Source organism: Folsomia candida, unplaced genomic scaffold (assembly GCF_002217175.1).
Source record: "Folsomia candida strain VU population unplaced genomic scaffold, ASM221717v1 Fcan01_Sc001, whole genome shotgun sequence".
Taxonomy (NCBI): Eukaryota; Metazoa; Arthropoda; class Collembola; order Entomobryomorpha; family Isotomidae; genus Folsomia; species Folsomia candida.
In genome coordinates, this window is record NW_019091193.1 from 378,115 (window position 1) to 519,461 (window position 141,347).

Below are 141,347 nucleotides of genomic sequence, written 5' to 3' on the forward strand. Positions count from 1 at the left end.
CAGGCACGATCAGTTTTCCATAGTACTTCATCCCTATCCCGTGCAATATTTCGAAGCTTCTGTACTCAAAGGTTAGATTATGTGAAGAGGTGATCTTTGCCAAATCCTTATTGAAAAACTGGTTCTTTAGATCTGCAACTCTCACTATCTCCTTTTCGTAGTTGTGTTAGTGATCAATGATCACTATGTCAAAAAGGCAACCGGTTAGACCTATAACCGGTTAGACATATAAGTAGACTAAATAGGTATACGTATGGTATATAAGTAAGAACAAGAGTGACCATCGACAGCGAGTCGACTGCCTGTATCTTGATACGTGCAATAAAACCTGTCCTGACTTTGTCTCACCAAATCTCACCTTGCCTCCAAGACGCAATTTATTTCCATGTACAACAACGACGACGATCGTCTCATCTGCCTCACCACCACCATCAATGCAGTGAACCCCCCCCCCCACATAAACGGAACTTCACAATTATCAAGTGTCAAAAGGTCCGCCCGTGTCCGGCAATTTCTTCCCCCAACGCGCAGGTCTTGCGACATTATCGGCATCCCAAAAAAGGAAATGGTCAATTGGGCTTGATTATGGAAACTGAATAAAACCCAGGATTGCGTAAACACGGTCCAAATGAAGAGGCCAGAACCGGCGATGAGGACACTGTGCTGTCTCCAGCTAGCAGGAAAACTAGATGAAATATGTATTGGTGAGTCCGGAGAGTTGACAGAGTGGATGACCAGTGTCAACGGGGCGATTATCCCGAAAACTTGAAAGCCCACAAGGATTACGTCAAGCAGAAAGGACATACTGTTTGCCTGTGTACCGGGCAAGATCCATTTTCCTGTGAGTCGTTCGTAAAATAATGCTTGTATATAATTTAGTGACTTAATATTGATACATACAGGGTGGTTTAAATGTCAGGTTACAATTGAAAATTTTTCAATGGAAAAAATTCGTAAATTTCCATTAGTTACGGATTTGGGATTGAGATTTTTATTAATTTTTATCAAAACTTATGGAACACTGACGACAAAATTCTTCAAAGTATTGAATTTTAGAGGCAAAGTTTCGGTAAAATGGAAATTTGCGAATTTTTCCCATTGAAAAATTTTCCATTGTAACCTGACATTTAAACCACCCTGTACATGTTTTTGCGGAATAATACGATATTGAAATACCAAGACAGAAATATGTAATCTACACTCTAAGAAAGTTTACGACCGGATTATGACCGAACGGCAATATGTGACTCTATAGGATCGTCATTGCACCACCGCTCAGTCACCGCAAGGAAATAATTCACCCCTAGCTAACAATGCGATAGTGTGAAGTGTAACCCTCCGATTTGGCTGAAATTTTGAAATTACGTGGTCCATGACAATACAACCAACGTTTCTTGAGGCAATTTGTGCGATGGTCAGAATTTGCCAAAGTATTTGAGTTTAAAGTTGAAAAGCAGGCGATTTTTACCAGGCGAAGGAAGCAAACTTAACTTCAATTCTCTTCCCTTGCTAAAAATCGCATATTTTTCAACTTTACCATCAAAAATTTTGGCAAATTCTGACCATCGCATAAACTGGCTGAAGAAACGTTGGTTGCATTGACATGGACCACTTAATTTCGAAATTTCATCCAAATCGGAGGGTTACACTTCACACCATCGCATTGTAAGTGCTTGTCAATTATGTCCACTGCAATAGAACACCGCCACCAACACGGCAAAAACCACGATCACCCGAGCCGGTAAAGTCACAATTATCATCGGCATTCTTAGAGTGTAGCCTTCAGATCATGTGATACGTACCGTAATATTTTCTTAAATAGTGAAGCATCATGTTGAGAAACGATGATGTTTCGTGAGGTTGAAAGATAAATAAGCTTAGTACCAGAGAGACGTATATCTTGTAAGTTATAAGAAAGATGAAACCACTGAGGTGTTCCATAGAACAGACAGTAGTTTGACATTGGGTGACCTGCCATATCAAGAAAATTGGGTGCAGAGTATAGACGGAAAATGTACAGATGCATTTGCATAAAAGCCACTTTGAACGACAAACTTTACTTGTCAGATGAACACCATCCCATATGATTGAAGTCACACCAAATAAATTCCCAAGATGGAAAACATACCGATAAATTAGAAAATATATGTTTGAAAACGGCTCTATTCTGGTGTACCGAAAAGAGTTCATGTATAAAAAGATTTTAGCGAGCTTGCACATTTTGGGAAAAATTACGAAAATTCTTAGTTTAATCCACAGAGTTGGGACAGCTTTCATTTTCCAAATGTTAACAGGTTCGTAATAATATCGTAAAACCATGAATATGTTATTTGGATGTCTGAAATTTATTTATAGGTCAGCGATGGCGGACACAATTTTTACTTTAATTAACGTCAACTTTTCTCGTTGAACGACTATTTATTAATTTTTGTCTGTCATGTGTTCATGGAAAGCTGCTGCTTTGTAGGTCTTAAGGATCGGTCAAATTAAAGTTTCTAATTCCAACGTCGAATTTATGCTGCTATTTGCTACACATAAATTAATTAGGGCAGCATTGTAAAACGTTTATTATTTAAAGACCAATGTTCACTACAGCACCTTCTCGCCAATAAATAATACAAATTGTCTATTAATGTTAAGTAAGTATGTACGGAATTGTCCAATTGTCGGCATTTTGTCTGACTGATTTGGGATGCAATATTAATTGCGACCGAAACCTTGGGGAAGTAATGCGGCAAGTAGTCAATTCCTGGTAGACAATAATTGGATGCGACCATATTCACAATTTCAAAATTTTTCAAAATTTTGACTTACACGTCAAAAATGTATAAATAATTAGGGGGAATACAGGCCAATGCGTTTTGCCACATAAAATTATTGTTTTACCCAAAAAACGCATATATTTTGACATTTTTTAAGTTTAGCGGCGAAAAAGTTGATTTTTAAAACTTTTTTTCCAATTGGCAGTTGTTTCTCTCCCTTTGGATTTTGTAAAATACTTTCAATTTTTGATCAAGATTTCATGCATGACCCCCAAAAAATAGCAATTGCTGTTTCGGTGTCGGTTCTGGGAAAAACAAAACTCGCACAACTCCCCTTGAAATTCCCCTAATAAAAAATAAGATCGATACCTTATTGACTTTAAACCTAGTCTGGTCCCCAGCTTGTAAAGGTTTACAGGATTTCACAAACCTTTTCATATACGCTTTGTCGCCACCCTTACAATCAAGCTGTCTCCAAGACCTCAACGTTTTCAAACTTTGGGCATAATAGTGTCCCCCAAAGTGTAGAATAGATCCCCAAAATAGACCGAAACCAACCACGCAATAGAAAACATCATGTTTTTATCCATTGTTACCCAATTCTCAATTAGTACAGCGGCTGGAAATATTATTATTATGTACACCGACATATGTACCGGCACGGTCAGTTTTCCATAAAATTTCATCCATATCGCGTGGAATATTTCGAAGCTTCTGTACTCAATGGTTAGATTACTCAGTGACAAAAGGTCCGACCGTGCCCGGCGATTTATTCCGGGGCGCAGATCTCTCGACATTATGGGCATCGCAAAGACGAAAACGGTCAACATTGCTTGATTATGGAAACTGAATATAACCCAGGATTGCATGAACACGATCCAAGTGAACAGACCGGAACCGATGAGGACTACGTTGTGCCGTTTCCAAATAGTAGGAAAGTAAGATGAAATATGTATTGGTGAATCTGGAAAGGTGACAGAATGGATGACAAGTGTCAATGGGACGATTATCCCCAAAAATTGAAAGTATATAGTACAAGGATTATGTCAACCAGCAATGACATGTTCTTCGTCCTTGTATCCGGATAAATCCATTTTCCTGTTATTCGTACGCAAAATAATAAATCAGGTTTACTGGTTCAATATATATGCATATTTTAACGCAAGAATTTTACGTTGAAGTGACAGAAAGAAAAAATAATCTACACTCTTAGAAACGTTATCACCGGATTGTCACTGTCCGGTAACTATGTATAAATATCGTCGCCGTAGATCCATAAGATACCAGGACGAAAACCAGTTAGGACCATAAAATACCAGGACGAAAACTAGTTGGGACCATAAAATACCAGGTTAAAAACCAGTTGGGACCATAACGTACCAAGTTTGTTTCTTTGATTTTTCAGGACAGCGTGAAAACTCGAGCCACATGATTGCTGGTCGAAGGAATATCTGTATATCCACGTATTCAAGTGTCGTTGCTTTTTCCACTGTTTAATGTTCCGTGTAAATTTAAATTGCATCCAAAAAATTAGAAATTTGGCATGAACATGTATGAATATATTGTTAATCATAATATGACATCAATTCCCATTCCGATCGCTATGAATTTTTCAGGAAAAATCAAAAACCACATTTTTTAAAGTCTTTGATTTTTCCTGAAAAATTCATAGTGATCGGAACGGGAATTGATGTCATATTATGATTAACAATATATTCATACATGTTCATGCCAAATTTCAAATTTTTTGGATGCAATTTAAATTTAAATTAAAATTAAATAATGCCCAGATCGCATAGATTGGCAATCTTGCCACGATTTTTCCCGAGTGAGAGAAAGCAAAATCCTCCACATTTGACCAGTTTTTGAATTTTAATACCTCCAAAAATACTTGGTCAATTAAAATTTTGTAAAAGCTACTGTGTGCGCAATTAACAAACCAATTTTTAGCAATTAAAATCTCAGTACGCCCCAAAACAGTCTTGGTATGTTATGGTTCCAACTGGTTTTCATACTGGTACTTTATGGTCCCAACTGGTTTTCGTCCTGGTACTTTATGGATCTACGGCGACGATATGTGACTTTACCGGACAAGCTACCGCACCATGAATATGTAGTAACACGGTTAACTAGGTATACTACTTAGGTGGGTAGACAGTTCAGTTATCCCTTTGTAGTGTGCGTGTGCACATACCAAATATGTATATCGGTTTACAAAAATATATAAAAAATAGTCATGTTAAATCACTTAATAAAGTGATTAGAAACATAGCGAAACAATGTCTCCACCAGAGGTGTAGGGAAGAATGGAACCTGTTCAGGTCAAACGCATAAATTTATCGCCAAATGTTAAAGCATTGAGAAATCTCCTAGACATGCGTCACTAAAATCGTCACAACTATTTAAAAGGTGATTTTAACACGGAAATTTTTGTATATTGTTTCAAACCGGTATAATGTGCATTGCATGCATATAGTAGTAAGATAGCTGAACTCTCCACCCACAAATAGTATACCTTGTAAGACCTGAGTCGCGCAAGTCACGTCTATAACCGGTATTCAAAGAATGTATCCATCAGATTTGGCGATACTTACGATAGTATTTTCTCAAATAGTTGAGCAGCGCAGTCAGAAAAAATGAGGTTTCGTGAGCTTGAATGATCAATAAACTCATTTCCAGAGAAACGTATATCTTGAAAGTTATAAGGAAGATGAAACCACCGAGATCTGCCATAGAAGAGGCGGCACTTTGACATTGGGCGACCTGCCAAGTTAGGAAAATTAGGTGCAGAATATACAGTCAATGGAACAAGTATAGGCACCACCCACGCAAGCTAAATAAAAATGGTTATAACTTTGGATTGCATCATCAAATTAGCATGAAACTTTGTACACATTTAGCAAATCTAATGTAGTGTTCGATTATAATCATGTTCCCGACTGAAATTAAATAACCGTAACGTTATTCTGATTTTGACACAAACGCGTCAGGTTACAACCTGCAAAAAGTATTGGCAACCTATGGGTTAATTGCTTGTGCGAAATTTTTATGACGATAAACCTCTACCTATTGTCACGGTAAGTTAATCAAATCACAAAATATAACTTTATCTGCTTCGTAAGTCCAGATTGGTATTGTCTAGAGCCAAAATTGCGACACCAAACGAGCAATTTTTGGCGGAGCGAGAAATAATCTTGCCTCCTTCTCAAACAAGCTTGGATATCAAAAACTCAGACATAAAACATGCCCAGCAATATTTACTATTCGAAACTTAGCCAAAAAACATGAAGCGATATTTTAAATTGCTGGTTTCCCATGATCCGGCTCAAAAAAGTCACCTTAGCCCAAAATCGACAGATTAATCAAGCAAGAAGTCACTCGAGATCGGAAGATTTCGGCTCCCAAAACAATGTTGAATTTGAGAACCAAGTGTGGGGCTAATATATCATTCAATTTGGTGATCAATCAAAAATCATGCAATGGGGTTTCAGGGTCCAGAAGCCCGACTGACGCGGGGGTCCCCAAAACCAACTAACTCAATAAATTGTAATGGGCTAAACACCACCCTAAACAGACTTCCAATGAATGAAAAAGGGTCTGCTGGTCCGACATAAGCAAATTCTACTTATTCGGGGCCAATTGAATGGTTAAAGTCTGGCGGGTGCCATTAAAGGCTCACAAAGAGGAATATGTTCATATGGCAGTTAAACATAAAGGAGGATCGATTATGGTTTGGGCTTAAATGACCAGTTCGCGGCGTAGCTACGTGGTCATTATCGATGAAATCATGATTAATCACGTCTAATTAATCATTCGAAACGATAATTTGAAAACACTTCACAAAAACACGACCTAGGAAGTAATTTCATATTCCAAAAATGCAGTGGCCCCAAAACATGCATCCACATTAACGATGCAGATTTTTGGAGACCGAAAAGGTTAAGCTTCCTTTGTTGGCTGCACAGTCTCCCGATGTGAATCTGATTGTCCGGGTTGAGAAAAGAGCGACTGGTGGAAAACCACCCGTCGAAAAACGAGCTTGGCAAAATTTCGAACGAAGAGTGGGCAGTCATATCAAAAAGCGTCAGAAAGAAACTTCTGGAGTCAATTCGATGGCGTGTTTCTGCTCCTATTGTATCGAGAGGAGTTGCTATGTAATACCAGAAGCGATTTGTCGTATTAAAATTGGCGTTTCTTTGCCTTATGATTTTTAAGTTCAAGGGTGCCAATACTTTTTGTGGGTAAATTTTGCAAATTTCTCAAGAAATTATTCAAAAACTGTGTTTATCTAATTTTAATCAGTAAAAAATTACTATAATCGGATACTACATTAGATTTTTCAAATGCGTACAAAGTTTCATGCTAATTTGATAATGCATTCCAAAGTTATAGCCAGATATACTTGGCTTGTGTGGGGGTTGCCTATACTTGTTACATTGACTGTACCCTGCGAATGTACAGTTAGATTTCCATTAAAGCCATTTTGAACGATTGACTTTGGTCGTTAGATGTGTTCCATCCCATGTAAATGGCGTCACGCCGAAGAAATTCCCAAGATATAAAACATACCGATAAACTAGGAAATATATATTTGAAAAGGGCTCAATTGTAGTGTACCGAAATGATTTCATGTATGAAATAATTTTAGCAAGCTTGCCCATTTCAGAGTATTCTACGAAATTTTTACTGTAATCTGCGGAGTTTGAACAACTCTCATTCTCCGACTGGTAACAGGTTTGTAATAATATCCCAAAACTATAAATATTCATAAGGGCGATGAAATTTATTTAGGTTAGCGATGGCGTACACAGTTACTACCTTAATTCAGGTCATGTTTAATTTGAGGAATATTTATTAATTTTTATTCGTTATGTCTGCAAACATGCATTCATATTATGAAAAACCTAAAATATGTACATATTTTTTAATTTGAGTTATCTTCCAAATTCAACTTTGAACTCTTTCCTTCTTATTCCTTCTTTTTGCAAAGCACAAATTAATTAGGGTTTACAGCAGTTTCTCACTAATAAATAATATAAATTGTCTAATGTTTAATAAGTATGGAATTGAGGCATTTTGTCGGATGGATATATTAATTATGACCGAAGCTTTGGGAAGAAGTGGATATGTAAATTACGCAGTTCCAGGTAATACCTAGTAGAATGGTAGTATGCTAACCTAAGCAAATATCTAGTTAATTACTTTTACACAATTTTAAATAAGTTATTATGTAGTTCTAATACCAAAATTCTAAAACTATAAAAGCTTGTAATAATACTTGTAATAATAGGCCACAGGTCTTGAAAGTGACCAGGGCATTGGAAAAAGTTTTTCTGATAAATGTTGTGTCCGGTCAATTTGGTCTTAGAAAATTTTGTGTGGGGTCAATTTGGTCATAAACATAGCCAGTTTGGTCTCGTTAGACTGATTTTATTCATACATATACCTGTTTTACAAATGTACATATGTATGCATACTTAACATGTCTCGGACAAATTATTTAGTTACAATGGAGGTCTCTCTACGTATGCTCACAGATTTGGACCAAACTAACGTCAATCGATCACAAATATAATTAGTATAAAATTTGCAAATGGAACTATCTGCCAATGCGCAGGTTTGGCGGAGATATTTGCATAAAAAGAGGAGAAAACGCATCCCCAACGCTGCCAAATTTTACATTTTCCAAATTTGCTGCGCAATTTTCCCGCTTTGAAAGCAAATATCTCCGCTAAACCTGCGCATTGGCAGATAGTTCCATTTTCAAAGTTCATACTAATTATATTTGTGATCGATTGACGCTAGTTTGGTCCAAATCTGTGAGCATACGTTGGGAGACCTCCATTGTTAGTTACTATATAATTTATTTGTATATATAAATTTATTACAATTGACGATTAACAAAAAATAACCAATATTAAATTTACAGTGGACATTGTTTTCCCGATACTTAAGATAAGGATAAATATGTATTTACAGAAATTTCAAAATTTGTGTGAAGTTTATATTGTAAGGTACACTCTGGAAATATATATGTACCAACCCTGAGTAGATTATTAGTCTAGTGTTAAAATTAGGTCATTTTACTAATTTTAACACTAGACTAATAATCTACTCAGGGTCGGTACATATATATTTCCAGAGTGTACCTTACAATATAAACTTCACACAAATTTTGAAATTTAGTAATGCATGTGTATGCCTTATCTCATTATAACAATGGTACCATGTACTGGTGTTTGGTATTTGTTATGGATCCGGGGGATATTTTTAGTATGTAATATGCAATAAGATATTCATTATGCAAATGCACCATTTGTATACATATATCGGATTTAGAATTCAGATAAGAGCAGGAAGCTCTGCAATTACATTACCAACGAATTAATCTGTTTACATATATATAGAGCCTTAAGGTCAAACATTTGACCTCTTTAACATTTAAATAATATAAACGGCATCCAACCGCCATATTTCTGGGATTCATCTATGCAGAAATTTAGACCTACATAAGATCTGAAGCACTTTGAGTTGCGCACAATACTAGAAGACTTTAAAATTTTACTGGGAGACTTTATATAGCTACATAAATCTTATTATTTCTATTTAATAGATGCTCCCAGGTAATAATAAAGTGGGATTACATTTCCTTTTGAAATACGTATACTTACCCAGCCGGCACAATCCCGCTATATCGCCGCGATATCGACTACGGATTTCGCTCAGCGAATCCAGGCAAATCGCTGCGTATTAGTCGCGAAATTGGCGCTAGTTGGCCGGCGATTTATTGCTACATCGCAGCGATTCAGCAACGAAATTTTCTCCGATTTCGTAGGGATTTCGCTCATTGTAGCTTACTTTATTTAATGATACGTCGCCTTGAAAATCAATAAAAACTCAAATGATTCAAATTCAAAGTGAACAATTTATTTCAAATTGACACATACGGTGAAAATATAACAACAAATATCAAGCAATAGAATTATAACATGCTGCCTGTTCACCATCCACTGGGTTTTTTGTAGTAATAATAGGTCCATTGGCTGCTCTCCTGTTAATTTTATAATCCCATTAACCAAAACAAATATTTCATTGTTGTTTTACTTTCGAGTTCTTAGTCTGTCGGCAGCTTTCTTAAGAGTTTTGGGAATCGCCAAATCTAGAGCCTCCAATGTTGCGTTTGCCTTTATCTTAGTGTTGCGTTGAAGACCAACTGAACAAAATAAAATAATACGGAGTAAAAGTAATACCTGACCTATTTTTAAGAATAATATTGACTTTTCTTACGTAATAAAGAATCATTCAAATTCAAGCAAGGGTGGCTTTTTAATACCAGACGAAGCCGCGACAAAGCTTCGCTTGTAATGTTATATTTTAAACTCCAATTTTTAATTCGATTTATAATGTTCACATTGGTAGCACTTTCTATATCACCATAACTTTCTGAAATTTCACAAATCACTGTCGCTGGTAGTGTCGTTATATTTGGTGTATCCAATGAAACTTGCCCGGCCTGACACGTCCTTTCTAGGCGATGGACAACTTCATTCTCGCAAAAATTTGTTTCTTGATTTTGGAAATCACGAAGCTCTTCCGTTTCCAAAGAATTTGATAGGGGAGCACTACTTTTTCTCGTTTCGTATTGTAGTTTACGAGGCTTTTTCAAAAATGTTTGAACTGTCTTACACAAATGTCTACGCCTTGACCTTTAACTTAAAACATAATAAGGGCAAGAAGGCATGTCACCGCCCGTCAGCGGGCTAGTACTCACGGAGCATGCTTCTCTCTAACTGCAGTCAGACCATTATACAATAAATCTCTACGAACTCGCTGTTAATGGGCTTAGAAAATCGCTACGAAATCGCTGTCAATGAACCTAAAAATTTGTAGAGTATAAAGCGATTTTAAGCGATTTTAAACGTAGCGATTTCTCCGCTATTTCGCAGCTACTCGCGCACTGAAAATGTTATCCAGCTATATCTTTACGATTTCGCAGTTACTACTGCAGCGATTATTGAGCGATTTGGGCGCTAGAAAATGTAGCTCAATAATCGCTCTCATCGCAGAGATATCGATCAGCGATGTGCCGGTTGGGTATTTATTTGCTTTACTCAATTCAAAGTACTATGCGTTGTAAGTTAGATGAGAACTTTTAGTTCTTAATTTTTAAGCTTGCCCGGCAATAGTTCGAATGATCTGATTACTGAAATATTCTCAACATGAGATCATAATAAGTCACTAAAATCTCTAACTATCCTATACGGGGAATTTTAGTAACTTTCATATCACTTGATAACATATTTTCATGATTTGAGAATTTCTGCCGACTTCCGCTTTAAACGAGGCAGTGTTATGTGAGCAGGAATACCTGCTAATTACGCCCTCAAAGGTTCAGATAGTTCGTACGCAGGGATATTTTGAAAACTAACAATAAATTTGTCCTTCTCAGATGATTCATTAATAAAATTAGAAAATTATTTCCAGACACTTTTTAGTCAATTTAGACTTTTAATAGCAAACAAACAGCAACACAAAGACATGTGTCTACAGATATGTATTTGTGTTGTTGCCGTAATTATCGGATGTACTAACACATAACTCAGATTTTGCTTATTTTATATACACACATACACATCAAAGTTAAGGGGACAAACTTGTTCGGTTGTTCACGATCACATATATGTACAAATAGATATCAGGTAAGAAGAATTGGATAAGCATTATTGCTCGTTCCCTCCGTGCGAACATTTTGTGACCACTCTGATAACTGATCTGAGAAAAATATTGTTGTTAAGGTTTAGAAAAATGAGGGGCTTACTCCTTCCCTTGCACGATCACTACATATTTATACGGGTCAAGTGCTATCCAGTAATAAATCCCTTTCCAGCTGCAAGGATAAAATAATCCAGATACGGAAGGGCATGAAGAACTAAGTAAAAGGATCGAGGTCGGGACAACCCTCCCGTAGTGTGCCAGCGGTGCCGCATCGCAGTAAAATCTCGGGAAACTAAAAATTAAAGTAAGTTGTGCAGGAGACAATCATAAGGTTCATTCCGCAAAAAAATTGTATTTTAACTTCTCTAGTACCTAGTGTCTTCTGCAGTATCCAATATGCAATCCGTACCCTTCTTAGAAAAAATACTTCAAAATTGATTGGGAGTTTGATGACATGGAATCCATGCAACAATTTTAAACTGATTGCGTCATCCTTAGTCTAATGATAGTCAAAGCCTGGCAGTACTGGAAGATTATGATTAAAGAAATAATGAAAATGACTGACATTAGAAGTAGGTATTTCACAAAATGTGGAACTATAAATGTGGCGCTAGGACAAATAGAGACGCGAAAGTCGAAAGGAATAAAATTTTTGAATTGATGAAGAAAAGAAATAGGATTTACAACCTTAAGGACAAGACGGAAATTACACCAAGGGAACTGTACGATGACACCTCTAATCCATAGCTTTTGAGAATTGAAGATCGAAGTTTTAAGTCGTTCCATCGATCCACATCTACATAATTCTTCGTGCTCAAGTTTTCCAGGAGTATTTAGTTTTTTCCAGCTTTGTTAAAGATTTACTTAATGTAATTATCAAATGTTCTAAACATATTTTAAAACGGTTTTCATTCTGTTGTTTTGAAAAGAAGATGAGGAGGATTTCATACAAGTAAATCATCACCACGGATTAATCTAACTTAGACTCACAGACTCACTATGTAAGTATATAAACGACATGGAAGCGAATGTCATGTTTAATGCTACTAGCAATGCACTCAGATTAACCAATTATCATATGGTTAATCAGAAACTATAAAACAGGAACCCCCCCAGTACCCTCCTCACCAAAGACCTTTATGGTTACAACAGGATTAGATAGAATGGTGTACTATCGAGCAGACTACGAAACCCTAATCTAACTAATTTCCACGGATGTATGTGGGACATGATCATAGTGCGCCATAAATAATATTAAAACTTTAAAATTAGTTGTCATTAGACCTTAGTAGCTATTAACATAATGAATTATGAATATTGTTATGGGATAAGTTATCTTCTTGTAGTACCATTTTTCCTCATAGTTGAATTAAATGTTTCAAGAATTAAATATAATTTATGGGCCAAAGGCCCCTAAATTAAAAAATTTCGAATTATGGAATTCATTAAAGGCGTGGGTGGCGATTCAGTGAAAAGTTCAAATTACGACGTTTTAGTGTCAGCCAAAGATACGAATATTCTTATGCGAAAATATTCCTTTGCGAGGCGTTAATAACCAGAGTTATTCAATTTATATTACAAGTCTCGTTATGATACAGCTAATCCAACTTGTTTCTGGGATGGAACCCACTGCGGCGTACATATGTACATTTTGTCAAGTCACAAAAATTGTGTACATAATTAATGCAAACGCCTAATTTATGCATCAACTGAATCTCATTGCCAATCAGATTCCACAGGACGGTTTTGATCAATGTAGGTCAATTTCTTGACCCTTTTCCTACATTACCCATTATTTAATCTAAGAATTCTGGTATTGTTCTAAATTGTAACGGGTCAAGATGTATTTTACATTTTTATTTATCTAACACTTGGGGTGTGGAATTATTGATAGCCGGGATAGCACAATAAATTGTCTGCAAAATGAAGGGCCGAATTGATCGTTTTTTCTACCATCTGGGGAAAAAGTACTGGATAAAGTCATTGATTATATAGATATTTTCCTCGTGAATACTAATTCCTGGAACTATCTGACATTTGTAATGCTGATTGTATTCTGATTTTTTATATTTATAATGTCTAGATAAATATAACCTGGCTTTTAGATCAGAAGATATTTAACCAAGATCAGACCAATCGAGAGGGGATATAGAAATGACCGGAATTCAATTGAACCAACCTTGAATGGGATGCAATGCAGCACAATGAAACGCAAATTTATACTATTGGTAGGTGTATAACTAAACATACGTTACACACCGCATGGTTGAATAAATTAATGTAATTTTAAATAAATTCTCATATATTAAATAAAACAAGATGTTGCCATATTGTGAATATTGACGCCATATTTTCCTAAATTCAATGCACGAGTTAATCATACGTTAGAGGTGTTAAATAAATGAATTTAGAATTTGTATGTAGCTACGCCCACAATTTGGCATGTTGAAGCACCGCACCCATGATCTAATTAGTTAGCGAACTATGTAATTAATAAAGCATAAGCAGAAGTGTACAATAAAGCACCCTAGAAATAGATTCGTTGCCTTATGGAAATGTTCATTATTTAACGCCATTTGCATCAACAGCAATTCACTCATCAAAGTTATTCAAGTAATAAATACATACCCTAATCCTAAGGAGGACAACCCTTCACCGACAGAATCACAGATCTCGATGCCCTTTGGATATGTTGTAGTCCTAGGTGAGTCTAGCAAAAGTGAAGAAGGATTTCATTCCATGGCCCCATTTGCGCCCGCCACACCCACTCAAAGGTGCAAAAATATCAACAAATCTTTTGCAGCACTGGAGTCACTTCTTCATCCCAGTGTCGACAAACTAGCCGAGCGTTCTTCAAGCTTCGCACGGAGAGATGGGACAGAACTTTGGAGAAAATCTGGAAATTAAGGGGAAAATTAGTTTTGCCGATGAGTTGGCTTTACTTAAATGCACCAAATATAACTAGTCAGAAACTTGAAAAATTCACTCCTAGATAATTTTGAATGCGATGGTATAATAAATAGCAACGAAATCAAAAAATAAAAGTTGAAATTTCTTATGTCAGCTTGTCTACAGTTAATTTCTGGTTCATCAACAGTCTGGTTTCCATAAAATGTGTGTACTTTGTTTAAACTTAAACCATTGCATCCCCAAATTTATCCGCGAGTCCAAAATTGTTCAAAAGTTCAATTTTTCAAAGGTTGGTGATTGCATAAGACACCATTTTTTAATAAAATTAGAGGTGTAATGTATTAAACAATTTCACATTTTGCTTACCAGTTGATTTCGATCCAACATGAAATTTAATTCTTTCGCATTGTCCGAGGCACAAGTTTTCCTACAGTATTCTAAAAGGTTACGGTACTCGCGTTTCTAAAATTACCACAAAATTAAAAATTATTCAAATTAGTTGATATGGTGTAATTTTGAAATTTATTTTTACCTCAAACGAAAAGATGGCAAGTCCACCAGAAATATCGTTGCGGCGCTTGATCATGGTGAATGTGTCGCCAAAATTTAGCGGCTTTTTTACTTCGTCATCCAGCTTTACGCCGTTTTTAAAAATTTCGTCTCCCTAAATTATTTTATTATTAGCAAAATATTTAATTATGAAGTAAGTTTAATACCTCCAACCTTTAACGCTTTGACCCAATACTCATGATCCTCGCATAAGATTTCCAGGCCAAAATTCCAGTTCCACGTGCCCAACTGGGTGCACGTGGTCCTGAAAAAGATGAAATCCCCCTGCGTCTCCCACGACGTGTACGTATGGCCAATGGTGTACTGTAATTAAATATTGAAATTTGCATTTAATTAATGACACCTGTATGAAATTACAGTTAATTAATTCGTATCTAATAATGTAACCTTTTTATGGTCAACGTAGGGCAAGACAACCGACCAATAATAAGCTTCCGTGTTAAATTTAGCTTTAAAAACACCATCCGGGGTTCGGATGAACCTGGCTGCCATTATTTCGATGACTCTGCAAGCGGAAATTATTAAATATGAATTATTATTATTATTAGTCGTTAATTTTAAAACAAGATTGATAAAATATTCAATTTTGTAAACCAAAACGTAAAAAGCAAGATTTTTTAAATAATAGAAAAATAGATAATTTAAATACTAGTAATACATAATGTATTACCTGTATTTAAATTATGCCGTGATAGTCAATTAAAATATTAATTATTTTTAACAAGTGTGAAAAGTGAGTATCATTTTGTACAAAACTATAAAAACTAACCCAATTAAAGTTTACCAGAATGGCCGATCTTGATGCACTTTGGATATGTTGTAGTCCTAGGTGAGTCTAGCAAAAGTGAAGAAGGATTTCATTCCATGGCCCCATTTGCGCCCGCCACACCCACTCAAAGGTGCAAAAATACCCTGTTTTGGTTCATTAAAAAAATCACCAAAAATCCAATTTTGGTCGGATTTTCACAATTTAAGCATTTTTGTGACCTTAGATAGTTGCTTTATCATATCCAATAGCAAACTCAACTTTTTTGAAATTTTGATTTTTTCGAAATCCACGAAATTTTCGAAAATATTCAAAAAATTCAAAAAATTGAAATTCATGTCGGATACGATAAAACAACTATCTGGGATCAAAAAGGTGCAAAAATTATCAAATTATCATTAAAAATGGATTTTTGGTGAATTTTTTAATGCGACCAGTTTGGCATAGGATTCCTCTTTGAGGGGTGGGTGTGGCGGGCGCAAATGGGGCCATTGAATGAAATCCTTTTTCACTTTTGCTCAACTCACCTAGTGCAACAACATATCCAAAGGGCATCGAAATCGGTGATTCTGTCGGTGAAGGGTTGTCGTCCTAAGTACCAAAGTACTTAGGGTATGGGTATGGGTACTTGGCACAAGACCGCAAGTACAAGATTGGAATGTAATACTAATCTTACATTAAATACACACATACATTAAATACATTAAATCATAAATACATTAAATACATACTATGTATTTAATGTATGTATTTAAGTTCATATGTGGAGCGTGTTGTGCGTGAAAATGCTTCTTTCTGTGTACAAATCTTTTAATACCCTCGTCCATATCATACCCTAATTATCTGTATTTGTTATGCAAACTTTGGGCATATTACATGTATATATTGTAATAAATATACCTAAGCTAATTTATGCTGAATATGTAAATGAAATTAGTCTTTAAAATTAAATCGTAGTCGGCCGTAACTAGAAACCTGGTCCACTTCGGAGAACTGCGACATGCATCGGATTGCATCACGTTGACGATATCCAGAGGATTTTTCCTGCATGATGTCACCAATGCTACCTTCTTCTGTTCGTGGTATATTGTCGGGGATCTGGAAAACGAGATAGGATAATTAGAGCTTTTAAGTAATATATTAGCTGTTATTCTGTTTAAATAAACATTCTAAAGAGGTTATCTACTAGATTTCAAAGCATTAAGGGACCGGTTAATAATTATGCATGTAACCAACTTGAATTTCAGGGAGAATTGTAATATCAAATTATTACCAAAGCATGAAAAAGAATTGTTATTACCTTACCACTAATGAATGTATTGCAAAGGAAGAGTTGTATATAATCGGATGAATGTGTTAAAATATGTAAGTATGTATTCCGTACAGAGAGATCCAAACGGGAGATATCATTGCTATAAATTAAAATAAGTAATTAATAACAATACAGTTCTCACACACCCAACCTACAACAACAACAACAACCTAAATTGGTACATACATATCATACTTAATATGCCGTAGCCGCGGAAGCTGGGGGGACCTCTGGGAAAATTACCATTGTAAGATAGGGAAGGGAGGGGTTAATACAACATGGGCAGGTGATGGGGACATCAAATAACAGTGGGGCAATGTCCCCAGTCCCCGCGCTTCCGCGGCCACTAATAATATACCCGTTACACATATGTAACTTACCCGATTCCACTGCAGCGGGCGGCTCCGTTAATGTGACCTATCAACGTAACAAATTACACACAATTACGTAACGATGATGCCCCCCTGTATTTGGAAATTAATAGAAATTCTAAATTCTGCATTCTGCATGTTAAAAATCTTGTATTTCTTTTTTCATTCGAAATGCATCAAGTGTGTGCATTACAAATACATATGTGTATAAATAATTTATAAATTTTACTTACGTTAAAAAGTTTGGAAAACAAAATTTGACTGCACTATTGGATAACACTTTTACCGGCGCATTTCCCTTTTATAATTCAACAAACCAATGCACTCAGGACGAAGAAATAGTACAATTGGCGACAGGATAATTTCTCACAGATGACTAGATTTGAGCTTTTTAGGTATTTTTTATTTGATGTACTTATCTTTAGATAATGTATTTTTGGTTTGAAAAGTTTGTAAGGTGTTTTTTAACGGAAGGCTCAAAAAGTAATGAAGAGATTGATCACTGTAAATGCGTCCTCTCTCCACGGTGCCACTCCCAAATATGTACAAAACTCCCTCAATCTTGATTTATGTAGATGGATTTAAGCGTGGGAATGAAATTTGCTGACAAGGAATATTCGTACATACATCCTGTCATGTCGAGTACAATTAAGAATTACTCTGTAAGTAGAAAATCAGGCTTGTGCAGTTCCAATCTGTATGCGCCCTTTATCCTAAAATTGCATTATTTTTCATGGAAGCTACGAATCTCAACTTTTCCAAAAGATGTATGGAAATTGTGCGTATGTATAGGTAATTATAGTCATCAAAGGATTTTGTGTGGCCCATTTGGTTGAGAAATGAAAGCTAGACAATTTTACATAGTTCGGGTGACATTAGATCATTCTGCTTACTCGGACATTCATCCACCACAACTTGGACATTGATCAGATTGCTGAGAGTGAAGATGACAAGGAAACCTTAATTGTTTAAAGAAATTAAGTCATTAAATATTTTTTATTATAGAGTAATGATTATAAAACTCTGCTGATGACTGGACACTAACTTGTAATTGCAGTAGTGAACAGCCATAATGGCTGTTCACTACTGCAATTACCTAAATGGCTGAGCCATTTAGGTGTAGTTTTGCATATCATTTACTTTATGTAAAGAAGAGTATTCAGCAAATATTAAATAAGGGAGCGTGCATAAGAAGTATGTACATATGTAAATATGTATAATTTACACATTGATATAAGGGGTGTTAGGGGTCCTTATCTAAAATTGAGGATAGACGCTCTTTAATGATTTAAGTATTCGACATTCGCAGATAAACATACGTAAAAATTTCAAATGATCTAATTAATATGCATATTTACATGGAAATTCTAGTCGATTTTGGCATTTTTGAGTCTTTTTGTCTTTGTTTCTCATGCATTTGAGACTGGCACGGAATTTGATTCAATCATCTGCTCAGTTTTGTCAACATTTATTTTTTAGAACCCATCCACCATCGTAAAATAATAACAATTAACATTTTGTATTTTAAAAATCTACAGGGTATCGCGTGCAATTTAATTTACGGCTAAATACAAGTTCGTTCAGGTAAGGAAAGATAATTAGCATAAGTATTACTCTACTTCCGTTAAGGTGTAAGGTAGCTGTAAAGTAAAATCGGTGATGTTTGTATGCAGAAATTTGTCTGATTATTTGTGATTCAAATTTGGAGTTAAAATGTTTCTATATTTAAAATAATTGTTTTATTTCAGATTCGCCATGTCCGACCAGCTCTGTTTGCTCTGCTTACGATCCTTTCACCTAGGAGAGGGAACCAACTCGGCGAAATTTTCCACCACAAACATCCGGGTGGCGACGTTGTGCCAATTGTTACGACCGAGTTATAATGATAAGGCAGGTTATCTTCAATTTGAGAAGGACGAGACATGTCAATTTTGTTCGACTTGCTATCCCCATGTCAGCCAAGTGGAAGAAAACCGGAAGCAAATTGTCCTCCTGGAGGAACAAATTGGGCGAAATGTTGATCATATTCGAACCACAATTTTAAATTCATCGTCTTCATCTCAGGAAGACAACACAATTATTGACATTCGAAATATTCTACTTCGTCTGACCGGTTGGTTTTGCTTTACGATTTTATTCTAGTTTTATAATATTTTTGTTTGACACAAATCTGAAATCTCGGAGTCCTTATGACCTTTGTAAACTTTATTCTGTAAACGTACAAACGTTTACAAACTATTTCCAAGGAAAATTAGCTTATAAATTGTTGTCAGTTTGCTCAGATTAAGGTCGTCTTTTTATTTTATGTATGTATACTAGTTTTCAAAATTACGTTACAAAATTTACGGATTTTACAAATTTGCCAAAGACTGCGTTAATCGTCTCTTTATTTTATGATTAATTAATATCTTATAATTAGCGGAGGAGGAGGAAGAAGACGACAATTATGCACTGGACGAATTTCAAGTCAAACTAGAGCCGGAAATTGACCATAGTAATGACGTCGATCCATTGGAGGATGGGGATTTTCATTTCGATTACTCGTCAAATAATCACCTGGATCTCAAAGAAGAAGACGATGAAGATGACGATTCTTCTTTTTGTATAACTCCTTGCTCACTAAATGAGTCAAACGTCGTCGTCAAATCAAGGCGCCGAAAGGGCACAAAGCGCAAGACACCAACTACACTAAAAAGGTAGCAATTGGTATTCAATTAGAAATTATTTTGCCAATATACCTAAAAAAATTGGTCTATCCCTAGAAAAAATGACACGAAAAAACGAAAACGGGAACAAAATATAGAAACAACGACTCCAAAACGAATCAAGCAAGAATTTCCTCCCACCCTGGAAGCGACACGATCCTCTTCACGTATCAAAAACTCCACCCATCCTCTAAAAGACGTTAAAGAAATATTTCCAAAGAAAAAAACTCTTCAAAAATCTGCCCCCGATTTCCAATTATTAAATGATATAAAGTCTGACGACCCAGATTGGGCTGAAAACAATTCCTCCACCCCCAAGAATGAATCTCAGCCTAAAAAGTTCATTCCTCGCTCCGTACCGAACGCCCATTTCTACCCGTGTCCCGTCCCCGGGTGCTCGTCTTACTCCACCTCCAGCCTGAGAAGGGAGACCCACCTGAAGCGGATTCATGGAGGCGGAGCTCACTTCCCGTGTCCCATCTGCCCCAAAAAGTTCCAACGCCATTACTCCGTCGCCATGCATTTGGCGAAAAGTCACGAAAAAGGGGAAAAAACCTTGGCCTGCGTCAAATGTGGGAAGAAATTCTGTCTCATTCAGAATTTGGAGAGACATTTAAACTTTCACGAAATCGAGGAAGCCAAACCCCTTGTTTGCCACGTGTGCGATTTACGATTTGAAAACGACACGAAGCTTGGCCTACATTTGGTCCAACACAGTTCGAAACGCTACACATGCAGCCACTGTGGGAAGGGATTCGGCAATAAGCCTCCTTTGGATAAGTACGAAGCTATTTTTGGTTAAATAAATAATTTGTGTGTATCAATAGCAACTAATATTTTTTGTCTTTAGACACATTCGCCTTGAGCATACGGGAGAACGACCGGAAAAATGTGACCAGTGCGAGGAGTCCTTCGTTGACAAGGTGGCCCTCACTCGTCACGTGGCCTACGTCCACACTGAGACCAAAGAACACGTCTGTCATATTTGTGGAAAAGACTTTCACCTCTTAAATGTCTTGAAGTGGCATCTCAAACGACATGACGAAAAGAAAAGGCATGCCTGCGAAACGTGTGGTGAAACGTTTTTAGACCCGTGTACCTTGCAATCACATCGAGTCAGGATGCACAACGAGGCGCCTGTGATTTGTGACGAGTGGTAATTTTTTACTTGAATATTTTTTACGGCTTAATTCAATCTGAATAAAACCTTTGTAAATATCTATGAATCTAGTGGGAAAGCCTGTAGCTCGGATAACACGTTACGAAAACATAAGTTGACCCATTTGGAAGTGAAGCCACACCAATGCAGTGTAAGATTTACTTTGGGCGTACTCTCGAAATTTTGCACATTATAATTTGCGAAATGTGCAATATTTTTGTTAAGCAGTTCAGTGGGGGGAATTTTTTCTCCAAACATTTTTAGAAAATGTAATTTTTGTAAATTTCACTAGTTCGCAGGATGACATACTTACCCAATTTTTGAAAAACAATTTGCGAACTAAATACTAGCCTTGGAGGCGTGCAAGTTCGCAAATGAATTTTCAAGCTAAAACTTTTTGCGAGCTTGCTAACGTTTTTTTTGTTAACGATACTAATGATGCGAACTCTTACGCAATAATAACACGTTGTCGTGAGCACCCCCATTACATATATTTTTGCCTCTAAAAAATATAATTTTGCAAAAACTGATCCAACTGATTTTTTTAAATTTAGGTTTGCCAGGCTCGTTTCGTTCGGAAGTCAGAACTCGACAGTCACATGAGGGCTCACACGGGGGAACGGCCTTATCCCTGCCCCCACTGCGAGATAGCGTTCAAGACGAGGAAGCATTTGGCCGTGCACGTACAACGGTTCCACACACCTGGCTACGTCGTCCGGATCCGGCACCCGTGCCCCCACTGCGACAAGGGCTACCCTTCCAACTGCTTCCTCCAGGCGCACATCCGTCAAGTCCACACGGGCGAGCGGCCCTTCGTCTGCGACCAGGCCGGGTGTGGAAAAGGGTTCGCGAAAAAGACGTCGCTCTACCTGCACTTGAAGGGTCATCATGGTCTCGTAATAGAGAAAAAGCGTAAACACGTGCTGCCGAAAGGAAAGAGGAACGTGATTCCTTCCGTGGAGGAAAACGTGTGCAATTAAACTTAAATTTAATTTTTACTATGTAATAATATTGTAAAATTGAACTGATTTTATTACACGTAATACATTTTTCTACCAAGATTATATATTTTATAATGATCCCCTCATTTATAAGATTACGTCAAATGATTCCGTTAATTACGATTTTTTCGTATGTAAATCATACTATGTATTATTAATATTAAGTGCATACAAGAAACTCCATGTCACCACTTTTACATTTAAACTCACTCCCGCCAAAACCATAATACCCGCCCCCGCTTACATGGTACGAGCCAGGCATCCAGTTTCTATTATTGTTTAGACAACTGACCACATAGAGCGTTTCCCTTGAAGCCGTTCTTCCTCCACGGATCGCCCCCGCGGGAAGAGTGTCAGATCTCACCCACCTCAGCGCATTGGAGTGAGGATTGGTCAAAACTTCGATTTGGTCAGATCCTCCCTTCGCATACTCTCTCCCGCCCCAGACGATGTCGCAGTTTTTAGACGCAGTATGATACTTTCCAGGAATAATGTCCCCTTGATGGTAGACACGACAGTTGTATAAAGGCGTGCCATCCGCCTCCCAACCAATTAGCACCATATTGGACGAACTGGTCAAGGAGTTTCTGTTCACGAAACGGTAACCGAGGCAATCTGAGAAAGTATTTACATACGGTGGAATTATTTATGCGTGTCACTTCATTGGCATAAATCTCACTATGCCCATTTCCATGTTGAATTTACTGTCTCTCGCCAATGCGTCAAAATTCTTATGCAAATGAGGTGACACGCACGAATAAATTCACTGTACGTTCATGTTAATGCAAATCCTGGCCAAATTTTTGGTCGCAATTTTTGGTCCAAATTTGCAAATTGAGTAAATATCAATTGACTCACCAGAATTACAGCCATACATTTCATTTAACAGTTCGATATCCAGGACGGAAAGCGAACCCCCACTCCCACACTTGGTAACGCCTGGTTGCTTCGGTAAATAGCAGCCGTTGTAACATTCCCCTTGAAATTAAGAATTATCGTAATTTAATATTAATTCTAAAATTGTAATACTAAATCAATAAAATGTTCACCTTCGTAATGTTCAATACTGACGTAATCGTAGAGCTTGTGCAGACCAAATGGTAAATCGTCCTTTCCTGGCGGGCTGCATTTCGAAGTGTCGAATCCAATCCAATTATCTCGATCTTGCCGTGTCTGCTCGTGTCCGAGACAGAGGGTGTGACCTAATCATAAAAGGACAACGTATAGACTAAAATTATCCGTGTTTAATTAATCACTCTAAATAAATTAAGCAAAATTAGCTCAAGTTTGAATGAAATTCATGCAACACTCTTCGAAATACTTAATGTTACCCTTTCGAAAAGCAAATCCACTCTGAATTTAGTATTAAGTGAATATAAATCCAGAGTAACGTTAACTTGATTAAGCGTAAAGTTTAGTCTGTATTTAGTAAATACAGTTTACTTATCAAATTCAGGGTGCACTAACTTTTCCAAAAGGATAACAGTATTTTTAAGAGTGAAACTTGAATAAAAATCTAGATGACATAATTAGGCATGCCTAATTGCATACATATATCATCTAGATTTTTAACTGCAGTTACCTAATTCGTGCGTCATAACGCCACTCGTGACACAGCCTCCCCCAAACTTAGCAAATTGGGCGCCATTATTCATACACATGTGCGCCAAGCCGCAGACATTGTCGTCATACAAGATTTTAACCCAAGACGTGTGACGATTCTGCTTCGGAACAAAGCGGATGCAGGTGTTCTTGTGAAAGTTGTTTATCGCTTCGGCAACCCGGACGCGCATGTCTGCTGTAAACTTGGCGTCTAGCATATAAGGGACCTGAGCGTTGGTCCATATTCTCATCCCAACAGCCCTAGTTTGAAATCTCGCGGTGTCCTGCGGTGGCAGTATTAAGGGTGGTGTGTCATTCGTAAAGGGTTTGCTGCTACTAAGGAGCTCGGCTTGTTTGAATTCTTCATCGGTGATAAAGTTGGGGGACGAAATTCCTAGAAAGGCATGAAATACATACGTTGTTAGAAATCTGGTAAAGTCAGGCAGGTATTGATTTCTTAGTATTAAGGTTGCTACCGCTTGGTATTAAAATTATACCGCGGCCCAAAAAAATTTGCTAGTGATATGGTAAAATTTTAATAAGGAGCTGTTACTATAAGGTATTAATTATCAATACAACTTTGGTATATAGAGTCATACGTAAACACCGCTTCATATTACTTTAAAACTGTATTTCTAAGAGTGGGGTATTTTTAATCCAAGGAAAATTAAGGCTATATTAGAATTTTGTTAATAATTTTTTAGCGTTTCTTACATACCGTTTGTAATGCAACTCATCCCGAGAAGTAGAAATGCCCCAGTTAAAAGTGTTTTGATTTCCATTTTTTTTAACTCGGCAGGTTTATTGACGGAGAATGGAAGATAATAAAAGTAGTACATTTTGGCGTCCCATTTATATTGGTGCAAACGGACATATTTATTTGTTATATGGAATCATTGTGTATTCATAAAATGATAAATTGCATCAATGACCATCTGGCAATCGTACATAGTTGTACTTTGAAGAAATCGTTTTATTATTGTAAATACATTTTGATCTATGCATGTAAATATTTTTATGTACCGAATAGTATTCCAATTTTGAAAAATACTTAGACAGAAATATGTAAATCAGCATATGGACTATATTTACTTAACAACAAAGTAATTGCATTTTCCTGGTAGACGAATAATGGACCGAATATCATTTTGATTTATAACCTTTCATTTTATTCGTTTATGGACTCATTTAGTTAAATACTTTGTTATTTGCAGATACCAAATACTGTCACCACGAAAATAGTTAAGCATTTGAAACCACACGTTTGCAAGGTAGAAAAACCTGTTGGGATAAAAGAGCACGTGTTTTGTTTTCTATAATTTATTGATAAATAAAATTTTCCATGATACAGTGATGTTTAAACTTATTTATGAAACACGTCAATGTCGCGTACATTTAACTAACAACGTTTTGGGATGGCTTATAAATTAATACATAATTGATATAATTTTCATACTTTATTCTACATACTCGGACCAGGTATTCCCGTACAAGCATTTCTGGTGATAAATCCCAAAGTATTAGAGCTGGTCGAAATTTTTATGGATGAACAAGGTATTAATATTGTTTAGAAATCATAACTTCTTTTCCAAGATTTCGTCCACCGACTTGTATGCAAGACATAAGTCGTTGTAGAGATCGGTCGATCGTGGCACGCGGCCATATTCTTGGAAAAAGTAGTTCAGACTTTCCACCGTTGGAGAAAAATTTAATAGAAAAAGGGACAGATATTTGCTCTACGGAAGTCGGACATCCCCTTAAGTATGCGGAAGTCAATTAGAAGTCACCAACATGGTTAGAATGGAGCGAGTTGGCTGGAAAAAGCAAATCTCTGTTTTTTCCGCAAAGAGTAACAGTTCGAGCCAAGAAATATTTTTGGAGTGTCCTGGAGCCAATCATTAAACCCCTGAACACTGACACCTCGGGAAATAAACATTCGACCATCCAACAAGATCTTGCTCCTGCTCACGGTGCAAAAATTGTCCAAAAATCGTTTTGGACGAATTTTCATGACTTTATTTCATCGCAAGAACGGTCCTCAGCACCTGCGGACCTGAATTCCCAAAATTATGACTGGTGGTCAAAATAATAGATGTAAGTATGTTCTAAATCTCAGGAAAGCGTGGAAGGCCTGAGGTCGTACTTACTGAAGATCTGGTCGCTTTTCCCATGAAAACCGCGCGTGCCGCGAGCGATCAGTCTCCACCACGACTTATGTCTTGCGTACAAGTCGGTGGACGAAATCTTGGAAAAGAAGTTATGATTTGTAAACAATATTAATACCTTGTTCATCCATAAAAATTTCGACCAGATAGCTCTAATACTTTGGGATTTATCACCAGAAATGCTTGTACGGGAATACCTGGTCCGAGTATGTAGAAGAGATTGCATTCAGAGTTGGGTTTTGAGTCAGAAGAGGTGTGCATGACGTCATTAGGGTAAGTGTACGTATGAAATTAAAATGGTTGTATGTTAAGATGCATGTTCAAAATTATTAAATATTTAGCAAAAAGCGTATTATGTATGAGTTAATTGCACATTTTACTTAATGTTCCAAAAAAAAGAACATTTGAACAATACAATTTTCATTAAACATGCTCATAAAACGTTCCATGTAAATATTTACTGATTATTTGCCCAAGTTATAGGACTGGTACATACATACATAACAACTTTATTGAAGAATAAATTCTGTAATTAACTAATAATTATTAGTTAATTATTAGTTAAGATTTTACATACCTACATTATTTAAATAATGTAGGTATGTAAAATCTTGAAACATTTGACTTTAACTGACACATTGGATGACCAGACCATCAATCTTATTAAATGTAAATCATACATACATACGCAAGATTTGATTGTATCGAAACGCAGTATGTAAATACATATTTACAATTTTTCTTTTAACTCATCATTGCACATTTTCATATTTAAATATTCAACAAAATAATTACCTATTAAACATTTTTCTTATCGTGTTCATCAAATCGTTGGATGTCACCATTCTCTACATTTCCATCCTTATTCAACATGTCAAATTCTTCCCTTACGTAGTCTGCAACTTTCACTAAATCCTCCCGTTTATGAAACACGACCCTACTTCCGGTCAGTTGGACGGTAAGTTTCCCATTATAACTTGTCGTCGTAACGACGAAGTGATGTCCCCCAGGTTGCAAACCTGGGTAAAGTATCCCCGTTTCTGCCACGTGACCCAGTAACTTCATCGGCTCCCCGACAAATACCACGTTTGAATGGATGCAACTCGCAACATGTGGCATGCGCGTGCTGGACGTTCCGAAAGTCCCGTACATCAAGCCCACCAGGCTGGTCGCGGCCATCATTCCGAGTGAAAGGGGGGAAAAGAGGATGCGGTCAAATTGGTCAGAAATCCTGGCAAGACGGGCAGCCTGAGATGGTTCCGGGGTCATGGGGGCAATAAGGGGCATGGCAAAACTGTTGGGCAGACACACAATTGCATTATGTAATTTACATATCATAAGTTCATATTAAGTGGTGTACACGAATCCGAGTCAGATTCGGCTATAGTCGAATCCCAAATTGCTGGATTTCGACTCGAATTTGAGATAAGCGAATCCTCACGAACAGGAATTCGGATTCGAGTGCATTTACCAGCCTACTCCTGTTTTTTGGCTATAAAGTCTCGCGGTAAAAAGGTTTCCACCTGGCCCAAACAGTTCGCACCCACTTCCATTCAAAACCCTATGTCTAAAGTTTTAAGTTGCCATAAGCTTTGAATGGAATTGGGTGCGAACTGTATGGGCCAGGTGGAAACCTTTTTACCGCGAGATTTTACAGCAAATAAAATAAGAGTATGTATGGCCTCCTTAATTAGAACCGTACATATGCACGAATCAGAGTCCGATTCGAATTCGAGTTTCAACTCCCGAGTGTGATTCGAAATACAAATCTTTGTTTTCGAGGATTAACTAATTTCGAACTCGAATGTGAATCCTTCATTTTGGGGCTCGACTCAGACCGAATCTGGATTCATGCGGACCACTAATTGTCACGTGTAATAAAATTGTACAAAATGTGGCGCATGAAGATATGTGCTTACCTGTTGTTCGTCATTGTTCCTGGATGGTTCATTTTTGGCAGGACGTACATCGTTGATAAGTCCCCGTCCGAATTACTCCCCTTTTCCAGTAGCAACCTCCGGATCGCTCCTGTCACGCCGGCGTGAATTATGGAGGTCACCTTGACCCCAGTCTTTTTCGAGATGTCTTTAAGCACCGAAAGGTCAACCCGTGTGGCGGCATGGGTCACACCAGAATTAATATTCACCGTCTTCTTATCTTTAATTGGTACGACCTCGGAATTCAACCCTTTCAGATAGTAGTACAAGGTTTGACTCGGCGTGATAAAAAGTAGTTCACCCAAGTAGCAAAACTTCTTCCATGGAGAAAGCGTCAATTTTGTTCGTAGAGTTTTTAGAATTTTTTCAATTTCCGTTCCCAACGTGGGACTTGGATCGAATAAATCTCGGATTAGCGCCATGTACGCCAACCCGTCGCCGAGAAGGTGATGAAACCTTAACACAATGGCGGATGATGTGCCGAACTCGGGGTGGGCGTAGTTTCGGAAATAGATAAACTCCCAGAGCGGATTTTCTAGTGGGTATCCTTTTTCGATTAGGTTTATCAGCAGGTCGGATATTTTGTCAGGATCGGATTCATCGTTTTGTGTGACGTGATTCGAAAGAGAGAAATTTTGGCAGGTTTTCCAGAAATAGACCGACATCCAGCGGGTCAGTGTAGAGGTGAGTTCAGGACGCTGTTAAACATGCCAAAATCAAATTATGTAATTAAATAATGCGTTACAACCTCTCACCTAAGCAACCTAAGCATAAACATCAATTTGAAAATATGTATTGGGTTAAAAATTAAAAAATGCTCTGCATAAACATTCCCCCACACGAACCCCTCGAATTTATAGTCCGATTCAGAGCCTGTTTTTGAGGATTCATCCATCAGACCAATCTCGAATCCGGATTCTTGATAGTTATAAATTTTATCGTGCAAATGTATATGCTTTATTTTGCAAATTATACATACATATATTCGCAGACTAAATAAGTTAATGCATACATACATACATATGTGACTAAAAAAATATTTGACGCGTGTAATACGCCTAGCGAACCCTTAATTTCTTTTAATCGTACCCCATCCAAGGCTTTTTCCACTCTTCGCACCACATCGGCAAAGGCGGGTCGTCCCTTCAAGTAAATGACGCCACAACACGAGTTCCTTGGTCGACCATGGATGTCGTCGCAGACGACGAGAAAGTCGTTCAAACTTAACGGGGCTTGAAACAATGCTTGGAAAATGGGGGCGAAAAATATGACAATCCTTCTGTACATGTAGAGAGGACAGACAAAAAGAACGAGGACAAATGGAAGGATAAATACGGACAAGAAAATTGATGACAAAATTAAGAACGCCTCTTTAAACACGATTTTAAATTTTAGTGACATCTTGGCACACAAACAGTTATAATTAAGTGATAGGGTTCTACTATCTGCACTAAATGATGGGCAAGAAGCAAATGATATTTGAGTATTTTGAATGCAATTTCCTACTAATTACGTACATATGTAATTCAGTGTATTTATCTGTATATTCAGTCGATAGATACTTTTTATGAGCGATTTGTCTGTCCGTCGGCACGCTGCATACATACATACAGGGACATACATACCAGTAAATATTTAATTTTTAAACTATATACTCCAAAATTTTTGGTTCGGGATTTTGATTTTTATAACAAAATACAGTTCGTTCATCGCCCTCACAGGTCAAAAGGTCAAAGCATTATGTTATACGTCATAATGGGCACTTCGGTTCGGCACCTTCGTCATATCTGCTGCGAAGTAAGGATATTTCGTACTAAATAGACATCGAGAAATGCATTAGTTGTATATTGCTTACCCGAAATTTGTGGTACCCAGACACACCTAGATATATGTATTTATGTATCTATTAGATGCATACATACATACGTGTTTTAAGGTTAAAAATTAAATTGAGGATAAGTAGATGATTAATTACATAAGTGCATATTTATGCACAAAGAAGCCGTACGTAAGGAATGTGTTCCATTGTCTGAGAGCCATGATACCTACATACATACATACATGCATACCTCCTGTTATAATCAAGATACATATGTACGTAGTAGAAAGATAGAACCCCATCTTCCTCGAATCGACCACACGCATCTTTCATGCACGGTCCCCAAATGGTTCATAATAAATTTAAGATTGAGTAAGGGTAAGGAAGGTCATTGCCAGGGTGTCTCCAAAATCATTAACAAGTAGACCGCGAATGTAACCCAGGGATGAAAGAATTGACCTCGTTCACAGGGTCACTGGTTATGGGAATATTTATTTATTTCATTTTCGATTTTTAAGATCTTAACGCATTACGTGACTGAATTTATAGCTGCTATTGTATAGAAATGAAGAAATTGAACTGCGCAAAAATCCAAGTCCATGGAACCCTGACAATGCACTGGACATGAATGAATTCTACATGCATATGTATGTGGACAAACTATATATTACTCCATTCTAAAAGTATTTATCGAATATTATATAAAATTAAGTTGGGCCAACTTTTATTAATGAAAGGCCACTTTTTGAAGCTATGATTATTAAATTAAGTAACTGCGCTTTGGTATGGAATGACACTATGTATAAAGTGCAACGAAAATGACCAAATTAACAGATTGGATAATCATGTATGTATGTACATACGTACATACATACATATACACACGTATTTATATATATGTATAAATTGTGTACCTCTTAAGGTAATAGATCATGCATAATAATACATATATAGCTGTGTTATAGTTGGAGATTTGGTAACTATATAAATCTCCTGACATTCACGACAAAAAAAGTTCAAAACATGATCCAGCTATAACTAGAAAATTTGGATACAATTAAATATATTATTAAATATGTATGTTCCTGCCTCGTCGCAGAATATTTGATTCATAATTTGAGATCGTTTCATTCATAAATATTAAACATGATTATGTACCAAATCCGGATTGCCATAGTCATGCAAATTAGAAATTATAATTGCATCGGAAAGGTATGTTACAAGCGTTACTAAAATTTCACAATATCAAATTTCCATAAGAAAACCTTGTCAAATATTGGGAGCCTAATAATATGTAATTAGTTCTGTCTGAGGGAATTAATTTTATATTGAGCGGATTCACGTCAACTTTCGCACATCTCACAAATTAAACATAGCAACACACTTTTCGAAAATATGTACATAAGTATTGCAAAATTTGCGAGATTTCACAAAAAATTTTCCCAGTAAATGGACATTTTATTTCACAAATTATGACTAAAACTCGTCCTCACCATCACTAGCCATAAAAATTACTGAAATCCGTGGAAACAACATCAAAACATGTTTTTAGAAGTAGTTTTGCGAGATTTGCGAATTAATATTTTCCGAATTTCCTTACGACACGAACTTTTAGACCGTCACAAATTTGCCATTAAATGTGTTTCGATGCCAAATACATACATTGGACGTTGTCGTGAGTATGTTCATTGAAAACGCACTTAAATATTCTTACATACATAAATATATACTTATGCTAATTCTAATTTAACAATATCCACGAGTTGTGATTCATTCAAAATTTTAAAAAAATGGTGACAGATGTTTCGAACAGTGCCCGGTTTATTTTAATGCAAGTAGTTGCGAAATCATGACCCATATAAATACCACGTCCCTGCAAATTATGTCGTTCCACTTTAATCCGCCAAAAAATTTGAAGAAACACAAACATCCATAAATAAAATAGCGAGGAAAATGCAATTTCTGCTAACTCTTCTCGTCATTGCGTGTGCCGTCGTTTTGGCGATGGCGATGCCAAATCCGTCCTGGGAGTTGCAACCGAACGGAGACTTTGGATATTCCATGGGCGGAGGTTCCTACCTGGGGACAGATGGGTCGTATAATGTTTGGGGGAAAAAGTAGATTTTCAGTAAATCAGGTAATTAATTTGGCAAAATTGTTGCTAATTATCTATGATTTCTTGTAGGGTTATCAACAACCACATATTTATTGGCTTGTTAATATTTAGATGGTGACCTGATGTAAATTCCAAGTATCAACTTTAAAATTAAATTTAAATCAAATGTTAAATTTTAAATTGTAAATTTTATTGATAAAACTGATCTGAAATAATTATAAAGCAAAATGCAATGATGCTGTAACTGACTTGTTTCAAAATTTTTGTAGTATACATATTCGTTTTTTCATATTTGCATGAATATTGGACTTAAAAGTTCAAATACCAATTCTTAATTAAATACATATAGCAGAAAAGTTCAAATATTTAATTAAATACATGCAATTAACTAATTTATCTTGAGCATTTTGTTCAATTGTCCCATTCCAAGGATCCCACCTTACACCTCGTCCCCATGGTTTCCCAAAATTTCAAATTCTTCCCTTATATAGTCTGAAATCTTGCGTAAATCAGCCCTCTCGGGAAAGATGGCCCTACTTCCAGTCAGTTGAATACCAAGTTTCCCATTGTAACTTGTCGTCGCGAGACAGAGGTGCTGCCCGCCAGCTTGCAAACCCGAGTAAATAATTCCAATTTCTGCCACGTGACCAAACAGCTTCATCGGCTCCCCGACAAATGCGAAGTTGGAATGGATGAAACTCGCGACCGGCGGCCATGGCCAGGTCGTCAGGCCGAAGGTGTCGTTGATCAAGCCTGTCAAGTCAGCCAAACTCATCATACCGAGAAAGAGGGGGGAAACTAGGAGGTGGTCGAATTGTTTGGAAATTCTGGCAAGTCGGGCAGCCTGGGATGGTTCTGGGGTCATCGGGGAAATTAGCGGCATCCCAAAACTGGACATAAATTTGTAAATTATTAGATTAAGAAGTATGATAAGAAATAAAATTTCAATTTATGTGTGTATTCAGGTGTGAAAAATTGCAAAACTTGGGCATCTAAAATCGGCTTTAAAACCGCTTAGCAACCGGCTTACGATTTAACTAAATACCATTTTTACACCGTTTAGAAAAATCGGTTTGATAAAAAGAATATTTTAATTTTGTCCTAAAAACCGGTTTATACTCACTCGCAAACCGCTTTTCTATTTTTAATAGTACAAACTGTATCGGAGGAGCTAATACTTATTTCTTATTGCTCAGATAAGAATTAATTGTTGTGAAATCCTTTATTCTCATCTCAAGCTTATTTTTGATTGTAATTTTGTTTTAAATTTTACCCTACTACGTACATACAACCGGAATAATCGAAAGCTAGTTTTTCGAAAAATTGCTAACATAAGACAAACCGATGTAGATCTATTCAGGTAGGTCTATTCAGGAATGTAGGTCTATTCAGGAACATGGGCAAAAATATGCAACACACGACGATACATACGAATTGTTCGTCATTGATCCTGGATGGTTCGTCTTGGGGAGGACGTAAATCGTGGATAAATCCCCATCTGCTCGGCCCCCCCTTTCCAGTATCATCCTTCGCATCGCACCCGTCACGCCGGCATGAATAATCGAGGTCACCTTGACCCCAGTCTTTTTCGAGATGCTTTTCAACACCGAAATATCCAGCAATGTCGAGACATGTGTCACACCAGGGATGGACGCCGTGTATTTCGTCTTGCTTCTCGGCATCGGTATCATTTGAGAAGTGATCCCTTTCAGATAATAGTACACGGCTTGGCTCGGCGTGACAAAAATTAGTTTGGTCACGTAACACAATTTCTGCCATGGAGAAAGCGAAAATCTGACTCGTAATGTTTTTAAAATTTTGTCCATTTCCTCGTCCACTGTGGGATTTTGATCGCACAAATCGCGCATTAGCGCCATGTACGCGATAGCATCGCCGAGAGTGTGATGAAATCTGAGCAAGATGGCGGACATGGTGCCGTACTCGGAATGTGCGTAGTTTGGGAAGTAGATTAGCTCCCAGAGAGGATTTTCTGGCGGGTATCCTTGGTCGATAAGGCCTACTGCAAATTCCGAAAATTTGTCCGGGTCGGATATATCATTTTGGGAGAAATGATTTGAGAGGGAGAAATCTTCACATTTTTTCCAAAAGTACACGGACATCCAGCGGGCTAAAGAACACGAGAGTTCGGGACGCTGTTGAGAAAATAAGGCAGTTAAATAATTAAGCACAACCAATTCACGTAGTCCTTGATAACTTTATAAAATCCGGAAACTTTTGCGAATATTTCCGAGAAAAGTTTTTGCAAGGTTACTTCAACCAATTTATAGATTTTATAAAGTTACGAAGAACTAGTCGCAGTCTTACTAACTTTTTAAAATTCTGCAACGAATTGTAAAAATCAGAAAATTATTGGATATTTTCCCAAATTGTCCCCTAAGACATAAGTACTTTGTTTTTATTTCGCAAGCTATTTGTTCAATTAACATTGACTTGAATGCCCCTAGTCTAAAATCTTAGTTGCATAATTTTAGTCGAACCCTTAATCAATTTTCAACATACCCCTTCCACCAATTTTTCCACTCTGCCCACCACATCGGCAAAGGCAGGTCTTCCCTTCAAGTAAAAGACGCCACAACACGAATTCCTAGGTCGGCCGTGGTAGTCATCCCAGACGACGATACAGTCATTCAAACTTAAGGGAGTGTACAACCATGGCTTGAAATGCGCGGCGAAAAATATGACAATTTTTCGATAAACGTAACGAGGACAGACAAAAAGTACGAGGAAAAATGGGAGGATGAATATGGAGAAGAAAATCGATGCTAAAATTAAGATAATATCTTTTACAAAGATTTTAAATTTTTGTGACATTTTTAAAATATTTAGTTACACTTGGTACGAGATTTATTTATGCATGAAAAAATATTTTTTGTAAATTCCCGATATTTGCAAGGAATGGTCTGAAGGACAAATGGGAAATGAACACGTATTTGTTTGACGCGATTTCTTAAGTATGCATTGCAAAGGGTGATAAAAAAATAAGTATTGCAAAAGCTGGAGCATTCCGCAACAAATTTTACTATATTGCTTGACTTTAGGTCAATGAAATTTACGTGAGGCCAAACATAAAAGGTAGGGTGTATTTTCTCCTAATTTTAAGCATTACCTCGATGCGGCATGCATAACACGTATGTAATACTTAATTATAACGTCTATGTTATAATTAAGATGGGAAGCATTGGATATCTAAACTAAAACTATATTAGTGACATTTGCTATGCACGGTCCCTTAATCCTGGACTGTTGTTGACTTTTTACGAGCCTATGCGTGTGTATATCATAAATATTTTTAAATTTATGTGTGCAATAAGTCGCTTTATCATCAAATACTGGAAATTCAAGAAGCAATTATACATAGGTACAACAAGCCGTGTTGCAAATGAATAAGTCGCAATTTTGTATAACATCAAGGAATCCGTGAATCTGTAAACCGCATAAATCCGGTTTAACAATGTGAGTGTTCGAATCCAGACTTGACTTTAAATTTGCGGATTGGTTCGAATCCGCAAAAATCGGGGCTCGGGTTCGAGATTCTGTAACAGTGTTAATGTATCCGAAATGGCATGGGCTTGAGCATGTGAATCAATTCTGCTGTCAGATTTATGACTATCAAGGAATATTGTCAACTATATCGAGGAATCTTGATTTTTTTCAAATTTTGATACTACGTACTTAACAGCTCAAATCTGCTAAATACGTTTGTACATTTTGCACTAATTCTTAAAACGAGAAAGATGCGACTTTGTAAAAATCTGAAAGTGGAACCCTGGCAATGCACATTTGACTGAGAAATTTGACCGAGAAACTATGTATGCATGTGAATAATGCGTGTCTGTTTAAGTACGTAAATAAATAGATCGCTTGTTCAGTCCATGTGTACCATTGATATTGCTACATAAATGCAGACTTTGTTGCTGCAATATTTTATATATGTACTTGAATTTGCATACCTTGCTCCATCCATGGCCTTGCTCTTTGCTCACATTTTTAGTGCGGATCCTGGTTTTGCATAAAAGTATGTGGGTATGTATTTTCTACGGGACATGACTAAAGTAAGGTTTACAGGTCACTAACTTGCACGGAGTGAAATTGTTGTGAAAATTTCACCGCAACAACAAAATGAAACTTGAATGAAATTTGCGAGAAATGGGCTAATTTCACGCAAATTCTAAAACTCAATTTACAGGTCATTTCTTTAAAATCTTACATTATTGGTTCCTTATTTAGTAACCATGACCATTTTAAAGGTAATTTATTCGAATTTGAAAATTTATCTTACTTTCTTTGAACGGTGTCATATTTGTTGTTATGTCGACAATATACAATATGACCAATAACCAGAATTTTCACGTGAAATAATGTGCAAACATTTCACGGCAATTTCATCCAGTTTGAGTGAAAATTTCACTTGAGTGAAAATTACGCGTTGTTTTCACCATTGACGTGAGAACTATTTTGTGAAATTTGCATGAAATTTTCACGCGGAGGCGATTTCACGTGAAAAACATGACCTGTAAACCGGCCTTAACTTGAAAAATGTATGTATAAATTAGTTAGAAATGAATTAATAAATACGCTGTTAAAAACCTAGTAGAGTCACGTATTTATGTATGTATATATAAACTCTGCACTGGTATTGGTTTGGTAATAACTTCCTTGGGTAGTAGTTTTTTTCCAAGTGGCAAATTTGTCCGGTAATGCCCGTTATTACAAGTGCCGGTAGAGTCATACTCGGGTAGTAATGAGATAATACCAATTTATTAAGAGTTACTTGTATCCAAAATTCACAGCAATAAACCCCATGTGTAGAGTCGAATCACCCAGGTTTTCTGTATCATATGTGTACATACATATTTATCTACTAGTATTCGTTGAAGATTCATTGTGTGTATGCAATTTCACTTTGCTATCTCCCTCCCATGCAATTCTTGGTAGAGAAAATAAAAATGAGATAGAACCTCTGAGACGAATTTAAGTAAGTTTTTTTTATGAAAACAGTCAGGTTTATTTATCTCATGGACTAAATATTGTATTGCTGTCTATTTAGTGAACTGGAATTATTAAACTTGCGATTAGTAATAACAAAATCAATAACACCTACAAGCCCGTAATAAACAGACCTATGCATATGTTGGTAAAGAAACATGTGCATGTCAATATTAAATAGATTCATATATTTGTATATGCATAAATATATATTTGCATACATACAATGCAAAAAGGATAAAATTATTAATAAGTATAAATCTTTAAAATTAACGGTATGGAAATTTTCGTGGAGCGTCGATGTCAACCTTCGAATATGTATATATCTGGCAAATCGAGTAGAAACATAACTAGTTAACATATACTAGAAATTTGCGAAATTTGCTGGAAAAACTGAATTTTTTTCGCAAATTTTTACCGACCAGCTGGTCATGTTTCTATTTCGCAAAATTATTTTGCCGACTCATCTTCTCTGAATTCAGTAGAAATTGCAAATAATTCACGGAACCCTAATTAAAATAGGGTAACACAGTTATATGTACAGATTTGCGAAATTTGCGAATCCCCTCACGACACAAATTTTTTCAGCTTCGCAAGTTTGCTAAATGCGACATTGTCTCATCCTCCCTCAGTCTCATTTCTCGTCCTACCTTTTTATACGCATTTTCCTATGTACATAAATAGCTTGACAATAGTGAAATATTGAGACAAAAAGTCGTCTCACTTTTACCAAATTGAGAATGTTGAAGTGGTGGTGAACACCAGCTGACGGAGCACGAGAAATAAAATATGAAGACAAAATTTTAGCAAATTTAAAATTGACTTGCCAAAATTTGAAATTAAAATAATAATTTTTTAACTAAATATCGTAACATTTTAGTAACTTGAAATACAGTCATTTGTCAAACATTTAAATATTACTAAACTCGATAAATGACAAAGTAAACAAAGAAAACAAGGTAAATAAATATTTCCACAATTTCTCTTCTGCAATTAAGCTACAATTAAAGTTTGGTTAAATCTAACAATTTTTATATATATTTGACTAGTTTATTAATTGTGGGGTCATGTCGATGTATAAGCGTCTCGTCAAAAAGTGGGATACAGACGAAGGTGAGAAAAAATATGTTGCAAAGAATATTTACTGCACTTAATTTGTAATTACTGACATAATTTACATATAATTACAGTTGAGCTAATTGTTGAATAACAGTTAATGTTTAATGATTACTTTAAATTTTGTACAGGGCAATTTTTATACCGGTGTGACAAATGTGCCTCCCTTTTTCAAACTAAATCCCTCGCCGTAATTCATATCTGGGCTGCTGATCACCACGCAGAGTAATTTAATTTATTTAATTGGGAACAATTTATGTACATATGTGTATTAATTAATGACATGTTTGCTTTAAAGTGACACTAATTCTGCCGGATGGACAGCCATTCCTAATCCCAAAGCAGTAAAGAAGGACAAATTGCCAGATGTAGTGGACTTAACAGAAAAAGATGACGATAATAATGATGTTCATCAACAATCAGAGATTCACAAACTGCAAGAGGCCAAGAAAAACAATGATAAACTGCAGGAGGCCAAGAAAAACAATGATAAACTGCAAGGGCTCAAGAAAAACAATGATAAACTGCAAGGGGTCAAGAAAAACAATGATAAACTGCAAGGGGTCAAGAACAACAATGATAAACTGCAAGGGGTCAAGAAAAAGAATGATAAAGTGCAAATAGTCAAGCACGACAAACCGCAAGAGGTCAAGAATGACGAACTGCAAGAGGTCAACCGTGACGAAAATCCTGCTGAAAAAGTCATGAATTGTAAATTGTCAGATGATTCCGAGGTCGCGGAATCCGAAGGCCCTATTCCTGCTAAAAAGTTTGCAAATTCACTATTCGTTCCGGTCAAGATGAACACGGAGTTTGGGTTTGAGTTTGAAGATGTCAATATTCTCGAGGAAGGTCAATCACAACCTGGTAAGAATTTGTGTTTATTTTAATGTATTACATATTTGGTGGTCAAAATAAATATTGCGATTTGCAATTTTTCTAGAAATATTGCAAAATAGTGATTCATGTGAGTCAATGGCTCAGAGTAATGGCGACAATAGTACATCAATAGTGCGTCATAGCGACAAACCCCACCGAGAGGAACCTGCCGTTAAACTGGGGGAAATTCTTGGAAGATTTTCCAGCGTTGCTGCCGTTGTCATCCCCATGAAAAAATTGCGCACCAATATAAACAAACCAGATAATAAACAATTACCATCGAGATATATTTGCGAAAATTGTGGGAAAGGATTCACAATATCGTTTATATTTGAAGGACACATTAAAACTTGCGGGTATGCTGAACAGTTAAAATTCGTTTAAATAAGTTAACGCGTACCCTTTGCAGATTAGTTGTCAAATTTAATTAAGAAATTGTTATAAACCCTTGAAAAGTGTAAATCAAATAATAATTTTGCACAAATCACGTGAAATGCTGTAAAATGTATTGAATGCAATTTCCTCCGAGATTTTTTAAGGTTATGATGTGCACTATTTTGTAACTTTTTTGCACAGTTTATAAAAAAATAATGTGAGATACGAGTCAGAAAATTATGTTCCACAAATTTTCATACAGTAGTGTGATGTCGTCACTTTTTCTACATTTTAGTAATTTTTATTACCAAATTGTGTAAAATAGTTGATCATATATCATATTATTAATCTGAGTGTGAATATCGCCTTATTTTATGTTATCTATTTTTTAAACCCAGGGTTGAAATTTCTAAGCAGGCGGAAGTCAATATCCCCCCAGAGTTTTTTAAGGCTTGTCCCATCTGTGGAAAAGCGTTTCACTCCCATTCGACCTGGAGCATGCATAGGAGTTCTTGCGTGTAAGTTTATCCAGTTGGTTTGAATTTTAAAAAGATTATTCTCCTTATCCTTAGTTGATCGTAAAAAAAAGTTTTCACGGTTACGAGATTTTGCAAGCTCGTCTCGTAAGACTTTGTAATCGAAAATCATGTTACAAGGATTACGATTTTTACGAAGCTTGACCCCTTGTTTTATCTTCGTAAACTATTTTACGATACTAAGGATACGTAGATAATAGTTATGAACGCCTTCAGAATTAAAATGTGGTGTGTTTGCTTTTTTTTTAGATTTACGCCCAAGGACTGGAATACGACGTGTCCCATCCCCACGTGTCGCAAGACGTGCAGCACTCTGTTATTTTTAAGGAGTCATATGGAAACTGTTCACAGCCATGCCGCGGGCGACCAGATTCAGTGCGCCATTTGCGAAAAGAAATTTAATTTGAGGAAAGCTTTTTATGTCCACTTGGGAAGAAAACATGGCGAAAATAAGAAGACAGGAAAACGAAACACGGACGAGTAATTTAAATCGACTATGTAATTCATCTGTCCTTCGTATATCGAACTGTAAAAGTACTGGAGTGGGTGGGGGGGGGGGAGGGGGTGAAATGCCCGGATACCCTCTGATCTATCCACTACAGAAGAAGAGTTGGAAACGGAAGTTGAGGACACTCCAGAATTTGAAAATGGTCAAAAGAAAGGTAGAATTTTTGGCATACAGCCAGCGTCAAAACCGTGAAAGTTGAAGGTGAAGATCTCAATAATTATATAATAATGTGTTCAAAAATGTACGTAATTATTTTTTATTCGCTACTGGGAAATAAATAAGCTATAAATAAATATACAATTTTTCACATAATCATGTGTACTAAATGTTTATACACTTGTACATAAGACAGTTTTGACATGGAACACGGTTTTTACATATAAATTATTACCCAACATTTGGGTATGCAGTTAAAGTTTGAAAGTCATTTCATAGCAATTTTCACGCCATGATTTTCTACTCGTAAAAATTTGTCACAATACGTCAATTAATTAAATATAATTTATGAGTATCATGACGTGTACTAATTATAAAAGTAGTTAAATCATATCCATATATACACATTTGAACACTTAATCAGCATTGGTACATATTAATTTAAATATTGAGGCAATTCACGAAGTCCTTGATCACTTTTTAAAATCCGTAAACTAACCAACTTTTACGAATCTGTGCTTCCAAGGAAAATTAGCTTACAAATTTTTGTATATAAACCTACGTAGATTAAGGGCGTCTATATATTTTGCAAAAATTATTTCACATAACTTACGGGTTTTACGAAGTTACAAAGGAATGTGTGAATTGCCTCATTGAACAAATTTCTAGAAATATGACTTCTCCGCTACCTGAGCTGGATCATTGATGTCAATGCCTAAATCATTTCTCCCACTTTTTTCGACATACGTTCGTAGCACAAATTTCGCCAGGCATTTTCGAAACGACGCACTTTTAAACATATTTGTCACTTCGGCTACGTGCGACCTTAAGAAACGGCTCGGAAGACCCAGTCTCTTCCTTATATTGGGACAATCCACGTCAAAAACGTTTTCCAAACCGAGCAGCATCATTTGTTCGACGCGGAACATTTTGTCGCCATCTTTTCCAAATGAAGCGCGAATGAATCCCTGTGTTCATAAATAGGAAATAATTATTGGCAGGTTTTATAAAAACATCAGTTTTATTAAAACATTATCTTTCAAGATTTTTTTTGACAAACTCGAAATTTTGTTAAAAATAAATAGCTTGAAAAGTTTTCAAAAAGTAAATTAGTTCACTCAATACTTGTTTCTTTTTCCTGAGACTAACATGATTTTGACATGTTAGAAAGAAGTGCATCATATGGAAAATTCGTGCATCATTAAAAAAGTTCATGCAAGTCATCAAAATGCATAATTCAATTTTGACTTGCAAATTCATACGAAACATGTATGAAAAATTCAAAATTATAATTCACTTTCAGCCTAACAAATGCTAAAATTTCAGTTCATGTTCAAAATATTTATCATTATCAAAATTCGAGCATCGTGAGAAAACTATAGATGTAACTAAAATTCAAAAGCTTCCTCATAGGTCAAAATTCAATAAAATTTTCACCCACCGTGTACAGCCCCTCCATAAAATTTTTCCCATCCGCATCCCTATGAAATAACGCAGGGAGCATATACTCATCATAATATTCCCGATAATATCTCCTCAATTCGTCCAAACTAGGCTGTAACGCAATGTTATAGTGATCCTCAATTCCCACTGCGAAACCCAGCACGGCCCACAAGTGATTAAACCCATCCAACTCTTCCTCCTTTGCGTCATGAATTCCGATCCGTTTCGGAATCACGTTGTACAATCCGCCCAAAAAGAATTGCGTGTTGCTAAACGACAACTGATTCAGGATCGGAACAACGCCATCTTTCGGCGGTAATAGGTCTGCAAATGACCAAAATCTATTTTTGTCGGGAATTTTGGACGCTTCCAGATCCGCCGAAACGGCGGCCCACATGTCTTCCCTGAAACTAAAGTCTGTCTCCTTGGCTTTCGCGGCGGCATTATTTTTCTGCAGGGCGGCCCACGTGTAATTTCGCGCCAACGAGAAATGAATGCCTTGGACTCGAACGAGCGACTCTATCACGTGGTGTAGCGCGTCGCCTTCTTGTTCGTAGTATAGCTTGACGTGTAGGATGGTCGATAAGAAGCGGCGATTCGCATTTTCCATCGTTCTGGATTTGCCGCTAACTTTAAGAAAGGGTTTGATCAGGGGGTGATTCGTGAATAGGGGAAGCGCCGTAATTTGCGTGATGAGGACGCTGAGGAAGTGTTTTTGGGCGTATTTTTGCCCAATCCGGAACAACGTGGCGTTGTACCAGGGTGGAAAGAGGGAGTTTGTGGGGGGTACGAGGGGGCGATAGAGGCCGGAATTTATGAGAGAAACTGGTAGCGCACAGGATGGTGGAGTTTGGCCTCGAATAACACTGAAACAATTTTGAAAATTTAGCTTTTGTCAAAATTTCATATATGCTTTTTTGACAATATTTAAAATTCCTTACTCTTTCGATCCGAGCTCTCGGACGATGCATCTTTGGCCGGACACTGATACGAAAAATAGGACGTGAAGAAAAATGAAAACTAGGCACGATTTTTGAAACTTCATGACAAATGACGTTTCGAAGTTAATGGCACATCGAAGCAAGTTTGTTTAATAATGAGCCGTAAAATGGTCGTGATCTTTCTTTCATGAGGAAAAGTTAAACTATTAATTGCCATCTATGACAAAAATCTATGTGCAGGTAACACAGGTATTCCAATTTAGATACGTAAAGGCGTCGGAATGATATTTAGTAGCGTGCGATTCACCCTTTTCCAAGTATTTGACTAATTTAGTAAACCAGTTTCATTTCTTAAAGTGCACTTATGTATTGGTATTTATGGAGAGAGACAACTTTATTAAGTGAAGGGATGAACCAGGTAGAGTAATAGAGTAAATGTATAGTAAATAGTAATTAAAGTGTTTTCTTCATGTGTATGAAGACACAACTGTTGCTAATTCCTGATTTTTTGCAATTATTCGCATCATGGCATGGCATGGAACCAGTTTTCGTACTTATGAATATCGCTCACATTCAGCGAAAATTTATTTGCACTGGTACATACATATGTGCACACATATGACAATAGTTACATTGTCTAGTTGGAATCGGATTTTATTGTCTGACCTGTGCACGCGTAAATATTTTACGAGGAAGATGACCAAGGTTCAGAGAAGAGATTCAACATGAATGTAAATTGTATATTGCATACTTGACTTAATAAATCATATCACTTGCTTCTTGAATAGTCACTTCTCAACTGCATTGCGTCACCATTCCATGCCGTCACTGTTCATGCACAAAATATTCAGACATATGAATTACAAATTACGATGTACATATGTATGTGTGTGCATGTACATAAATATGTAAATAAGTAAATTTGCGAGTAAAGAACTTGATCTTACTGTCTAGTCTCGAGTAATAGGAACACGTGCGAGCATGTGTCTATACATTCATCCTAAACTTATTTATTTTTCTCAGTAAAAATGTCACCTCATGCTTTTATCAGTTTAAAAATATTATCTTTCGTCGTATTCTTGATATTTTACGAATTTCATTTTGTGTCTTTAATTGAAGTTGAAGAAGAACTACGACTTACGGAAGACGAGCACAACAAGCTGGAAATGGTACGCACACTATGTACACTCTTATTAGAAATCAAGTATTACAATACAATAATACCACGCGGTATTCATTTACATATGACTCTACCAACGTGGTATTGGTAACTCATACCGTGCAGTAATAGCTCGGTATTAAAGTTTAAGCATATCAGTAGCAAGTTTTTACAGACCGGTATTATTTTAATACCAAGCGATAGCAACTTTACGTATGTAATGCTAAGAAATCAATACCAGATTTCTAACAGTGTAATTATAAATATGACACACATACACACATAATTTTAAATGCAAATATTTACTTTTCTAGCTAAAAATGAGAGTTGGTCGTATTCGGGCACAAGACTGGCTTAAAACTGATCTCGCCCTTCTACGATGGTTACGATGTGAGAAGTAAATGAATTAATTGTTCTGAAATATTAAACAATTCACGCACTTATTGGTAACTTTGTAAAGTTTTGTAAAATACTTTTGCATACAAATTTTTACAAAATAAAGAGACGCTTTGACTTGATCTGAGTAAGTTTACAAAAAATTTGTATAAGCTGTTCCATTTGACATATTCGCAAAAGTTTGTAAAAGTTTACATAATTTACGGATTTTACAAGGTTACCAAGGACTGCATGAATTGCATCAATAAATAAATGCTTAATATTAACTTTACTCTTTCACATAGTTAGCAGGCTAAACGTAGCAGCAGCTGAAACCGCTTTCAAGGATGTATGTAATGTCAATTTCATTTACATAATAATCAGAAACAATAATCAATATCCTCACTAACAAATCTACATGGTTTTCAGAACCTAAAATGGAGGAAGATTAATAAAATAGATTCCATCTTACGTGAAGATTGGTCTTATTGGGAACGCGAATATTATTTTGATTGTAGTGCGACCGACTATACTGGAAGGCCAGGTATGGATAAAATTCGTACTGCAAAAATTTCGCAAAATTTAATTTATGACCACCCCAGTTTGTACGGGAGACATGTCCACGTGGGATATCCGTCAAGCCATCGTATCCGGAAAGGGGGACGAATTGTTCCGGTACATGATAAAAACCATTGAGGACGGATACTCACGTGTTCGAACAGCACAAGCGATGGGATTGAACGTGACACAATCGGTCACAATTTTGAATATGAACAATTTCAATCTCGTTCAGCATGGATGCGTGCAATGTGAGCATTACATAAAAAATTTGGATTAAGATACACTCTTAGAAATACAGTATTAAACTAATACCAAGCAGTATTAAGTTATGACTCTACCAAAGTGGAATGTATAAATAATATTGTGTAGTACTAGCCCGCTATTGAAGTTCTTCCATACTGGTAGCAAATTTTTACAGACCACTTAATTGTCACACCAAGGGTAGCAACTTTAATACCTAGAAATCAATACCTGCCTGACTATACCAGATTTCTAAGAGTGTATTAATAATTATCATTATTTTACCCTTTTTCGCCAGGTGTGGCTCTGTTCGGAAGATTTATTACGGCACATGACAAATATTATCCGTATGGAACGCATAAAGTAATCGTAATTAATGGTATGTAAATATGGTCTTGTATTACAGGTTCAGTTAGCTATGAAAAATTTCACAAAGTTTTAATTATCTATTTCAAAGCTCCCCGAGTGTTCGAAGTCGTCCTCAATATTGTGAAACCCTTGATGAGTAAAGATAGAAGAGATGCGATTTTTGTTTTTGGAACGAACGAGGCCGAGTGGAAGGCGGACTTACTTTCGAATATTCCAGAAAACGAACTAACTCCGAATTTTGGAGGGACAAAGATAATATGATTAAACGTAAATATGTAAAGTAAATTTATTTATGGAAATATATCGACTTCCTTTTGTATACAAATTATTTACAAATTCAACAAACGGCATAAGGTTTTATATTGGTTTAGTGGAATCTCCAACTTCAATAAATCCTACCTCTCGCACCATCTTAATTGAGCATTTGGAAAACCGAATTAAAAATGTATTTTATGCTTCTCTTCGTAAAAAATTCAAAATTCAAATTTGTCATCAGATAAATATTTGTATTAAGGATTCTATTTCCTTTCGACTTTATTTATGCAAGGGAAACCAAGCCAAAAGTATAATAAATCCTGTTTCCATATTGAGCGAGAAAGTGAGAAAAACTCGGATTCTGGTGGGTATCCACCACCATCACGCGACAGTGCCGTATCCGTCTTACTTTCTCTTTCACACTCTATAAACATTGCATGTAAAACCATGCAGGATTAATTAAATTTTTGCTTATCAAAATCGTTTAATTTTTTGTCATTCTTAATTCACATATGTTTTAATTTCGGACGATAAGGATAAACGAAATTTGCTTATCTGAAAAATTGATAAGCATAAAGATAAGCCCCGTAGCGTTAATTTTCGATTAGATATCGTCATTATAAATCCAGAACAGCTTAGTTTTGGGGCTATTTGAATAAGCGGAATTTGCTTATCTGAAAAATTGATAAGTACAGTGACAAGCCCCTTGGCACTAATTTTCTACTGGATATTATTCTTATTAATTCTGATAAGCTCAAGTTTTTAATTTGGGGCGATTATATAGTTAAAATAGGGCAAATTTTAAGTTCGGTAATTAGTGGCGAGAGTTTGCTACGGCTCTTGCGATATAAGATGTGACTGTCTCCATGAAAAGGGACCTTATTCACCAAATATCTACTTTAGCGACTTTGATTTATTATGAAAGTTCTTGCCTCAGGCTTTAATTTGCCATTTATTTTAGCTCAATCTGTTAACTACAAGTAAAGTTATTTAAATTCGAAGTGCTGTATGGACAATATGGCAAAACGACCTTTTGGCGAAAATTTTTATATTGATTAAATTTAGAACACTGTTTTAAAATTTAGTATTGTAGCTCATATGGCGATAATAATAGATTTGCATAGGCCAATACAAGCCGGAATGACCTTACGTTTTAAATTTGAGGTTTATCGCCCCAGGTTAAGTGTCTAGTTCACGTTAAGGTCCTCAAAAAGGTCAAGGCGCAAATTTCATTATTTTATTAGGTAAAGCAAACCTGTACAACCTTAAGTTTTAAATTTGAAGTGGAATGCTTAACATTAATATTTATTTCGCCAATTCAGCTTTTTGACGAAATGGGTTTCGCTGAAAGTTTTCTGTTTTGGTATTTTGCCGCTTGTGGAAAATGAGCAAAGTATGAATAAGGTCCCTTTTCATGGAGACAGCCACAGATGGCCCCCATAGCAACTTTGACCCCAAAAATCTCATTGTTCCAGTCATTTTGCTTCGGACAATAAAAGCTGAAAATGTAGCTCTTCTATGGTAGAAAAATCTGGCATCAGGTTGTCAGTCGCAAAATGACTGGAACAATGAGTTTTTTAATGATTTATGTGTAGGTAAAAAAAGCGCCAATTTTCGAATTTAGAAACTTTTAATGCGTCAAAATGTTCGTATTCATGGGGGAATCCAAATTGCAAATGCAAGTTGAGGTCTAATTATTTTTTTATCGAGTGTACATTGACTTTCTCAATTTTCCCAATTATTTACCCCAATTTTTGAAGGGGGAGTGGTTGCATATAATTTGAAAATAGTTATGCTACATTGACCCTTCAACCAAAAGTTAAATTCACAATTTTTTATACAAAATTCTGTGAGATCGATGCGACGGGGATACTTGCTTTTGGCTCGGCCAGCCTCTGGCACAGAACAATATTTTTCATTCATTTAACGCGAACTCATTACGACGTACACACATACATATTTGAGCTTATTGGCAGCATTAAATAATGTCTACATACATAATCCTGACAAATGACTATGTCAAACATGGAATTGTACAAGGAATGAAGGATTTACCATTCTTAATGGGATAATTATCTTGACATTACGTTTTAAAATAGATAAGTGATTAAGTCATTACCCTCGAACCGGAATCAGTAATTATGGGGCCATTAAAATATTACGTCCCTAGTATATACATACATACAAATACATAGATAAATAAATATGTCGGATCATTAGAAATAGCTGCTACTGATGGACACCTGTCGTCCCATTTTACATGTATTTATGTAAGTATTTACATGTGAAAACACTTCGAGAATAGACAGACTGAAAGAATTGATAACATAGTACAGCAACGATCCATACGCATCAGTTCATTCGTGCTTCGTTATTTACCGACTTGGCAATTTTATTTGCCAATTCTCGGTAAATCATTGTTGCATAATTTTCTGGTTTCATTAACACGATGTATTCAATAAGGATTACATACATACTTTCAAGCCTCATGGAATTACTTTTAGTCAATTTTAAAGGAATTTGTTTACTTTATACATGATTTCTGCAATGGGGAACGAATTAGTGTCAAATACCAGTAAAGGGTTACACCAATGGGAGGATATTTTCGCAATATTCTTATATTTCATTGTCGTTGTAGGGGCCGGATTTTGGGTGAGAACACAAATACTTTTTTTTTCAAAATTACAAATGTATTTAGATAATTTGGTAACCAATTTACATACTCTACAAAATTCGCGAATCGAATGATGCATAGAAAGGTGTAATTTCGCGGAAACGTGTGTGACCAATTTTGTACCCATGTGCACATGGTCATCGATTCTCCAAAAATAGTTTTAGCAAAACTAAAATTTTCTAAGAGACAGATCTGTAGTGTAACTGATAAGAGTTTAAGTCGGAAATTAAGTCACAAATTTTCGCTTCAAGGAAGAACAATTGTTACCGGTTGATAACATGAATTACGCGTTAGGCACTCGTAATTTTTGTACGATTTTGGTACATTCATATTTACCGTACCGGGACCGATTGCATTACATAAATACATTTTAATTTTCATATGCACAGATGTCATCAAAAAAGAAAAACAGCTCCGCCCTTGATTTTTTTCTCGCGTCAAAAAATATGCACTGGATTCCAGTCGGAGCTTCCGTTTTCGCCACGAATATCGGGAGTGGAAACTTTGTCGGATTAGCGGGATCCGGTGCAGCAAGTGGGATTGGAGTTGCAAGTTTTGAGTTGAACGTTAGCCGCAAAAATTTAAAATTTTAACAATCTATAATCTGTATGCAATTACATACAATCTTATTTTGATTTTAGGCAATATTTGTCCTAATTTTACTGGCATGGGTATTTATCCCTGTTTACATGGCTGCTGAAGTGAACACGATGCCGGAGTACTTAACGAAACGCTTTGGAGGGGATCGGATTCGGATTTGTATCGCAGTTTTGTCCTTGCTCTTGTACATTTTCACCAAAATAGCGGTAAAATTGTTACATAATTTTGTAAAATTTAGGATTACGTACATAGTAACATGGATATAAAATTTTATTTTGTATGATTCTTGAAATGAGTTCGCATGTTCGCATTGCAAAATAATTTTGAACAGATTTGCAAACTAAATACGTTCGCAAATGAATTATAAAGTCAATTTTGTTTGCAAACTTTTTTAACCATGCGAACTTAAACACAATTTTAAATAAAAATTTGACGCTTATTTCTAACAGGCTGACCTATACGCGGGTGCCCTCTTTATTCAACTTGCCCTCGGCTATGACGGCGACCAAGGCGAATTCGTCTCCATTTTTATTCTGCTCCTGGTGGCGGCAGGATTTACGATTGCCGGAGGACTAAGCGCCCTCATGTGGGCAGATTTGGTGCAAACGGTCCTCATGGTCATTGGTGCTGTGGGACTTATGATATTATGTAATCTGGAAAATAAAGATATCAGTTACATACATATCTATGATCTGTTAGAAAATAACTATGCAATTTTTGCTAGCATTCCGAGCGGTTGGCGGATACAACGAGCTCGTACGAAAGTACGTAGCGGACGAGGCTAGCGGAAATGCGAGCACGTGCGGAGTCCTGCCTGGTTATTCGATGTACATAAGCCCTAATTTTGTATATGTAGCTAATAGCTATATGCAAATAATTGTGCAAAAACACTTTACCAACTTTGGGAATATGTAGAGATAATCCTCGACAGATAAGTAACTTTACCAACCTTAACTAAATACATACCTATATTCGGTAGGCATCTATTTCGCCCCATTCTTCCCGGCGAGTCGGATCTGCCCTGGACCGGGATGCTAACAGGGATGACAATTTCGTCAATATGGTTTTGGTGTGCAGATCAGGTACGTAAGTATAGAATACGAATGGGGAAGAGTTTAAGAGCATGCCAATTTTGATACAACATTATTATGGCGTCATCCGTGAATTAATTATGTAAAGGTTTACGCACAATCGCACGTGCTATATTTAAATTTCGATGGGTGTAACCATAATTGTTTGACATTGGAAAATACTAATTAGCAGAAATTAAATCGTTTACCCAGGTGACTGTACAAAGAGTACTAGCCGCCAAATCCCTCACTCATGCAAAAGCGGGATGTTTGTTTGCCGCCGTTTTGAAATTCCTGCCAATGTATCTCGTCGTATTTCCTGGGATGGCGGCCAGAATTTTGTACAAGAATACCGTTGCCTGCTCCACACCGGAAGTTTGTTCCAAAGTTTGTGGATCAAAGTCAGGATGCACGAATATTGCGTATCCTGAATTGGTCCTAAACCTCCTTCCAGTTGGTATGTTACATTTACGTAAATGCACGGTTAGAAATCTGGTATTGATTTATCGGTATTAAATTTGCTATCTTGTGGAAAAGTGTAATATCGAGCTATTGTTACGCGGTGAACACCTCTACTCTTGGGATTATTTTAATACCGGATTTATAATAGTGTATGCATTAAAGGTTGCAAAATCATGTGCAAAATTGATGTTAATTTGCTCCAGGATTAACCGGGACAATGGTGGCCGTAATGCTGGCAGCAATTTTATGCTCACTTACCTCAATTTTCAACTCTGCTTCGACAATTTTTACGATGGATATTTGGAGCAAAATTAGAAAACAGGCGTCCGACGTGGAACTACTTGTCGTTGGAAGGTTCCATGATTTGCAACATTTGCAAATTTTATAGTAGTAAATAAATTTCAGAAAACGAAGTAATTTTTGTGTCGCAGGGTAAGCATTGTCGTCCTTTTGGCAATATCGGTCGCCTGGGTGCCAATCTTGAGGGAGTTGAGGTCCGCCGAACTGTTCGTTTATGTCAACCAAGTCGCGAATTTCTTAGCACCGCCGATTACAGCAATATTTATGATGGCCATTCTCATACCGAGAACGACGGAAGAGGTACATTTAGTCAATTGTAAAATATTAAGATAGCTTTTCTTAAATAATTTATTATCGTAATGAGCAGTTCAAGTTTCTGAAAATTTTGTTATACGTTTTACATAGTTAATATTTGCGAGAATTATGATATTAAGTAATTACAAATTTTACAGGGTGCATTTTGGGGTTTAATGATCGGATTGTTCCTTGGCGTGGCTAGATTCGTACTCGAGTATTGCTTTCCAGCCCCACTTTGTTCACTCGGTAATAAATAAACCTAAGAAAAATTATCAAGTTGTTGTGAGAATGATAAAATTTATTCCGAATTAGGCTTGATCGATACCCGGGCCAGGTGGATAAAGTGGTTTGTAGACGATATTCACTATTTACACTATGGACTTCTCCTCTTTTTGGTGACATTTGCTATAACGCTGACAATCAGTTTGATATCGCAGCCTACACCTGCTACGGAGGTACATAAATTACATATTCACATAACCAATTAATATTATCGTAAGCTAATCTTCAAGTGCTATAAAATCTTTATTTTTTGACCATATTACTTTGACAGAGGAACTCTTTAGGAACAACATTTAGTTGCGCAGATGCGAAAAATCTAGGAAGTTCTGGGCCCCGCAAGTTCGCGAAAACGGTTCGGTTTTCTGCAAAGCAGATTCTGCTGGAAAATCTTCGCGAACTTGCGGCACCCGCAAGTATAAAACTTGCTGAACGTTTCATATCTAGGCAAGTGTTGCATTAAATTTTGTTTCCAAAGAGTTGCTCTCGTAAACTAATGCGGTCAAACAATGGTCTGAAAGTGGGTTGCGCCCCCATTGTTACGTACATAGATAGATATTTAGGGGCCGTCCATAAATTTCCTAACACAAACATCGCGATTTTCTAAACCCCCCTCCCCCCACAATTAACATGTGTAACATAGGCACGATATCATTAGACGATATCATTAGGAGCATTAGTCCCCCCTCTTGCCTTACGTAATTTATGGTCAGCCCCTTACGTATAACATACGGCAAGTGAGATTGGCATTTTTTTTAAATTTGCTGATTTTACCAGTAGCGTAACTATAGATTCGGGGCCGGTATGTGAGCTGGATGTGGGGGGCCTAAATCTAAATTAACTATTACAAGTGGGAGCCAATTTTTTCTGAAGTTTATCGCAACACTGTAACTCTCTTATTTAATGTATATCAGTATTCTGGCACCATAAGTTCTCGTGAAAGCATTTCTGCTGATAATTCACAAAGTATGAGATATATTTGTTAGAAACTTTTATGGATGAACAAGGCACTAATATTGTTTAGAAATCATAACTCGTTTTTCAAGATTTCGTTCTCGGGCTTGTACGCAAGATATACATAAGTCGTGGCGGAGACTGCTCGATCGTGGTACGGCATTTTTATATATAGTTTTAGAGCATTTTAAATGATTTGATGCAAAAATTAATGTAACTCAGTTTAAATTTAAACCTGGATATTTTTGCAAATGGTACAGTGTGCCGACGGGTCATGCTCCATTGCACTGTGTGGATGTATGTATTTTACAGGCTCTTCTACCTTATTAAACAAAATGTTCTCCATGCTGAACAGAGATCGGAAAATTAGCGATATCTGGATTAAGCATTGAGATTAAGGATTAAACGCTAAATCATTGGATTCAGATTGAGGACTAAGAATTACTTTTTAAAATTTTAAGATTAATGACTAGGATTGAATTTATGCTGGATTAGATTTGTATCGGATTGAATATATTCAAAGACAACTACTCGATATATCGAGTAGTTCTCGTGGATTAGGAGAACAGTTCACATGCAATATTCGATTGCTAATGATTAAGAATTATTATACCCTCACCAAATATTTTTTTGAAGTAAAAATGATAGATATATGTAGAAACACAAAATTGTAATCTTACTCCGTACTATTTTTAATGCAAACATTTAACAATTGATTTGGAAGACCATTCACATTTCCTTCGAGGTCACACCAATGCTTAAAATTTCGCATCGAGGATACCATGCTACAAGTATGTTTTGCAAAATTTTTCCCAGTATTTTGAAATTATGCTAAAAGATGGGCGACAAATGAAATCAATTTCAAACAAGGAGGAATCTCAACAGAACTTAGATTTTCATCTTTTCAGTCCATGCAAACATCTTAATCCCACTGCTGGATTACAATTTATGGAGTTGGGCTAACGATCAACTAATAAGCGTTAAAATTATAAAATTTGGGATTAGAGATGGAAATTAAGAATTAATTATCAAATCCCCAGTCCTAAACGCAATTCGTAATCCTGGATTGACAAGCCTTCAATGATAAAAGCCTGCAACGCGGGCAGCGGAGACTAGTTATTAGAATAATTGTGGACCACAATTTGTGGTGATTAATCATTCAACATCAGCCAACGAATATCCATTTGGACTGTGCATCTGCTTTTTTTACTCCTGCACCACTTGCGGCAGGTTGAGATAGGCCGACGGGGCTTATAAAAGTGGTTCACAAATGCGAGCTAAACAATTCGTATGAAAATATTCATGACTGAATGATTGAGATCTTGGCGCTTAAGATCTGTCTTAGAATCAGTTCTGTATCTTATAGCCTGTATATAAATGTTTTTTGGGTCAACCAGGATGCATAAACTTTTTTATTGTCCGTAGTTTCTCCTAGGGGGTGATGCCAGGATGAAAATTGTTATTCAGAAATTAAGAGTTGGGGAATTTTTGCACTTTTGCCATGACAACCACTCAAATCCATTTAAAAATTGCTTGCAATTCCCCAACTTTTAATTTCTTAATAAAGATTTTCATCCTGGCATCACCCCCTAGGAGAAACTACGGACAACAAAAAAGTTTATGCACCCTGTGCGTCAAATAGAAACACCTTGCAAAATGTGCAAGAAATAACAACAAATTTAGATTTGCCAGTATATAAATTTCTTCGACTACTGAATTATTTGTGTTTTTAAATACTTTATTCGCCAATGAAAAATATCCAATAATATATACACACAAGCGTCCGACGGCCGGGGGCCGTCTCATCTTGGGGGCCGATATGTGGCACCTCCCCCACCTACCCCTATTTACGCCAGTGGATTTTACCTACTGCCGTTTGCTATTATCTCCTTTGTCTTATTTGTTCTTAGGTGAAGGAAAAGTAACCATAAAGTGATCATGTTAAAAGATCACCATGGTTACGGCGAAGCCTAAGTATGCATTCAGCTGCAACTTTCAAAAGGTCCCACTGAGATTTAGCATGAACCGTTTGTTGCATGAAAAACATGTTGAAACAAAATAGTTAGAGAATTCTGTTTTACAGATACGTTTATTCGATTTTTTCAAAAATTCTACTTCCTTCTGGTACAAAGTCCGATGCCTAAAATTTCAAATCCATTTCTTGGCATCAAGGTAGCGTTTCCGACCGGGGGCTTGCCATTTTTACTATTCTCCTGGATAATACGCACATTTTCAGCCTTTGCTCGACTTAGTCGGATGAAAACTCAAGGAATTAGAGCTTTTTGAAATATTTCCATTAAGCAACTTATTTACGTATGTATATACGTGTTGGGTTACTGGTTGCTAACGTATGCTAATAGTTTATTTACCATCGCTATTCAATACTCAACATAACCAATGTTGCTAGACAATCGAATTACGCTATTATTAGATCGCTAAGTGTCGAGGAATGTTGCAACAGAATAATCCTTAAAATTCTGAAACTGGGGAATTAAATTTGTATGACACGCATCCACCCAGAGGAGAATTAACAACGTTTAAGATTTGTTAATTATGATTATATGCATTGAAGTTCACAAATCACTAAAAATAATTAAATAAATAAATTTTAAAAAACAAACTTAGGTGAAGGACGCGCTTAAAATATTAAAACAAGTTGCGTTAAAAATGTCATAATATTGTTTAATATTTATTCATTTTTTCTTCACCGTGGGCCCAACTAACACAGCAGAATAATATACTTTCAAGCATTTGGAACAATTGTACGAAATACGTAATTTTTGTATTTAATAAACTTTGAATTTGATTCTAAGCTATCTTTCAATACATAGCGACACTTCTTATAGATGAAATTTTATCATGTTCCGGCGTATTTTAATAACTCCCCTGTAACGCTGCACTTAATATTTAATCAAGTCTTTGGTTTAGTTACATTTATTGTTAATTATCATTGCTTTGAAAATTTAATAGTTGGGCCCACGGCGAAGTAAAAATTAATAAATATTAAACGATATTATGACATTTCTTAACGCAACTTGTTTTAATATTTTAAGCGCGTCCTTCACCTAAGTTTGTTTTTTAAAATTTATTTATTTTTAGCTTATCAAATTAACTTTTTGGACGAGGCATAACGTCAATACTTCTGAACAACCGGAAGTGCAGGAGGACAAAGACGCAATAATCGAAACTGAGTTGGAAAAGAGGTTAGCTTTTTGAACCATTGCTAAAGGTTTAGATGATGGAATTGTAACCATAAATATGTTTACTTTCAGATTGACAAATTCCTGTGCTATTGTTCTGCTCGTCGCCACAGTTTCTATTTTCGTATATTATGCGTAGCGAGTATACTTTTGAAATACCTAGGGATTTGACAGCAAGGTTGTAGCCAATTTAATTTTTTGCCATGCTTCTTTGTTTTGCATTATCTACAGGGTGTTAATAAAGTCCGATCCCATTTTTCCTGTAAAAAAGTGAAGGCTAGTATAAAAAAAAACTACCCGTGATACTTACAAAAAATGTTCGACATATTTACCTTAGTATTTGGTCTTGTTACCATTTACTTTAACCATGCCCTCAACTCTTTGTTTAAGGCTCTGTGCTAATTTTTCCAATGTGCCTCTGGAAATCGAATTCCATACATCTTGAACTTTTTTTTACTAGCTCTTCCCTCGTCCGGGGTTGTGGCTCTTTGTATACATTTTCCTTAAGTATGGACCACTCGTTCTTCAGGGGATTCAAATCTGGGCCGTTAGCGGCCCACACCCCCTTGCTCCAGACCGTTGAAACTTGCGTCTTGATGAGACTCAAACTCGCTTTTGCTGTATGGGCTATAGCACCATCCTGCATGAAAACTATTTTTCTTTCATTCGGAAATATTTCCTTGTTCCCCATGCTATCGAAATAGATAGGTAATATTTTTTCCATATAATGCTTTGCATTGACTGATTTGCCTTTTGGTATGATATGTAGAGGGGTCACGCAACGTGCACAAAATCCACCCGCTACCATAACTTTAAGCCCGAATTTTGGGATCGCTCTTGATGGTACATCCGATTTGTTTTCTGTCCTGTAACGAACATTTTGTTGGTTCAATTTTGGATATAGTTCAATAATAGATTCGTCAGTCCAAAGGATGTGACTGCGCAATTCTTCACCAAGTCTTTTTTCACTCAAATGGGCACTTTTCTGAAGGAGTTCTTCAAATTTCAGACGGTCATCGATATATTTTTGTGACATGAGAGGTTTTTTTGGTTAGTTTGTAAGCTGTGTGACCCCACTTCGTAGTTTTCACAAATTTTTGCACGGTCACACAGTTAATTTGCTTCTTCTTCTCTTTATAGCGTTTTGAGTCATTTAACTCCCTTGCTCAATTACGTAATGAACTACCGGTTTTCTTGCAAAGTCTGTTTTTAATCATTCTTTTTGTGGTAGGTGACACCTTTCTGGGTCGCCCTGGTCGCTTTTTGTCGTGGACAAAATTTTTATTCTTCCATTTCCAAACAGTTCTGCGGCTGCAGCCCAATTTTTGCACAATTTCTGTAGGTTTAAGCCCCTGCTGATGCAATGTTTGTATCTCAACTCTAAGATGCTCATGACTTACACGTTTAGTTGTTCCTCCCATGGTAAAAATTTGAAATAAATAACTTCACTGGTTCAAAAGTTCCAGCTGAATTTGTAACAACCACGCTCCAAAAAATGCATGGGATCGGACTTTATTAACACCCTTTATATGTTTACTGTAAGTGAGACATCAGTAGATCTATATGGATCATGCAACGACTATGTATTTGCTAAGTAACAAATCTACAAATGAGGTATGTATGATGATGTTTGGACTGTACATTTGCCATTTTGTCATTAGTTTTTTTTTCACTTATTGAGTAGCTTCAGCTATGTACTTACTATCCTCTTACTTACTTTCTTAGACTTGGCACCTCGTTTGCATAAATTTCACTATGCCCATTTTCGGCGACACGGGCTTTCCATGTCCAATAAACGCAATTCTCTCGCAAATGCGTCGAAATATGCAAATGAGGTGACCAGCTATAAAAATTTGACAGTATTGCGATGACTTTGTCTGTCTGCAAGCATGATAACAGGAAAACCAATCGCAATAATCGACATCAGTTAGCAGCATCATACACTCATGCGACCTCAGGGGGAGGATACTATAAGCTTTTGGGGCTAACCGGACCACCCGCATTGGCGCAAGAGTGTGGTCTGAACAAAATGAAATTTTTACTGAAATTGAATTTATACAAGAAATACAGTAAAATTAAGTGTCCTCACGCTATAATAGACAGGGCTGGGGTGAAGGGAGACTGAAGCTACTTCCGTATGCCCATTTGCGACGGTTTATTAAACGAATAATTCCTACAAAGCCCATTGCCCGTAGAATTACAAATTAGCTTTCAGCATAATTTAACAATGTAAGTTACATTATGTAACAGATTATATTGTATATGTACATTACAAATTCCCAAATAATCATTTAAAGTTCGAAATATTATAACAGAAATTATTTGAGTATCTTCAACCTCTTGGTAATGAAGATTTTAAGTTTGTCACTTGCGTCTAAGATATGGGAACAGGCCATGAATTAATTTTTCTCCCGGTTAATATCGGCCTGAAAGAGAGGTGATGCGGGAATCTGAACGATAACCGTAGGGTGACAACACTAATTGCTGGACAGGGTATAATGAAACATATCTTCCTAGGGCAAGAGTAATGCGCATAGGAAAATAACATCAATATTTAGATGGCCATATGTATGAGTCTTATCTTTTATTGGCAAGCAATGTGGATGGATTTGACATTTGTAACTGGTACTAGTCCTGGGTCAATTTCACTAATTCGAACAGTATAGGTTTTTTGCGTCAAAATACACATTCCTACAGACATAATGACTTGTATCGTACTTGTAATGTAGGAGTACGTCAGGCATCTTTATGTAAATTGTTTACACTAATTGACTGCAACATAACCTTGCAGATTTCTTGATCTCTTCCTTTGATTAACTTCTCGGTGCATAGGGTAAAAATTTAAGTATCTCGACTATTAGATACGAAGCAATAACCGTTTTTCTCCGGTTGACAATTTCTAGCGCTCTATTGAATAATATGGATGACCTCGCCATCGGAAGCAGCCACATATTGTGTAGAATCCAATAAGGAACATTTTTTTGCGATTGTAGGATTTTAATTTAAGATTTGTTTGTAATGGGTCTAATTTCACAATCAACATAAATATAAATTACTCACGGTGTTTTCAGTGCAACAGGGTCTCGTGCACGTTGTATGTGTTGAGTCTTACGTATCATAAGTAGATATACCGTAATACCGAGGTGTGTTTGCGAAAATTAGACCGTTAAAATAAAATAAATTGGGACAACATTTTAAAGTACAAAGTTCTCATGAACTATAAGTGACTTACACATACATATCCTAAGTTGTATCCAGGCCAAATAGGAATGGAGTAAAAAATCCATCCTTCTGGTCCTCAAGGTTTCTCTATGTCTTAACCATGTATGGATTTCTGACCAAGTAGTTCTTAAAGACTTAATTACATGTAATGCATCTTATAATCAACGTTATTGAAAGTTCAAAGGAATCCGCATCCGGTAAGGCAAAATACAAATTTAATTTTTATATGGGCCCTCGCCAGTCGTAGGCTTGCCCATCCCTGATTCAGTACTACGCAACCACAACTATAGAAAAGCATTAGGTAGAAAAGTTCGAGTCCGACACCTCCAGAGGAGTCAGAATATTTTTTAGCACAATGTTCTGATAAGATGAAATACCTAAAGTTTCTTAATTTTTTTAGTTCTAGACCTTACCATTAGTTTATGATTGGATAAGACTCAAAAAGAGGTGTGACGTCAGTATTTGCTCAGTTTTAGTTTGTGGAACTTAGCTCCATTGTCTTGCTTTAATTTTAATAATCCACTTCAATTTTCCCAAAAACTCAAAATTCAATTTTTTACTGTTTGGTCATTTCAAAACGTTCAATTGTGTTTCTCCAAAGATGGGAGAACCTAAGTGTACAAAAATCAGTGCTATTCGTCTAAAAAGATAATTCTTCAGTAAACAAAAATATCACGTATTTAAAATGTAACCAGGGGTTTGCTTGTTTGCTTATGCATTTATATATTCAGCAAATGTTATATTCTAAAAGTCAGTAAATCAGTAAATTATCTTATAAAAGGAGGTGTGAGTTTGTATTATAAATAAGTTTTTCCATGATGGCTTGGGCGTAAAGAATACAAATTCTAAACGATATAATTCAGGTAATAATTTATGTTTATTTCAATAAAGCTAGTTGAACATTTTTAAGAGCTGGGAACTATCGCTGGCAGAATGGTTTTGCAAATTTTCATACTCCAAATATTCTAAAATCCTCCTGCTTTATTAAAGTTTAATCTTTGTTAAGTATCTTCGCCAATTTATCTGCCTCTTGGGTATTCGGGTGACATGCACCTTCGCTTGATTCACTGGTTGCAGAGAATTCACGGGAACTCGATCCACAACGCTCATTGACGGTTTTTGTAGTATTCGCTTTGCCCAGGTTATTCATAAAATATTCCTGACTCATGTTTGGCATCCATGGCAACGGATGTCTTTGTTCAATATTTTGCACCACGAATTGTCCGGAGTTTAAATTGTTCGAGATTGTAGGTGATCCTAGAATAACATTTACCTAAGATTGGAATCTTTACGACATAAACGACGACATCAACAAGCAATACGATGCTGTGAAATGTAACACTCCGATTTTGGGGACACTTTAAAATTATGTAGTACAAGTCAATACAACTATCGTTTCTTCATATAGTTTGGGCAGAGATTGAAAGTAATCAAAACTTTCGAGGTTCAAGGTGAAAAATGTAAAATTTTTACATTTTAAGCGAATGGAAATGGAGCTTGTTTGCGTAGCTTGGTAAGAATCTCTTACCAAGCGTCAGAATCAGCTTAAAAATCAGAGTTTTGTTTGATTTTGACCTCAAATGTTTTGACTAATTCAAACCATCGCTCAAACTTCGTGAAGAAATATTGGCATGCATTGAGTAGAACTTTAGAATTCCAAAATTTCAACCAAATATCGGAGTGTTGGAGCACTTCGAATCATTTCATTGTAAGTTACTTATGTAAATACCTTTACTACGCACGGGTCTTAATTCCGCTATACAGCAAGCTAACAGTCCCAAGATGAGAATTACACCCCCAAATACGACAAGAATTGTGAACATTATAAAATTATATCATCAGTGAAAGGCTGATTGTATTACAAGTATTTATATGCACTTAAGATTCGATTGGTCTGTCTAGTTAATAATTATTTTTGACTCACAATCTATTTTGTACCATCTGTGCACCGTTTAAAACCTGATTAGCTAATGATATCACTACGGAGAAATAGTATGATGAGGAAGTATTTGAAGAGTTGACGTCAAAATTTGTGTAACATATGTGTTTGTATGTATGAATCATAGAGATTATGTGTAAACTCATACATACGTATTTTTTAGCGATTTACTTTATTCCAAGTTTTGTATTGTGTAAATGTGATGGCGAGCATGAGTTGGTTTTTGTTGAATTTATTTTTTACGTGTTTGTCATATGTAGAAAAGTCATTTATTTGTAAAACATACTTCGCACATATGTATGTACATATGTATACACACATAAATATGGCTTTAGGTAAATATTCTTTTGTTAAAAAATGCTTTTTATGCATGCAAATTATTCAACAAGCTGGATGGAATTGAATATTTAAGTAATTTTAGTAATTTTAAGCGTGAGAGATGTGTTTAAATGGTTTTCAACCGTCAGGTTTGTCATTAATGTGGACGTAAATAATTTGTATGTGTTTATTTGTCATAACCAAATATCGGAGTACACTGAGAATAAAATGTAAGCAAACTGCTACTGGGCGGTGTCTATATATGACCTCACCGGTTTGATATCGATTTGCTACAAAATTGTAGTATATTTGCTACCACATTTTGACTAACCGTAACAGCGGGATAAGGAAATGCTACAATATGGTAGCAAATTTACTACAATTCTGTAGAAAATCGCTACCAAACCGGTGAGGTCATATATAGACACCGCCCAGTAGCAATTTGCTTACATTTTATTCTCAGTGTATGTTTTTGCGTCACTAAAAAACAGATTTTTGGTTATTTAAATTCGTACTTTATTAAATAAAAAAAACTTCAAAATCAATGTTCGGCTTCTAACTTATTTTAATCAAAAATATTTAGTGACATTAAAGTGTAATAATAATGCGTATCGTATCTGAAAAAATACTTCTTTAAATACACATGTCATACATACATATTTACATATGTACATACATACATACATACATAAGCATTTAAATATTTCTCTAGATAAGAAATTTTAATTTGACCAATCCTCATTTACTAAACAGAGTGCTTGAAATGCCCGATCTTTGTATTCATGTCATTACTATTTTATCTTCTTTTCAACTCTAAATTAGTCTGCATAATTTGTTATTAACAATCAACAATGCAATGCCGTTTCAGCACTAAATATTTATTTATGTCAGTATTTCCCTCTGGTTTTGAATTTAGTTCTCCACTGACGCACAAACTTACTAATGACAAAAAACTTTAATTCACATTCAAATTGGAATGCGCCTTATCATACGTATCAAGGAATGTGCAACTATGATGGGTTATCTCATTTACCCTTATTTTTTCACTGAAGAAAAATTAAAAAGTAAAAAAAAACTGAGCAACAATTAGCGAAAAATTGACCACTGTACATACATTTCAGAACAAAGTATGACGGAACTGATTCGATTATGAAATTTAAGATTATATTTCCCGTATTTGCACAAATGGTTTTCCTGATAGTGATTTTATTCGACATTCCTGAAGGTAAGCATGGGAAATATGTCATAAGGGCATTAACGAAATTATTGCAAAAAATTTGGTGGATAAAATTTGTTAAATTACCTAAAAAATAATGGACATCTTGAATTCCTAAAAGTTGGAATATTTTGTTGTCAAAAATGTACTGTTAAAATGCCTCCAATAACATTATCAACAAAAATTATTTGAAAAACTAACACCTTGATTGACATTAAAAGCTGAAATAACTACATTTTTTTTCTAGCGGCGTCAATACGAGTATTAACAAAACCCAAACCACCATGGATATGTTCAAAATTGCATAATCGACGCAAACGCCCACATCCAGGATCATGTCATAAATTCTTTGAGTGTCGAATCCGCTACTATAGAAAATTTTACATGAGAGAAGCCACCTGTGCGGGAAATCTAATTTTCGACGAATTTCAATCAGATTGTGTTCCACCAAAGAAGGTCCACCCTGAGTCCAAATGTGTGCCTCAACAATTAATCAAGACCAGGAAAGTTCAGTTCAAGCCTAAGCAATTTACGAAGATTATGAAACACATTACAAAGAAGCCTGAACTTATTATGAAACAAATTACAAAGAAGCCCGAACTTATTATGAAACCAATTACAAAGAAGCCCGAACTTATTTTAACTCCACCGATACTTCTAGCCGGACAAAACTCTATTTCAAAGAATGAAAAAGACTCAGAACCAGAGGATGAAGAGATTAACTTTGCCGCCGATTCAAACGGAGCTAGTTCTCGATCATTAGATATGGGGTATGATGATCCTCCTCAAGAGGCAAGCAAAACAGATGGGAATACAGAAACTTCCAATTTAACTGTTAAATAAGAGTGAATGACGCTCGTCTGATTTAGTTAATTAATTAGCACTTACAACACGGATGTCATTGCAGATGTCAATCGTGTGGAATTTAATCATTCATCGGACCGAAAATTGTCAAACGCCGAAAGCTTAAGCACTAAATCGCCAGGGACGAAAAATAATTCAATTACCACTGCAACATGGCGGGAAGCCGAGCATTCTTTATCTACAAGATCTTCTCAAGTATTTACACCAACCGAACCTAACACGACTCCGCAGAGAACTGTTGCCTCTACACAGAATCAAGCTAAGGAGGTTAAACTTGGCGGGAAGTTTGGTCGGGGCATGGTATTTAATCCCAATCGTGGCAATGAATTCCCACTTAGTTATAAATATACAACTTCTAACCCGCACACAAATATTCCCTCTGAGCTAAGTACCGTACAATGGGGCAACTTAACAACACCAAAACCTGTATATTTACTTCTAGGGTCGACTACTCTAGCTACAAATTACGATGGAGACCTTGCGTCCAACCAGAACTTAGTTAGGAATGGCTTCAATGATCAAACAATGTCAAATGGTGGCGGCAATAGAAATAATCTGAACACGAATACGAACGATCGAAACGTCAGCAACCACTTAAAAAATGACAATTCGAGTGACATAGAAGGCGCTAATACGGAGAACATAACCCATGTTGGCTTGACAGGAATAGAAGGTCAAGACAAAATTTCTAATAACAAAACTAAAGAAGCAAATAATGTGAGTAAAGGTTCAGTTGGAACAGTTGAAAATTCGACAAACATTCAGAATGGATCTGAGGGCACCAATAATGACAACGGTCAAGGAAGCTTAAAACTTTCTGGACATCATATGTCATTAGGAGACAGGGATAACAATAATGCGAGTAAATATGTCAACTCAAATGGATCACGCGAAGTGGAAAGTTCAACAGTTTCTCCTGAAGACGAACACAATCTTAAGGGTATGAAAGCCAGTCGACAATCTTCTGATTTGGAAATCGGTATGGAACCTGCAGAGACAAATCGCACTAAATTAGATGTCAATAGTAGAAATAATAGCAGATCCAAACCAACAAATGACCAGATCGGCCGAGACAATGGAATCGCAACGCTTGGGGTTAACGATGAACTCGCGACTAAAGGTTTAATACCAGCTGCTAACAGAAATAATACTACATCCGTTACAAATATAAATGAAACTATTTTTAATAACGACCTATCCCATCATGGTGGAAAAAATTATACAAACATTAACCAAAATGAATCTGGGAAGCGTTCTAATAATGTAAGCGTTCTTGAGACTGAAAGAGCTATTGGCGGGCCAGCAAATCAAACTGGTAATGGTACACTCAACAATGGAGGTACTCGGGACGATCCTGGTTCCTCTCAGAATACTCGTCATAACAATGATATAACCCAAACTGGTCAAGGGAACAGTTCATACACCGATGACGGCACAAGTGGGAGGAATATAACATTTAGTGGCGACAGAACTGAGACAAATAATGGTGTACCTGATGGAAACAATCGCTCCCTCATTCCCCACAACGCCGAGCAGGGAGATATTGCAAATTCTCCGACTAACATGGATAAACATTCATCCATCAGAAATGACGAAATTAATTCAACTTCCGCTGACAAACAAAATATTAAATCAAGCGAGAATGGCATCTCATTCAACATGGCTAATAACGAACCTGTAGCATTGTCCACAGGAGATGAAAGTGAAACGAACAGTACTGTGTCTTCAAATAATCGTCTCCAAGATAGTGTGAGCAGTGGAGCCATGACATGGAGAAATAATAGTGGAAAAGAAAGCAATGTTGCTTCCATAAACAGTATAACACACCAGTATAAGCACAGTATAAGCACACCTTTAAACTCCCCCGACTCCCATGGTATAATTTCTAACAGTGTGTCGAACTTAACAATTATTAGTACTTACTCAAACGCCACTAACGTCATGCTTGATAACACTACAAAGGAAGCCAGCGAGCATCAAGTTAACCAGGCTCAATCGTCCAACGGACAAATTGAGACTGAGACAGTTACTACATTATCCAGACACACAAACGAAAAATTGTTCATTACTGGAAGAGCTGGGAAGAATATTACTAATAACCCAGACTCAAAGCCAGCCCCGAGTAGTGGATCCGTCCAGAATGGAACTACATCTGATACTCTTTCTCATCGTAGACAAAATACTAGTGTGCTCGGCGCTAACACCACAGAACCATTAAAGGACCAGACTGACAATCGAACCGTAGATTTGGCCCCAGGAGTTATCATTAATGCAAACAATATTAAAAATTATTCTCTCAGTGGTGCAGCAAAAGTCAGTAGCAGTGCAGGAAATCAAGATCTTTCAAATTTTTCCAACGTTTCTCATAATTTAAGTTCAACTGATGGTTTTAACAAGAGCAGATCTTTCCGAAATGGGAACAGCAATGGTAGCGAATTTGAAATTGAAACTATTACGACAATAGAGAAGTACTCGACTGAGACATTCTTCACCAATGGAACTAGGAGAAATAACAATAATTTGATCTCCACAACCGAAAAGAATTCATTGATGATAAACGACAAAATCACGTCAAGGGGTAATAATCTTGCGAATTCGTCACAATTAAAAAACAAAACACCCTCAACAAGCAACAATGCCACAGTTTTGTCGGGGAATACAAATATTTCATTGCCAAAACCAAGCTCATTTTTAAATTCGTCCAATTCCACAGATCTTAAAAGTTCTGCAAATGTGAATGGTAGCGCGGGGATCGACACAAATAGAAAATCTACACAAGTTAATGGGACAGTAACAAATCCTCCCCGAGTCGATTCGGTTAACGATAATAATAAAGCAACATTCAATGATACGATTAAATTGTCTGCAAGTAATTCGACAATGTCCATTACAAACAATGCGCCAAGTAAGGGACGCACAATGACTCGTTTTGTCGACAAGTCCAAATCCTTTACAGACAAGGCTCCTACGAACAAAGTATCAAAGAAGAAAAAACGAAAGGAAACGAAACATGAAGAATCTGAGGAAGCAAGCTCAGAAGAAGGATCTGAAGGTAAGATTTCCATGATAATTTTTGATTTAATGAAATTTGAACTCGAAGATTTCACCTCGATTTTACAAATCTTTTACACTTACACTCATAGAGTCCTCAACTGAAGATGAGAAGCCTGCCAAACGTAAAAAGCCGGTTATCACAACTAAATTACCGATGAAGACTACAACCGAGCCGCCCATCCTTGCAGTGTTTGACAATGGCAAACTTTTGAGGGTCCATATTAAACCAGCAGGATATGCTAAGACAGATGCCGAAGTTCCAGGGTTTCAAGAATTGGGGTTATTTTAATATATTTTTAATCTTTTGCTCTCTGCCGGGTATATTAAAATATTTTGTAAGGTTTCGTTGACCTTTCACAATAATAAGAATTTGTTGCCACGTTTAACCTGAAAAAATCTTTGCAGGAAGGTGTTCATGCATATATTCATATATTTATTTAAAGTTTTCATGTATTTATTAATGGGAAATTTTACTGCCAATTTATTATTGACCATAATTTGTATCTAGACAACGACACATTATACGTTGTTTCCATGCTTAAATTGCCAGATTTCGCACCCTCTTGCGCAATTTATCGATATCGTTTGAGATGTCTACTTTCAATTCGAGATATTTATACTTTCCTTGGGCTTTTTTATCCATTTCATTAAGAGCTTCTTTACACTTGATGAGGATCTGAAAAAAATTAGTGATGTAGTGATGTTATTAGCACATGGATTTCATACTACGGATTGCTTTAAGGAATCAATAATCTAGCAAAAATGTATGCAAATCTGGAAGGGACAACATAATAATTTTCAGTTTGAGATTGCATACTTGTATACTTGCTGAATTAGCAATTAATTTCTACTACCGAGGCAACGAGCGAGGTGAGATTATCCAGAAGGGGTTGTGCCAGCTTTATGTCGTCTTTGAGATGTTGATCCACCTCAAAATACTTCTCCATTAGGAGATCGTCCTCTTGGCTACGTATAGAGTAGGTACGTTCCACAAATTCCTGAATATTTGACTGGTTTATCCCCGGTGAGAGCATGTATGCCGTCCAGCCAATTTCGGCCAAGGTATCTTCATGAATACGAATTTTTATCTGCAATCAAATGAAATTTTGTAGAAATAAATTAAAATCGTAAATTCGTAAACCATGAGGTATCAAGTTTGATGAACAAAGTCGCATCATTGATATTTAAATTCTGTTTATTTTTTTTAAATCGCTGAAATTTGTAGAAATATATTTGCGTCTCGTTCATGGAAACACTATTTAAGATAAATATTAATCTTAAGCATAAAATTCACATGGTCCATTTTACAATTATGAATGTATTAACTGCCCAAAAATGATTAGTTTTATGATTTTTTTTCACCTCAGCCTCCACTGATTCCTTCCGTTTATAACGTTCCACTAAATTATCCAGTGACACAACAACCTGTCCAAGTTTTTCGATCCCTTGTTCTAAAGTGATGGCACCGATTATCGCATCCGATAAGATTTCCGATGTTGTCGTTCCGAACTCTGGGGAAAATCTGATCCCCTATCCGTAGAGGACTGCCATCCTTTCCGGTAGCAAGAGTCCGGCCCATTGTTGCCTAAAACGTAGCAAGGACTTGACCCTTTTTGACCCGGACATTAGCCTCTGCATTATTTTGGCATGAATTGTGATGATTTCCAGGGTCACTTCGTGCAACTTGTAGTTCGATAACTCTTCCAGCTCTTGGCTTGTGGTTGAGATGAAGTTATGAGGCGGGATTTTATTATGTCTTAACATCTCTTCATGTTGGCTGGTCTGTATGCGGAGGCTGGTCACACGAGTTTGGATCGGGTTTAGACGAGACTTTACAAACTCTACGAATGGATCCCATTCTTGAAGGGTTATTATCTGAGAAAAAAATTAAGTTTCAAAATTTCCGTACGGATGGAAATAAATTTTATGTTATCCTCCAGAATCAATTATTCGTACGTTAAAAGATTAACCTGTTTCGTAAACAGGATTTTCTAAAATAGAATTTTTCTTGGGTACGAAACTGTTTTCATACATACAAAATTACACCTGATAAAAAGAAATTACAATTTGCAGGACGAATAAATATGTATTCCAATAAGTTTCCAATTTTTGAGTTTTTAAGAAAACGTAGACAATCAAATTTTCGATCGGATTTTTCCTGAAATTGATTTAAAAAATTGTTCTCAAACCTACCTTCTCTCCAGCAGCAATTATTCTCCTGATCATGTCACCATGTTCTTTTAGCTGGAGACTGATTGGTTTTTCCCATATTATGTCGTTGTAATAACTTAAGCCCCAGTTGAGGCAGAATACCAGGGTTACCAAACATAACAATGTTGCGATGTATAACCAAATTTTGTTTTTGGAATTTGCAATATTCGCAGAATCGATGTGGTCCACAGGTTTGCGGACACGGTTATTTTTTACACGACGGACGGTAGGCATGGTAATTTATATAAATAAAGTGAACTACATACGTACATATGTACTAATTAGGCAACTTAACCGAAACCGAGGTTAAAGTATACGTGCAAATTATAATGCTTGTTATATAGTTTGAGTTAAACAACAATGGTGCATTGTTTACTTTACGGCGAATTCATGTCACAAAAATGTGGGTTTTTATATTTATTCTCTTTCCGTGTTAACAAACATGGGAATAATACAATGCAATATAGCATATATTTGCATACATTTGTACATACGTATATGTACATATTTACATTTAAATGATGAGTTATTTGCAAATGATGTAGTAAAATTTAAGTTGTGATAATGGTTCTAACTATGATTTTATGAAACATTTAAAGGCTTGAAAGTTCAAAATTATGGGAGGGCAAAGCCAAAAATAAATATATATCACCGTTTAGGAGATAAATGTTAATTCAAAATTTATGCGGAAATGTAGTTTGTATAACATCGTTTAAGCATATAAAGCAATATATCTTATTTACTAACTACATACATAAATATATTATGTATGTATAATACTCGTACATATTTCCCGATATGTAGTTCATATAGGTCCCCGATCTCATATCATTCGCGCGCTTATAAAGTGGGACTCATTCCATAATTTCTAGGTCATCCAATTCCCGCATAAATGCACGTGTAATTTCTTCAGCTTGGCCACTGCGTGGGAGAAGGTTCTTATTTCCAAATACACAAATTCTCATTGTACCCCCGAACGTGATTAGTCCGAAGATTAGCCCTGTATATACAAAATATATACTTCATACATTACTTATGCAGAAGAAAGTATTTATATTTGGTACGCATGGTGCCTGTCAAATATGCAACATTACCTGAATTGATGGCGCCAAATCCATACATTAGAGACACGTTTTTCGACAAATACCCACAGAACTTGGGTATTTCCTCAGGGCCGACGATATTCCCGATAAAAATTCCCTCATTCCCCTTATGAAGTTCTTGAATTAGCTTTACAATGGGACGCGGGAGGCTGGCCAGCACATACGAGATTAGAGTTGATGTTACACAAAAGGTTGATTCCTTCATGGCCACGAAGGCTTCGTTAGTTTGAATTAGCCGCTTCCGAGCATCCACTTCTCCTACGGGGGCCGTGTACACGCCATGCATTCTGGGGTCAAAATAATACCTTTAGCGTTACCTGGGCTGATTAATAGCTCCTACTTACACATTGTTTCCGAGTAGTCGATCCCTTTTCCAGGGTGGTACAAGGGTTGTCTCCACTCTTACTGTTGCCGAAATTGGCGCCACGTCCGCGAAAACGGAACTGCGAATCGCACCCAAGATTGCCGAATGCATAACCGCCGTTCCGCTCACGCCATGGAGCGCCCCCAGCTGGCGAATTCTACCAAACGAGATGGGCTCACTGATGTGAAAACAGAGGTGAGAAGCGGCTTCGGAAGGTGAAAAGTTGTCGCCCAAAATTGACCAATTCTAAATGGCATACTTTATCTTCATATAAGTTTGTTCTGAATTATAGAATAAAATTCACCTTTTTATCTTGCACCAGGTCAGTACTTGACCCTTCGCGACACCCATGTACAAAATCGTATGGCATTCCCAAATACCTAAGTGGCGAAAGGTTCCCTCGCTTTTTAGAAACTTTCTTGTCTAATTGTACAGTTTGGGGTGATATCATCTTCTTAAGGAGGTAAAAGACACCAACGCCATCTACAAAGGTGTGGTGAAATCGAAACAAAACGACAGATGTGGGTGTTTCTGCGGAGTTGTGTTTCCTACGAGCTATCACAAGTTCCCACAAAGGGCCATTTACTTCGTAAGGTTGGAAGGTTAACTGGGTATGAAGATCAGTTAATTGAGCATCCGTCATGGCTGGAAGAAGTTACGTAATTGGCAAGAACTCATAAGTAATAAATTCCAATAATTCAATGCATTTCTCAAATCACCCTCAGAAATGATCCGTACTGGATCATCAATTATGGTGGCCTTAGCCCAAAATGGAAATCCCAAAAAATTCTTAATCGTCCATCCAAGTTCCGGATATAACAATTTGCCGTTGTCATTCTCCTCTGTTGCTTCAAGTATCTGGATTTTTAGTGTACCCCGGATGTGGGTTGGATCAACGTCCCCTTCCAATTCAAGGCTTGGGACCACCGTACTTACGGGACACATGTGGGTTCGGTTATACGCAAATCGGGCATCGCTCGGTGACAGCATCGCAATCAGATCAGGCCTGACCTAATTAGGAAACAATTAATTTTGTGTATTTCGACCATACAAATTTTTAAAATTTTTAAAATCTACCATAAGCCAAAAATCAATGTGGATATTCACTTCACTCAAAAATATTGCTTCGCAACACATCTTCATAACTTTGCGATGTTTGCGAAATCGGTTGAGCGACTAATTTTTCATGAAAGTGCATAAATAAGCTGAAAATGAGAAAATAATTTGATTGTCTTATTTTTCTTAAAAAAACTCAAAAAGATTCAATTAACGAAGAGTTTACGAAAAAAAATATTTATGACGGCCTTTTGCTTCGCGGATTTCGTACTTATGTATAAAAAATAAACCGTTGCAAACGAAATGTAGTAAAGGGGTGAAAACACACGGAATTGTCTTGGTGGCACGCCCACAAGGTCTTTCTGCACTTTCCCGTCATTGTCTCACATTACCCCACGTCTCATTTTGCCCCGCTTTGACACCCCCACCCGCGTACTTCAAACTTACACGACAATACCTTTCAATAGACACCCCACATGACAAAAGTCATTTTTTCGGCATTCGACACCTCCCACACAGTCATGGGGTCGTCGCACGTCGAAATGATGGCTATTTCTGAAATCCCCGCCCAAAAATACGTCTAAAACGGTGGCAACAAAAAATTCGCCAATTTTCGACTTTGGCGTCGTCTACACGGTCACACGGTCATCGCACGTCCAAATGATGGCGATTTCTGAAATCTCCGTCCCAAAATACGTCTAAAACGGTCGAAACGAAAAATTCGACAATTTTCGACTTTGGCGTCGTCACCGTGGCGCCGTGACCTTACGACCTACAACGCCCATCTTCGAACTCATCCCGTCCCCAAAAATTAGAAACACGTTGGCGAAAACCGGATGTCGAAATTCGAATCCGTTCTAAAGTTATCGTGGATACGGACAGACAGACGGACAGACAGACAGACGGACGGACAGACAGACAAGACATTTCCATAAAGGGGTTTTCACCCCTTAATAAAGGATTCTAATTGCTTATTGAGAAAATATGTTGCAAAGCGACTATGACGGCGCTTACGAAGTTGACGTGAATACCCATAATAGTGACTTTTGAATCTCCTTTATATTTTTGTGCACCATGTTAAGCATAAATTTAATTTAGTTTTTTTACAATCCCCTCCAACCAGGTAGGTAATATTCGTTGGAAACTTGGTCGAAATAGATGATGTTTTTTTAAATTGTTACTTCAAAAAAATTCGTAATTCGTCTGCGCAACTTATTTGTTGAAAGTTTGCGTATTTTAAATATTTATGATCTCCAAGAACCGCAGAGATGACTGATAACCAATTAACTTGTGTCTAATTAATTTATCTTTTTCCTACCAGCATGGCGATAAGTTTGACGGCGCACCGATAAATATGGAAGGGAAGCCAGGTCAAAATTAGGGGGATTACAAACAGCCACAACGGCAGGTAGAGAGCAATTAGTAAAGCTGAAGACTTGCTCATTTTGAATTAAATGCAGATCAAACATGATTCTGACAAAGACTGAAATCCACTTTGTAGAATAACAAAGTGAAAAATTAGTAGTTAGTAATATAATTTTTAAGTCATGTTACATTTGCGGAAATTTTTGCTATTGGTCATTTACAGTTGTTCCTGTAGCTGTCGACATATTGAAATATATGTACCTACTACATAATGAAATCATGTGTAAACTGTAGAATTTAGGACAATCAACATTTCTAGATACAAGTTACGCACATAATTGAATATATACGCAGACGAAATTTATGTACAGTATGACATACAGTGGTTACATATAACGAGTTCATAAGCTGTTTGTCAAGGGAAGAATGTTAATTAGTAGATCGTTGAGAATGTTACTCTTATTGACTGATTTCTATCAACTCGCATCTCCAGTGGACGTGGAAGTCGCAGGGACATCTGGAGACATTAACATTGTGGGATAGGGGAGGCAGGGGTTAATATAACATGAGCATTTGATGGGCACATCAAATAATTGTGCGGCGCACTGTCCTCAGGCTTCCGCGGCCATTATCTTTACCAGAGCAGGGCTTCTTGATTGTGCTCACAAGTGATAAAATTTGCATAACTCGATCAATAATATTATGCAGCCATACATACATATGTATAAAGGCACTGTACGCTGTTAAAAATCCCATAAAGTCATAAATTTTAATTTTGAGGTATTGACTTGGCAACGATTTGCAAATCATAAACCGCCTTCCAACTATCCCCCATTGTTCCTAAATTTATACAATAACTCATTTTCGATCGATTTTAAATTTGGAATACGCATATGTAATGTACCTAAGTTCAAGTACGGGCTAAATGAAGACTTTAGTCTGAGGAAGAGCAGTTTCACAATGGAGGTCTTCCAACGTAAGCTCACAGATTTGGAATTTGGACCACATCTTCATGAATATGAAATTAATAAATATTTATTCAGTATTCACGCATTGTAAAATTAAAAAAAAAATATTTGTTTATGAATTAATTACATAACATAATGAATGAATAATTTATTAATGCTCTATTAAACAAATCAATGCGAGCAGTCATGTTTAGAGACCAATGTATGCATAAATATTTCTAGTTGCCCACGCTTGCAAATTTCAACTCAATTCATAATTTCTAAGTCGTCCAGCTCCCGCATAAATGCACGTGTAATTTCTTCTGCTTGGCCACTGCGTAGAAGAAGGTTTCGATTTCCAAAGACACCAATTCTCAGGGTACCCCCGAACGTGATTAACCCGAAGATAAGGCCTGTGTACATGCAGAATATATTCGTACATCAAACATACATTACAAGAGCGTATTTATCCGTACAGACATAATGCTCCATCAGTTTAAATAGAGTTGAACTACCATTAAAATCAGAGGCGGCGGAAGCAGGGGGTCATTGTCCACCAAGGAATTCAGTAAACCCGTATTTTCCCCAAGCTCCTCCTCATATTTACAATCCCACAACACAATACAAATTTCTCCATATTTTCCCCCACTTCCGCCGCCACTGTTATAAATTTTCAATTCCAAATTCCCATAACCAATGGAGATTTATGGGTTTTCTCTTTACAAAATTGTCCATTTTAACGAAATATTTTAACCACCCTGTACATACCTAGCTATCTTATTATTACCTGAATAAGTGGCGCAAAATCCATACATTAGAGACACATTTTTTGACAAATACCCACAAAACTTTGGGTTTTCCTCAGGACCGACGATATTCACAATTAAAATTCTTTCACGTCCTTCATGAAGTTTCTGAATTTGTTTAACAATGGGACGCGGGAGGCTGGACAGGGCGTTCGAGATTAGGGCTGAGGTGACAGGAGAGGTTGACTCTTTCATGGACGTGAATGCCTCGTTAGTGCAAATTAGACGTTTTCGAGCATCCACTTCTCCTATGTTGCCCGTGTACCTGCCATGCGTCCTGTGGTCAAAGTAATATCATTAGGACTACAAAGTTGGCCCACAAACAATGTCTACAAACAATAGAACCTTTTAACCACCGGGTAGAGTTGCCACTTCAACTCGGCTTGACTCAGCTTATTGAGTGAGTCGAGTCAAGCCGAGTCAAGCCGAGTCGAGTTGACCTCAAGTAAGCCGTCGACTCAATGAGTTGGCTTATTGAGTTGCGAGTTGTGAGTGAGTTGGACTCGGCTTGACTCACTCACTCAATAAGCCGGCTGGCTCCGCCTCCCCGTACTTACACACATACACAAACAAATTCAGCTCGCTCCAACTTGTACAGGGTGGCCCTCAGTAACTGTAAGTGAAATGAAGCGCTGTAGCATCAAGGGTTTTTGTGCTTCACATTTATAGTTAATTTTAATAGAAAGCCACTTAATTTCTGAGTAGAAATCAATTTTTAGTTTTCAGAATTTACTCCCCCTCCATTAATGCAGCGCTGAAGATGTCGCCTCCAGTCCTCGACTGGAGCACACGCTGAATCCATGGACAAATTGTATCATTCCGGGGTCAAATAATTTTCTAAAGCCGCGACACTTCTACGAGGCTTAGAACACACATTTTCCCCTAACTTTGACCGTTTTTCATAGTCCAGAGATTCAAATCCAACAAAGAGGACGACAATTTCCCAGCGGAAATAAAGTTCGGAATTTGGTTTTTAGCGTCCCTTGGCTCATTTTTTGGAATATGTAGTGGTACTGTGTCCCATAGCGAGGTCCAGTCGACTCCATTGACTTGGATCTCATTTAGTAGATGTACCTCGGACTCAAAAACGTATTTCAAGAATTTTTTTCTTTGACCTTCCTCCCCGTTTCAACAAAATGTGGAGAAATTACCCCTAATCCGCGCTCACCTACAAAAACCATCAGAAAACATGGATAACGGGACCTTTTGACCTTTTTTTCATATTGAGAGATATCTTTGGCCTATTTTGCATGGACGAAGTCATTTTGTTGGGTTAAAAAAATGCTTTACAATGAAAATCTGCTCATCTGCAACAAGAATTATCTTTACTCTTTTTTAGCGTACCGCTTAAAGAGAGCCCTGCATTTCTTTAACCTGGTTTTCTTTTGGGGGATGGTAAGCATGCGGCAAGTGCTACGTTCCAAAGCCTTAAGTTCAGGGTTCAGTTTGAGCACTCGTTGAATACGGTGCATCGACAATGTCAGCTGTGAGGCTATTTTCCGTTGTAATTTCGTAGATTCCTCCTGATTTCGGCTTTCAGCCCCTTCAGCATGGGTGTCGTCCTTGTAGGTTTTCAAAAAATTCCTACTTCAACTGTTCTTAGTAGGCCAGGTCCAGATGAATGTCTTATGGTTCGTTGAACTAAATTAAAGCGCACGTTCGATTCCTTTCAAGCTTTTCATATTCACTATTTCTCTCGCCATTTTTTAAGTGAAAAATTATCACCACCCGCGTCATTTCAAGATTTTCCCTGCTGATATGCTTTCTAATCAGTTAAAAACGAACTTGTGGTATCTATGTAAAATCGCGCGTAGAATACAATGCACTTATCAGATTTTGATTATCTCGAGTGGTTTTCCCGTTACGAGCTACTTACAGATAGCATCAGCCCACTGGGTAAACACAAAATGCATGCATACCACACTGGTCTGGATTGGCTTATTTGCTTGCCAAAACCTATAACTTTGGAACAAATTATTTTTTTCGAATACTGCCTTCGGGAATCGAGATATGAAGTTCGAAGGGTATAAGTTATGGAAGATTCATTGATAGCCACACCCCTTTAGGGGTGTGGTCAAAGGCAAATAATAATTTTCTCGCGTTACCCCATCAAGTAGGGTATCATTCAAAAGGTCTCATCAAGCTCTATACAATTCAACCACAACATTGGGACATTATCGGCACACCCACCGCAAGGGGGTGGGGTTAAAATGTAAATTTCAAAATTTTGTTTCGATGTATTTGAGGATGAATTTTTATCGAATGACAATATTCTATAGTTTTATTAAGTATTTCTGCCCTCTGATCTCATTACCAAAGAAAACGGCCAAAATTAAAAAATTCGTCGTCCCTCCGCAGGGGGCCACAACGTCATAAAATCCCCCCTTGGTAATAAATTTTTTGAAGGGATTTGTTTTACCATGTTCCCTTACCCAAGGAATGGGGAAGATATTTTGAAGCGATTGTATTATTTGGAACACTCAAAAATTTCATACATAGCAATGATTGGAGCACTCCAGATATTTTGCTTTTACAATTTGCCTTTGCATAAACTCAAATTTCTCTGCCAATCTGCAAAAGGGGCAAAAAGGGGCAGCCGTTTTTGTAGATGAGATATAAGGGTTTAATAACATACTAACAGTTTCTCGAAATACCACAGGACTAGACAGGATTTTCAACTTGAAATTTTCCCCATTTAGCCCAATGTTATAAGTCAAGTTTAGGCATATGCCACGCCATAACCACTGGAACAATTCAAATGAAACTTTCCACAATTGAACATCTATGTCAAAGGTACTGAAGAGGGTAGTTTGTTTTCGGATCGGAGAGAATAGGTTTTGGCCAAGAAATTCAATATTCCGGACCAGCGTGCATACGTATGTACATATGCTTCTTCAATAAGCTGCCTCGACTCACTCGACTCACTCAGATTCTTAATGAGTCGAGTCAAGCCAAGCCGGCTTGCTTCTGACTCGGCTTGTTTCGACTTACAACTCAATGAGTCGACTCGTTTTGACTCACAACTCAATAAGCCGGCTTGCTGGCAACTCTACCACCGGGATTATCTGCCGAGTTATATCAAAAAATCGAGTCAAAAATTAGGAATCACATGGCACTCGTTCATCCGTTGAATGACCCCTTTCAATAAAAATATTGGCGCCAAAGTTTTCTTCAAAAGGGCATTCAAGAGAAATACGAGTTTCATGGATTACTAATTTTTGGCTTGATTCTTTGATATAATTCGCTAGATAATCCGGGTGTCGCTCGATGAAAGGTTCCATTGTAGGTACATACAGATTGTTCCCGAGTAGTCTATCCCTTTTCCATGGTGGAAGAAGCGTTGTTTCAACCGTTACTTTGGCCGAAATTGGCGCCTTCTCGGCGAAAAATGAGCTGCGGACGGCACCCAAGATTGCCGAATGCATAACCGCCGTTCCACTCACGCCGTGGCGCATCCCCAAGTGACGAATTCTACTAAATAGGATGGGTTCACTGATGTGGAATCGGATGTAAGCAGCGGCTTCGCAAGGTGAACACTTGTCGTCCAAGGTTGTTCTTATCTAAATTCAGGTATTAAGGCCAGGGGAATTTGAGACGAAATTATAAATTTTTCGTATTTACTGTTCATCCAATATTAATAGTCGCAATTTCTTGGAAAATTTTCTGAGAGGTTATTTGGTTGCTAATTGAAAAACAAATAATCTGCCAGGTAACCTTTCAGAATTTTTTGCGACTAAGAATTCTGGACGAACAGTAGTATGAGTTGCTACATTTGTATCCTGAATAAAGCCCCCGGTTCGGGATCCGGCACGGCACGTCTGCATAAAGTCGTACGGCATTCCCAAATACCGAATTGGCGACATTGTACTCGTCTTAATGGAAATTTTCCTTGTTGATTCTACACTTTGTTGTGTTACCATCTTCTGAAAGAGATGGAAGATTCCAACACCGTCAACAAGGGCGTGATGGAAGCGGAATAAAATAGTTGAAGATGGTGTTTCCAGGCTTGAATTAATTTTAACATGTACAATCACAAGCTCCCACAATGGTCCGTTTGATGCGAAGGGTTTGAATGTAAACTGGGTTTGATAATCAAGTATTTTGTCTTTCGTCATATCTGGAAATTTAGGGTGTAATGTGTGATAAATCTTACAATGCGATGGCGTGAAGTGTAACACTCAGATTTTGTGGAAATTTTAGAATTATAAAGCTTAGGTCGATATGAACCACCGACGTTTATTGACGGAATTAGATAGTGCGATGATTTGAATTTGCCAAAATGTATATTTGACCTCAAATTTCAATTTTAGAATTGGCGATTTTATGAACGAAAGTGGAGCTTGCATTCATCGCCTGATAAAAATCATCTCTTTTACATAGCGAAAACTCCCTCAAGAAATGCTGGTGGTATTGACTTAAACTGATTAATTCAAGAAATTTCAACAAATTCGGAGAGTCGGAGAGTTATACTTCACACCATCGCATTGTTAGCAATTAAAGTAGATTTCTTTTGATATGAAATCACCTTTGACTACGCTTACTGGATTCTCAATTATTGTGGCCTCAGCCCAGAATGGAAATCCCATAAATTCCTTAATCGTCCAACCCAGTTCAGGGTATAGCAGGGCGTCGTGTTCATCCCTCGCTGAGAGTATCTGGGTCCTGAAAGTCTCCCGGATGAGGTGTGGATCAACTTCTCCCTCCAATTCAAGACCTGCCAGCACCGTACTTGCGGGACACGTGTAGATTCGATCGTACGAAAATCTTGCGTCGCCAGGTGTCAGAATGGTCTTCAGATGTGGTCTTAACTGTTATATATAAAAATCATAATCATTTCTGCCAGTGGTTCGGGTACAAGTAACCACTGCAAGAAATAGCAGCAAGAAAGTGGTTTCTTACAGCTATCTATAATGACCAGTGGCGGCGGAAGCAGGGGGACAGGGGGACATTGCCCCCCCAGAAATTGATAACAATCGTTAGTTATCTTGCCCGTGTTAATAAGTCCTTCCTCCTCCAATCCCACAATGCTAATGTCCCCACATGTCCACCCTACTTCCGTCGCCACTGATAATGACCTGCAAGAAATGCAAGGGGCGAGGAAAAATTTCCCGTCGCTATAGTTCACACGGCTCGTGGCTAGATGGCGCATATTTCTTGCACCTCGCATTTCTTGCGTTGGTAAGAAATGTACGAAACCTGCAAGAAGCGAAATACTTGATTTTGATATTTTTTTTAATTTCCGATATACTCAAATTAGGCGGTGCACCAGGTAATACGTTTATAACCTCTATTTTTTAACTACTGTTTGTTGAGAAAAGTAGAAAAAAATATATAAATTACTTTAGAAAAATTCAACGACATTTTTCTCTATTTTTTGAACAGATAGTAGTTACCACTAAATTTTTACAAATACTTTTTCGTGCCTTACCAGCATTGCGATAAGTTTGACTAGACAGCGATAAAGGTAGAAGGGAAGCCAGGCCAAAATTAAGGGAGGCACAAGCAACCACAGCGGCAGGTAGAGGGTAGTTTTTAAAGCTGAAGGTTTGCTCATTATGAGTGAGATACAGATCGACCAAGACTCTGAGAAGGACTGAAATCCTGTTTGAAGAACAGTAGTAGAGAGAAAAAGTTAGTGATGACCGTTACTAAAAAATTATGGTACATTTTGGTCAATTTTATTTATCATGTACAGGTAGATAATTGCAGTCGTTCTTATATAAATACATACATGTATACCAAATGTATACTCTTAGAAACCTGGTGTTCAATAATTACTCACCGAAGTACATTACCACTCCAGAGACAATCTACCAATAATCCGGTAGGAAGCTGTTACCAAATCAATACTAGGATGAAATATCTAAGTATATGTACACTAACGTAGTGCATTGGTAAAACAACTCCATAAAAAATTGTTTGCTACTACTTTATTTTTATGTACATGCATATTGCATAAATATATGCAAAAAAATTTGCCAAAATGCTAACACCAATAGAAAAAATTGCATAGGTCGTGGTTGACATGTGTTGATCTTGATCAGCTCGCTTTTCTATACTTAATTAAAATTAACTTACATATGTATTGTGCTCACAAGTGGTACATATGTATGTAAATGAAATCTTAAAGTCGCTCCGCAATATAGTGAAGCCATGTTATGCAAAAGATATTTAAAAAACATTTTGTATTTCTTATATACATATTTATGTACATACGGACTAACAACGGTGTGCTACTGGTTGGTACAATTTTCATTACTACTGTGATGCACACAGATTTACGTATTACCGCAGTGTTATTTATTACCGGTAGCGTCGTATCCGTATAATTCAGTCTTATAAACAACCTGTAGGCAATAATTTAGTTTCTTAGAGTGCACATTTATTGCTAACCGTCGGTAAATTATCGATGTCTTGTGATCCTTGCGCCTTCTCGACTAATTAACCTACCTGCACTTTTTATTGATAAGTACCTGAAGCTTATTATTTTTAACAGATGTAGCAAACCATCTGCTCTGAATTATGTATCTATGCAGAAGAAACTTGTTTAATAAATAGGTTTCGCCAATGACATTGGGATTGGGCAATAAAGCTTAATTCATAAATAAGACGAAGGATTATGGATATTTCGTTTAGGCAAGGTTATTAATCAGGACTTCCTTCTACTCATCAGATGCGGCTATTACATTAGGCCCCATCCATAAATTAAGTCACTCGAGAGGGGGAGGCGGGCCCAAGGCTTGAATGATATCGCGCCCACGTGACCCATGTTAATGGGAGGGAGGAGGGGAGGTCTAGAAATTGCGATTTTTTGCGTGACATAATTTATACGCCACTACTGGAGTAACTTATTACAACTGCATGCATATTGGGAATATTCCTTACCAATTCGAATCAGTAGCAAAGTTTGCAAAAACTTATGGCTCAAAAATTCATTTGCGAACTTGAGCATATCCCTCCAAGGCTAGTAGTTCGTTCGTAATTTTTCTAAATTATGTTGGTATGTTAAAATTCCAACTCGTAATTAATACCCCTGATGTTAATCTCAATTAAGAGAGTGACATTGTAAACACATCTACATATGTATTTGCCCGATGTCTCCACGTTATGCATACTACGAATAACAAACAACAGGTTGATCAAACCTGTAATGCAACCTGACCTCTGCCAAGGGAAACGCAAATAGGTGTTCGACATGTTCAAGTTTAATAAATATAAATTTTCCTGTCATTTAATTGTACGAATTTTCAAGTCTACTGTCTCAAGACGAAAACAAGAAAAGCAAGGTTGTCCTTATGGCAAAATTAAATGATACACTTGTATAAATGGGTTTATGCAAATGGGTATACATAGGTATGTACATAAATGCATTCATTTTACAGATATTAAGTATATAGATACACATTTGTATATGACTGGTTTGATACCAAGAAGTAAGAACACGACCAGTCAGTAATTCTTATTATTGTATTTATGGCCATTACATGCTAATCTTAATTGCATACATACATAGATATACAAATTTTAATTATTATTGCATATTTCTTGCTCTAGGTTGACAGGAATTGATTAAAGCTGCAAGACGCTACAAGCACAATCGATAATCATTGTGCAACGTTTATTTGTATACATCCAACCAGTGCGGCTTCAATAATTTACTTTACAGGAATTGGTGGCAATAACTTTACATACAATTGACGTATCACAAGTTTAACATCGGTCTTTTACGGTGTGAGTACAGAGTACATATCTAAAATGTAGTAGCAAATGGTTTAAAAATATTTGTCCCGAAATGTTTGAAATGCTGAAATTTCTGTTTTTTCTATATTGGCGTACATAATATTCCTCCGTTTGCAATCCTTTTCACGACTTGTGTCCTCTTTTGGAGAAATTGTGTCAATGCTTAGTTTATCTTCGATACTGGGGGGAAGGATGGGAGATATTACATTCCAGCTCGGTGGCAGTAGGTACTGCATACTTATGCAAATTAAGAATTATTCATAAATATAGAATTTATATGTACTATCTGTCCACGGCAAGTTGAACCCGGAGATATGGGAGACTAAACTCAGTTCAACGTTAATAAGCATGGGCCGGGATTTAGTCTTCCATATCTCCGGGTTCAACTTGCCGTGGACAAACTATACATATGAATTTTTTCTTGTCTTCTAAATAAAATCGTTGGTTTTCTATAGACGTGTATGACACGAATAATATTGTCAGCGTACAACCTCGACCATCACGCGCTCGTATCCTTTCCACACTATTAGTATGGTAGGGATACGAACGCTGGAGTCAAATTTTGCCCGAGGTTGCATGATGGACATAATACCTGGACTATTGCTACTGTTTTTGAAATCCACCAGGATAAATTTGATCTGGTCAAGTTATGGACGGATTTTGAGAAAAGGATTTTATCGGCGAGAATGTGTGAGACGAACGCTTCCTCAAAATTAGTCTACCCGGAATTATGATGAAGGAATGATTGTTTGGAACGCATTTCCCCAACCGTGTGTATCTTTTAAAATTGGAGATAAGGTTGAAGATCATTTCAATTACCTGGAGACTTAAATATGTATTTATTTAACCTGTAATTTTCTGAAATATTCCAATGTGCATGAAATGGCTTAAGTAGACCTGGAGAACATTTTCCAAGCGCCATAGATCGGAGTACGCAGCTTTTTCTGGAGGCCGGAGTACGCGTGGCCAGCCGGAGGCCGGAGTACGCGGAGGCCGGAGTACGCAAAATATCCGATCTATGCCAAGCGCTAATTCCACCGTTTTCCATCGTTTTAAACTGATGCATTACCAAGTGGAAATTATTACGATGAATTTTCGGCTCTTGAAATGGTAGTGGAACTCGCCGTTCAATTAATGTCCCTAATAAATTAAAATTACTATTTATTATCGATTTATATATTTACAAATCTGTACATGTTTGTTTCCGTCAGTACATAAGTATTTACATAAATATCAATTTTTAACCATCGTCCAAAAATTAAAATATTTCGTATCCACAAAGCTAAACAGATAAGCATGTCGTTATCGTGTAGCTTAATATGGCCTCGTAATACGCCGACTTGGTTGATCTCTTTAGTTCGAAAATATTGAATTGCAAAATTTCACCGAACATTCGCACAACTCTGATCGTCCATAATTTTCGTTTCATATATTTCATATTCCTTTGTTTCCAAACAACATTTTGCCACTGACGCTTGAGCAGAGCGGCGTCCTCGTAAACCTTGACACCAACAGAGAGCAAGGTTCTTATCAAGATCGGCGCGATAAGCGAGATGGATGGGGCCACAAGATAGATCGGCATCGGGATCACGTGACGAAGTTTGATGGTACAGAAATTGCTGCCGACATCCATCAAAAAGGCAAGCCCCATTAAGAGCAGGATTAATGAGCTTGTCACATTTGCGCCAAATTTAGAATTATTTGAATTCCGCGGTAGTCTAAGATCACTTGGAGGATGCTACTTTTTCGCGCGAAATTTGAAAGACATCCCAACGCCAAATTGGCGCAGATAGTGAGCAGCTGGATAATCCCGTTGATCGCGCGACATCCCATGATGCAGCAGAAAAATGTGGATCCGCTGACGAAAAGTTGGGTAAATTTGAATATGATAAGAAGGCTAAGGTTGTGGATGGGGTAGGTTGAGATGATTTTACTGAAAATTTGGCTATACACGTCCAACTGGAAGAAGATTCCGAGCGGGATGCAGTAATGGGTGAAAGTTGCGAAGTAAATGGACGTCATGATTAGAAATTCAGCGGTTGGATCGCTTCCCAATACGGGTGTGGATTTAGATCGGGTTATTGGTGATCCTGAAAATTAATGAGTAGTGAAAAAATATTGATAAGCAAGCGGTTTTTTACCATGGAAGATAAGAATGAATTACTTTCATGAGATTTGATTTAATACTTTGAACTTGTATAGCCCTAACTAGAAAATTACAATGAGGTACTTCACGCAGTCATCGAGGTAGTTTGTAAAAATCTGTGCGTTTTGTAAAATAATTTTACAAACTGTTACAAAATAAAAAGGACGCGAATAGTCTCTGAGCAAGTTTATAAAGACTTGTAAGCTACAAAGTTTTCCTTAGAAATGTTCTTTATGTATTTCTACACCTTTCTAGAAATTTTCAATTTTACAGATGATTTTACGAATTTTACGATATTATCAAGATCTGCGTGAATTGGCCCAATGAAATAAAAATAAACAATCTTTGCTTGCATTCATATCTACATACATGTGTAATTGTTCTAATACTTTTAGACTGGGTGGATCATTTTAATCTTTCTTGCTTATCGTAAATCAAGCCTTACCCGAGCTTGACCTAGTTTCTAAATCATTCAGCTCGTTAAATGCAGCCGACATGATTTTTCCCCATCTCCAGTACCCAATCTCAACCAGTGAAGCGAATAAAATGAGTGAAAATGTTCCAATTACGATAGTAACGTGTACTTTGGACAATTCCACCAGTCCGAACAACCACAGGGAAATTAGTACCCAACATGTCAGGACTTGAAGGACAGAGTACGACATGACGGCCACCCAAGGGTACAATATTGGCGAAAATGGGACGTAGATAAATTTGCACTTTTGCGAATCCCATTTTACTGGACGTTTCCATAAATAGGAATACAGGTTTTCGTACACGTCGAGAGATTTCCACATTAATTTAGACAACACCATGACGACGCAAGTCTGTTTGATGGGTCGTGTTTAAGCATTTGTGTTCTGAGCACGTAGATAAATACTTCGTGCTCTAATTCTAATGTGATCAATTTAAGTTTGCTTACGTAATAGTAGAAATATTTGAATATTTAATAAGATTTGTGTAGATTGGTGGAATACATTTTTTATGATATTCCGTCACAGTGCCGTAGGTGTCCTTGGTCCGGCCTGGAGAGTAAAATTCTGGTCCGGCCTTTTATGTGCAAAATTATTAAAATTGATACAGCGGATTTCTGTCGCTTATTTCTTATCTACGGCTATCGTTACAAATACAGAGGGTGTCCCATATATTCGTGGAAAGGTTTAATAATTTTTTTACATCACAAGCGTATTTTCCTAAGGCGAAACTTGTGCCGTATGACGGCCCTTGTTTTTAACTTTAAAAATGCATCTATTTTTATCCGATAAAAAAACTTTCAAGGAGTTTTCTTATTTCGTATATCTTCCAGTCATTATTTTAAGCGTTCCATCGTGCGTGAAAATTCGTAAATCGATTCAGAATTTTCATGATTGGTTAAGTCTATATTTTTGTAAAAATTGTACCTTTATCTGGCCACAAATATTCTTAATTTCTGATATACATAAATTTAAAATTCCCGAAAATCTCAAGTTCATATTTAAACTTGATTTTAAATTAAATTATAGCTTATTACTGTACTGAGAAAGTTTTTTAAATTCTAACTAATACAGGGCCTTTAAAAACGGTTTGGAACCGTTTTTCACAGAATAGATAATCGGGTTACTTAAATTTGCAAAAATTCAATTTCAAACCGGTTTTCAAAATCTTCAGATTTTGGATGTCGCAGAGATGAGACTTGATTGCCAAATTTCACGAAACAGAAATTATTGAATAAGTTATGTACATCAAGCCAATTTTGGTTATCGTTTTCAGAATTCAATTTCTACTTGTCCACTGTTTGACAGATGTGTATTAGCATTTGTAACACCCCACTTTCGTGAATTAAAGCTCCTAGAAAAAAGGTAACGCAAATCAGTTTTTTTCGCTCGGAAATGCTAGAACACATTCATAGATTTTGAGAAAATTAAAGAGGAACATGCTCCTCGCCATTGTTATGAAAGACTTTAAAGGTCGTTTAGACCAAAAAATAGTTGGTGAAGTAGGGATATTTTATTTAGTGCTATGGGTTAAGTATTTAATACAAAATATTCGAAATAGTCATAGGACACCAACATTTTGCATGAGTGGGCCGACACAGATAGAATGGTTAAGTTATTAATGCTCGATTAATAGTGCCACGGCCTTTTCAATTACATATGAAAAATTGTTTGATAAGGTAATTAACTCAAACTTTAAAATTTTTCAACTGCAGGTATGTTACCTCAACCGATTTGCAGAAATCGTCCCAGAAGGCTTAAGTTTGAGTATTGTATCTTTTTGTGAGATCATTGAAACTTTTCAGAAGTGAACAAAATCAGGATTCAATTTATAACTATGTAAGCGTTGGTTTGGGAAGTTAGGTTCTATGTATAAGTTGACTTGTGAGATGTACTTCGGAGGGACAATAATATCTAGTGTCTGCATCACACAGCCGGTACGGCCCTTCGGGCCGTCCGGCCTGGAGAGTGCTCTCCACCTAAAACCAGTGCTCCTACGGCCCTGTTCCGTCAGCATAAAACTGATTAACCTTTGTCCTTGATCGGTTGAGAAAAATAAGATTGCTAAATTCCTAATTTAAATATTTTTCAAGGACTTATATTGTTAGGAAGTGCACGTGCCTTGCAGCATGTTTAACCTCTTGGCTACCAATTACACACAACGATTTTTTATCACTTGACTATCATAAACTATTTTTCGGAATGTTACTTTGCCTACCAATTACACACATTTGTGTAGCAAAATTATTTTTCTTAGCTACCAAAATGTTCTTTGGAAATTTTATGTTGTCCGGCGTTTTACAACTTGATAGATTTCCATCGACTACCAGAATTTTAAAAATAATATTTCGATATAATTACACACATTTGTGTAACTGGTACGCAATGGAAAACGAGCACGTGTGTAATTGGTAGCCAATGGAAATAATTTTGCTACACAAATATGTGTAATTGGTAGGCAAAGTAATATTTTGAAAAGTAGATTGATAGTCAAGTAATAAAAAATCGTTACACAAATGTGTGTAATTTGGTACGTAGCGGAATATTCCCGAAAATTAACTGGCTACAAGTGTGGGCGTTGGTCTTCCGGCTTGGTAGGTCAGAGGTGAGTGCAGTCGGGACGGACTGGGATGAATGTTCCGGAAGGTCACCACACAGTTTGGAGGCGTAAGGCCGTATGTGCGATCGGCAGCCCCACTTATGATGTGAGATACACGAAAGTTAATGTTTTATCGGAATTTAGCACTCGAAATAAGTCACCGAAATGTAATACGCGTCCCCCGAGAGTTATAGTTTTTACAGAGCAACTGGTTATCAATTTATTTTACGTAGCCGGAGGATTTTACATTTATGTATCAAGAAACCAAAATATATTTAGAGGTTGTGGAAACTGTAGAATTATGGGGGACTTTAGGATGGCAGTGGTGGAGAGAGGAGATACGTCTTGGTAGACGCCGGAACTCCGTCTGCCAGGATTCTTGGATGGAGGACAGTATATGTCCTTGCTGAAGGAGACGATGTCCTTCAGTCGATGTATGGATAATTTAGGAGTGAGTGGCCGGTCGAGACATCAATGTATGAATATGGAGACGAGGAAGAGATAGGAGGGGAGGATGCATATGATATGCATAGTTCCCTCAGGACCCCCCGGGAAAGTAGCGGTACTCCCTACCGTGGAGTGGGGCCAAAGTTGAGAGGAACGGGGCGAAAAAATCGGACGTATCCATGTGGAGTTGTCGTCTTGGGGCGGCTGGATGGCCAGTGTCACCATCGTGGTAGATAGGGATGCGGGGAAGATTGTGTTGTCGGAGTCGTCGTCATCCGACTTGAGGAGATCGTCCTCTTCTTGGGGTGGGAGTTAGCTGTAAAAATTAAACAAGATTGGACGACCAAATTAATATGTATTATGGTCAAAATATAAAAAATTGTAGGGGTTAGTAATTTTCACACAGATTTTTCGTCTCTTCGGCAGTTTGTTTCAAAAGTTGACATTTAAGGAAAAAGGTAGAAAAAAATTCGGCATATCTGTGTGACAAAATTATTATGTATACACACTGAAAAATTACGGGAATGAATTGGAAATTGACTCTTTGAGTGAAAAATACGTGTGTATACTAGTAGAAACCTTTTGTGTGTATAAAACTTGGAAAGTTAGTCTGTGTAGCTAAAAAGTAGTGTGTGTACACTAAAAAATTGAGGAATAAAATACATTTTGTGGTATTGAGTGTAAAATAAAGTAAAATCTGGGATTTTACAGTCAGAAAAATTTTAAAAAAATACAGTATTAAAAGAAATTGGTTTAAAATTGAAAAACAAGTCAATAATAACAATATAAAAAGTTTTTTATGTAAAAATTCGGCAAAATTTCGGCTTTTTTCATTTTTTAACGTCTAAAATCGCCTGGAGAGTAGCGAGATCGAGGATAACGCGTTCGTGTGCTACGACGCAAAATTGTTTGTTCTAGCTCAGATTCGGCTTCAGAATCATCATCAGAAGAATTGGGGACAAAACCTATCATCGAATCTTCGTTACGTGGGGTACCACTAACGACAGTAACGCTGGGCGAAGTACTATAAACAGAAAAAGCAGATTCAAGTGAAGAAGAACCTGAACTACAGGTATGAAAATATTGGGAATTTTGTGAATTCGACTTCTCTGAACTACGGGCATCATCATCAATATCCATTTGGGAGTTAGAGGTGTGAGAATTTGTATGTGAAGAAGGTCGGGAACTCTGTCGCGAAGGTGGCGGGACTCCAACGGAAGAGTTTGACCTGTTTGGGGCTCGAAAAATAGGTTTCTTAGTTAATCTGTAGTTGCTTTTAGAGTGTACATTCAAGTCAATAGAAAATTCAAAGTCATCAACCGAATCGACAGACTCGTAGTCGTCTTGGTCATCTGACTCGTATTCTGAGATGTCACCCCTGTACTGTTCATGTGGGTAAGGTTTAAGGTCAGTACCCTGAACTACTATAATTGGGCAGTCATAATCAGGGTTTTCTTTCCGTAGGTCTTTTAACCCATATTCTGTATCATGTTTGTTGATTACCCGAAAAGGACCTATCCATTTCGGCTTACGTGTCATACGGGATAATGTGATAACATAGTCTCCTATTTTAAATTTTGTCGGCTTATGGCTCGACTCAGAGGCTATCGACATAACGACAATCGGCATAAATTGTTCGTCATCAACTTTTAAAAATGGACTGATTACTTGAGAAGGTAAAACGGGATCGTAACCGTAAACTAATTTGAAAGGAGGAATTTTTGTAACTGAATCCGGAACAATATTCTCGGCATACGCGGTAGCTGGAATTACTCTGTCCAACGTATTTGGTGATTTACTCACAAATCTTTTAATAGATGTCTCAATACTAGCAATTTTCTGTCGGTTTGTAGTTAGATTCATCGTTGCGAGAACAGCCCAATCGAAATTAATACCTTTCTGGTTGCAAAATAATTTAAATTTGTCAGAATCAAACACGTCATTAGGTTTACAAATAATTTCAAGAGGACGAGAATGTCTGGAAAATACCTGTTTTTCCACAAAGGAGCGTATAGACTGCATATCAGAATTTTTTGCAGGCCATACATACGAAGAGGGGATATCAAGAGCAACAAAAACATACTTATTTTGATGTGGCCAGGACGAAGGAAAAGGTCCAAGACACTGTAGAATAGTTTTTTGGAAAGGAATTTGGGGAGGGTGGGGGGGTAAAATTACTGCAGGAGTTACAATTTTCGGAGTTTTGATAATTAGTGGAGGATCAGTGTTAGTATCCGTAGTGAGATTCGGATGGGTATCAGTTTGTTGTGACTTAGTTTCAAGGATAAGAGAGGAAATTGGGATCGGAATTTCAATAATTTCAGGGGGGTCAGTGTTAATACTAGCGTCAGTAGTGCGGTTAGGTTGGGGATCAGTTTGCTGTGACTTACTTTCAAGGATTATTGCGGAGATTGGGACAGTAGGAATTTTTGGGGGTTCAGGAAAATTTTGTGGTACTGCGGCAACAACAGGTTGTTTCTTACTTCCTTTCTTGGGGGGAGGAACAGGAATCTTTGTAGGAATTTCTTGAGATTCAGAAACTTTTTCAGCTTCCAAATTTATTTGTGTAGATTGAGGGGGAGGTTGAGGAATATTAGGATAATTGTTATCTACCATTGAGGGGTAAAGAGAAACAGGAATATTTTGTTGCCAATTTTTGTCACATTTAAAATCAGCTACGCCAAATTGTAACTCTCTTTTCTTAATATTAATTGTAACATCGTAAGCGTACATAAAATCTGTTCCAAAAACTAAATCATGGGAAAGATTCGGACAAATAAAAAATTTCCATAAAAATTGTCGGCCTTGAATATTGATTATTATTTCTGCACTTGAATTAATATAATAAACTTCATCATTTTTAACTGAAACTTTAATTCGAAACGGAATACACGGAGTAATCCGGTGAACTGAAACAGGAGTCAATAATTTTAAAATTTCTGGATTAATTGCGGAAATACCTGCACCAGTATCATGTAAACCTATTCTTACAATATTTTCAATTCGTACTGCTGTGTGCATTTGTATCGGCTCATTCGGCTTATCGTCATAACGTCTGGGAAATTTTTGGCCTAAATGATAAGTACAAGGAACTGAGAGTAGAGTGGCTCCAGTAGAAGAAACACTCTTTTGTTTAATTTTTAAATCGGCTAAATATTTAACATCGGCATGTGTGACATATTGTATGTGTTAACGGTTTATTGAAATTAGGAGCAGGAGATTTGGATAATGGGGGGAAATGATGAGGAGAAAGTCGAAGGTGGTTAGTATTATTATTATAATTTTTAGAAGAATTGTTATAATAAGTTCTGTTAGAAGAACGTCGATAATTTACAAATTTATTATTATTATTAACAAAAGGAACTAATTTCGCCCGAGGGACCCGCGTACCCAGGCGCATTAGTTTCATTTTCATTTTCTTCTAATTTAATTTTCTTCTAATATTTTCTTCTAATCATTTTCCGAATGATTAGAAGAATCATCCCGAATTCCCTGGATTTGTGGATTAGGAGGAGGATTATGTACAGTGTTGTTGTGTCTTGGCTGTCGCCAATTGTTGTCGTGATTTCTAAATTGTCCATTATTAAAATTGCGATTTTGATTAAAATTGTGTTGATTGTTAAAACGTTGATTATTAAAATGCTGATTGTTAAAAGGTTGTCGTTGATTAAAATTTGTTTGAGGTCTAGGAATAAAATGAAAATTTTGTCGAGGATTAAAATTGTTAAGTTGTTGTTGTGGTGAAATAAAATTCGGATTGTTAAATTGTCTAGGATTGTTGTGTTTATGTTGTTGAATAAATTGATTCAATTTGTGGCATTGTTCAGTTGTGTGTGTATGTGTACCATGAAGGGCACAAGGAAGGACAGTGGGGGGTTGTGGGGTAGGTTGAGAATTTTTCCGAGCTTGGTGTTTCTGAACACTAGCCAGAATAACACTGTCAGCTTCAGAAGAAAAAGCTTTAGGAATTGTTAAACTGTGTCGACCCAATAATTCGTCAATTTTTCGTAATTGTTCTAAAAAAGCGTGTGCATCTGCACACTGAGAAGAAGTAAATTGTAAATTGAAGTTTAATTGGAAGTCCTTTAATTAATTGTTCAACAATTTTACTGTCTGTCATATTAGGATCAATATTGCGTAAAATACTCAATTTAGAAGTTACATATTCTTGTGGATTAGATTTCTCAGCATAAAATAAAGCTTAATTAATCTGAGAATCATGATTAAAAAACAGTTTAAATTCTACCAAAATTGCTTTCCACAATTCGTCATAATCATTGTTACAAGTGGTTACTAAATTAGTCTTGTATGTAGGAACTCTTGATTTGAAAAAATCTAATGCTTGACCTTCTAAAATTCGGTCTAAATTTGTAGAAATCCACTTATTTGTAACATGATGTTCGGCTAAATCGGCAGTTAAATGAGCAATAAACTCATTTACGTCAGTTTTTCCGTCAAATTTACGAAAATATTTGATAACCTTATTAGGGTGTTCGACTGCAGGAGGGTTCGACATTTTGAAAAAATTTTCTAATAAAATTCCAAAAAACCAAAATTAAATCAAACGACTATTCACCAAAATTCAGAATTATTTCAAAATAAAAACGACTTATTTTTTCACTTTAACTTAACATTAGGTTGCCTTTGCCAGTTTCTAGCAATATTTCATAATACTGAAATAAAATTGTATGTATTTCCCAAATAACAAAGAGATAATTTTATGTACCCTTGTTTCGACCATAATTAGAATAATGCGGCATTAGAACAAAGGAGAGGAGGAATAAGGATACTCATGAAGGTTGTCCCTCGGCTTGATTGCCAAGGCTTACCCACAACTGCTCGCATACCCAGGATCTGCAACCATGAACCCGCAGGCCTAGCCTTCGTCCCCTGGCTCACGACGACACGAGCCGCCGCAACATTGACCACCGTGGTGTAGCTTGGGTCAATGTGAGGGACGGTGCCTTCTTCGGAGTTGAGTATGGGTAAGGTAGGTTGTGAAAAGGTAGGTAGGTAGGTAGGTAAGTAGGAAATGAATTCAGATTTAAAATATGTAAAAATGGTCCTAAATTGGAATTTTGGGAAATGTTTCGACTAACAAATGCATTGATGTGTAATAAAGTTCAACCAAACTTTGAATAAATGAACACAAAGCGTAATATGCATGCATGCCAACACACAATTTTTATTTTCTTCTTCCTTGTTAATTAGAATAATTGTTAGTAATATTTAAATAAGTGACGCTATTCTAATGAATAGAACTGTCCTAACAAGAAGTGACCTTTACAAGGACAAGTGTACGTAAAATCGGCTTATTTTAAAAATATTTCGGCATATCGGCATTGTTTTCTGTAGAAAACCGTCAATCGTCAAAGGCATAATAAATTTGAATGTATGTAAAAAGATTTGAAGGAAATCGAGTCATAATAGTCAGAGTTCTGTTTCGATCTGACCACTTTTAAAATTTTTTCAGAAGTTTCTGAACGAAAATGGGGTAATGTGATACTACCCAAAAAAAAATTTCGAAGGGTTTTGTTTAAAAATTGCCTTTTTTCAGTTTTACTTTTCAAAAAATAAATCTCAAAAAACTCAAAAGTATAGCGTCTTTTTGTTAAATAAAAATGTAGAAAAAATGTTTACGGCACCTTTTTATGATTTTCATCACGGCTTCGAAAGATACGAACCAGAAAATCCGAAGTTTTATGGAGAAGACGGCGTGGTCCACTCGTTTGGGCAGAATGAGACAAAGGGGCGTCCACGAATTCGGACGAGTTTTCGGGCAGAGAGGGGTCCAAAAAAAACGATCTCAGGTCATCACGTCTGTGGCTATGGGCCTGGTGTCGAGGTACAACGAACAAACTCTGTCGGTCTAACCACGTCTGTGGGCGTTGGGTCTGGTGTCGAGGTACAGCGAACATACTCTGCCGGTCCACCACGTCTGTGGGCGTTGGTCTTCCGGTGGGCGCTTGGTAGGTCAGAGGTGAGTGCAGTCGGGACGGACTGGGATGAATGTTCCGGAAGGTCACCACACAGTTTGGAGGCGTAAGGCCGTATGTGCGATCGGCAGCCCCACTTATGATGTGAGATACACGAAAGTTAATGTTTTATCGGAATTTAGCACTCGAAATAAGTCACCGAAATGTAATACGCGTCCCCCGAGAGTTATAGTTTTTACAGAGCAACTGGTTATCAATTTATTTTACGTAGCCGGAGGATTTTACATTTATGTATCAAGAAACCAAAATATATTTAGAGGTTGTGGAAACTGTAGAATTATGGGGGACTTTAGGATGGCAGTGGTGGAGAGAGGAGATACGTCTTGGTAGACGCCGGAACTCCGTCTGCCAGGATTCTTGGATGGAGGACAGTATATGTCCTTGCTGAAGGAGACGATGTCCTTCAGTCGATGTATGGATAATTTAGGAGTGAGTGGCCGGTCGAGACATCAATGTATGAATATGGAGACGAGGAAGAGATAGGAGGGGAGGATGCATATGATATGCATAGTTCCCTCACAAGGAGGTTAAAGGGGACATAAATATTTAAGTATCGGGATAAATGTTAACCCTAGCGGGCAGGGGTACAAGATCATGGAAAATTGATGATCTGATATCAACGAGTAGTTATATATTTAAATACATACATATTTATTTATGATCAATGGTGGATTTATAAAATTTGTATTTTGCAAGAGGCATAGTTTGAAATAAGCATGAAAAGGACAAACTTACGTAAATACATGTAAATATGCAAATATTTTAAATAAGTAATTATTGTTAACTAACAATATGAGTAAGTAACGATGAGTAAGTAAAAACATGAAGGTTTCAAATGTGATCAAGATACATAAATATGTGCATTTATAAATACATTTAATCTAAATATTTCATGCAGATCTCAATCTTGATGACCAACTTTCCAATTTCCGTATAACAGGGAAATATGGATTTTAATTTCCTCACTTTGATATGGCTAAATATGTACAAACTAATCGATAGATTGTATCGTTCTCTACATGATTGTGTACAAAAAGGTTTTACGATATAAATTAAGATATTGCTGAATTGAAGTAGTTTGAAAATACTTCCTCATTAAATTTGTCAACCTGATAATAGATAAATACTTAAAAATACGTTGTGAAAATACGTAAACAAATATGTACATATGTACGAATTTTAAAATCAGGTAGCTCTGCAACCTATTCCCTGTGGAAAGTCAGGGCTATGCATTTTTCACGGACATACATGTATTTAAGATAGCAAGAAATTAACAAATATGACATCAACATAAATGAATTATGCGTTATTAAATATACAATAAATATACATATTTGTGTACATATTATATTGTCCTAGAATTTACGCGAAGTTATTTCTTCAACTTGGCTCAAGACTAACTAGTTGTATGAATTCACCCCAAAAATATAGAGTAAAACTCTGAAGTACTAGTTTTTTGATACTATCAAATTGATAGTAAAACATATACAAAGCAGAATATTTGTACTTATGTAAGCTTACATATGTACATAAACACCTGTACTCAACGCGATGACCGTATCATAATCAACGACATGGTTTGCGCCAAACAAAAATTTTGAATCACAAGTGGCGTCCTTCGATCGATAAAGTTCGACCCAAACTTTATCTTCATACAGGTCAAGGCTTTCATCTCTTTCCTCAAGCACAAGCCCCCCGTCCCCCCGATGTTGACCACACTCTGCAAATATTTTTCCAGCATGTCGGTAGACCTAGAATTGACCCATGACGCCAACGTGAAGACGAGCACGTTCGCCGTAATTCCATCGATCATGAAGAGAGGAAATATGAGAAATCCAGGCATCGCGATTTGAGCGTGCATCGTTACAGACACGAATTGCGATACGATTTGAATCGCGGGTAGAAACGTTACGATAGCCGGGGAGATTCTAGCCATGAGGTAATCGTTGAACATTTTCTCCAATATGTGCACCTGTCGATACGTTCGAATGCAAAGTTTATGCTGAATTAGGTTTTTTGCACGGGCCATTTTGCTATTATAAAAGACAAACATGTTATCTCCTATCTTGCATCTCTAATATTAATAGTAGTTTTGATAATCCGGTCAAATCTGCAGCGTGCTATTTTGAAGAATCTATTTTTTGCTTCCACGTTCTGACTTTTAGGGTTTGAAACTTTGTCTTTAAGGTGCTACTGGATGAGGGGTTAAGGTGCTGTTAATTTCTCATCTCACTTTGCCCCTAATCAACGTGTCTGAATTGAATTGAAATTTCTGAAACATTTAGATTGAATTTCATTTCGAGTTTTAAGATAAATCCCACTTTTTCTACTTAACTTGTATAAAGTCACTATACAAAAGGCGTTAGGACATGGTTTTGACGAATTCATACCTTAATTGCGGGATGGTTTTTAGTCGTAGAGATTTCTAACTTTTTTTATTTGAAAGCCCATGTCTCAAACTATAGGTAAGCATATCTGGCTTCCGATTTTGTGTACTCTGCGAAATGAGGCAAGGTCAAATTTGGAGAGGTGTCCTTTTTTAGTTTTCCAAACCAGTGTTCTTATAAAATGGCGTTGAGCGATATATTTTTTTCTGAGGTCCTGATGCAAAAATCGTCTTTGCGACTATTATCAATGGACTTAGCATGCTTTCACTATATAAAACCACTTTTGCCTTATGCTTATCTTTTAAGTCTAATTTCATACTTGTCCTAATGGAATGCGCTCTTTAACGCAACTCTTCTACTTTTAAGGCCCCCACATTTTACGACTTTGATGCTAAAAATCCCTAACGTGGTTTTTATCCAAGGTACATATAGTATATTGCACTGTAAGTACTTTTGATAAAATTTTGATAAGTGGTTACACCCCACGAAATGAGTTTTCATCAGACCTTATAAAATTTTTGGAAAAGTTCCCGTGGTTTTCGATGTCGAACTTCAGAAATAATTTAACTAACCAAAACGCAATAATTTTATTATTTTGGCACTTGTACCTTGTAGATAAAATAGTTCTGCAGTAGGGGACACAAAAAGATTATTAAAATTTATTTTCGAAAAAATTTTACCATTAATTTTCCAAATAAGTTCACGAGTTTTTTAGGATTCCGCGACAGCGGATTAACTCGGGTCCTTCTCTAAAACTGTTTATACAAAATCTTGACTGTTTGTTTTAATATTACTTAGGACACTTCCAGCTTTACCCTCAATCTTCATTTGACCCAGTCTGTCCGTTTTCAAGGTCAGCAGGTCAATTTCCCGGTGCACGGTCCGATTTATCACTTTTCATGGAAAAGTATCAGCGACGATGGAGGCACAACGTTATGTAATTCATTGTGGATTCTTTTATTATTTCATGCAATGATTATCTAGGGTTGTAATATTAACAATCATCCACCTCTGACCTCTTGGGTTATCATGCTATATGAGTAATTCAGTTTGGAAAGTGTTTTTTTGGCTCCTTCCAACTCTGGGGGCACTGGAGGGGGCATTTTTGAAGCTATTGCCCTAAAATTTTAAACATATCTTTCTGAGAGTATGATCTTACAGCCTACAAAAAATCAGTTCAAAATTCAACTCCCCGCCAGAGATATTCATCCGCGAATTCGTCAAAACCATGTCCTAACGCCTTTTATATTAAAGTGTAGCAATTATTGTACAGCTTACACTACCTACAGATATATCTAGCCCAAAAAATTTAAACTATGTGGTTTCACATAAAATATTTAAAACGCCAGTTTCAATTGATATATGTAGCACAAGGCAGCAAAAACATGTTAACTCTTCAAATGGTAGCCGACAGGACAAAGTTGTGAGAACTTGAGACTTCAAGCTACACAGTGGGATGAAATAGAACTACGGGAATTGAACTGAGTAATCCAGATTGAGAATTAATCATGAATACCTAATCATGATTAGTAATCATGATTGGGATTAATCGGGATTAATAATCATGATTAGTAGTCATGATTGGGATTAATCAGGATTAGTAATCCGTAATCACGATTACGGATTAATGACATCTAATGGGATTATTCCCGGATTAATTCAAATTCCAGAAAAATCTGGATTATGGATTGGGATTAATCTACAAAAAACTCTCATTGTCGGATTAGGGATTATGGATTAATAATCCATAATCCGGGATTAAAATCCATAATCCTTAATCAGGATTATCCCAGCTCTGGTGATGACCATGATAATTGATCCACAGAAAGTTAAAAGCTTCGAGAATTAGTTTTTGAATTAAATGCAGATCCATATTTAATTATAAAACTAACTCGTCCTCGAAACTTTAAAATTTCTACAATCCTTAATTAGACATTTTACAATTTTCTAATTCTTAGAAATGTCCCCCCGCAACTTTACATTGGCCGATGACAAAGTCAAAGTATGCAGTATGTCAAAATATGTCAGGGATTCTGACAGGCCCTCGAATCCGTGGAAGTTGGATCGCTGCAATGAAAACCTGTCCCTCGAACAGATTTGTCACAAACTGGGCAGCAACAACTTGAAGTTGACCATCACCATGAAGATCTATGGCAAACAGAGTATCACGGTTTCAGTGAAGGATTCGCCACCTCCCAGCATGGCGACGGAACAAGCTAAACACATCCAAAACCAGAGAAAGGTTATGCTTGCCATGCTAGACACCGGCTTGGAAAGTGACGTGACCTTTGTGACGAGGGATGACCAACGGATTTCTGCACATAAGTGCATCCTCTCTATGCACAGCACCGTCTTCGCCGCCATGTTCGCCGCTGAGATGAAGGAGAAGACTGACGGGGTCGTCAAGCTGGTCGACATGGGGGGCGAGGGGCTCAAAATCTTGCTAAAGTTCCTCTACACCGGCGAATTGGAGAACACGTGGGGAAAATTTTACCAGGAGATTGTCAATGCGGCGAACAAGGTGGGTGATAAAGGGTGACAATTATCTGTAGAGGTCATTTGCATATTTGTTATCTTTCCAGTACCAAATCACACAATTGATCTCCATGTGCGACAAGATACTTCCGACAGTGGTCTCTTTGGAAAATTGCGTCGAGCTGTTGAAGTTTACGGAATTACACGGTATGACAGATGCGACGGAGAAAGTAAAAAACTTTATGAAGCGGTAAATATGGTTCAAATTGTGCTATTATTTTTGCGAATTAAAAGCAACTAAGTAATTTATGTAATTTTTTTTGCCAGAGACCCCCAAGAATTGCTGCAATTGTGGCACGTTGCTGCGTTTGGGAGTCGTCTTGACCACGACTCATCGAGTTATTCAGGGCCTGAGAACGATTTTTACAAATATTACGCTCGACCAGATTTCGTTCGGCCAAATTACGTTGAACCAGATTATTACGTTAGATACGATTCTGCTGATGAAGACTGGGATTGATGTTTGTTGATTTTTTAGTATCTATGTCTGATTTTACCTCTTTCGCTTTTAACGAACACTGTAAATTAAATTAACTGTGATTTTATCCTCTTTATTGGAAAATGATAATTGAATTTACCCTGTTTTTGTTCGTGTCATGCAACTACTGGTAAATTAATTATTGCAATTTGAATGAAATTGTATGTTTGTTTTAATTATATATGGAGTTGTATATTTTGATCAAAATAAACAGACCTTTTAAATTTTTCGGATTGTGGTGTAACCTGTGGATTAATCTTTTTGCAAATATATAGCATAGTAATTGTAAATGTCATGTATATTCTATATCACACCAGGACCTGGTGACCAGGTGTATATACATATTTACTGTAGACAGAGCTTTAGATACATACATACTTATTGAGGAAAATTTCAAAAATAATCTGCAAGTTTAAAACTTCTGCAGATCCATGTAAAATTTGAGTGCAGACTTGAGATAAGCATGTGGATGTATAGTGGAATTATTTGTGCGTCACCTCATTTACATATTTTGATCATTGGCGAGAGATAAATTTTATTCCACATGGAAATCGCCGAAAATGGACGATGAAAATGATATTTATTTATGTAAATGAGATGACACGCCTAATCATAAGTAAGAGCACTTATGATTTTAAAGATGATCATACGTCGGATATGAATGAAAAATGACTTTTTCCATTTATTGACCTACAGTCGCCAAACTTTCTGAGAATGTTTATGGCCACTAGTAGGTCACGTAGGTCAAAGCATATTTTCTCATATTGGTTATATTTTCGGGTTTTGGGACATATTCATATTCCCGATCATATTTCGGGTTTTTTTCGTTCATTTGATCATCTTTGGCCAAATTCCAACATTTGGCAACCAAATCGACAGAAAATGACAAAAAATTCAGTTTTGTGACAATGATTCATTGTGAGAAACTTTCATAAATTTACGTTGACTTTCGCCTAAGGTGATTTAATTCATTTGGAATGAATTAAATCACCCCAGAACTTATTTATTTGATAAAAATTGAGCATTACAAGAAAATATATGAAAAAATTAAGCCAAAAATTTAAAAAATGAAGTCATTTTTATGGTCATATTTTGGGGATTTCTGCGGTCATTTTTCATTCATATTTTGAGATTTTATCGGTCATTCATATCCGACGTCTGAAGATGATAAATGTTCGATAAAAACCATTATTGATTTCGTCACCTGTATTTTTCTGTATTTATTACAAAGTTGGAAGGCATTAAATAATTAAAGAAATAAAAAAGTTGTTGAAGCAATTATCAAGCTTTCTCCGCTCTCGCACAAATTGCCACCAAATCCTTTAAGCAAAGGATTGGTTTGGTTAAACAAATGAAATTAAATAAGAAATTAATACAGTTGAAAACTTAACATGAAATTAATCTAGCGTTTCCATTTTCTAATTAAAAGAAATATTACCGGAACAGATACCAAAATTATAAACCGATTTCATGCTGCTTAATTTTTACTTTTCCAATGTATGAACCCGACAGCTGTGGCTGACCAGGTGGGCAAAACGAATAAACTTTTTTCCACAAAAGTAGCACTCGTGGCGTCGATTCTCAATCCCGTGTCGTTTCACGTGCTGTGCCAAGTAACGCTTCGAATTTGTCTGGTACTCGCATTTGCCACAGGAATGGACGAAATCCGTGTTTGTAGGATGTATGGTTGCCACGTGACGCTTCAAGTCTGTGGAAGTCGTTAACCTGTGGTCACAAAGTGGGCAGGGATGATTCCTCTGATTTTCATGAGCAACCCCAACATGTTGTTGAAGGCCTTGTCTCCTCACGAAGGTCAGAGGACAAAGGTGACAAGGGAACATGTCGTGGGCGAATTTTTCCAAATGGGTGCCCTGCAATAATTTTAAAAAATATACAGAAATACATATTTACATGTATTGATGGAATTCACGCAGTCCCTTGTAAAATCCAAAAGCTTTGTAACATAATTTTACAAACTTTTACAAAATAAAAAGACGCCTTTGATCTGAGTAAGTTTACAAAAGTTTGTAAGCTAATTTTCCTTAAAAGTGATTGTAAAATACTGTAAAAGTTTGTAAATTTAGATATTACGAAGGCCTGCGTGAAGTGCCTCATTATTAAATTAATTGCATAGTTTCAAAATTGATTTACTTACCTCGTGCTTTTGTAACAGCTTCTTATCAGCAAAGTTACTCCCACACGTACCACATTGATAAGTTTCCCCCGTCACGTGCTGGGTCATCATATGGTTCTCCATGTGCTTCTTCATTTTAAACTCTTTTCCGCAAAGGGTGCATGGAAAACGGGCCGGATTTTCTGTATGTTTAATTCGCACATGTTCGGAAAGCTTATCCTTTCTTGAAAAAGTTGCGATGCAGGTGGAAACTGTGCAGGAAAACGAGATCGCTCCTTGTTGTGGGTGGTGTCCACGTGTCTCTGTAAATTCCCCTGGTTCGAAAACGTCTTCTCGCAAATGTTACACGCTGAGCGGGGCCGGTCGCTGTGAAGTCGTGACATATGGCCGGATAAGGTGGCCGGATTTTTCAGAATTGCCCAGCAAATCTAAATATGCAAGAAAGAAATGAGTTGGCTTGTCAAAATTTGAAATTTTTTAGACACACTTACGTCGCATTTGACTTTTGCATCAGGGTCGTGCGTAACCAGATGAGCGTCCAGATTTCGCTTATTTTTAAACACTTTTGAGCACTGGGGGCAGCTCCGTGTCTTTTGTGGGGATGAATCCATTTCAATTTGGAAATATTCGCTAAAATCTGCTGAATAATTCAGCAGATAAATAATTTTTACACTTTCATCAAATTCAGCCTGAATTTGATGAAAGTGTAAAATTAGTTACTCTAGTTAAATTTTGATAATTACAGTTTATAAAGTGGAGCAGATAATTATTTTAGATCGTCGATTTCCATTCCGAGGAGGATAAAAATGCAAATAAATTTGTCCCAGGAAAAAACGACACATTTTTATTCTTCCTTCGGATTTGCATAATAAGTTCTCACAGAGCCCCGTTGACTTTTCTTTAACCCGTAACAAGTCGTTTGGAAAAAAATTATTAAATTCATTTTTGCAGAAATTTATTGTGAAAAGATGGCAAATTAATTTTTTTTCAAAACGACTTGTTTGTTGTACCAAAAATTAGCTTCACATTAAAGTATCAAACGTTTAATTTATCTCAAAACTCATGAAGTTTATTCTATTTTAAACTTTGCATTTAAAGACATTGAACAAGGGCAAGATGAGAAAAAAATCTAGGACGATGTAACAAGAGCCTTAATGAACATGTAAATTAACTATAATTTTGTCCTCTTTCTCTTTTTCTTTATTGGGGATTTTTGATAATTGAATTTCCCCTGTCTTTGTTATTCCACTACTTGTGAAATACGTACTGAAGCAGTTTACATATAATTATGCGTAATTAATTTACATATATATATGTATGAACGAAAAATTGAATTCTTTCTTTCTTTTCTTTGTTGAATTTAATAAATAAATTATTTGGTTAAATAAATTCTCTCGTGCATGCATGCAAATCATCTCACTTTTTCCTCAAAACATTGACACCTGGCACGACAACAAATCCCTGCTGATCTGCAATTTTTTAGCAAATAAAAACAAACTTTTTTCCCCTTTTCAAACATCCATTTCACGTCTTCTTATCTTAGCTGATAACTAGTGAGTTACTCCTTATTTACAATGGATTCGCCCACGTCGTCGCCTGGCATCATTCCAAAGAAGACGTTGAAGATTTGGAAAGTTTTTAACGACCTGAGGCCAGAAGGTGGGGAAATTTTGAAGTCTGCGAAATTGGCACATGTCCACGAAAAGGAAGGGATCGTCGTCACCATGGAAGACGAGACTTATCACTTCCTCCGTGATGATAAACATGCGGCGAGAACTACTAGAGTTCGGGAATTGTGTGGCGTCCGAGTGAAAGGTGTGCAAAATAATTACAAGCTAAAAATTGATATGATACGGACATGTTTGTATCGAATTACTCAAAGACGTCACTTCGCAACACAACTTTCCGATGTTTGCGATAAGGTGAAATTCACTTGACCACGAGTTTGCGAAAAATAGTTGAAACAAATTGCTTTTGCTGCGCATATTTCGTAAAAAATAAAGGAATCTGAACGCTTGTCGCTTCACAACTCTTCGCAAACATCGGAACTTGCGAACATGACGTTTACGACGCTTACCAAATTGATACCCATTAATTTTATGGTGTTCTAGAATTTATTCTTGGACCAAATTGCCTGGCTTTAACGGAGGATGGGCGACTCTACGTGTGGAGCAGGTTTCCAGAATCTGTCTGTTTTACCCCTGTAGTTGTAACGGGCAGTTTGAAGGGAGAGGAAGTAGTGCAAATGGCATCATCAGAAGGGCGTCACCTGGCATTATTTATCAAGCGAACCATGACCATGCAGATATAATTGAATTCGGTAGATGTATCATGTAAATATGTATTCCAGGTTATACTCCATGTTAAAATATGTGTATTTATTTCTTCATTCAAATTCATTCAGTGTGAATGAATTGGAAAAATTATGCATTCATTATTCCTTCATTTAAAGTTTGGGAAAATTGATTACTGGTATGATTGATTATTCATTAATTATTTATTTTATCTCAAATTGAATTTATTGAATATATTTCAATTCATCCCATCTATAAAGCGAGCATTAAATGAAACGTGAATGTTGAATTAAAATTGTCATTCATTTCTCATGAGTATGAGTCATACTGCATGTATGACATGAATAAATGTTTGTTCAATACTATACGGCTTTGGGAAAAATTCCAGAGGACAAGTAACTTTTTCTGGGTTGAGTTATTAAAAAAAAATTGACTGGAATTAAATTCACTGATACTTTTACTCTTAAAAACATTCATCAGGGAGTTTGGGTAAAATGTTGCATATGTAACTTTCATCGTCAATCACGAGTTATTTCTTTTACATTTTTCTGCAAATTTTTCGAAGATCAATTTTTGCATGTTGCTCCTTCCTGGGTTGCACTGTACTTTTGTGTTTTTTTTTCTTTATCCGTACCTTAGCCCAGGTTAAGAACTTTAATTCATGTTACTTCGATAGGATCAAACTTCAATTTCTTAGCTGCAGTAGAAAAAAATAAAGTGGAGGGATTAGAGAAAACAGTTTCACCCGTTGCACATTTTGGGGAATTATTGACACGAGGGCGGCAAAATTTAGTTTTTTAATTCACTTGACCACAATCCTCACGACCCTAAATAATCTTGTAAATACTTTGTTTGTATTTGCATATGACCGTGAAGTGGCCCACAGTATTTTTCATGTCACATCCGCTCGCGTTTTAACGGTAGTGAAAAACTCGCTGAGCGAAGTCTTGGCTTACCAAGCGCCACATCTCGCCAAATTATATAGGTAATTAATTTTAATGCGTTTTTTTTGCTATTCTTTTTTTATTGGAGCTATGTACTTCACATTTTCGATGCGTTACAATCAGTGCCGTATCTCACTTTGGTCCGGCCTGGAGAGTAAAACTCTCGTCCGGCCTTTCATGTGCAAAATTACTAAAGTTAACATAGCGGATTTATTTTGCTTATTTCTTATCTGCAGCTATGGTTACGTTACAAATATATAGTGATTTGTGCTAAAAATTAGTTACATAGGCATGCATTCACTAGGCTTATGATTATTTCATATGCTTTGATACCGGCCATAACTGCACCATGATTAGTTCGTGTACGCACATTGCACAAACACGTTTTGATCTGGCGTATGTATCTTGAAACTATGTACTTATGACATGAATCGTAAATTATTGAATACATAGGTGAAGCCAAGCATATTTATGGTTAGCGATAGCCCATTTTTGGAAAAAATATTGTCATTCTCAAAGATGACAACTTTTTACCTCGGACCCCAAATCTTAGCCACTCCGGCGATTTCTTGTTGGTTTTATTTTGGTACGGTTGGCTAAACTCAATCTTGGTGCAATTCAGGTATATTTTACTAGGGTTGCCGCGGGTAGCGAAAATGCTACCCGTTACCCGACCCCCTACCCGCTGGCCAACTACCCGTACCCGCACGGGTACCCGTGCGGGTAACCGTTACCCGCTACCCGTTATGAGAATTAAGTTAAAAACTAACCAACCTTCAGAATAAATTTGATTTAAATCAAATAGGCAAATAATTGATTAAATAATCAATTATTTGCCCATTTTGGTTGTTCAGTAGTTTGAGATAATGCTGTGCAATGAATGCCATATGGCTAGATGTTATTAGTTTCGGAAACCAGACTTTTTGGCTTATAATAGCTGCTTTTCCAAGCTACACCGGAATTTCTTAGCGAATTATATAAAAAATCAAGCCAAAAATGAGTAATTATCGCTTATCTTTCAATTGAACAGTCCGTTCAACCAAAACTATTGGGGGCAAGTCCATTATGGTTTTCGTCCAGTGGAGGAAAAAGATGTAGAACATTTACTTAAAAATTGAACTTTGCTGCCAATGTTTTTCTTCAAAGTGGACATTCAACGGAAAGTATCACGCGATTCCTAATTTTTTGCTTGACTTTTTTATATACTCCGTAGACCATTGTGGTGTAGCTTGGGTGTGCTCGAAAAAGGGTTAATTTTTAGTTTGATTTTTTGAAATTTTGATTTATAAAAATTGACTAAATACAAAAAAAATTTTTGCTTTCAATCCGATTCAGGTTTTTCACCTTCAAATCACAAATTAAAATCTCGTCGGTCTTACACAAATACAAGTTGAAGTATTACTTACTAGTGTAGATGCCCGCCAATTGACGTGCAAAATAGGCCTGTCGATAAGCCCGTTATCAAAACATTAGTGAAGTTAGCCTCTCCTGTTCTCTCTGCAGAGTGGAGAGAGAAAGGAGAGGCTAACTTCTCACCTAAGCCACCGACCCAGCAGCGATGTCATCGCCTGCTTTATATAGTTTAGATATTTTGGAGCAGGCCAATTATACTTGAGTAACAATACTTTTTCCAGATTTTCGGGACATGAAAAGCATTTGAGGCTGCCGTAGGCTTTTTTGGCTTCCCAAAAGACACGCTCGCTATAAACGTTAGTTGCTGGCAAATGGCAAATTTTGAAATGAATAAATAATAAATTGACGCCTTTGTTGGCAAATGGACTAACTTGATGTTAAGTTTCTTAGTGAACTGATTTAGGTATGTCGAAATTTAACTAAAAACTGAACTACCCGTTACCCGTGCGGGTAGTTCTCGCTACCCGCAGATAACGGGTACCCGCAAGAATCATGCGGGTATGCGGGTAACGGGTACCCGACCCGTTACCCGCGGCAACCCTATATTTTACACACAAATACAGATGTACATAGACAATATATTCAGACACAAGTACAGTGGTGAGGGCGTCCCCCTGATAGCGTTTTTGACCATTAATATCTTTGGCGCTATTAGAAATTCTGAATTGAAATTTTTGAAATTTGTTGACCACAAATATTCTTAGTGTCTTCTATGGGCAAATTTAGAATTCCAAAATTCACAAGTTCACATTTAATTTCGATTTTGGATTAAAGTATAGCTTGTTACTATATTTGCAAACCTTTTTTTAATTCAAACTAATATCGGAGTTTTCAGCAACGGTGTAAAACCATTCTGCAAAGTATAGAAAACCGGGTTACTAAAATTTGCCAAAAATCTGATTTAGTACAAACCGGCTTTTCAAAATGTCCCGATTTTGGATGTCACAGTCGATAGAAATTAGACTTGATTTGCAAATTCCACGAAACCGACATTATCGAATAAGTTGCATTAAGAAAATTTTGACAGAGTTGGGAAATAATCCGGATTAATCAACGTGCTTAAACGGTCAATCCCAGTCCATAACCCAACCCTCTCTCTTTAACATTGGGTAATCCGGATTATTTCCAACTCTGAATTTTGGTCATTGTTGAAATCAAAATCCAATTTCTATGTGCCTATTTTTTATCAATATAGATGCGAATTAGCATTTATAACACACCACTTTCGTGCATTACAGCTCCTAGAAAACAGGGAAAGCATGCGTCTCCGTGTGTTCGAGCGGAAATGTTAGAACGCATTCATAGATTTTTACGAAATTGGAGAAAAGAATAATATCTGGGCATTGCTATAAAAGGTTGGTTATACCAAAAAATATTTGGTGAATGATCATGTATTTAATGATATGGGTTAAGTACTTAATGTACAGTATTAGAAGTAGTCATGGCAGACTGAAATTTATGTGTCATGATCGAACCCATACAGATAGGCTGTTCACCTTCTTGATGCTCGATTGATAGTGTCACGCATGGCCGTTACAAACATCTCCAGAAGTTATTTGATAGGTTCATTGAGTCAAACTTAAAATTTTTTCAACTCACAGGAATGTAGTCTGCTACCTCAACCGATTTGCAGAAATCGTCACAGAAGGCTTAAATTTGAATATTGTATCGTATTGTGAAATAATTGAAGCTTCTCAGAAATAAAATAAAATCGAGTTACCAATATTTTATTTATAAGTATGTTAACGTTGGTTGGGAACATTACGTATAAGTAACATGGCTTGTACTTCTAGGTCAATTATATCTAGTGTCTGCCTCACCCGGCCGGTACGGCCTTTCTGGCCGTCCGGCCTGGAGAGTGCTCTCCACCTAAAACCAGTGCTCCTACGGCCCTGGTTACAATGGTTAGTAGATCAGTCGCCCGATTAATGCCGGATGGTATATTAATAATTATTATTACGTAAGCTTAACTAAAAACGCAAAAAAACTAGTTCAATAGGTATTGTAGATTAATATGTATGTAATTATTATCTAACGTTGACGATTTTTTCCGGTGGTCTAGACTCTAGCCATTCATATCTTATGTATGTACATGGGTAAATGGTGTTTTATTACGTGGACCCCTATTACATAATGAGGCGATAATACTAAGGAAAATAGAATTAAATAAATCTACACGAGCAGAAAGACAAATCAAATCAATTAAAATAATCTTCAATCCTACTTTATGTCATGCATGTCAAGAATTTTTTGTCCACTTTGTACAAATTTAAATATGGCTGCTAAAAGTTTACCTTGTTTAATTTAGTTGCTGTTTAAAACCCAAACTGATTTTTATGATCGAAGCTAAAGCGTAATTGACAAATCAGTGCTTTATTATTTAAAAAAACGAAACCCTTTTATGAGAAGAATTTGTCCGTCTAAATTATTTGTAACGGTGTGAATTTTGCTGTCACTAACGCATTTCCGTTAGGAAGTCCAGCTCGAAAAGGCGGTTATATATTTATGTCAGTGTTATAGAGACTGAAACCGAAACCCCGAAATTTCAGGAAATACAGGGTGGGCCATTTAATTTGAGAAAGATTGAAACGGTCGCGCGAAAAAACTGGCACAACTTAAACAAACCCGGTCTACAGTGTTTGATAGGCAAACCAACTATGTAAAACTCTGATTTTTTTCTACTCGAAATTCTTAAAAATGGCTCCGCCCTGACCATTTTCAGTGGAGGTACTAGTGAAAGAGTTTTCCAGTCAAAATTTCACTGGAAATGTGATAAAAAAGGCTTAATGCACGTGGCTATGAAAGCTCGTTGGCCATAATTTATAGAATACTAAGCATAGAAGGTGTTAGAACACATGCACTTAATCAACGACTGTATTCTCCCCTTAAAAACCGCTCCCTACCAGAACGGTCGAACAAGCGAAAAACGAAGCTCAACCGTTTTATCAACCAGGAAATCCTAAGGAGCTTTCGCAGTATGGGGATACGATTAAAATCTAATCCCACAACTATTCGACGAGTAATTAGAAGAGATTTTGACAAAATCAAACGAAATGAAACAAAACTGCATGCGTTGAATGAGAATCGCATCGCTTATCGCAAGTTTTTACGCCAAAAACCTGTACCAGAACCATATTACTGGAGATAGGGACGAATTTGTGGTCACAATCGACGAAGCTTAGTTAAGGGTAGATGACTGTAACGGGACAAGGTCAATTTACTATTCGTCGTGGCGAAAATGTACCAGTTAGATTCAACTTTAGATGGACTTTGGAAAACTTTTAAGGACAAGTGGTTAAAAATAAGCCTTGAAAAGTGTCTAGAAGTGTTTTCATCAAGGAAAAAGCGTTGCAGACTTTTAGTTCAGAACAAGGGGCATCACATCGAGCAAGTTAATTATCCGAAAAAAATTCATATGTAGGTATGAAAAATTGTTGAATTCTTCTCAAATTAAATGGCCCACCCTCTGTATACATGTATAGTTGTTTTACGTTATTTATCCGACAATTTACACTTTACAATGACTACAACATGCGGCGTGCTATGTGGCGTCTCTATTTCACCTGAGGGATGTGAGAATTTAGAAAAAAATTGAAAAATATCGGCAAAGTCTGAACAAGATTTTGCGATAAACTGATTTACGCAGACAGACAGTTAAGGGATTAACCCGTGAATTCACGGGTCTGAAAAGCTGCGTATTCATGCGCTTCGAGATAGGAAAAGCTGTAAAGTTAATATTTTTTCATAGGTAATGTGTTGACCTTGACCAGAATCTGACCAGAGTCTCATTTTGCCCCGCAATGGGGTTTGGTCAAGTAGGGCCTCATTTCAATTGTGTGCCAACAGTTTCATCCGTTTGTTACATTGCGTTTGCAATTGATTGCTTAGCATGTGACGGATTTGGATTTAGCATATGTAGACATTTACATATTACATTAAACTAAATAAAAAATTGGGAAATGCATACGCTTATCGAAAACATGAGGAAAGCTATTTAGAATTTACATAACACATCGATTTAGACGTCACATATCTAGTGCCATACATACATGTGTCAACGTATTACGTAAATTTTTGTCTATGCAGGGACCACATAACAGAGGGACAGTGTCCCCAAGGTCTCCATCATCTGTCCATAAAATTATATAAACCGCTCCCTTCCCTACCCAACAATTTTAATGTCGCCAGGTGTCCCCGTGGCCACTGAAGTGTCAGCTTGGGCCTCTTTCGACGCGTCTGTCACTGGATTAGTTTGCATGTGCAAGCCAATGCATATGTTTGTATGCAAAACCAGGTTAGAAAACCTGTTTTGTGAAGAAAAGGTTTCTCCTTACTGTTGCATTAGTTAAGGCACCAGTTTAAAAATTGCCAATTAAAAAACGATTGACATGGGTCAGGTACATACATACGTGGGTGTTTTATTATTGATTTTCAAAAGGTATGTTCCGAACTGTTTCTGACCAAAATTTTGATGAAATAAGAAACTTCAAATACATCTAGGAAGTCGTGAATTTTTTTTAGCTCAATCGGTTAAAAGAGACACTCGCAATAAATCATCCAAATTTACCTCGAAAGTATGCAAAAATTTACGACTTGATTCCATTATTTTCCCTAAATCGTTTCCCCTGATGTTTTTCTTTAAGTTTCGAAACGAATAATAATAACCAAGGGTCAAGTCTGGATTGTGCAGTAGGTGGTTTATGACGGCGAAGCAATTTTCGTCTGCAGCAGCCCTCACAAAAAGCCAGGTATGTGGTGGCGCATTGGCGTTCAAAAAATGCAACAACTCTATTTTTTGACCCCACATTTCTTTTCAACCGCAGCACGCAGCTCCTTCGGAGTTCCTGCATACGCGGCCTCATTTATCGTAGTATTTCTAGCAATAAATTTGATAAGGAGGGGTCCTTTGGTATTCTTGAAACTGGTCATCCTCAATTTTTTGGCAGATTTTTGCACTTTTGTTTTCGTGGGGGGTGGAGACCCCCGTGCTTCCATTACACGAATCATTGTTTGGTCTCTGGGTCATAATAGTAAACCCGAGTATCATATTCAACTACTATAATATGATGCAGGTTCCAGTTTTCATTTAAAAGCTCAAAAGTTGCATTGCAAAAGTCAACTCGATCTTGTTTTTGAGATGCCGAAAGCAATTTTGATACTCAACGAAAGGAAGCCATTTTCATACCTAAGTCTTCAGTCAACATGGAACAGATTGTTGGTTTTGGAACACCCATCTCATCTGCTAAATAGGACGGTTTCAATCGTGGATCTCTCATAATTGGGTCTTCAAGTTTCTGGTGTTTTTCTGCGGTGGAAACCGATTTTGGGTATCCTGGCGACTTTTTTGTCTGGGACGTCTTTTCGCCATCATTTGAAATTATTGACCCAATTGAATTTGTGTTTTGTGTTGGGCAGTTTTCATCGTAAATTTTAAGCATTCGATCATAAATCTGCGACACGTATTGCCCCTCCAGCATTAAAAATTAAATCACACTACGATATTTAATTCGCAAATCTGAGAGTTTTTCTGTCGAGGTAAAGTTTGCTGATTTATTGCCAGTGATAATGTCAACCTAAAGATCTGAAAAAAATCACAGGATCCTAAATGTATCTGAAGTTTGTTATTTCATCAAAATGCTGGTCAGAAACAATGCGGAACATACCTTTTGAAAATCAATAATAAAACACCTACGTATTTACATATAATTATTTGTTATCAATAAATCTATGCATTGTCGCATTCTTGAATTTTCAATGCATGGATGACATATTTACCGACAGGGTTACTAATCTCGTTTTTAGGATATATTTATGTATTTCTTAAGAATTTGTGTGCTTTATACAGATGTGGGTCTTACATGTAAATATGTACGAATGCAAGAACTTGTGCGACGAAATGCTTTAAAAATGGATTAAAATACTTTGTCCTTTTTTAAATGATTGTATAAAGAATTGGAGCGATCCTACGTAATTGATGCATTTCGTAATATTTTCATTTTGGAACCCTGCATGGTTTCCAGCTTATTCTCGTCGTTCGATATTAATGGTATGCATCTTTGAAATTAGATTTCATTCATTGTCTGAATCTCCATCAAGCTGCATCTTCACCATGAAGAAACTTTCAGCCTTCCTAATTATACTCTGTCTCCCGTTGTGGTTGCTTGTGCCCCCCTTAATTTTGGCGTGGCTTCATTTCCTCTTTTATCGCTGCCTGGTTAAACTTGTCGCAATGATGGTAAGTGACATTAGCGACATTTTTGCACATAAAGTTAGAGCGGAATTTATTAAGTAGCGCAAGCTACTTTATGCGATGAGTTAGTTAGTCTGTCCGTCTGTCAACACGATAACGGGAGAACGGATCGAGATGATCGAAATCGGTTTGTGGCATCATACATACGACCCCAGGGGGAGGATCCCCTAAGCTTTGGGGGCCAGCAGGACCACACCCCCGGGCGCCAGGGGGTGTGGCTGGGGCAACATGAGATTTTTATAAAAATTGAATCAAACATGTAGGACATGTGACGGTGTCCATACCAGACCTTGAAGCCTTGGCAGCTGGATTTTTGGTTTTTGAATTTCCATCAGAAATAGGTCACAGACCATGAAATTAGTGTAATAGAAGATAAATATTGAAAAAAGTTACCCCCAACCATCCGCTATGGCAATTTTTGTGAGTTTGGGCAGGGTTCGTAGTACGGCGATTTTTTCGACAGTTTTTGAGCTAGCAAGTTGAAATTTAAGATTGAACACCATCTTGAGTGTCCTGAGGCGGGACTTTTTCGTTTTAAGGGCTAATGTCGAAAATGACCTTAAAACCGGTCACTTTTCGACATGCATATTTCCCCATGGTTTTATACATATGATGTCGAGTCTCACATAGCCCCATATATGGGGTATCGTGAGAAAGGTCTCGGCAAGTGGATTCAGAATATATATACTTTGTAGGGTCTGGGACCACCCCTTGATTTTCTAGAAATGAAAAAAAGTTGAGGGTTTTGGGATACAAAACTTAACACAGGAGCAGATTGAGAGCCAACATAGCAAAAGACCTACGAAAACTCAACATTACTCATTGGCCTCTAACTAATTAGGGGGTGGTCCCAGACAGCACAAAGTATATATATTCTGAATCCACTTGCCGAGACCTTTCTCACGATACCCCATATATGGGGCTATGTGAGACTCGACATCATATGTATAAAACCATGGGGAAATATGCATGTCGAAAAGTGACCGGTTTTAAGGTCATTTTCGACATTAGCCCTTAAAACGAAAAAGTCCCGCCTCGGGACACTCAAGATGGTGTACAATCTGAAATTTCAACTTCCTAGCTCAAAAACTGTCGAAGAAATCGCCGTACTACGAACCCTACCCAAACTCACAATAATGGCCATAGCGGATGGTTGGGGATAACTTTTTTCAAAAATTTTCTTTTGTTACACTAATTTCATGGTCTGTGACCAGGGTATTCCGACCTGGGTTTTAATGGGTTGGGTTTTATTGGGTTTTAATGGGTTGTAAATGAATAAAACCCACTGGGTTTTACCATATTAAGTGGGTTTTATTTGGGTTTTAATGGGTTTTATTGGGTTTTAATTGAGTTTTACCTTAAAACTACATTCTAAAAGTTAAATACATCTCCTATACGTTAGAAGACGTCATCTCAATTCATTCTAAAGCAGTTTACTTCATTACTATTCTAATGTATGAAAATTCGGAACAAATCAACAATTGACTCCATCCTTTAGCATCACAGATTTCAAGTGTTATAAAACAAAAATAATTTCTGAATAGATACAAATTCCGAATTATTTTTGTTAAGTTATTACTTAAAACTAATAAAACCCAATAAAACCCATTTAAACCCAATAAAACCCAATAAAACCCATTAAAACCCAAATAAAACCCAATTAACATGGTAGAACCCATTAAAACCCATGGGTTTTATAATTTTTGATTAAAACCCTGGGTTTTTCCGAACCCTGTCTGTGACCTATTTTTGATGGTAATTCAAAAATACAAAATTCAGCTGCCAAGGCTTCAAGGTCTGGTATGAACACCGTCATGTAAAACAGTAAGATTGATTAATTAATTAAGATCGATTGATTAATTAAGATCGATAAAACAGTAAAACACAGCAGCTACAACACTATAGCTACATATAAATGAGGAAATTTTAATTATTTAATTATTTTTAAATAATTCAGACTTGGCAATCTATATTTTCTTTATTTTGTATCGCATTATCAGCATTATTGCGCTACTTGTGTACCCTGCGTTGCCGCAGTTTATTTAGAATATAAATTGTTATTTTTGAGTCTGTTATTCGCCGTTAAAACTGAAATTTTTTAAAAATTGCACATCTCCATTTAATTCGTGATTGGGAACATCCATATATTACGTAATGAAAAAGATGGGTGGGTGGTTTTTTGTCGCTTATCTGACTTGGGTTTAGCTTAACATGATCATTAAAGCGAACGGGTGGTGTAAAAATTCGGGTATTTTTGATGACGTTTAGAGAACACATTGAGAAATTACTGATTTTTCCCGTTTCATAGTTCAGACGAGACCTAATCGCAATGCTGACACCGGGTGACACCCGATTTTCGTGTGATACAATCCACACAAGTCCGGTGTGCACGATAGTTACGACGCTGGGATTGGAGGGAGAGGTAGATCCGGATCATATCCGGGAGACTTTGAGGACTCAGATTCTCGAAGCTACGCACGAAAATGATGATGGGAGATTGTTGTATCCGGAACTGGGGTGGACGATCAAGAATTATTTGGAATTCCCATTTTGGACTAAAGCCACCCTGCTGGAGGATCCAGTTCGACTTATACCAGAAGGTGACTTATTTATTATTGTGCTAATTATAATGGGCGTACATATTGAGGTCGATATTTTATGGATTTCGCATGGAAACTAATTTTGCAAATAATACATACGTCCTAATAAAAAAAACGCCAAGACCACTATTTTTCAGCAAAAAGTTTTGCGAAAATTTGGGTAAGCTTGGCAAGGTTAACTAAATATATACATACTCTGATAAACACATATATATGCTCAGTCTGTGAATCTTGTCGTGAGTATTTACGTCCAGTGAATTGTAAAAATGTATTTTTCTCGTTTTACTTGTTAATTGATTGAAGATGGTGTCGAGTAGGGCTTGACATCGAGCAACAATAATCGAGTATATGTAATTAGCAACAAAAATTACGAAACTAATCTTAACTATAAATCTTGCAGATATAACTCACGACCAACTAATCGATCTTCAAGCCCAGTTAACATTTCAACCTTACAAATTAAATGCACCCTTGTGGGAACTTGTGATTGGGCGTAGGCAAAATACTTCCGGCGTTCCAACTTCTGTCGTGCTATTTCGATTTCATCACACCATATCCGACGGCACCGGAATCTTTCATCTCCTCTCGAAGATGATACTACCTCAAACTGCCGAATTAACCAAGCAAGTATCCAGGAAAGCTGGGAGCTTGACGCCAATTCGGTATTTGGGAATGCCGTACGACTTTGTGCAGACGTGCCGTGAAGGATACAAAAGTGGATCCCTGGCTCCAGATAAGAAGGTGACTGCTCGTATTTTTAATCTACAAGCGGCAAAGACTTTTCGCAATACTTAGGAGGAGAGGCCCTCTATATAGGCCCTACCCCTCTCAGATATTGATGACCTTTGTATATTAGGGTCCCCTAGGTGAGTAATGAATAACCCTAAAGTGGTTCAACTGTCACCAGAAATCTAATTCTACTCGGATTTTGATAAAATTAACATTTTTGGTGATCCCAGATATTTGTGTGATCATTGAGAAATCTCAACTTTTTTAAAGTTCAATTTTTTTCGAGTATTTAATGCATAAGCAGAGAAATGTGTTACAAGTTCTAAAATTCCAAAAAAGTTGAGGTTACTACTGGGTGTGATCACACAAGTATCTGGGATCACAAAAATGTAAATTTTATAAAAATTGGATTTTTGGTGGATTTTTGAAGTTGGTAACTTTCATAGTTTTAATCCTTTTTAGGGGGTGTGGCATGAGCATCAGTTTTACTCATGACGCAAATGTGGTCATGAGTAAAATAACTTTAGGGTTATTCATTACTCACCTAGGGGATCCCAGAGCTCGGCAGATATCGGGTGAAAACCTCCAAATATCCGAATATATATCCATATCCGGGCCAAAATCTGGCCCTCCACCCTCCAATATCCATGAAAAATTTTCGCCCTCCAACCTCCAAACCTCCAATATCGATGATATCCGCCGAGCTATGGGGGACCCTGATATGCCAAGAGCATCAAGATCTAAGGAGGATGTAAATATGCAATGCAAATATGTTTAATCCCCTAACGATCAAATTTCTCACTGAAATAAATATTTAATTTTAATATTTAGTCCTGGACTCATTTGAGCGATACATTTTCAACTTGTGAAGCCATTTCTCACATGCGTTTTCACATGAGCGAGCCCATCCCGTTACAAGTGATTCGGAAGTTGGGGGTACGCCATGGCGTGAGTGGAACTGCGGTTATGCATTCGGCAGTCTTAGGGGCTTTGCGAAGCTCGTTTTTTCCTAACAATGAGGAACTAATTCCTTCTACCATAACGGTTGAGACGACCGTTAACCCACCTACGGAGAGGGGCCGATTTCTCGGAAATAATGTGTAAGGCACCATGCATAAATAAAGTATGTGCAGGGTTCGGAAAAACCCAGGGTTTTAATCAAAAATTATAAAACCCATAGGTTTTAATGGGTTTTACCATGTTAATTGGGTTTTATTTGGGTTTTAATGGGTTTTAATGGGTTTTATTGGGTTTAAATGGGTTTTATTAGTATTAAGTAATAACTTAACAAAAATAATTAGGAATTTGTATCTATTCAGACATTATTTTTGTTTTATAACACTTGAAATCTGTGATGCTAAAGGATGGAGTCAATTATTGAATTGTTCCGAATTTTCATATATTAGAATAGTAATGAAATAAACTGCTTTAGAATGAATTGAGATAACGTCTTCTAACGTATAGGAGATGTATTTAACTTTTAGAATGTAGTTTTAGGTAAAACTCAATTAAAACCCAATAAAACCCAAATAAAACCTAATAAAACCCAAATAAAACCCACTTAACATGGTAAAACCCAGTGGGTTTTATTCATTTACAACCCATTAAAACCCATTAAAACCCAATAAAACCCAACCCATTAAAACCCAGGTCGGAATACCCAGAGTATGTGACAAACTTTGGGACCATTTTGACCCATATTCCCTGTTGTGACCTATGTATATATCCAATGTTAGAATTAACATGGGAAAGATAAGATATTTTGATCCCCTCAAATCGTTCACATGCATACACGGTCGATAACTAAAAATGCGTAGCCACGAAGTGGTTTTCTCAGATTTTGACCGGATAAATTTTTAACAAAGCGATTTCGCAAGATTCCTGAGTAAACAGGGTCTTAAATTTTCAGGAGTTGGGTTGAAACTCAGGCTACAGTATGTTTTAAAAAACCTTGATTTTGGCTGTACATTTATGTATTTTAAAATTCCACCATGCGAAAATATTCCCTTTCGAGAAAACGGAAAATATGGATGGGCCCTTAGGCCAAGGGCGAAAAGAGGTAGAAACTAAAGGGATTATTCACTTTATTGACACTATTATCGCATTTTTTACTAATTTTTTACCTGTACGCCACCCCTAAAACGCTTGCTTATTTCAGTGCGTTAACAATTTAATATTAGTCAGGTAGATATCCGAGATCACCACTTCATGCCTACCTATTGTAAATATCTATTCAATGTGGCAACATGCGACAGGATGTCCCAATAATGATAACCATACTTTGACCGGCAGAACGAACGGCATGTAAACCGCCCCCATTGGGGAAGGGGACGCTCTAGAACGACTAATTCGCACGCAGGAAGCACTCACCGCCATGAAGGATTCGACCTTTTCTGTAACGCGAGCCCTAATCGTGCACGGCTTTGGCAGCTTGCCTCGTCCCATTTGGAAACATATAAACAAGCAGAATGACTCATATGACAGAATGTTTATCGGGAACCTTCCCAGCCCGGGAGAAAAACCAAATTTTGGTGGGTATTTGATCACCGAGATGTCCGTCATGGGTGGATATTGTGTCACCCTTTTAGGCAAGACATTAAATAATTTGAAGTTTTTAAAAAAATTTGAAAAAACATGAATTGAACCTACTTATGATTATGCTACTTAGGGCTTGGCGTTGGGTTGATTACCTTTGGGGATACAATGAGAATTGGCGTTTTTGGAAATCGGAACATTCTTTCACGCTGTGGTCAAGCGGAAGAAATAACACGTGCGTTTATTACAGAGTTGGATGAACTACAAGCAGGGTCCGATCTAGGGGTGGGCGACTTGGGCAGTTGTCTAGTGAGCCAAGCAGAAAGGGTCGCCCCAAGGGGGCCTGGTTTACACTAATAAATGCAATGAAGTTTTTTAGTACTTTAACAACTAAAGTTGTGAACGAGCCTATAATTTCGCTAGAAAATGATGAAAAATTGTAACACTGAGAAAATGTCTTTACAAAATTAAATATCTGTTTAGCAAACCAACTTTATCTTTCGTTAATATTAAATGTTGCACCTTAAGTTAATATAGTTTTTTAGTTTCTCCCATGAACTATTTTGTCAGAAAAATAAGCTTTATAGGTATGCATATATATGTAGCCATGCATACATATTCTAAATTAATTTTATTACGTGCGTGTTTTTTCCCTTTTACTATACATAAGAAAAAAAATAGATATAAATATTCCTAAATAGAAAAAAATCTACACGAGCAGAAAACAAAAGTTGAATCGCTATGCATGGAATGTAATTTTTTCGTCTACTTAACACATTGAAAATTTACATATTCGTGTTAAAAATGCAATTGCTTGATTTTTTTGTTGTTCAAGGGCCAAATTAATTTTTATAATTAAAGGTAAAGCGTAGTAGACATTTGACAGGTGACGGATTTATAGCACAGACATTTGTATTTTGTGCTTAATTAAATAAAAAATCGAGAACTAAATATGTAAATATATATGTACACTTGTCGAAAATATGGCCAGAGCACATAAGCAAGTTATTTTCCACTTGACTTCAATTTACTCGTCGCACACACTTATGTGCATGTATTTACATATTTACATATTTTGATGTAGTCTTGATGTTCAGCTTTGACAGCTTTATGACACAAATGCATGTTCTCTTGCAAGCAAATACAGATGTATTTGCTGTATTTGTCTGTAGATGTGCAATATGATCAGTGATTTATGGAGAACGAGTTTGGAGAACTTGATTTGTAAGAAGGTTTTTCCTTTGTTTTGCATCAATTGCACTTAATCATCTTTATATTGTTGCATGCAACAGAATATAATCATTGAGACGGTTCAGGTACATATGCAAGTACAAATGTTAAATATAATAATTTCTTAAAATAAATCGATGCATTGCCGCATCTTTGAATTTGTAATACATGACGTTACGGAGAGCCCTGTCAGTCAACAGGGTTACGAATGTCGTTTTTTTGTGAGAAAAACACTGAATCATATTAACTAAGCTACATATGTAAATATGTACATGAAATAAATGTGTTACGAGTTGTATTCGTGCTATGAATTTCAATTCTTTGGCACCAATTTCTGTACCAAGAAGTGTTATTGGTGTTTTTATCCTTCCAGAATTTTTTTACACACCTGTCTGATATTTTAGACGGACTTTTTTAAAAATGCATGAAGTTTTAAAAATATGAATTTCATGCTATACATACATATGTATCAACTGCTTGGCACCCATTTTTGTATACCAAAAAGTAGGGTTGCCGCGGGTAACGGGTCGGGTTACCCGCACGATTTTTGCGGGTACCCGTTATCTGCGGGTAGCTTGAACTACCCGCACGGGTAGTTCAGTTTTTATTTAATTTTCTTGATAGCTCAGTTTAAATAGAAAGTTAACAGCTCATCATATTATTTACCAACAAATGCATCAATTTCCTATTTATTCACTTCAAAATTTATCATTTGTCAGCAACAAGCGTTTATTACAAGTGTATCTTTTAAGAAACTGAAGAAGTCTATGACAGTCTTAGGACATAAATACTTTTCTCTAAGAAACCGCTATACCGGAATTGTCTATATATCACGAAATCAAGCCAAAAATTACAACACCTGGTGCATATCTTTCCTGAATGACTTTAAAGAAGAAAATAAAAATTTGGGGGGAAAAGTTCCCATGAGCACCTTGGTATTCTCTCTATGGAGGAAATAACGTGAAAATTCACTATAAAATTGAAATTTGCTCCAAATATTTCTTCAAAGGGCCATTCAACGGAATGATACATACATACGTGTGAGTTTATTTTTAATGTTTGGCTCGATTTTTTATACAACTCGTTGGGAAATTCCAGTGTAACATGAAAAAAGGTTTCATTTTAATTCCGGGATATGCGCCGAAATTATTTGTTCTTAAGTATAACTAGCCTGCTCCTAAATTTCAGCTTTAATTTGACTCTTACATGCATGTATTTAGGCCGAACTGACAATCTCTTAATATGTGATGTGACTCACATTGTTTGATGACAAAACCAACTTACGCAAATCAAATTGAAAGCAAAAATTCTGTTTGTTTACGAAGTTTTTAATGAAAACGTCGCTTAAATCAAAATTTCAACAAATCATGCTATACAAAAAGTTTCAGAAACAACTAATGACATCTAGCTTATTAAACTATTTTGAAAGCATCATCTCCAACTATGTACTTATCAACCTAAAAGAGCAATAAATTAATAAAATCGATTTTATTTTGGACGTTAGTTGGTACTTAACTTGATTCTCATAACGGGTAACGGCTACCCGTACGGGTACCCGTGCGGGTACGGGTAGTTGGACTGCGGGTAGCGGGTCGGGCAACGGGCAGCATTTTCGCTACCCGCGGCAACCCTACCAAGAAGTGTTTTTGGTGTTTTTATCTTTCCAGATTTTTTAAAAATCTGTATAATATGTTGGACGTACTTTTTTTAGAAATGCATGAAGTTTTAAAAATATGCATATGTAGCATAGTACGACGAAAGGATTTAAATTAGTACAATTTGACTGTATCTAAAATGTCTCCATCTTCGGGAAATATCCTATTTGCTGCATTTTGCAGTGCAATAAATGTTTTCGTTTTGCAACCCTGGTTTTCAGGTGATTTAATTGTATTCATCTGAAATTAAGAAAGTATCTCTGCAATTAGATTTCAGTCCTTGTCTGAATTTCTGCCAAGCTGCATCTTCACCATGAAGAAATTTTCAGCCTTCCTGATTACACTCTACCTCCCGTTGTGGCTATTTGTACCCCCTTTAATTTTGGCCTGGCTTCCTTTCTACGTTTATCGCTATCTCGTAAAATTTGTCGCAATGCTGGTAAAGCACGAGTAAATTATGTGCATAAATAAATACAAAAGGCGTTAGGACATGGTTTTGACGAATTCATACCTTAATTGCGGGATGGTTTTTAGTTGTAGAGATTTCTAACATTTTTATGTGAAAGCCCATGTCTCAAACTATAGGTAAGCATATCTGGCTTCCGATTTTGTGTACTCTGCGAAATGAGGCAAGGTCAAATTTGGAGAGGTGTCCTTTTTTAGTTTTCCAAACCAGTGTTCTTATAAAATGGCGTTGAACAAAATATTTTTTTCTGAGGTCCTGGTGCAAAAATCGTCTTTGCGACTATTATCAAGGGACTTAGCATGCTTTTCACTATATAAAACCACTTTTGTATCATGCTTATCTTTTAAGTCCCTTTTGTAGTCTAGCTTCATACTTGTCTTAGGAGGGGAGCCTGCGAGGTTGATAATAACAGATCTTGATGCCCTTTGGATATGTGGTAGGGACCCATGAGTGTACTAAAACCCTGAAGTGGTTTGACTCCATGGCCACATTTACGCCCGGCACACCCACTCAAAAATGCCCAAAAAACGCTTTCACTCCAGTTTTCACTCACTCAAACCCACGCCAAAAATCCAATTTTACTCGGATTTTGAAATTTCTTTCACCAATATACTCCCAGATAGTTTCTTTCTTCAATCCAATATCAAACTCAATTTTTTCGAAATTTTTAGTATTTTTAAAATTTAAATTTCTGAATGAGCATTGTTGTAGCAATCAACAAGGCAAATTATGCCTGCGAAATAATAATCAGCAAAATTGAGTTTGATATTGGATTGAAGAACGCAACTATCGGGGAGTATATTGGTGAAAGAAATTTCAAAATCCGAGTAAAATTGGATTTTTGGCGTGGATTTGAGTGAGTGAAAACTGGAGTGAAAGCGTTTTTTGGGCATTTTTGAGTGGGTGTGCCGGGCGTAAATGTGGCCATGGAGTCAAACCACTTCAGGGTTTTAGTACACTCATGGGTCCCTACCACATATCCAAAGGGCATCAAGATCTGTTATTATCAACCTCGCAAGCTCCCCTCCTTAATGGAATGCTCTCTTGAACGCAACTCCTCGACTTTAAAGGCCCCCACATTTTAGGACTTTGATGCTAAAAATCCCTAACGTGGTTTTTATCCAAGGTAGAAATTGTATGTTGCATTGTAAGTACTTTTGATAAAATTTTGATAAGTGGTTACACCCCAGGAAATGAGTTTCCATCAAACCCTATAAAATTTTTACAAAAGTTCTCCTCGAAATTGAAGCGGAACTTTAAATTTTTTTAACTAATCAAAACGCAGTAATTTTATTATTTTGTCACTTGTACCTTGTAGGTAAAATAGTTCTGCAGCAGGGAACACAAAAAAGTTATTAAAATTTGTTTTCAACAAAATTTGACCATTATTTTCCTAAATTAGTTCACGAGTTTTTTACTATTCCCCGTCAGCTGATTAGCTAGGGTCCTTCTCCAAAACTGTTTACACAAAATCTTCACTGTTTAATTTAATATTACTTGAGACACTTAGAGCTTTGCCCTCAATCTTCATTTGACCTAGTGGGTCCGCTTTAAAGGTCAGCAGGTCAATTTTCCTGTGCACGGTCCGATTGATCACTTTTCATGAAAACGTATCAGCGACGATGGAGGCCCAACGTTATGTAATTCATTGTGGATTCTTTTATTATTACATGCAATGATTATCTAGGGTTGTAATATTAACAATCATTCACCTCTGACCTCTTAGGTTATCATGCTATATGAGTAATTCAGTTTGGAAAGTGTTTTTTTGGCTCCTTCAAACTCTGGGGGCACTGGAGGGGGCATTTATAAAGCTATCGGCCCAAAATTTTAAATATATCTTTTTGAGAGTATTATCTTGCAACTGACCAAAAATCAGTTCAAAATTCAACTCCCCGCCAGAGATATTCAACCGCGAATTCGTCAAAACCATGTCCTAACGCCTTTTGTAAAAATTTGTAATTCGTTAAAAAACTAGAAATGATCTGGTTCACCGCCGATTTTGAATATTTATATGCATAAGAAATTTTTAAACATTCGTACACATTTAACAAAAGTTAGCATATGTATAATTACTACACTTTGTACATAAGTGTATATGTAATTATAAGTCGGAGACAAATCATAACCCGGGTAGGTATTAAAGATATTGTTCCTTCTTTGGGTGATCATTAAGCACACGTTTTGTTACCAACGGGAAGTAAGTCAACAATTCATGTACCTAGGAGATACTTAATATGTAAATATGACTTCGTTATTTTAAAAAATGAATAATTTTTCTTATCTTTTATGACAATATTTTTTTTGCATGAAAGTTTTGATTTTTTTACATAATTACTTCACATCGGTTTGGCACGGTTTTTGATTTATTTTCCATTGGTGACGAAACGTCTGCTTAAACATTACCCAAAGGTAGAAGTTCTACCGTAGAACATTATGGTTGCTCAGCGGGTGTAGTTTTTTCTCCTATTATTTACGGTTTATGATTTATTTTTTGGATAGCTACGACCTAATCTGACGACGATGTTGACGCCTAGTGATGCAAGATTTATGTATGACCGAATCCACACGTGTCCCGTAAGTACGGTGGTTGGACGTCTGGAATTGGAGGGGGAGATTGATCCAAATCATATCAGGGAGACTTTTAAAACTCAGATCCTACATGCAAGGGAGCCGCAAGATGGTGACAAGTTATTATATCCGGAATTTGGGTGGACAGTAAAACAATTTCTTGGATTTGCCTTTTATGCTAAGGCCATTCAACCTGAGGATCGGGTTCGGATACTTAAAGGTGACCTCCGGCTTGCATAAATGCTAATAATATATAATAGGGAGATTGCGAATTTACGTTATCACATTAAAATTTTGACGTTAACGCTAAATTTTTACTCCCGCCAAGTTTGAACCACGCCGAATGTATGATTCTTTTAAGACCTTCCGTTATTTCTACTTTAAAAAGCAGATTTTTTCAGAGGATAAGGTTTTCATGTTAACGTTCAATCTTTCAAGTGCAACATGAGACACAATTCAAATTTCTCGGGAATTTTTACGTTGGCGTTAATTTGGACATACATTTTGAAAGTTTCGCATTAACCCTCATCTGCGCTAACGAAAACCTTAGTGCTCGCACCTTAACTCACAGTGTCTTTATTAAGTAGCTTCAGCTACTTTATGTGAAGACTCTGTCTGTCTGTCTGTCTGTCTGTCTGTCTGTCAGCAGGATATCAGGAGAACGGATCGAGATAATCGAAATCGGTTTTCGCCATCATACATAGGACCCCAGGGGGAGGATCCTATCAACTTTTGGGGGCAACCGGACCACACCCCCTTTGGCGACAGGGGGTGTGGTCGGGGCAAAATGAGATTTTTAGTGCAATTTAATCTATAGGTGAAATAGAGTAAAATTATGTGTTCCGGAGTTGTGCCACACCCCCTCGGCGCCAGGGGGTGTGGTTGGGGCAAAATGAGATTTTTAGTGCAATTTATTCTATGGGTAAAATTAAGTGAAATTGAGTGAAATTAAATGAAATTAAGTGAAATTAAGTGAAATTGAGTGTTTCCCCGATTTTGCCGCACCCCTTCGGCGCCAGCGGGTGTGGTTGGGGCAAAATGAGATTTTTAGTGCAATTTAATCTATAGGTGAAATAGAGTAAAATTATGTGTTCCGGAGTTGTGCCACACCCCCTAGGTGCCAGGGGTGTGGTTGGGGCAAAATGAGATTTTTATAAAAAATTAATCAATAGATGAAATAGAGTGAAATTAAGTGTTCCCGAGTTGTTCCACACCCCCTCGTCGCCAGGGGGTGTGGTCGGGGCAAAATGAGATTTTTACAAAAAATTAATCTATAGGTGAAATAGAGTGAAATTAAGTGTTCCCGAGTTGTGGTGGGACCGTTTGGGGTGAAGTACGTCTGAAGCTACTTCCGTATGCGCGTTTGCGACGGTTTATTTTGTTACTGAAATTTGCATACCAGATATAACGATTGATCAACTAACCGATGTTCAAACGAAGTTGACGTTCCAGCCTTTCGAATTAAATGAACCTTTATGGGATCTAGTGATAATTCGGATGGTTCCAGACAATACACCAACATCCGTCTTGCTGTTTCGATTCCATCACGCTTTATTTGATGGCGTTGGTATGTTTCATCTCCTAACGAAAATGATTACACCCAAAAGTAAAAAATTAACAAAGGAAATGTGCACGAAACTCGTTTCGCCAATTCGGTATTTGAGAATGCCGTACGACTTTTTGCACACGTGTCATGAAGAATCCCGAGCTGGGAGTTTCATTCAAGATAAGAAGGTAACAGCTCGTAGATATATGTTAGAAAAATATGTTGGTTAAATGATACATTGGTCTAAATTTTTTTAATTAATGTTTAGATTCAGACAACTTTGGGCGATACCTTTTCACCGTCTGAAGCAGCTTCTCATGTCCGTTTTCACATCAGTGATCCAATCCCGTTTAGTGTCATTCGGCAATTAGGGGTGCGACATGGTGTTAGTGGAACAGCGGTTATGCATTCCGCAATTTTGGGTGCGGTTCGCAGCTCATTTTTTGCACATGTGGCGTCAAGTTCGACAACAGTAAGAGTAGAGACAACCCTTTTACCACCTTGGAAAAGGGATCGACTACTCGGAAACAATGTGTAAGTACGTAAACACTAATATGTTGCACGCTTAAAAATCTGGTAGAGTCATTTGTCATACATGTATACATACTCCGTACTGGAATTGATTTGGTAATACTTCTTACCGGATTGGTAGCTTGTTTCTGAGTGGTAATTTTTTTATTATTACAACATTACCAAATAGTAATGCCCGTTATTAAGGGGTGAAAGCCCTTTATAAGATCGTTATGTCCGTCTGTCTGTCCGTCCGCCCGTCTGTCCGTCCGACCGTCCGTCCGTCCGTCCGTCCGTCCGTCTGTCTGTCCGTAGCTCCGATAACTTTTGAACGAAAAGACATAGACACTTGAAATTTTGAACGTAAACTCCTAACGTCAATGGACAGGACGAGTTCGAAGATGGACACTGTGACATCGTCACCTGTGACGATGACGTCGTCACAGTGACGAAAAGTGACGAAAAAGTGTCACGTGTCAGTTTTGACATGTGACACATCATTTTTAACTATTTTTCAATGAGGAATTCGAAAATTCATGTCATTTTGTGTTTGGACGTCACCTGTGACGATGACATCGTCACGGTGACGAAAAGTGACGAAAAAGTGTCACTTATCAGTTTTGGCATGTGACACATCATTTTTAACTATTTTTCAATGAGGAATTCGAAAATTCATGTCATTTTGTGTTTGGACGTCACCTGTGACGATGACATCGTCACGGTGACGAAAAGTGACGAAAAAGTGTCACTTGTCAGTTTTGGCATGTGACACATCATTTTTAACTAATTTTCAACGAGGAATTCGAAAATTCAGGTCATTTTGTGTTTGGACGTCACCTGTGACGATGACATCGTCACAGTGACGAAAAGTGACGAAAAAGTGTCACTTGTCAGTTTTGACATGTGACACATCATTTTTAACTATTTTTCAATGTCAAATTCAATGGTGACCTCCATTTTGACCTCAGAGGTCATGTAAAGGTCATAGGACATATCTATTTCAATTTCAACTGAAATTTAACCCCGAATTCAATGGTGACCTCCATTTTGACCTCAGAGGTCATATAAAGGTCACATAAGGGTTATCAACTGTTAAATTTGACACAAATAAGACACAAAAGTCGAAAACACGTCAGAAGTGTCAATCTTAACAAATTTTCGAACAATTTGATATTCACATTGACGTATGACACTCCTTTCACCCCTTGGTTACATGCGTTGTAACGGTTTATTAAGTATCAGTGCCGGTAGAGTCATACATAAATGCATGTACTCCGCCCGGTAATGGTTTAACATCGGTCTTCTAAAACCCATATGAGACCTCGCTCTGTCTGTAGTCCTAATGACATTATTTTGACCACAGAACGCACGGCAGGTACACGGCAGCCATAGGAGAAGTGGATGCTCGAAAACGGCTAATTCGTACTCACGAGGCACTCAGGGGCATGAAGGAATCAACCTTCCCTGTTACCTCAGCTCTAATTTCGAACGCCCTGTCCAGCCTCCCGCGTCCCATTTTGAAACAAATTAACAAGCTTCATGAAGGACATGAAAGGATTTTTATTGGGAATATGATCGGTCCTGAGGAAAAACCAAAGTTTTGTGGGTACCAATCAAAAGACGTGTCTTTAATGTCCGGCTTTTGCGCAACTTATTCGGGTAATTTATGACAATTGTCACTCTTGCATATTTACATATTACACTATAGCTCAAATTCGACAGGACAACCATCCATAAGTAAGTAAGTACATATCGGTTCACACGTGAAGTTTAAAATTGTAAGTGTGCTTCCAGAACCAGAACGTTAACGGGCCATAGATAATTTTTTACTGAATAATTCCGTCAATTAAAATTTGATAATTCATTCACAGATTTCTTAAAAATACTGACTATACATAGATTGACTAAATAATAAATCATTCGTTCAGATTCAACCCAGAAGCACCTCATTTGTTTGCTAGCAAAATAAAAATTTGATCTGATACCCTGTAATATTTTTACCAAATTTGTCATTTAATTAGCAAATTTATTTAGTTACAAATTATTTAGCGCTACATTCACAAAAATTGTAAGCTTTTCAGAATTTTCTTAGATTCTTCAATTTATCATGTGAAGCACCGTCTACTTTGGTGCCTGGTTGAATTTGGGCTATAGTGTGTAATATGTGGAGCTGGGATAATCCTGATTAAGGATCATTAATCCCTAATCCAGAAATTACCAGAATATATGGATTAATCCAGAAGTGAATTAAGCTCACCAAAATAATTTAATCACAATCCGCATTATTTTGTGGTTAATCCATAATTCTTAATCCACCTTCAAAAACAAATAGTCACCCAGCTCTGATAATATGTTTATGAAGGTTCTAATTTTTTGATGCGTATGTTCCATGTTTGCACAGGCATAATCTTCGGCATAATCACGTTCGGAGATACCATGAAAATTGGTGTCTTTGGAAATCGGAACCTTCTTCCCCGCAGTGGCCAAGCAGAAGAAATTACACGTGCTTTTATGCAGGAGCTAGATGACTTACAAATTGAGGATTGTGCCCCAATTTGCTAGGGTGGGCAAGGATTTAAAAATCAGTGGCTGACGTCGCCGCATTCTTTCAAAATGCGGAGTCCTCGGAGTTGACGCCGTCGAAATATTAGAACAAACTGCGCCAGCAAATTGGTTTGCGTCGAGCTCGACTAGAAATATGTATATACATATAGTACCTAGATACATATGTACTATCAACTATAATAAAAAATAGACATTTTGCAAACATTTTGTTTCATGCTATTAGAACTATAGACAAAATACATTACCGTTTGCGTTTTCATACAGATATATGCATATTTCTCCATTTTCCCCATATCTCTTGCTTACTTGCCATTCAAATTATGTCATTGTTCGTAATACGAACTTCATATACATCAATTTACAAGAATAAATAAGGATGCCTGGCTTCATCCTGTTCCCGATAATGTGGATTGATACTATGTGAGGACACGTGATATGTTTCTCGTTGGCTTCCCTGGTGGACACGTGGTCCAAGAGGTTGCTTCGACAGATGACCAGTTCAGCCATGTTGGTGGGTGACAAGAATTTGATGAATAGAAAGATCCGATCCTGGTCACCGTTGAAGATTAAATTCGGTTGCAATTTTGTGGATCGAAGGACACCACTGATCGTGTTTGCCTCAATCGAACCATGACGATGACGTTCGCGTCAAAACGTAAGGATTAACAGGGGAGATCGTATCGTATGCGAATTAAAATTAATGGGGGAGATCGTAAGCCAAATAAAACTTGTTTATTAGGCATTTATGTACCTAAGTTGATCAAGTTATTATTTATGTATTTAACTTGGACGAATTCTGGCAAAAAAATTATTACCTTGTCTAGACTATATTTAGGCATCATATCGTAACATTGTTTTAAGTACAATCTTACTATTCCATTAAGCGCAGTTTATAGGTCTTGCTTTTTACATGAAATCATCTTTGAAAATTTCACGCTAAGTTTTCTAACTCATTTTCATGACAAGGATGAAAATAATGAGTAATTTTCACTCAAGTAAAGTTCCACTTAAAGCTTATAAAATTTGCGCGCAATGCTTACCCATTATGGATATTGCACGCGTGAAATCTAGCTTTCAGGTCATAAAAAAGGTAAAAAAACGACAAGTATGGCAACGTTTAAGGACAACAATAAATTTTTCAAATTAAGCTAGAAAAAGCTATAAAATTATCGTCGCTACTATATGCTTCACTTAAATAAATAAATGCTTACGTGTAAATTGAGTTATGGAATTTGCATGAAATTAATTCATTCCATTCTGCACTGATTATATTTTGTAGTTTTTGTGAAATTTTCACGTTAATTTATTTCTTGGGCAAGTTGATGACCTGTAAACCAAGCTTTACATATTACGTGAAAGAAGAAAAGTATATTTAAAGTGATCGCCTTAAGGACTAAAGATAAGACTGAATCGAAAAAGAAGACGTCAACATAATCTATAATTATATTTATTTCAGGTCACGCATAGACTCAAAAATTCGTTTTATGATGTACCCGATGCAAATTTACGTAACACTATTTTTGTTGAAAGTGTGCATACATATGTACCTTGTCTAATTTTTGTTGCTGTCCAACGCATAAAAAACTGATTTTTATGATCGAACCTGAAGGACAATAAATAAGTCAGTGCGAAATCTTAACCTATTTATGGGGATGACTGGACAACATATGAATCCTCCAATTTATATGTCTAATTTATGGGTGTCCATTCGAGAGAATGTGAATCTTGGAAATCCTACAGTTGCAGAGTAAATTACAGATATATAAATGGTTTATTTTGGGTTAAATATTTACATACTGCAGTATATACTTATAAACAAACTTAGGATACTTATGCATACATAAATTATTTAGCATAATTAAAAATTATTTACTATAATTTTAATTATTTGCCATAATTATGTAACATAAGTTAAATGCTGACAAATAAAAGGTAAGCTAAATAACTTAAACTTTGCCATAAGTTTTTAATTTTGAGACTTCTTGTAATTTTATTTTTGTTCTGTAATGAAAACAAAATATGTAAATGAAAATTATCCTTTAACGTCATTAGATATCAATGATATCATATTATGCATCTGGTTTGCAATCCGTTACGATCCTTCTCACCAAATACATATGTAACTCTGGTGGTGATGAGTCGGATCTTCTACACAGAGAACACACTCTGTGAGTGTAAATAATTAATGTCAGCCCTTACACAAAATTTTAAAAGAAGACAATTGAGTAATAAACGAAAATTTTGGGCGGAAGGGGGTACTGGAAGTCGGAATGGTACATAACTTTTGGTAGGAATCGGATGCCAAAGGCGGTTACAAGCTCTGCAACCCTTGAGTAGGAGATTCAGTTCGAAAACAGTTACACATTTATTTGTGCTATGAATAGGCCAAGCCAGCCCCCCTCCGAATGAAATCGAGATGTCGTAAAGATAAAGTGATAAAGCTTCAACATTTCCTTTGACGCATCCATAAAATTGGTTCGAGTTAACCACTGGTGTAACGAAGGGATCGATTAGGATGGATGAGTTTCACCCTTTTGTTACATCGCGTTTATTTGGAAAATGACAATCTTGTACCATAGACATTTATAGACATATGTAAATACGTATATATGACATACATACATATTATATTTAATTAAATTAAAAATCGGTAAGTGCAATCGATTGTCGTTAGTATGGGCAAAGTTTATAGAGTTTACTCAGGTACTTTTCACTTAACTAGATATGTATTTACTTATGTATATTTGTGACATCTAAATCGAAGTGTTCATCAATACACTCTTAGAAAATTGGTATTAATTTCTTACCGGCTGGAGTACATATGTATGTGACTCTATCGGCACAGGTAATAACGGGCATTAATGCTTAGTAATGTTTTATATTCATTTTTTGGTTATGAAAAATTTACCAGGGAGAAACAAACTAATACAAATCCGGTAGAATGGTTTAACTAAATCAATACGGAGTACCTATATATTGTTACTTCACCAGATTTTTAACAGTGTACATGTGCATACATCAATATGTAAATACACGTGCATATACGTACATTGCGTACGTTTTCGTCTAGAAATTGGCCGCGGAAGGGTGGGGGCCCTTCCGTGACTTGATGTCCCCATCATCTGCTCATGCTATATACATAAACCCCTCCCTTCCCTATCCTTAAATCTTAGTGTCCCCAAATATCCCCACAACTTCCGCGGTCACTGGATCAATCTATCAAGTTTTGAGTGCATGATCAGCGATCCCGTGAAATCTAATACTGTAATATGTATGCAGATACAATGAAGAACAGAACCACATTTAACGATATGCTCATAAACAGGTTTCTGCTTAATGTTGCATCAATTGATACACTCGATGAAATAATTGAGGTGGGTCAGGTACATAATTTAAGCGTAATTATCTCCTATCAATTAATCTACATATTATCGCAGTATTGGATTTTTAAGACGCCAATTATTCACTAACAGGGTTACCAATCTCGATTTTCTGGTATTTTTATTCATTTGAAAATTTTCGTATTTTAAATTTTCTTATTTTACAAATGCATGAACTTGTTTAAAAGATGAACAGTACAGAAGTTTTTCAAATGGATTAAAATTAACGCAATTTGGTTGCATTTAAAATGAATTTTTCACTGGATAACATCCTCTACTTGATGTATTTCGTAACATTTTCGTTTTTGCACCCTGGCGATTTCTAGCTTTTTCCATTCGCTTTGTATAAAGTATGCGTCTTTGAAATTAAATTTCACTCATTGTCCGAATCCTTCTCAGGCCACATCTTCGCCATGAAGAAACCTTCAGCCTTTCTTGTTACCCTCTACCTTCCGTTGTGGTTGCTTGTGCCCCCCTTAATTTTGGTGTGGTTTCCTTTCTACGTTTATCGATGTCTGGTCAAACTCATCGCATTGCTGGTAAAATAGGAATTATATTATAAATTAAAAAAACATTGTAGTTTAATGTACCAAGTTCGAATTTGGAAATACTGAATTTTCGGGTTAAGGGGCTGGTATAGTTTCACCTTTAGAAATGTTTCAAATTCTTGGTTAGCTTGACCCAGACCCCGCGATTAAGTAGTAGAAATCACGTAGGCTTTTCTGACATTGTAAAAAGAGAAGTCCGAAAGTTTTGCAGTCTTTGTACATCAAAATCAAGACAATTCAGTTGCGGAGGGAATGTGTTAGTTAATCAAAAAGCCCCTGAACGCATGTAAAAAATCTTATAGAGCAAACCTTGCTTAAAAACCAGGCCTTTTCCCCTTGATTTGCTTTATATGATTTTTTAAATGAGTTGGGGGGCTTTTTGGTTAAACATATGCCCTTCGCTACTAAATTGTCTTGATTTTGACATAATCTGCAAAATTTTGGGACTACTAGTTTTTGCGTAGTGGTTGTTCCCAAACTGAATTTTCCATTATTTACGAAACTCTAAATTTCTCACCGACAGAACATTTAGGAATATTTTGTTTTAGACTTGGGTATGTTTAGACTGTCAGAAAATTTTAAGCGATTATTCCACTACTTAATTGCGGAGGTAGCGGGGGACAAAGGTAACTAAATGTTTGAAAACGTTTCCAAGGATAAAACTGCACCCACCCCTTAGCGAGTTCAAAAATTAGATTTTTAAATAGAAATGATTATTTTCATAGTTAAGACCCGATCTAACAAACATGCTGACACCTGGCGACGCAATATTTTCATATGATCGAATCCACACGTGTCCCGCAAGTACGGTGGTAGGACATCTGGAGTTGGAAGGGGAAGTCGATCCTGACCACATCAGGGAGACTTTAAAGACCCAGGTACTTTCACTAAGGAGTGAAAATGGCGCCTTAGTGTATCCAGAACTTGGGAGCAGGATCAAGTATTTTTTTGGGTTTTCGTTTTGGGCTAAGGCCACCACGATGCAGGACCCCGTAAGGACCATTAAGGAAGGTGAATTACAGTTTTGAGAAATGTATTAAATTGACCCTAAAAACACATAGGTAACCCGACACCTAGCGAGTTACCTGTGTACTACTCTTAATTATAGAAATTTTTCGTCATGTGCCTCTTATTTCTTCCACTTGTACAGAACATTTCTTAGATGTTTTTATTTGACGGTATTCACTTTTTATAATTCCCAGTAACATATATGCATATTTCACTTTCAGTTATGACTCATGATGAACTGCTCAACTTTAAAGCACAGTTAGTACACCAACCTTACAAGCAAAATGGGGCCTTGTGGGAACTTTTACTCGTTCGTAGGAAAAACAATTCAGACGAACCACCCACCACGGTAGTATTAATCAGATTCCAACACACCTTAGTAGATGGCGTTGGCAGCTTCCATCTCCTAAACAAGATGGTGCAACCCCAAAATGTACAATTAACCAAGGAAATATCCAAGAAGCCCGGGAATATATCGCCAATTTGGTATTTGGGAATGCCTTACGACTTTGTGGAGACATGTCGTGAAACGTCCCGAAGTGGATGTCTTGCCAAGGATGGAAAGGTGAGACGGCGACCAGCTAATATTTGATGTGACTTCTGAAAAAGTCAACCAATGTGCAGGAATTAATTTTACTTTGGCTTTACTCTTTAGCATTGGATTCCTTTGAGCAACAACTTTTTACCCTCTGAAGCAGCTTCTCGTTACACTTTTCATATAAGTGAACCCATCGCGTTCAGCAGGATTCGACAATTGGGGGCACAACACGGTGTGACTGGAACTGCAGTCATGCATTCAGCAATTTTAGGGGCGGTTCGTACCTCATTGTGTCCCAAAGGGGAAACTTCCTTCATAACAGTCGAGACTCCTTTGGTCCCACCCTGGAAAAGGGACCGGCTTTTGGGGAATCATATGTAAGTTATTAAATATAGGTCAACACTAGGTGGCGCTAATGTTACTGACTACCGGCAAGGGTATAATGTAAATGTGACGAAAAATGTGCAGGATTTAGACACATTCTTAAGCATCACCACATTTAAGGCTGTCTGCAATTTAATGCCCCATGCTCAAAACTCGTTGCTACCACAAAATTAGAAATTCACAAACAAATAAAGCTCAATAATTGAATATGTACAGGAATCTGGCCTTGAGAATACAAGTTTTTACTTGGTTTAGCTAAAATTGTAGCATTGGACAACAAATCCAGTTGCAGATAACCCCAAAGTTAGCGACGCATAGGAAGGAGACTAAATCCTGCTATACATATTACAGTATTCTGATCTGATTACAGAACGCATGGCAAGTATTTGGCCCCCATTGGGGAACTGGATGTTGTAAAACGGCTAATTCTTACCCACGAGGGACTCACAGCCATGAAAGAATCGACCTACTCTTTTACCACAGCCGTTCTCTCGAATGCTATTGGCACCCTTCCGCGCCCAATTTTAAATCAAATAAGATATAGAAATGACTCTTATCGAAAAATTTTTGTTGGGAATGTTCCCGGTCCCGGAGAAGAGACAAATTTTTGTGGCTATGTGGCCAAAGATATGTCCCTTATTTACGGATTTTGTGTGGTTTGGGAAGGTAGTCACATATTATTCATTCCACAATTATTGAAATGAAGTAAAAATGTTTGATATATGTAAATATGACGTAAATATTGTAGTACTTGGCGTTGGGTTCATCACGTACGGGGACAATTTGAGAATCGGTGTCTTTGGAAATAAGAACCTTCTACCACGCTCTGGCCAAGCGGAGGAAATAGCGTCAAGTTTTATGAGGGAGCTGGATGATTTACAATTTGTGGAAAATATGCATAATACGTAAATTAATACTAAATTTAGAATAAATTTGCGCTTGTATTCAGTATAACGTACTTGATCCCTTGTTTTGTTTTATGTCAATAAATTGTTAAGCTGAAAGGATCAAGTGGTAGATACCTTAATTAAAAAAGTATAACTGTCCCTGATGCATTTAATATTGAATGTTAAAGCAGCTAATTTCTACGGAATGCAAACCGATTCGTTTACTTTACTTATTTACAACTTCATTTCGCAATGAGCCAGAATGGATCCAAAATCTGACGACATACTTTTCACTGATTTATAATATTATGGATTCACTCTAGCTTGACACCCCTGTTTGAATTTGAAAACCGCCCGCCAGTGTGAGAAAGGGAGAGTGGAAATGAGATTATACAAGAAATAAGTTCAGTGCCGAAATGACTTTTAACATTTATTTATATAGGTCTTAATATTCGGTATTTATATCATTTAAACTCCGTTTCACGCTATCTGAGGATGAGTTCATCACATGGAGTACATTAGGCGAACGAGCCGAATTATTTTATTATTTGACACCAGTTATTTTTATTTTGGTTTAAATTATTCAATTTCATATGATTGAATAATAAAATAATCCGGCTCATTCGGCTAATGTACTCCATGTGATGAACTCAGCGAGAAAGGGAGTTTAAGGGATTGTGAGGGGAGGCAACATCCGCCCCTACTTTACAGCGAGACATTGATTTTGGTCATGTGGTGCTCAATGATGGTTTAGCGGAAAAGCACGGGGGTGTCAATCTGGAGTGAATCCATAATAGGTACGACAAAATTTAACTTGCGACGAAAGAAAATTCAGACAAATTCGAACTTTGTGCTATGACTTTGATGAACACTCATGATATGTAAATACGATGCCAAAGCCCATCATTAAAACGATGCCGTCGCATTTTCACATATTTCGATGCAATCTATAAACCAACACATTTAAAATAAGTAATTTATTTTCTACACATTTACAATGTCATCTCCCCCGTTAATTCCTATGTACGTTTCGACGCGAGCGTCATCGTCATGGTTCGATTAAGACAGAAATGTTGAATGATCAATTGTGTCCTTCGATCCACAAAGTTGCATCCGAATTTAATCTTCAACGGTGACCAGGATCGGATCTTCCTCTTCATCAAGCTCCTCTCTCCCACGAACATGGCTGAATTGGTCATTTGTCGAAGAACCCTCTTGGACCACGTGTGCACCAGGGAAGCCAACGAGAAACATATCGCGTTGCCCCACATCGTGTCAATCCACATTATTGGGAAGAGGATGAATCCAGGCATTTTTATTTCTCGATTTAGATTGATGCATACGAACAATGACACGATTTGAATTGCAGGTAAGCATATGATAATCGCAGGCAAGATTCTCTCCGAGAGATATGCATTCACCGATTTCTCCAGAACTTGAATTTTTCGGTATAGCACCTCGCATGTGTTTTGGGCAGACACGTTTCCGATATTTGCGACCTGGCTAAACCGTATAGAGTTTTAAAGATGCAACACAGCCTAATGCTGCTTCAATTAACTTGAAATTATAAGTCCTTTTCACCAACCTTTCCAATATTCTTATGTAGCTTAGAATACATACAATGCCCAGTAAGAAGACGTAGATAAGCGCGATTCCTCCTGCTGATAAGATGTGTAAAGACATCCACAGTTCAAAGATGTGGACCAAAAATGTAACCATGGTCACTGACCAGTCACCAGCATCCGTCATTTCTTTACAAGATGGCAGCATGGACAGGATGAAGGGCGGCGTGCAAGGGGCGTAGGTCAGCAGGGCGAATTGGAACGTTGGAATTGCACGGATTGATACCTCCGATATAAAGACGAGTATCTTGAGCAGTTTGACTCCACAATTGTGAGTAAGCTTTGAGAAGAAATCTGGAGTGTATATGTAACAGAAGGTTCGTTTAAGTTGTGCATATGTACATATTCGTCAACTGGGTTTAAGCAGATTCAATTCGTGAATAATCAAATTTACGTGATATAACAAAGAATACTTCAAACGGAGCAAAAATTCCGTTAAGGAACATATCTGAGGACAAATGTGTAAAAAACTAGTTCGAATTGCATTCAGTGCTTGCCGTGAAACCAATGCATATTTATAATAATTTTTGACACGAGTGCAAGAAATGCAAGAAATACGCGCCAACTAGCGGGTGATCCTAACCATTGGGTACGGTATAAAGGGTCAGGCCCTACGTGCCTATCATTTCTTGTTTTCCCTGCCCCTTACACTTTTGCAATTTCTTGTAATGCGTCGTAGCAAATGAGGGAAACGTGAAGGAAATCTAGGTTAAAAATCCATACATAATTAAGTATGTAATAACCATAGAATAGAAAGAAATAGAAGAAGCACTCTGCTCTTTGTTAAGCTAGTAAGGGGGATGACTCTCAAAGTCAACTCTGAGATGTCGCTTAAACCGTGGTATGTAATTAGATAGGCAAACTCGCAGAGTGAACTCCTACTCCATCTATACGTTGACTTGGAGCTTTTCATTCAGCATCCATATATCGTGGTGGTTAATTATTCGTCGCTAGAGGGCTCACTAAAACTAATTCTTACGTATTTTGTATTTACTAATGCTGAGATCCTACCCATTTGCAATAACTAAATAATTAAAATCTACCCTTACCCTCAATCACGTCCTTTTCGAACTGCACAAACGTGTTAAGAATTTGAAACAAGCAGTTTTCCAATTTTATATCCCACCTCAAAACCGAACCCATCAGGTAGACACAAAAGAAACCGAACCCTTGCAATTTTCCAATCAAGGTTAACCCCCCGAAACAAATGTTGATAAGCATTGTGGTGCAGTACACGAAGCACAAGAAGCACTGAAACTGAACCATGCGAAGATGTCGAACCGAATTAACGGCGACTAAGCGATCCTCCTTTTTATCATGCCGTAATGGAATACATTTCAAAATGTGGTAACATGGCAGCCAGATCTTTAACAAAGGAAGAAACTCGGACCGGAACATGGCTCAATTTGAAGCGTAAAGATGGACGAAGGAAATATTTTACGTAGTCGACATTAAGAAAAATAAGTAAGCATATATATGTACGTCATATATATGTACGTATTCGGAGAATTATTGATTACTTCGTATCCTTAATATCGTAAAACGATTCACGAAGATAAAAGGGGTCAAGCTTCGGAAACAGTGTAACCTTAGTAACTGAATTTTCTGTTGACAAAATTTTACGACGCCAACAAACTCTCGTAACCGGCCTAACTTATTTTACGATACGAAGAATACTAAGGGTAGGAAGAAAAAGCGAATTGTATGCACCCTCATTGAAATTTATCTATTTCACAGGTGGGCGGCACGGATGGTAATTTCTGAAGGCCAAGCACTGAATTATTTAAATACTGGCGAAAATTGATATGCATATTTATGTATAAGCATACAAATATATCTATCTTGAACTCGTATATTTTCACAAGCTTCGATTAGTCGTGTTTAATTAGGGTTCATGTAAATAATCTATTGATCTGCAGGATGTTGTAAAGCACGGTACGAATAATATTGAATTGTTCTTTACAACATTCTGCAAATCAATACAAAATATTAACATGCTTTCGAATTAAACACGACTAATCCATGCCTACATATGCAACTCTAAGAGTTCGGGATATATAGTGTACAAGTGTTAGTATGATCCCTGGGTCCCTGGGTCCGTCTTCGCAATGCAAATTGCCCCATACAGTAGACAAAGAAGGAAGCGGAGCAACCACTGCATGCATGCACTGCACTGCATGAATAAATGAATACATAAACATGTACACCCCACATACATACATCACTCATCAATAGTGGTTATCATGATAAGTGATCGTGATAAACACTATTAATTAATTATTTTAGTTTGAGAAACTCTACCCACAGCGAGTGGCATGTCAATTCGAATGTATTTTTGACGCTGAATCCAACGCCGTCAATGGTTTTGACCTGCGAGGCCCCCGTGACCTCGCCGTGACCGTGGTGTCCAAATCTGGCTTATTCGTGATGTCGCATATCAATTCGAATGTATTTTTGACGCTGAATCCGAATCCGTCAATAGCTTGGCGTTAATTGTAGAAGTTAACGGGGTTTATGGAACTTAACGGGAGCGTGAAGCGTGGGAATTTAAATAGTTAGCTATGCAGTTACTCCCACGCGACGGGAATTTAAGTAATTAGCTATTCAACTACTCCCACAGGGGGGAATCAAATTTTACTGTGACCAGGTTAATTAAAATGCAGTATGACTTGGGCAAACCCTCAGTCTGATGTATGTATGTAGTATGACAAAGTCTCCACTGGGAATTATTTAAAATATCGTATGGCGGATTTTTCGCTTTGGGCACACCCCCCACTGGAACTCTAGAACCCGGCCTTGGCCGGGCTATACGCTAGTCATATCAATAATATCCTTGATATTCTAAATATCCATAATATCCATAATATCAGAATATCGAGAATATCAGAATATCGAGAATATCAGGAATATTGAGAATATCAGAATATCAAGAATATAGAATCAAGAATATTTTAGCGATATTCTTGGCATTCTTGCTTTTCCTAATATTCTTGGTATTCCTGATATCCCTGATATTCTTCATGTACCTGATATTCCTGATATTCTTAATATTCCAAATATCCATCATATCCATAATATTCAGAATATCAAAATATCGAGAATATCAGAATATCAAAAATATCAGAATATCAGGAATATCAAGAATATCAGGAATATCAAGAATATCGGAAATATCAAGAATATCAGGAATATCAAGAATATCAGGAATGTCAAGAATATTAAGACTATCAAGAATATCAAGACTATCAAGAATATCCAGAATATCGGGAGTATCAAGAATATAAAGAATATCAGGAATATCAACAATATCAAGCATATCAAGAATATCAGGAATATCAAGAATGTCAAGAATATCAGGAATATCAAGAATATAAAGAACATCAGGAGTATCAAGAATATTAAGAATATCAGGAATATCAGGAATATCAAGAATATCAAGAATAACAGGAATATCAAGAACATCTATATTATAAGCAAGAATGTCTGTTGGTAACGGAAGTGAAATTGAATCTGTGCGACCTAAAATTCTGTTCGTGACGGAAGTGAAAGTGGGGAAAGTCTTAGGCGTAGCCTTATGATTATCTGGTGGCGTTGGTTATCTGGGGGTGTTAGTTAACTGGGGGTGTTGGTTATCTATGGGTGGTAGTTATCTGGGTTAGGTAAGCCCCCAATACCTCGATATCCGAATATCCCGGTATCTCAATATTCTTGATATTTCTGATATTCTTAATACTCTTGATATTCTTGATATTCTTAATATTCTTGATATTCCTGATATTCTTAATGTTCTAAATATCCATAATATTCTTGATATTCTAAATATCCATATTATCCATAATATTCAGAATATCAAAATATCGAGAATGTCAGAATATCAAGAATAGCAGGAATATCAAGAATATGAGGGATACCAAGAATATCAAGCATATCAGGAATATCAAGAATAGCAGGAATATCAGGAATATGAGGAATACCAATGTCAAGAATATCAGGAATATCAAGAATAGCAGGAATATCAAGCATATCAGGAATATCAAGAATAGCAGGAATATCAAGAATATGAGGGATACCAAGAATATCAAGCATATCAGGAATATCAAGAATAGCAGGAATATCAGGAATATGAGGAATACCAATGTCAAGAATATCAAGAATAGCAGGAATATCAAGCATATCAGGAATATCAAGAATAGCAGGAATATCAAGAGTATCAGGAATATCAAGAATAGCAGGAATATCAAGCATATCAGGAATATCAAGAATAGCAGGAATATCAAGAGTATCAGGAATATCAAGAATAGCAGGAATATCAAGCATATCAGGAATATCAAGAATGGCAGGAATATCAAGAATATGAGGAATACCAATGTCAGGAATATCAAGAATATCAAGAATAGCAGGAATATCAAGAATATCAGGAATATCAGGCATATGAGGAATATGAGGAATACCAAGAATATCAAGAATAGCAGGAATATCAAGAATATAGAATCAAGAATATTTTGATGATATTCTTGGCATTCTTGATATCCCTGATATTCTTCATGTACCTGATATTCCTGATATTCTTGATATTCTTAATATTCTTGATATTCTAAATATCCAT

The 141,347-nt window shown here is 36.8% G+C and overlaps 16 protein-coding genes and 4 long non-coding RNA genes across 27 annotated transcripts; 10 read left to right on the forward strand and 10 right to left on the reverse strand.

Moving 5' to 3' along the window:
• Positions 1-9,200: 9,200 nt before the first annotated feature.
• Positions 9,201-18,168, reverse strand: LOC118434050. Of its 3 annotated transcripts, XR_004833746.1 has the most exons (10): positions 17,640-18,168; positions 17,416-17,452; positions 17,029-17,135; positions 16,692-16,821; positions 15,345-15,462; positions 15,111-15,260; positions 14,920-15,051; positions 14,754-14,849; positions 11,850-14,373; positions 9,201-11,769 (listed from the first exon to the last, which is right to left on the reverse strand). XR_004833746.1 is itself a non-coding variant. In XM_035846768.1 (9 exons), exons 5-9 carry the CDS (start codon positions 15,447-15,449, stop codon positions 14,263-14,265), a joined length of 594 nt encoding a protein of 197 aa, XP_035702661.1. In that variant the 5' UTR covers positions 15,450-15,462; positions 16,692-16,821; positions 17,029-17,135; positions 17,416-17,452; positions 17,640-18,160; the 3' UTR covers positions 9,201-14,262. The 3 variants fall into 3 exon arrangements, 2 of the variants coding, with proteins under 2 accessions (XP_035702661.1, XP_035702662.1); XM_035846768.1 differs by having other exon boundaries at positions 9,201-14,373; positions 17,640-18,160; XM_035846769.1 differs by having other exon boundaries at positions 9,201-14,373; positions 17,024-17,135; positions 17,640-18,160.
• A 670-nt stretch (positions 18,169-18,838) lies between these two features.
• On the forward strand, positions 18,839-22,334 carry LOC110863159 (zinc finger protein 2). The gene is made up of 7 exons (XM_022112407.2): positions 18,839-18,990; positions 19,155-19,519; positions 19,826-20,102; positions 20,169-20,891; positions 20,962-21,267; positions 21,343-21,421; positions 21,825-22,334. The coding sequence occupies exons 2-7, from the start codon at positions 19,162-19,164 to the stop codon at positions 22,248-22,250; spliced, it is 2,169 nt and encodes a 722-aa protein (XP_021968099.1). The 5' UTR covers positions 18,839-18,990; positions 19,155-19,161; the 3' UTR covers positions 22,251-22,334.
• Positions 22,280-24,741, reverse strand: LOC110863160 (zinc metalloproteinase nas-7). Its single transcript, XM_022112408.2, has 5 exons — positions 24,592-24,741; positions 23,854-24,267; positions 23,321-23,473; positions 23,130-23,249; positions 22,280-22,886 (listed from the first exon to the last, which is right to left on the reverse strand). The coding sequence occupies exons 1-5, from the start codon at positions 24,710-24,712 to the stop codon at positions 22,432-22,434; spliced, it is 1,263 nt and encodes a 420-aa protein (XP_021968100.2). The 5' UTR covers positions 24,713-24,741; the 3' UTR covers positions 22,280-22,431.
• Positions 24,742-24,825: 84 nt separating this feature from the next.
• LOC110841907 lies at positions 24,826-29,494 on the reverse strand. 5 transcript variants are annotated; one of them, XR_004835296.1, is made up of 5 exons: positions 29,065-29,492; positions 27,958-28,673; positions 26,236-27,332; positions 26,021-26,117; positions 24,986-25,926 (listed from the first exon to the last, which is right to left on the reverse strand). XR_004835296.1 is itself a non-coding variant. In XM_035853845.1 (4 exons), exons 1-3 carry the CDS (start codon positions 29,374-29,376, stop codon positions 26,837-26,839), a joined length of 1,524 nt encoding a protein of 507 aa, XP_035709738.1. In that variant the 5' UTR covers positions 29,377-29,494; the 3' UTR covers positions 24,826-25,154; positions 26,834-26,836. The 5 variants fall into 5 exon arrangements, 2 of the variants coding, with proteins under 2 accessions (XP_035709738.1, XP_021943300.1); XM_035853845.1 differs by lacking the exon at positions 26,021-26,117 and having other exon boundaries at positions 24,826-25,154; positions 26,834-27,332; positions 29,065-29,494; XR_004835294.1 differs by having other exon boundaries at positions 24,986-26,117.
• A 2,176-nt stretch (positions 29,495-31,670) lies between these two features.
• On the forward strand, positions 31,671-32,154 carry LOC110842003. Its single transcript, XR_002547275.2, has 2 exons — positions 31,671-31,931; positions 32,022-32,154. It is a non-coding gene; the product is annotated as an uncharacterized LOC110842003 (long non-coding RNA).
• Positions 32,079-34,771, reverse strand: LOC118434130. Its single transcript, XM_035846922.1, has 3 exons — positions 34,431-34,771; positions 33,342-34,063; positions 32,079-32,800 (listed from the first exon to the last, which is right to left on the reverse strand). The coding sequence occupies exons 1-3, from the start codon at positions 34,740-34,742 to the stop codon at positions 32,350-32,352; spliced, it is 1,485 nt and encodes a 494-aa protein (XP_035702815.1). The 5' UTR covers positions 34,743-34,771; the 3' UTR covers positions 32,079-32,349.
• Positions 34,772-37,652: 2,881 nt separating this feature from the next.
• LOC110863522 (zinc finger protein 131) lies at positions 37,653-40,628 on the forward strand. Its single transcript, XM_022112860.2, has 7 exons — positions 37,653-37,876; positions 37,967-38,030; positions 38,165-38,258; positions 38,332-38,900; positions 38,977-39,268; positions 39,686-39,805; positions 40,073-40,628. The coding sequence occupies exons 2-7, from the start codon at positions 37,985-37,987 to the stop codon at positions 40,305-40,307; spliced, it is 1,356 nt and encodes a 451-aa protein (XP_021968552.1). The 5' UTR covers positions 37,653-37,876; positions 37,967-37,984; the 3' UTR covers positions 40,308-40,628.
• Positions 40,574-43,291, reverse strand: LOC110841922. The gene is made up of 3 exons (XM_022087621.2): positions 42,872-43,291; positions 41,929-42,796; positions 40,574-41,455 (listed from the first exon to the last, which is right to left on the reverse strand). Exons 1-3 carry the CDS (start codon positions 42,973-42,975, stop codon positions 41,153-41,155), a joined length of 1,275 nt encoding a protein of 424 aa, XP_021943313.2. The 5' UTR covers positions 42,976-43,291; the 3' UTR covers positions 40,574-41,152.
• A 535-nt stretch (positions 43,292-43,826) lies between these two features.
• Positions 43,827-45,903, forward strand: LOC110842064 (SEC14-like protein 2). The gene is made up of 7 exons (XM_022087775.2): positions 43,827-44,040; positions 44,345-44,420; positions 44,711-44,754; positions 44,835-44,949; positions 45,008-45,214; positions 45,505-45,585; positions 45,664-45,903. Exons 1-7 carry the CDS (start codon positions 43,900-43,902, stop codon positions 45,834-45,836), a joined length of 837 nt encoding a protein of 278 aa, XP_021943467.1. The 5' UTR covers positions 43,827-43,899; the 3' UTR covers positions 45,837-45,903.
• A 2,879-nt stretch (positions 45,904-48,782) lies between these two features.
• LOC110841927 (sodium/glucose cotransporter 4) lies at positions 48,783-55,921 on the forward strand. The gene is made up of 13 exons (XM_022087625.2): positions 48,783-48,824; positions 48,894-49,070; positions 49,146-49,310; positions 49,554-49,752; positions 49,829-49,931; positions 50,084-50,186; positions 50,388-50,631; positions 50,840-50,990; positions 51,068-51,236; positions 51,389-51,479; positions 51,546-51,688; positions 55,566-55,669; positions 55,739-55,921. The coding sequence occupies exons 1-13, from the start codon at positions 48,783-48,785 to the stop codon at positions 55,803-55,805; spliced, it is 1,758 nt and encodes a 585-aa protein (XP_021943317.1). The 3' UTR covers positions 55,806-55,921.
• Positions 55,922-59,745: 3,824 nt separating this feature from the next.
• Positions 59,746-61,507, reverse strand: LOC110842007. The gene is made up of 2 exons (XR_002547276.2): positions 60,618-61,507; positions 59,746-60,145 (listed from the first exon to the last, which is right to left on the reverse strand). It is a non-coding gene; the product is annotated as an uncharacterized LOC110842007 (long non-coding RNA).
• Positions 61,508-62,745: 1,238 nt separating this feature from the next.
• Positions 62,746-66,568, forward strand: LOC110841941 (putative uncharacterized protein DDB_G0286901). The gene is made up of 3 exons (XM_022087645.1): positions 62,746-63,131; positions 63,243-66,277; positions 66,369-66,568. Exons 1-3 carry the CDS (start codon positions 62,746-62,748, stop codon positions 66,566-66,568), a joined length of 3,621 nt encoding a protein of 1,206 aa, XP_021943337.1.
• Positions 66,569-69,208: 2,640 nt separating this feature from the next.
• LOC118434044 lies at positions 69,209-69,956 on the reverse strand. The gene is made up of 2 exons (XM_035846725.1): positions 69,585-69,956; positions 69,209-69,490 (listed from the first exon to the last, which is right to left on the reverse strand). Exons 1-2 carry the CDS (start codon positions 69,877-69,879, stop codon positions 69,345-69,347), a joined length of 441 nt encoding a protein of 146 aa, XP_035702618.1. The 5' UTR covers positions 69,880-69,956; the 3' UTR covers positions 69,209-69,344.
• A 3,485-nt stretch (positions 69,957-73,441) lies between these two features.
• On the reverse strand, positions 73,442-80,000 carry LOC110841966. The gene is made up of 7 exons (XM_022087667.2): positions 79,914-80,000; positions 79,560-79,732; positions 78,657-78,939; positions 77,902-78,248; positions 77,426-77,691; positions 74,113-74,408; positions 73,442-73,738 (listed from the first exon to the last, which is right to left on the reverse strand). The coding sequence occupies exons 1-7, from the start codon at positions 79,921-79,923 to the stop codon at positions 73,593-73,595; spliced, it is 1,521 nt and encodes a 506-aa protein (XP_021943359.2). The 5' UTR covers positions 79,924-80,000; the 3' UTR covers positions 73,442-73,592.
• LOC118438813 lies at positions 74,634-77,419 on the reverse strand. Its single transcript, XR_004837075.1, has 2 exons — positions 75,476-77,419; positions 74,634-75,299 (listed from the first exon to the last, which is right to left on the reverse strand). It is a non-coding gene; the product is annotated as an uncharacterized LOC118438813 (long non-coding RNA).
• A 1,678-nt stretch (positions 80,001-81,678) lies between the features above and the next one.
• Positions 81,679-83,108, forward strand: LOC118434054. Of its 2 annotated transcripts, XR_004833749.1 has the most exons (3): positions 81,688-82,098; positions 82,327-82,669; positions 82,767-83,108. It is a non-coding gene; the product is annotated as an uncharacterized LOC118434054 (long non-coding RNA). The 2 variants fall into 2 exon arrangements; XR_004833748.1 differs by having other exon boundaries at positions 81,679-82,098; positions 82,327-83,108.
• A 14,806-nt stretch (positions 83,109-97,914) lies between these two features.
• On the forward strand, positions 97,915-98,983 carry LOC110841980 (BTB/POZ domain-containing protein At1g21780). Its single transcript, XM_022087684.2, has 3 exons — positions 97,915-98,440; positions 98,502-98,644; positions 98,722-98,983. Exons 1-3 carry the CDS (start codon positions 97,931-97,933, stop codon positions 98,912-98,914), a joined length of 846 nt encoding a protein of 281 aa, XP_021943376.2. The 5' UTR covers positions 97,915-97,930; the 3' UTR covers positions 98,915-98,983.
• A 1,433-nt stretch (positions 98,984-100,416) lies between these two features.
• LOC110841988 (zinc finger Y-chromosomal protein-like) lies at positions 100,417-101,201 on the reverse strand. Its single transcript, XM_022087694.1, has 2 exons — positions 101,088-101,201; positions 100,417-100,803 (listed from the first exon to the last, which is right to left on the reverse strand). The coding sequence occupies exons 1-2, from the start codon at positions 101,199-101,201 to the stop codon at positions 100,417-100,419; spliced, it is 501 nt and encodes a 166-aa protein (XP_021943386.1).
• A 23,884-nt stretch (positions 101,202-125,085) lies between these two features.
• LOC118433949 lies at positions 125,086-128,494 on the forward strand. Its single transcript, XM_035846479.1, has 4 exons — positions 125,086-125,487; positions 125,568-125,833; positions 127,173-127,468; positions 128,211-128,494. The coding sequence occupies exons 1-4, from the start codon at positions 125,251-125,253 to the stop codon at positions 128,369-128,371; spliced, it is 960 nt and encodes a 319-aa protein (XP_035702372.1). The 5' UTR covers positions 125,086-125,250; the 3' UTR covers positions 128,372-128,494.
• A 3,641-nt stretch (positions 128,495-132,135) lies between these two features.
• On the forward strand, positions 132,136-135,292 carry LOC110841597. The gene is made up of 6 exons (XM_022087285.2): positions 132,136-132,293; positions 133,028-133,313; positions 133,532-133,875; positions 133,966-134,225; positions 134,603-134,898; positions 134,981-135,292. Exons 1-6 carry the CDS (start codon positions 132,168-132,170, stop codon positions 135,139-135,141), a joined length of 1,473 nt encoding a protein of 490 aa, XP_021942977.1. The 5' UTR covers positions 132,136-132,167; the 3' UTR covers positions 135,142-135,292.
• Positions 135,293-141,347: the final 6,055 nt, after the last annotated feature.

Excerpts from the sequence above, each read along its gene's own strand:
- LOC118434050 (XM_035846768.1), bottom strand. The coding sequence starts at position 15,449 with ATGGCAGCCAGGTTCATCCGAACCCCGGATGGTGTTTTTAAAGCTAAA. Across the intron at positions 15,261-15,344 it reads CCTACGTTGACCATAAAAAG|TACACCATTGGCCATACGTA; the intron begins GTTACATTATTA and ends ATTTAATTACAG. Across the intron at positions 15,052-15,110 it reads ATTGGGTCAAAGCGTTAAAG|GGAGACGAAATTTTTAAAAA; the intron begins GTTGGAGGTATT and ends AAAATAATTTAG.
- LOC110863159 (XM_022112407.2), top strand. The coding sequence starts at position 19,162 with ATGTCCGACCAGCTCTGTTTGCTCTGCTTACGATCCTTTCACCTAGGA. Across the intron at positions 19,520-19,825 it reads TATTCTACTTCGTCTGACCG|CGGAGGAGGAGGAAGAAGAC; the intron begins GTTGGTTTTGCT and ends TCTTATAATTAG. Across the intron at positions 20,103-20,168 it reads ACACCAACTACACTAAAAAG|AAAAAATGACACGAAAAAAC; the intron begins GTAGCAATTGGT and ends GTCTATCCCTAG.
- LOC110863160 (XM_022112408.2), bottom strand. The coding sequence starts at position 24,712 with ATGTACTACTTTTATTATCTTCCATTCTCCGTCAATAAACCTGCCGAG. Across the intron at positions 24,268-24,591 it reads GATGAGTTGCATTACAAACG|GAATTTCGTCCCCCAACTTT; the intron begins GTATGTAAGAAA and ends ATGCCTTTCTAG. Across the intron at positions 23,474-23,853 it reads CGTTATGACGCACGAATTAG|GTCACACCCTCTGTCTCGGA; the intron begins GTAACTGCAGTT and ends TTTTATGATTAG.
- LOC110841907 (XM_035853845.1), bottom strand. The coding sequence starts at position 29,376 with ATGTCACTAAAATTTAAAATCGTGTTTAAAGAGGCGTTCTTAATTTTG. Across the intron at positions 28,674-29,064 it reads TGGAAAAAGCCTTGGATGGG|CGTCCTGAACTCACCTCTAC; the intron begins GTACGATTAAAA and ends CATGTTTAACAG. Across the intron at positions 27,333-27,957 it reads GGAACAATGACGAACAACAG|TTTTGCCATGCCCCTTATTG; the intron begins GTAAGCACATAT and ends TCTGCCCAACAG.
- LOC118434130 (XM_035846922.1), bottom strand. The coding sequence starts at position 34,742 with ATGTCACAAAAATTTAAAATCTTTGTAAAAGATATTATCTTAATTTTA. Across the intron at positions 34,064-34,430 it reads TGGAAAAATTGGTGGAAGGG|CGTCCCGAACTCTCGTGTTC; the intron begins GTATGTTGAAAA and ends TTTTCTCAACAG. Across the intron at positions 32,801-33,341 it reads GGATCAATGACGAACAATTC|TTTTGGGATGCCGCTAATTT; the intron begins GTATGTATCGTC and ends ATTTATGTCCAG.
- LOC110863522 (XM_022112860.2), top strand. The coding sequence starts at position 37,985 with ATGTCGATGTATAAGCGTCTCGTCAAAAAGTGGGATACAGACGAAG. Across the intron at positions 38,031-38,164 it reads AAAGTGGGATACAGACGAAG|GGCAATTTTTATACCGGTGT; the intron begins GTGAGAAAAAAT and ends AATTTTGTACAG. Across the intron at positions 39,269-39,685 it reads GGACACATTAAAACTTGCGG|GGTTGAAATTTCTAAGCAGG; the intron begins GTATGCTGAACA and ends TTTTAAACCCAG.
- LOC110841922 (XM_022087621.2), bottom strand. The coding sequence starts at position 42,975 with ATGAAGTTTCAAAAATCGTGCCTAGTTTTCATTTTTCTTCACGTCCTA. Across the intron at positions 42,797-42,871 it reads CGAGAGCTCGGATCGAAAGA|TGTTATTCGAGGCCAAACTC; the intron begins GTAAGGAATTTT and ends AAATTGTTTCAG. Across the intron at positions 41,456-41,928 it reads TTATGGAGGGGCTGTACACG|GGATTCATTCGCGCTTCATT; the intron begins GTGGGTGAAAAT and ends TTATGAACACAG.
- LOC110842064 (XM_022087775.2), top strand. The coding sequence starts at position 43,900 with ATGTCACCTCATGCTTTTATCAGTTTAAAAATATTATCTTTCGTCGTA. Across the intron at positions 44,755-44,834 it reads CTGAAACCGCTTTCAAGGAT|AACCTAAAATGGAGGAAGAT; the intron begins GTATGTAATGTC and ends CATGGTTTTCAG. Across the intron at positions 44,950-45,007 it reads CGACTATACTGGAAGGCCAG|TTTGTACGGGAGACATGTCC; the intron begins GTATGGATAAAA and ends TGACCACCCCAG.
- LOC110841927 (XM_022087625.2), top strand. The coding sequence starts at position 48,783 with ATGAATTACGCGTTAGGCACTCGTAATTTTTGTACGATTTTG. Across the intron at positions 48,825-48,893 it reads GTAATTTTTGTACGATTTTG|ATGTCATCAAAAAAGAAAAA; the intron begins GTACATTCATAT and ends TCATATGCACAG. Across the intron at positions 50,632-50,839 it reads CCTAAACCTCCTTCCAGTTG|GATTAACCGGGACAATGGTG; the intron begins GTATGTTACATT and ends AATTTGCTCCAG.
- LOC110841941 (XM_022087645.1), top strand. The coding sequence starts at position 62,746 with ATGAGAGAAGCCACCTGTGCGGGAAATCTAATTTTCGACGAATTTCAA. Across the intron at positions 63,132-63,242 it reads TCTCGATCATTAGATATGGG|CACTTACAACACGGATGTCA; the intron begins GTATGATGATCC and ends TTAATTAATTAG. Across the intron at positions 66,278-66,368 it reads CTCAGAAGAAGGATCTGAAG|AGTCCTCAACTGAAGATGAG; the intron begins GTAAGATTTCCA and ends TTACACTCATAG.
- LOC118434044 (XM_035846725.1), bottom strand. The coding sequence starts at position 69,879 with ATGCATGGCGTGTACACGGCCCCCGTAGGAGAAGTGGATGCTCGGAAG. Across the intron at positions 69,491-69,584 it reads ATTTGGCGCCATCAATTCAG|GGCTAATCTTCGGACTAATC; the intron begins GTAATGTTGCAT and ends TTGTATATACAG.
- LOC110841966 (XM_022087667.2), bottom strand. Across the intron at positions 78,249-78,656 it reads TCCAGTAAGCGTAGTCAAAG|ATATGACGAAAGACAAAATA; the intron begins GTGATTTCATAT and ends CTAAATTTCCAG. Across the intron at positions 74,409-77,425 it reads AGACTACTCGGGAACAATCT|GACGCATGGCAGGTACACGG; the intron begins GTATGTACCTAC and ends CTTTGACCACAG.
- LOC110841980 (XM_022087684.2), top strand. The coding sequence starts at position 97,931 with ATGTCAAAATATGTCAGGGATTCTGACAGGCCCTCGAATCCGTGGAAG. Across the intron at positions 98,441-98,501 it reads TTGTCAATGCGGCGAACAAG|TACCAAATCACACAATTGAT; the intron begins GTGGGTGATAAA and ends TTATCTTTCCAG. Across the intron at positions 98,645-98,721 it reads GTAAAAAACTTTATGAAGCG|AGACCCCCAAGAATTGCTGC; the intron begins GTAAATATGGTT and ends TTTTTTTGCCAG.
- LOC110841988 (XM_022087694.1), bottom strand. The coding sequence starts at position 101,201 with ATGAAGAAGCACATGGAGAACCATATGATGACCCAGCACGTGACGGGG. Across the intron at positions 100,804-101,087 it reads AGCTGTTACAAAAGCACGAG|GGCACCCATTTGGAAAAATT; the intron begins GTAAGTAAATCA and ends AAATTATTGCAG.
- LOC118433949 (XM_035846479.1), top strand. The coding sequence starts at position 125,251 with ATGGTTCCAGACAATACACCAACATCCGTCTTGCTGTTTCGATTCCAT. Across the intron at positions 125,488-125,567 it reads GTTTCATTCAAGATAAGAAG|ATTCAGACAACTTTGGGCGA; the intron begins GTAACAGCTCGT and ends ATTAATGTTTAG. Across the intron at positions 125,834-127,172 it reads CGACTACTCGGAAACAATGT|AACGCACGGCAGGTACACGG; the intron begins GTAAGTACGTAA and ends TTTTGACCACAG.
- LOC110841597 (XM_022087285.2), top strand. The coding sequence starts at position 132,168 with ATGAAGAAACCTTCAGCCTTTCTTGTTACCCTCTACCTTCCGTTGTGG. Across the intron at positions 134,226-134,602 it reads CGGCTTTTGGGGAATCATAT|AACGCATGGCAAGTATTTGG; the intron begins GTAAGTTATTAA and ends ATCTGATTACAG. Across the intron at positions 134,899-134,980 it reads ATTTTGTGTGGTTTGGGAAG|TACTTGGCGTTGGGTTCATC; the intron begins GTAGTCACATAT and ends TAAATATTGTAG.